Genomic DNA, 144,179 nt, shown 5'->3' with positions numbered 1-144,179 from the left:
ATAAAAATCTATAGGAAATTGTATAATTGGACAATTTTTGCATAGTCCATTTCCTTGGCATCCAGCTTACAATAAAATTCCAGGCAGCCAGGAAGATTTTATAGTACTGGTCTCGATTGACGAAGAAAAAAGAAGTATGCAAAAAATAATTCGTTTCAAATAAAACTTCTTTATGTCTTTCACGAATATTAAAATGTTTAAAATTCCTAGACTATTTTACTACCCTACGAACGTGTCTTGGAAATCGATAGCAGCCTGAACAAAAATTTCTGATAATTTTCTCCTCCAAATCGCTTTTGTAATACAACTTCCTCGTTTCATAAGGCGTTACATACACATTAAATTGCGGTAACAATTTGGTTCACTTTTTCATAATATAATAGAATAAGTAAAAGTGGCCTGGACTTCCGGTGATTACTTTTAACCATACCGCCTATCCGCAAAATGGGCTCGCGTTTTTATGTTTTATGGTGAAGAATGCAGAACTGCAATTTAAATAGGAATTGAAAGTTCCACTAAAGTCTCTCATTGATGAAACACGTTGCGCACAAAAAAGGTAATCCAAGCCTTTAGTGCTGAATAACGCGGATGGTTACTGCTCATGTGAACATTAAACCAGAAGTAATGACACTTTTACGGTAGCACAATGTCCATAGGCATTATTTATATCGATGGCTATAAGGGAGGGTAACGTGAGTCACATTTTCACAAAATCTGAATTTATACTATAATTGAAGTTTGTAACATAAATTTTGTATGTTTGAAGAAAACTGATTAAATTAGAGAAACTTTTTACTCCAAATCTAAAAAATTCATCGAAACAACGATTTACAGAATTAAATTATTAAGTAGTAGTCATACTTTTTCCCCATTGCTCGAGCAGAATTTTCAGTTAATACCAGTTACGTCGGCAACTCGAACGAAAACAGGTACACGCTGTACCAAGTCAGGCTTTGGGGATCGCAATTAGCCCTCGTTACGAAGGAACTTTATTTCCTCGTTTGCTCGTCTGATGGATCATGCTCGAGGCGGGGCCGATTCAGAGAAAGCGAACAGACTCAGCAGCGTTCGATCGTGAACTGGACTGTGCTCCCCAGGCCTTTTTTCATATTTTTGCGTTCGACGCTTCCATTGGCCTCTGCTTCTTTTTACGTGAAGCAATCGAAGCTCACTTGTAATAGATAACGCGGAACGTTTCGAGCGTCTGTGCCTGGACAGATAACACGGGAACTTTCTGAATCGCGCAGTCGCAATAAATAACCGCGGGACGTTCGAAACGCCGACGAATAGATAGCGAGGTCCTTTTGAACGTCTGAGGTTTAATAGATGGATAAAGTTTCTTCAGCGAGCGATAGCAGGCGCTGTTAGGGTCCTAGCGTTTGCAAGCGATAATTGAACTGGGAAAAGGATCGAGTCGATTTGTCAGTGAGTCGAATCGGGAAATTGTTTGGCGGAATCGATTTTTAGTCGGTGACAAGAACATCAATTTCAGCGCGTTTCTGCGGAAATTGCTGGAAATGAGGGGAAAAGTAATGTTTGGAGTGGGTAACGAATTATTAGATATGTGGGTTTTAGGTAGTTATTGCATGGGAACATTAATCAACTGGTAATGGAATTTTTTTTTCATTTATTATACAGGGTGGGGCAATAACTTTGGCTACCTTGAATATTTCTGTTAATTTTAGAGGTATGGAGAAACTTGTTGAATAAAAGTTGTATAGCACAGAGAGGGTTGTAATGTGACAGTAATATTTTTACAGGTGGAGGGCTTTCAGAGTTTTGGAGGTCACCTCCAAGCTGATTCATAAATGCATGTCGATGCTTCAGGGGGTGAATCTACATACTAAAAGAAATACAAATGTCGTATGAATATTGTGTGTCTTCTGAACTCTAGTTTTTGAGATATAGTAAACTTCTTTTATGATAAAGTCAAATAAATTATTTTAGCATAGATATGTACATAAATTTCTAAAATATTAACCATACAAAATAACTGATGAACTCATATGTATAAGTTCTTATACAAATGAGTCCTTTTCATACTTTCTTGGTCAATGGTTGCCATTTTGTTATAAAATATCAGGGTTGCAGGCTAGTTACAAAAATTCGTCAACCCCATAGCCATTTTTTCTGTTCAGAAGAATTTCTCTAAATAGATACTTTTTGAACATTTGCAAAATTCATAGATACACAATCTTCCCAATGACATAATCTTCATTTCCATTTACAAAGTGCTTCAGTATATTAACTGTGCAAGTAAGTGCAAAGTATATTAACATACCTCAGCCTAGAAGCTTCAAAATATAAAATTCAATTTACGATTTACCCTCATTAAATCCCATTTAACTCCACCAGTAAATGTCACAGTCCTTCCGACTATAATTCACACGTTTCCTCCACAAGGGAGCACCAAAAACGTTTCTCAATTTGTAACAGTAGCAAGGATTGCTCATGTCGCTCGTCGGGACGTGTACGAAGCTCGCTGGGACGTCGGTGTTCACCTACTAATTACTAATTAGCAATTAGACTCGCGTGTAACGTACAGACAAAGCTGGTTTTCTAGGCCATCCAGCCAGCCTCTTTGAAATCCCCGCGTTCCTGCCTAATCGTTGTTCGTGCTGGAAGCTGGACGCGCCTCTCGTCTCTAACTCGAGTGTCGCCATTGCACGGGTTACGCGTGCAACACGTGAGAGCACGTTGCACGGTTTATTAATAATAATTACTGCTTTTTTTTTTGCCCCAGAGCGGTTTCCTTTTAACTGGCCACCTGGGCGATGAAAAACAGACGTTGGTTACTTTAACGTGGAGATCTCGAGGGGCGCAGGCTTCATGGTTCATCTTCATGGATTAGGTTGGGAGTCGAATAAATTAGGCGTGGCAAAGGTGGCTAGGGAAGTATTTTTTGAGAGGGTAATAAAATTAGGGGGCTGGCTCGTGTAATTGGCATAGAAATTTCAAGTACTCTTTAACTTTGGGGAAAGTTTTGCAAGTAGTCGTAAATTCTGAGACACCATGGAAAGCTTAAGTGTATGCAGACATATAAATAGGTGCTAAATCTCGACAGTAAAGTACGCGTGATAATATTTGATGATTGAAGGGAAATTTTCATTTCCTTTCCGTATTTTGATAGTATTTATGGAAAGCGATATTTGCATAAGCATTCATAGAGTAGTAATGAACTATGAAAGTCTTCAGTTGTAATTTATAGAGTATTAAATTGCGCTGTATTTGTATTCCTAAATTATTTTTTGTAAATTATATATACCTCTATAGTACATACAAATTTTATAATCACAATGAAGGAACTTTGATTACATAATACAATTTGAAAATTTAATTATGGGTACCTGCAACTTAAGGATAATTGGGATAGAATAATCGTAGTTCTTGCAAAAACTGGTCCTTTTAGTTTTTAAAATTTTATAATATTAGCAAAAAAATACTAAATATTAAAGTACACTAAAATTTACATAAATAGTCATTTCTGCTAAAAATTGAAGCTACCCAGTTTTTGCACCGAGTCCTTCAATTGCATTTGGAATGAACAGAGATGTCCAAATTTGAAATTATTGTGAAGAAAATTCGGGACTTTTTAGATACTTAAGGACATCTGGTCATCTTTAATTTTTCTTCAGTGCTAACTCCTACAAAGTAAATCAAACCTACACTTCATATATTATTATTATGAAAAATATTGATATAGATAAATGAGAAACTCCTCGACCATATTACACAATTACCCTCCAAACTTAATTTATTCCCACCCAAATATATTTTTATATTAAAAGCCAAGAACCTACGATGAGATTTATTTCCTCTTACACGTGACCATTGTGTGTAAATGTTTTACACTCGTTTAAATCGTTTACATCATATTTTCTCCTCAGAAAGCTGCAACAAGTTTAAACGTGCATCCACGTTTTTATTCCCATCATCTTACTTTCACGGCTCACTTTGGCCGCCGATATCTCTCCCAAAGTTCGATTGTCCCGTTGCAGGCTCATTACCATATTTTTTACGCCTTCCGGAAGAAAGAAAGGTTTCACCGAATAAACGAAAGCAAAAACGTTGATACAAAAGGCACAGCGAAACTGCTGCCGCGGCCTGTCAGGGGAGGGCAAGGGGGAGGAGGAGAAAAAAAGAGGCAGAGAGGCAGAGGCGGCACGCGGGATGCATTTAAAGTCGAGGCAACATCCGCTCCTCTCCGGCTGATCCACGTCCGCTTCGAGGAGAGCAGAGGAATCCCTGTTCTCTCTTCGGCATACGAAATCCCCCCGCGACTCGTTCGTCGCTCGGACGACGTGAAAGAACGCGTCGTCTCGCCCTCCGCTTTTTTCGATTATCTCTCCTTTTTTCGGCTGAAGAGGAGCGCGTGACCGTGGCCGACATCCGCCTGGCCGCGTGGACGTCGTCATGCGATGGGACGAGGGATGCAGGCGTTGAAAAACTGTTGGATGTTTCCTTTGGACCAGAATTATGGGTGGTTCTCGAGGTGGAGAGAAGAAATGAAGTATGAATATTCCTTTCAACGCTTTGGTTTAAGAATTAACTGATATGGTGGGATTACAGCATTCATAGTACCTCATTTTTGATGTTTTAAGGCTTGCTCTGGTTAGTCAAGTTGTATGTAAGTGATTCGAAGCAACTTGATAAATCTGAACCTGATATTTTACTTGACTTGGAACAGCCCTTCAAGATTCTATTTCATCTATACTACGTTCACTGGAAGAACGCAGTTGTCGGTTGACGAGTTTTCGTACCCTTTGCGCAGTTCACGCCTACGCTCATTAGTTATTGGCTCTGTCACTCCCGAGCACATCCCTACCCATCAACCCCTTGTTAGGCCCTTGGAGGTTCTACCATTTCTAAAGAAAGTCACTTCTTCAAGTGTTAGCGCATAAACGGTGTGAAAGAAATTTTGAGCAAGCAAACGATATTCTTTTAGATTTTAGTTTTCTCCGAAAGTATTAATGCGGCTCTGTTAGCAAATAAAAATCTTCTTGAATATCGTCTCTGTCGACCGAAAACGTACTGGTACTAGTCAGAATTCTTACTGCGTTGCAATACCATAAACGACCCTAGATTTCCCGTGTCATAAACTACCTGGTCGCATCGAACATTTTGTAGGAAATCCAGGAAACAGTTCTACCGTTGCTGTTTCTTTATAATCAAATAAGCTGTGGATTCTTATACATTGATATCTCAATAAATATTGTTTCTTAATAGACAGAAACATTTGTTTCATTTGGACACTAGGTATACAGAGTAGAAAGAAGCAAGGCGTGTCCTTTTAGGCTCTTGAATCCTTCACCAATCTCAGTGGAAAAGTCAGTCGGGGCAATGGAAGCCATCTGCGTGAAACGACTGCGTTCTCTCAGTGAACGCAGTATAGGTACATACGTTCAGATCAGTCAAGTTAGTTGAATTCAAGTGGCTTAAATACAAGTGATTTGGAGCAATTTGATTAATGTGAACATGTTGTTACTTGACTTGAAATATTCTTTCAAGGTTCAAGTGAAGTTGATGTCCTCTCAACTTTTCCTTGCCTTGAAATACACATTACTTGATGTAAGAGTTGAGTTGAGTTGAGACTTCTTTTCCAAGTTATTTTTGTTGAGAAAATGCGTAATGTATACGTGAAATGTGTCTGATTCAGGACTTATTCTACTGCTGACGTGTATTAGTAATCAGATTAGATATAGTGAAGTCAGTAAAATTTGTCACAATTAATAAACAAGTACTATTTTCGTACTGATTATAATGTAGATTACATATTCTTTTGCGAGAGATTCTCAAGCAAAATTCTACGGTATGATGAAACCAGTGATACAGTGTTCAGTGTAATTCTCAATATTACATTAAAGAAAATTCTTAAATATGAATTAACTTTTTATACAACTGTTTTTCTATCTATATAAAAAGACTTCGAAAATTAAAGAATTAGAAAGTTTTTTTGAATCTTTATTAATTCGAAATTTGGGGATTTGAGAAATTGACGATTTTTAGCTGATTTAAAAAATTAAAAAATCTGAAGATTTGAGAGTTTGAAAATTTGAGATTTTGGAAGCTTTGAATATTTGAAATTTTTAAATTCATCTGGTCACAATAATTTGATCACCTACAGCCTAAATTGAAGTTACTTTTGAATTCGAACCACTTGTATTCAAGTTACCTGACTTGTGTGAACACAAATTTGACATCGAGCTACTTGAATACAACTGGCTTGAATTCAAATAAAGTAAATGTACCGAAACCAGAAAGCTTAAGACGTCAAATGTCCCAGTAAGTGGATAACCTTTTTAGATATTTTTATATTTTTCCCATACTTGAATTGCGTTCCAATAATGGAATATACTATCTTATGACACTATTTTCTCTTCCTTTTATACAGTAGAATTCAAGCTCAAACTTAAATAATATTATCCTTAGTGTCCAAGTACCGTGACATGGTTACCTACTAGGGCAATTTACCTTAACTCAACCAATCTGAAGAAGGCTTCAGATTCTCAATTTTAAAACTTCAATCGTAAAACAGGAAGCTTTACTTCTGGTACGACCTAATATTTTCCACCCAGCCCTCGTCCCTACCATAAATTTCGAGTCTGTCACGCGAGGAAGCTTCTCCCAATAAATTCGGCTTCACGACAACGTTCCCCACGCCCCAGGACGAAATTGCGTTACCGTTACCCCTCTGTAACGCAGGTCGCCTCGAGATAACGAATTTACAGCGCCAGCCACGCGCTTCCTCCGCTCGAGTCACGGCGTCTGATCTCCGCGCGACGTCTCAATTTTTCGCGACTCTTTATGCTACTGGAAGAGAGGCGCGCGGATGGGCAGGAATCCTCTGGGCCTTCGAGATCTGCCGACGCTGAACGATGCCCTCGCGAGAATTCTTCGCTTATCTTGACGTAATTAAATGACCGACGTGGAGCCGTTTAATGGAGGATGTCTTCGCTTCTCTGCTTCTGCGATCGGTCGCGAGATAGCGAAGGAACTCCTTTCAGCGATCTTCCGCCTTTTTGGGGTCCCCGTTTGGGAAAATTAAGGTTAATGCGTTTAGTGCCGTCGCTGAATTTCAGGCACTCGGAGAACCTATATGGAAATTAGGTAATTGTGATTGCCACGTTTGCTGATCATCGAAATGGCACTCATTTAAGGACATTCATATTCAGGAAATCAGTACAGGCTTGAGAGAATTCGTGGATATATTGAGTTGAAGAAAGTGAAGAGAAACTGGGCTGATATTATTAAAAAGGTTTAGAAATTTTGTGATCAATGGTTATTGTTCTAATTATCCTAACCCATATGTGGGTCACAGGACTGTGAATATGTTATATATTTCAGGGTATAATATATATTTTATATAAATATACGTATAATAATGTATCGAGGTTATTTGAATGCACAACAAATATTTTCAAACTTCTTCAGTCAGAACTAACATGAAATATGTTTTAATAATTTACAATCCCACATACACATAAATTGGAACATTCTATGGACATCACTGATCATAACTATCAGCCTATTTTATAGCCTTTCATGTTAGGCTCCCTGTGATTGTTTGTTAGGTACTAACTCAATGCTTTTTCATGAAAATATTGATGGCCTAATCGATTATTCTAACCTATTTACGTTATTAATATTTTATAATCGATGGTTATTTAAGGCTCCATGATTTACACAGAAATGCAGTAATAATCTTATCACGAGAGTCAAATTAGGCTTGCGGTAACTACTCTTAGGAAATTGATTCCTGCTTTGCATCATTATACTCATTATGCAGACTTGATTATATTTAATTCGTATTCGTTCAGAGTTTAGAACGTGATATACTTACCTAGTTATCCTTCCTTCATTTTACTTCCTTCTTTATTTAATATCATATAGGAATGCATAAATATGGAAAAGATTTTAATATAGAGCAGGTTTTGTAGATTATCGCCACAATTAGTAGAAAAATAAACAATATCTCAGGCAAATGCCCTAGTAGTCAACCATATCCCGATACATGGACGCTAATTTGATTAAATGTTAAGTTTAAATTCTAACGTACCCAATGAAAAACGATCCAGAAGACGAAAAGAACCATAAAACAGAATATTCAGTTACTGGAATGCAATTCAAGTATCGCGGCATACATTTTTAGGTTGTCCACTTCCTGGTACTTTAAACGTCCAAGTATCGGGACACTTACCTTTATCCTCTCACAAAACAAAAGCAGAGCATACTGGGAGATCAGTTTATCTAGAAATCCTCTGAGTATTGCTAGCAATTATTCTAAACGCTGTTAACACTAAGTGCTCCTAACAAGAAGCATGTCTTTTTCTTTTCTAAAGATAATTTGTGAGTCCAAAGTGAGTCCTAACACTTACTGAAACTAAATTTCTGGAGTACAAATAATTCTACGCATGAATCACAAACACCGATTCGATCAGTTCCAATAAGTCCTGCACAAATGTAATTCAAACTGTACAAATTATTCTTTCCTCCAAGCTATAAACATGCCCTATCGCGTGACACCTAGCCAACCATCGATTACACTGTTCAACACAGGTCTGATTTTGTAAACGTGAATAAACATTTCTTATAGATTTCGACGTGCTAATTACGAATCTGGAAACCGTTTTTTTCCAGAACGTACAGTTTTTTAAAAAATCAATTTTGAAAAAAATGACAAATTTTCAACTTTGGGATTTTTTTCTGCTTTTACCGTAGTAGTTATTTAGTTGCTCTTTGCACGAAATGATTCTGTGGACTCTCCCGAATAAAATAATATAAATAGTTATTAGATTATGAACATCGAAATAGGTTTAAATAACAATTAAAGTGAAAAGGACACCCAAAACGCACCCATTTTTGCTGATATTTTTCACTTTATTTCAAAAAGTAAGGGTCTAGGAGAAAATTTGACTATATCACGCGATAGAGCAAACCTTTCTACTAAGGAAAGCATCAAGCGAATGTCCAAAATTATTCTTGATTTTAATATAGAAATAAAATAGTTTGGCGAAACGCGCGGCGGAGACAGTGGTACTCAATGACGTCAATGCGTATAGGGACCGCTGAACGGCAGGCGGTAGGCGAATAGTTTCGCCAAACTATTTTATTTCTATATTGAAAACAAAAATAATTTTGAACATTCGCCTGATGCTTTCCTTAGTAGAAAGGTTTGCTCTATCACGTGATATAGTCAAATTTTCTCCTAGACTCTTACTTTTTGAAATAAAGTGAAAAATATCAGCAAAAATGGGTGCGTTTTGGATGTCCTTTTCACTTTAATTGTTATTTAAATCTATTTCGATGTTTATAATCTAATAACTATTTATATTATTTTATTCGGGAGAGTCCACAGAATCATTTCGTGCAAAGAGCAACTAAATAACTACTACGGTAAAAGCAGAAAAAAATCCCAAAGTTGAAAATTTGTCATTTTTTTCAAAATTGATTTTTTCAAAAACTGTACGTTCTGGAAAAAAACGGTTTCCAGATTCGTAATCAGCACGTCGAAATCTATAAGAAATGTTTATTCACGTTTACAAAATCGAAAAAAGGTCAAAATTTGTCGAACAGTGTTATTATCCCCAACAATCCATCGACTTTCCATCCCCTTTTCCAGTTCCTCTAGAGCCGATCGGGTTTCACAGAATCGAAGTCTGCTCGGTCCAGATCACCTGTCCCGCCGTTGAAATTCCGGTTTCGATCGGCTGTCGCGTCTACCGCGTTCCATGGATTTCGTAAGAGGCCAGCCAGACGGGGAATCGTCGAAAAATCCGCGGCGAAGTATCGCTGGCAAGCAAAACGAGCAGGTGGGAAGAGGGTCGCCGACGGGCGAGGAGGAAGTGGCGTGTGGAGGAGGGAGAGATCGGGGTGAACGCCTTGGACGTGCATTAAAGTCGTATTAAGGCCGATCTAAACTCGACCGCTTATTTCTCGATGGAAAACTAGCCGTGTTCCGCGTGTGCGTGCTGCCAGCGCGATCGATCATGCAAATTTCTAAATCGCCGCGGCGAACCGACGCGAACAAGTGTCACAGGCAAGCGGGGCTCCTCGATCGCCACTTGCCGCGGCCTTGAACGATTTTTCCGACGATTTTTCTCGTTGCGCTCGACTATCGCGATGGGAACGATAACGAGACAGTTTGATAAGGCTCGTTTGCGCCGCGCGTTCGTTAGAAGGGGGACTAATGAACGATCGCAGAAGCGCGGGTGAGAGTTATGTGCTGGGTCTGAGTAGGATGGCCTTCGATTTTATCCGTGACGCTTGGAGAGTGGTTATGGCTTTGCGGAGGAGAGTGAAGAGGTGAAGGAAATTGTTTAGAGTTTGAGAGAGGTGTCTGAGGTTCTGTGGCTTGGGGTGCTTGTGCACGGAGGAAAGTGTTAAGTTGAAGGTATTGGAGTCTCTTGTAGAATTTACGAGAGTAACCTAATGGGTCAGGGTTTAGTAGAGGCAGTTGGAGTCGACTTTGTAGGTTTAACAAAGCTGGTTTTATTGTAGTCAAGCTAGAGTTTGAGAGAGGTGTCTGAGGTTCTGCGGCTTGGGGTGCTTGTGCACGGAGGAAAGTGTTAAGTTGAAGGTATTGGAGTCTCTTGTAGAATTTACGAGAGTAACCTAATGGGTCAGGGTTTAGTAGAGGCAGTTGGAGTCGACTTTGTGGATTCAACAAAGCTGGTTGTATTGTAGTCAAGCTACCTTTGTGGATTTTAGAGAGGTCTATGATAGATACTACAAAAGTCTGCTCTATTTAAATTTATTTAGGAGACTTGTGCAAGATCTGTATGAACATTTCTTCTGTGTAGCGATGGGAACTTTGGAGATGGGTGTTTGGGATGTTTTTCTAGTGTTTGAGGTATCTACCAGTGTTTGGAGTGTTGCAGGTGGGTCGTTGTTAGTGTTTGGAATTTTGGGAGTGATTGGCTGTTCATCTTTTGGGTGTCTATCAGTGTTTGGAATTTTGGAGGTGGCTAGCTGCTTATATTGGGGGTGTTTTTCAGTGTTTGAGATTTTGGGGTGGATTGGCTGTTAGTGTTTGGGTAGCTATCAGTGTTTGGAGCATGATGTTGAACTGTAGGTTAGCCTACAATTGTAGGCCTATTATACTTTGACTCTGGGATACAAGATTGAAAAAAGGACTCTAGTTGTGCAGAAGTTTTATTTAACAAAAAAAGCAAAATTGGCTGAGAAATAAAGTAAATCTCCTCGTAGTTAATCATGTACCTATATCCAAACACTCACGCTAATTTTGTTTTAATTTTAAGTTACACTTTTTAACATAGAGACTGATGGATTAGCTATTGCGTCACGGGACAATTTTCTCGAGGACCCAACATTTGAATCATATTTATACTTATAATTAGAAGACTGTCTTATCTTTGTCAAGAAGGTATCCATTATTATTTATTACCAGTAACAGCTAAAGTACTTGAATAAAATTTTGATTTCTTTGATATGTAGCCATAGTTAGATGGAAAAAGGTCTAATTCTTTGAAGCATAGTGAAATAAACAGTGCCTCCATTCTTAGTATCTGCTTAAATACATATACATTTACAACGAGATGTTCTTCATTCCATTTTAAAATATTAAGATAGCTAACTCGAAACAAAACACTCACAATTTATTCCATCGATTTCGTCTCCTTTCTCAAATCAAATTTCTCCCTAACTAGAGTCCTTTTACATCATAAAATCCTATGTCTCAAGGAATGAAGACTTGAACATCTCTCCAAGAATCACTTTTCCTTTCAGTGATCCTCTTCACTCAGCTGTCACTTCTTGACAAGGTTTCGCTCTCCTCGCTGCCTGAACACGCACGTGTCAGCTGATTAGCAGGATTCCTTTCTCGCAGTTTCAATCGCGAGATGTTAAACATACCAGATCACGGATTCATATTTTACACGGTGGCACGCGGGTTATTATTATTCAATTCTAGAGGTAAATTGAAACGGGGAATATTTTTTGCAACGACGATCCCCGACGAGGCTCCCAACGATTACGTCTCGCGTGATACAACTAGCTTACGCTTGCGTATCACGGTTCTTACATGTCCTCGTATTAGCCGTGACTACAATTATGCCGCTTCGTAACGGTATCTTCATTTTCTTAGATGTCTTTCCGCGGTGCATCTACCGCCGTGTATACACCTACTTTACATTCCTCGCTGTTTACAAAGCCCGCGCAATATACATTTTAAACGATTTCCACGAGGATTTCCTTGGGCGTCCCTCGTCTGTGAACGCTGGCCTGCGCTGCGTTCGTGTTTCAGTCTCCATACTGGGGCAACGTTATGGATCCCGTCTGGTATCCGCTTAATGATTGCTAATGACTTACAGGGGGTTACGTTCGCTTGTACAGTTCGAGTAGTTTCTCTTTTTTTTAATTTCTGCTTTTTGGGATTTGTTGGAGAGTGGAGACTTGGGAGGATGCTTCTATTATTGCGAATTGAAATTAGTATAAAATGTTTCCTGACGAAGTCCTCAACACACACAATTTTACTTATACTATTTATTCACTGTAGACTCAACTCAGTAAAAACTGGCTCCAGTAAAAGAAAGACTTTGAAGTTAATTTATACAAATAGTTCATTTTCATTTCACCGAACACAAACTTAAAAAAAGGATACAGGAATAACAACAGAAAATAAAGAGATCAACGATGACTATAACGAGAAGATACTCTAAACAGCTTATTTTTTTCATTATTTTTTTTCATTATTTATTCACTGTAGACTCAACTCAGTAAAAACTGGCTCCAGTAAAAGAGAGACTTTCAAGTTAATTTATACAAACAATTCATTTTCATTTTACCAAACACAAACTTAAAAAAAGGATAAAGGAATAACAATAGAAAATAAAGAGATCAACGATGACTATAACGAGAAGATACTCTAAACAGCTTATTTTTTTCATTATTTTTTTTCATTATTTATTCACTGTAGACTCAACTCAGTAAAAACTGGCTCCAGTAAAAGAGAGACTTTCAAGTTAATTTATACAAACAATTCATTTTCATTTCACCAAACACAAATTTAAAAGAGGATAAAGGAATAACAACAGAAAATAAAGAGATCAACGATGACTATAACGAGAAGATACTCTAAACAGCTTATTTTTTTCATTATTTATTCACTGTAGACTCAACTCAGTAAAAACTCGCTCCAGTAAAAGAAAGACTTTGAAGTTAATTTATACAAACAATTCATTTTCATTTCACCAAACACAAACTTAAAAAAAGGATAAAGGAATAACAACAGAAAATAAAGAGATCAACGATGACTATAACGAGAAGATACTCTAAACAGCTTTTAGTTTCATTACGATCTAAACTTCCTATTTAGTTAAAAGGTGCCGCCAATAAATATCGTGACCAGTTCGATAATAAAATGTCTCCACCCAGACCCCACAGCGATCTCAAAAAAATACCCTTATCTATAACTTTCTTCGAAGCCTAATAATCAAACGAGTGTTACGTCCATTCAGCCCCATTAGAAATCAGGCTTTACATACTTGCAGAGGAGATTTAGGAAGTGTCTTATCACTGGCAGCAGCTGCGACCGATCTGCGGTTAAGCGAAAATTTCGTCAAACGGGTTTCCAGTCTGATAATATTTCTCGCGACCTGTTACGGCATGAAATACTTTCCATGCCGTCGTGAACACTAAATAGATAGCCGAGAAAACTGCTGGCGGCCGCATGCGAACAGTCGCGCGATCGTGGCCACACAGTGGAAAGAGAATAAAGAGCACGCGGAGGAAAAGCCTGCTCGCGCGAACTAATGAGGGGCTCCTTTGACGGCTTCGTTTCGAGGCAACGGAGAAATCTGCGACATTGTTAGAACGATGTTAGCTCGTATCACACTCCTGCGAGGAAACTGTCACAAGGAGAGATCTATTTGCAAAATTATTTAATCGTGAATTCAAATGGCGCCAAGTTTTTGGAAAGTTGGAAAGTTCTTGGTGTAAACTTGGCATTTTTAATTTTTCTGTGGGTTAAACAGTTCTGAAGAAAAATGGAAGGAAAGTCCTAATTGCAAAATTATTTAATCGTGAATTCAACTGGCGCTAAGTTTTTGGAAAATTCTTGGTGCAAACTTTGCCTTTTGTAATTTTTCTGTGGGTTAAACAGTTCTGAAGAAAAGTGAAAAGAAAAGTCCTAATTGCAAAATTATTTAATCGTGAATTCAAATGGCGCCAAGTTTTTGCAAAATTCTTGGTGCAAACTTTGCCTTTTGTAATTTTTTTGTGGGGTAAACAGTTCTGAAGAAAAGTCCTAATTGCAAAATTATTTAATCGTGAATTCAAATGGCGCCAAGTTTTTGGAAAATTATTGGTGCATACTTTACCTTTTGTAAAATTTTTTTTTTGTGGGGTAAACAGTTCTGAAGAAAAATGGAAAGAAAAGTCCTAATTGCAAAATTATTTAATCGTGAATTCAAATGGCGTCAAGTTTTTGGAAAGTTCTTGGTGCAAACTTTGCATTTTTAATTTTTCTTGTGGGGTAAACAGTCTTGAAGAAAGGTGGAAAGAAAAGCCCTAATTGCAAAAGTATTTAATCATGAATTAAAATGGTGCCATGTTTTTGGAAAGTTGGAAAATTCTTGGCGCAAACTTTGCATTTTTAATTTTTCTGTGGGTTAAACAGTTCTGAAGAAAAATGGAAAGAAAAGTCCTAATTGCAAAATTATTTAATCGTGAATTCAAATGGCGTCAAGTTTTTGGAAAGTTCTTGGTGCATACTTTGCCTTTTGTAATTTTTTTCTGGGGTAAACAGTTCTGCAGAAAAGTGGAAAGAAAAGTCCTAATTGCAAAATTACTTTATCGTAGATTTAAATGGTGCAGTCTTTGGGAAGTTTATTTCTTTTTATGACAATCTTTGAAAGATTTAAAGGCACTCTAAATCCTTGGAGCAAACTTAGCTTCTTTAATGTTTTTGGAGGGGATAAAACATTCTGAAGGAAAACAAAAGGAAAAGTTTTACTTGCAAAATTATTTAAGTAATACCTAGAAATACCATCTCTAGCCATCCTCCTCCTCCAAACCTGGCCTACTTAATATTAAAAAATTCTTCAGTCTAATTTCCTCGTCCATTAAAACCACTCCAAAAAGTCTCCAATTTCCTTTCTTGCTCTTGATTTCACCTCTCGCAGCGTATCATTATCCACGGCTATCAGTCTCATTTTCTCAGGCGAACAGCAGGAACCGAACCCTCGATTTCTCAGCTCCTTCGCTGTGGTCCCAGCACGAAAATTCGACGCGTGGAAAAACGAGCTGACCGCGTCGTTTCGCGTGCGTCGCCTGTTGCATAAACCTCCGGAAAATTGATAAATGGCAGCCGATCTACACATCTGAAACGAAGTTACGCAACTGTGCATGTTGCGCTGTATAATATCGAGATAAGTACCGGTTTCACGTGGTCCCCGAGTCCCTCCAAAGTTCGCACGAACCGTTATTTGTTTTCGATAATTCTAGACCGATCGAGCGAGCCTAGGAGAAAAAATTAATTGCTTCTTCATTGAGAACTGGGATCCTGGTCGATTTAGAGTTCGCTGATCGCGAGGTAATTATTCGCCACGCGAGAGTGAGGCGATATCTGGTACCCTAATGGAAAATATTCCGCTGCTTTTGGACCTTGTTGCAGTGATTCATAAATTCGTTGGCGTGTAGTTACAATATTGAGTGACTGTTGAAATTACTGTGCTGTTTTTTCTGCTCGTCCGTATGATTTACAGCTTTCACGTTCCACTGACATCTGGTTTTTGTAATTCTAGCTTATGGGTGGTAGAGTGAGGTTGCAGTGTTTGCACTGGCTCGATTTTTTTATGTGGCAGGTAAGCGATATTGTACTTAGGGATAATGTATGTGAATTAGTGTGCTGAAGGATTGTGAATTTTCTGGGGAATTTTGTGTGTATTTTTTTAGAGTACAATTAGAGATTAATATCACTGTGTTATCTTCGTTTGGGATATTGAAACTGTTTAGAAATTGTCTTTATAGAAGGAGAAAATTAAAGGCACTTGTGGTTTGAATAAACGAGAATAACTATTCATCGTGAATGAATTCTGAGTTTATGTATATGCAGAATGTATATTTAAAAAGGGAAAAGGCAGTTTCTGATTTAGTAGGAGAAAGTAACTTGCTTTAAAGTAGAGGAGAAATGAGGCGGTCTTGCGTTTGATTCATAACGTGTTGTTTTGCATAATGTGTAGATTGAAATAAATACATAAAAATTAGTGGGAATATTAGAATACTGCAACATGATTATTGCTGAATAATTAAGGAACTTCATTTTTTAAATCAGAATCAGAAACAGATGTGTCTCATTTTTGGTGCCAAAGGATTCAGTGTCATAGAAAGACTTGATTGAACAATACCATGACTTACAGATTCATTCACAGGCAGTAAGAACATTAGTTAATTAATGAAACCTACTGTGATGTAATATCAGCTTTCACCTACTTCATTTCTAGTTATTACATTGAACTCATGTCTAGTTTTCTTAGTTTCCTTATTTTGAATACAAATAGCAAAGTACTTATACTAAGAATTTGCACATTCATTCAGAATTGTAGAATTTAATTTTACAAGTCTAGAAATCTTTTTTGAATAAATTCGTGAATTCCCTCAAAAAATCCTAAAAGATATGATTAATAACACTATGTATTCATAAATTTTGAACACTAGCAACAAAATCTCCCGAAAGAAGTATATCTACTGAAATCTATAAACACTGACCATCGTATGCAAGAAAAAAGTGAGTTCTTATTTTCTACCTTTTTCAAGTGTATAATTAGCAGGATACATATTCAAAAGGATCACGCGAATCTTTTCTACCATTCTCTATACTCTATCTCTAGCGAAAAGGTCATTGAACGTGACGTCTAATTAACACAAATATTCATTACTGCTCTACCAATGGAACACAGCCTGGTGGTATAAAGCGTCAGTCGATGCACCACGATTGAACATAGAATTTAACTCTGCGCATCTACTCGAGATGTACCAGTGCATCCACTCCCGTGTTCCGTTATGTCGAGAGCACACTTCGGCTTACATAACGAGCTATCGATAAATATTGCAAACTCGAGTAGCGATTGCAGTTTAACCTGTAACACTGAAACGTAGATCGCACTTGCCGCGCCTGGTGCACTCGAGCGAAAATTGTCCGAGGACGCGCGTTGCTTAATTGATCTTGGTAACTGTATCGAGCAACGTTTACTATGAAAGTCGTTTCCTATCGCAGGACTTTGATTAACCTACGTTCTTATGTATAACACGTGCCAGTGGGCATGCTCTCAAAGATTTCTCCGATCAGCTTCAAATGGTTTCTCAGGACTCGTGTACCACACATGTGGGAATGTGGCTTTATGTTCTATGTCGACTTTAAGTTCCAAAACACCTTGATTTCAAATGTAAAGCAAGGAAAATGGGATATGTCTATGAAATTAGATTCTACACTGAGTTTGAATGTAAATAATAATTCTAGTTCTGTTTTATTGTGTATTAAGATAAAGCCACGTTTCCACATGTATGAAACAATTTTAGCTTTCTGAGATACTTACATAATTTTTTGTGGGATTGTGGCTTTATGTTCTATGTCGACTTTAAGTTCCAAAACACCTTGATTTCAAGTGTAAAGCAAAGAAAATGGGATATGTCTATGAAATTAGATTCTACACTGAGTTTGAATGTAAATAATAATTCTAGTTCTGTTTTATTGTGGATTAAGGTAAAGCCACGTTTCCACATGTATGATCTGCAATTTTAGCTTTCTGAGATACTTACATAATTTTTTGTGGGATTGTGGCTTTATGTTCTATGTCGACTTTAAGTTCCAAAACACCTTGATTTCAAATGTAAAGCAAAGAAAATGGGATATGTCTATGAAATTAGATTTTACACTGAGTTTGAATGTAAATAATAATTCTAGTTCTGTTTTATTGTGTATTAAGATAAAGCCACGTTTCCACATGTATGAAACAATTTTAGCTTTCTGAGATACTTACATAATTTTTTGTGGGATTGTGGCTTTATGTTCTATGTCGACTTTAAGTTCCAAAACACCTTGATTTCAAATGTAAAACTAAGAAAATGGGATATGTCTATGAAATTAGATTTTACACTCAGTTTGAATGTAAATAATAATTCTAGTTCGGATTTATTGTGGATTAAGATAAAGCCACGTTTCCACATTTATGATCTGCAATTTTAGCTTTCTGAGATACTTACATAATTTTTTGTGAGATTGTGGCTTTATGTTCTATGTCGACTTTAAGTTCCAAAACGCTTTGTATTCAAATTTAAAGCAAAGAAAATGGGATATGTCTATGAAATTAGATTTTACACTGAGTTTGAATGTAAATAATAATTCTAGTTCTGTTTTATTGTGGATTAAGGTAAAGTCACGTTTCCACATGTATGATCTGCAATTTTAGCTTTCTGAGATACTTACATAATTTTTTGTGGGATTGTGGCTTTATGTTCTATGTCGACTTTAAGTTCCAAAACGCTTTGTATTCAAATTTAAAGCAAAGAAAATGGGATATGTCTATGAAATTAGATTTTACACTGAGTTTGAATGTAAATAATAATTCTAGTTCTGTTTTATTGTGGATTAAGGTAAAGCCACGTTTCCACATGTATGATCTGCAATTTTAGCTTTCTGAGATACTTACATAATTTTTTGCGAATGTTAGAAACATCTCGTAAGAAGTGAATGACCTAATAATAAATTTAAATATTCTCTTTTTTAAAGCCTAGTAAATTTAGTTGAAAATGAAGGCAGATAAAATCGTGGCTGGGGTACGCTTTCTTTGGCAAGAAGCTATGCAGTTTTCAACATTGCTGTCTGCAGCTGGTGTAATTCATGGTATCGACTTAACAACTGTGAAAAACTTTCGAAATGTGATGATTACATAAATGAGTAAATTTCTAACGAGAGTCTAACGATGCACCCGTTAAATTTGCAGGGGAACGAAATTTCTTCGTCATATTTTATGAATCGGAATTGAATATTGACGTACGACTAATGGTTACCAACGTAATTAACGCGCAACCTTCCGTGACGGGCTTAACAGTTTGTGCTTAATGCGTTGAATGCACTTCTTGCTTGTAATCTTGCAGAGAGTTGCTAAAGACAGGCAGATAATTAGACAACGAAAGAAACTGTGCCACGAGATCTTCCTCGTGCAGTTAATGTATTCTTCTTTCATTGAGGAAATAGTTCTACAGGTTGTACATTTAAATAATGTAATTTATGTGATTATAGCATTGTTTGGGGTATGATTAGTTTTCAAAATTTTTGAATGTTCAAATTTTGCTTAAATCACTGTTAAACACCTCATTATAGAGTGTTATAAATTTTTAGTTAGTCGCCAGAGAAATCGAATAGAGTCAAATTGTGAGAGACAATTCTATCTCCAACAATTCCATTTTCTTTTTCTTACTTCTGAACAAAAAAAACTGTACATAACAAAAGCTGTACAAGTATATCGAAAATAAATTCTTCAAGTAACTTATTATTATCAAATTATATCAGAACACTATTTTCTCTGTCCACCACACTGCTTTACATAATACTCCATCACTTGAATTCTAACTTAACTGAACTATCGAACTGACTCTTACTATCTATTTTCTGTTCTGCGTAACAAAGGATTCTTGTCGTAGAAAGCACATTAAATAAATAACTAAATAAATAAGCTCAGTAGTTTCTAATTAGTCCTCAAGCAAAGCCTAAAAAAATGTCATCAAAGAGCACCGCTGACAGGCCATCCTCTGTTCAGCCATCAGCGATTGTTTCGTTGCGTCTCCCAAGAACCATCTGGCATCAATCATTATCTGGCACAAGCAAAAGGGAGAGGAGGTCGCCGTAACACGAATGACCCCTCCCGTTAATAATTTCATTTTTACACTTTCTCTGAAGCGGTAACGATGGAAAATCCACACGTCCAACCGCAGCGCAGTTATGCACGGAAGCAATATCCTTCTAAACCAGTCCTGTTGAGAACCGCCAGCATTAACAAAGTTACGAAGCCTGCGTGGCAGGGTGTATCGATAGGCTGATAATTGCGAGTAGAAGTATCGACGGTGATGTAAGAGTTCCGTGTTCCCGTGCCGCGTATAAGGAGCCTGCTACGTAAAGGAGTACACGTACAAAGGAACACGTACAACAGCTCTGTGTACGAGTACAGGGTGTCCCAGATGAAGCGTTACAAGGTGATATTTCTGAAACCACTGCAGACATCGACTTCAATTTTTATTAGTTTAAGTGACTTAGAGGGGCTAACTCTTCAAGATGCAACACATAGGAAGAATTATTTTTGAGGTAGTGGAAAGGATTGTATCTCTACTTCTTTTTTTAATGGAGTATTATATTCATTTTGTATTATCCAAGCTAACAACTTTTACTTGAAATCCTTAAAAAAGGATAATTTAAATTAAAGAAAATTTAAGTCGTTGACTACAGTGGTGTCAGAAATGGCACTTTATCTGAGGCACTCTGTATATTCGTGCACTAGTATCTACTGTGAACGATATACGTCGAATATGGATGTCGATCTACAGCGTTGATACAAGGCAGATCCGATAGATCCCATAAATCTGTGATACCTGCTGGAGAGCTCGACGTCCTTGCGACTCTGGACACTTAGAATATCTGTTTATAGCGAGGGAGCTTAATGTACTGGCGTACACCCACTGGTATAACCGATTTACATCGAGCTTAACATGCGAAAAATTCGTTCGTGATAAGGCGAGCTCGTGCTGAACCTGGTAGGCGACTTCCAAACGATGATGAGTGGATAGTTTCCACTTGGTGTCTCACAGAGTTAAGCGAAACGTAAATTGAGTAGTGATCGAGGAACTGTCTGAGATGGAACGAAGACGCTAGTTTTGATGTGCAGAAACGTACATTTTAATTTACAAAATTCCATTAAATACTGGAAGCTAAATACACTTTATAGTATTTGACAGTGAAATAAATTTTTAATTTAATTTTTAATTTAATTTTTAATTTAATTTTCTTAAATGTATTTATGATAGTAGGAATTTGTATAAATAGTCACTGTTTAATAATCATTCTGAATAATAAGTAATTATGTTTAAACTCTTTGCATTTCTATCTGTGATTTTGACACAGACTTCAACTTTTTAGCTATGATTTCATACCTAATTTCATCAACAGATCTCAAGCTGCTTTTTAATCTTTGTACACTGTTCTAATCAATTTGATAAATTTAATTTTAATTCATAACACATTTTTAATAAGAATTGAATTTTTATAAAATTCATTGATTATAATTAATATCTACAGTATTTAAATTTTAAGATATGTCTACATCCTTATATTATGAAAATAGTATTTACCCTATCTGGTACGACAGAAACTGTTTCCAGTGATTTTTAGCTATTTCAGATAAATCTAATTATAATTCGATTCGATATTTAAATTACATAGTAGCTATTCAAACAGCAATCAAAACTTAATCACGCAAACGGCACACCCATGTTACTAAAAGGAACAGCATCATCCACCGAATAAAATTATCAATTCCCAAACAGGCTGCACCAGCTACTAACCAGAGTACCCTCAACATTCCTAATGATAGTCATTAGCAATATCAAATTCTAAAAATCGATCACTGGAAAGAAACCGAGAATGGAAATGAGGATCCTTGCTACTCCTTTTCCTCCGCTAAGAAGGAAGATCTCGTTCCAAGATAAAACTCCGAGATAAAACTTAATCGCGGAAAAGAAGACAGCAGGAGTATAGGGATCTGTCGAAACGATCGTTTTGCTCGATCGTTGATGCCTTGGGCCTGTCACAGTAGCAGGAACGGTCGTGGTATTATTTTTAGAAGGGATAAAAACGGAAAGGCTGAAGGGAAGGGTGTACCGCTAGGTGGTTACTCAATCGCTGGCTGTTGCTGAAACCTCGCTGCAAACCCGTTTCAAGGACAGGGTCGCGCAAATAATGGTGACGAACGAGGCTAAAACAAAATTAAAAGCAAAGAATATCGCCGTCACGGCTGTCTGCGCGCACTTTTTGCCCATTCATCGTTCCGCAAGGGAATATTTTCACGCTGAGATGCCGGAACAAGCGTCGCCCTTTTACTGCGGCCCGCATTTAGGGATGGGATCAAGTTCAATGTACAGGGTGATTCAGAATTGGTGTTTGGTATGATGTGGAAAATTATTCAGTGACAATAGTAGTTAATAATTAATTGCAGTAGCTCGTTGGAAATAGTATTTCTTGAATATGAGTCATAAACGTGATGCCTTCGATATGCCTATATTAAAATTATTTGATATATAACTCAAAATTTTAAATAAAAAAAGGGGAATTCAGTTAATGAGAAATAACACTTAACAATTAAAGCAAAAGCATTGATAATTATAAGGTGGTGCAATTTTAGTGGCTAGTATCGTACTACAGTAGGATCTTAATTATTTGAAATATTTCAGAATTCAAACTTGAAGCACTCTTTTGATAATTAATTTTTGTTCTCTCAAATAGACTATTGTTAAATAAATAATTAATTCTCAGAATATTCCCTTTTATGGAAATTTTACATTCTTTAGATGACTTTTCAATATCTCCTTAATCCACTGATGGTCGACTCTGGGTCAGATTTAATTTGAGAATTTTGTGCATAGTCTACAAATGACGAATGAAAAGTAATTTTTTCTGTGTTTTGCATTCCTGTTATTGTCTAACCATGCTTTAGATGTATAATAACATATAATTTTGGCAGAGGAACTATTTTTAAAGCACATTTAGTATGGATTCGAAAAGACCCAAGGTCGACCTGTTACGTCGTGGCTGAAGATCGGCTAGTCGAGGATTAAACAGATTTTGAATGTTCTTATTGCTGGCTAAAATTTGAGATGAGAAGCGATATTTATGAGATGACCTCATATTCTACATGTCAAAGTAAGTTGAAAATGAAAAATAACGAAATTGCGTTTGAGGCTTCTTTTTTTAAGTAAAATTGCTGAAGGACTGTCTAAATAATCATCTGAAATGTGTTCGACCTGTCTTCTTCTACTTCGTGTCTGACCTGGCCAGTGCACGCTAGCAGTAGAATAAGTTTCCAAGCCAGACACATTTGAGGCTCATTTTACTGAAGCCTCAAACACTGTCTATTCATTATTTATTATTAACTTATTGAGTTTTACAAATAGGAAGACATATTTTTTTTACTATATTGTAGGGAACAGCGAGACGAATTCAAAACACATATTACATGACATTTTTATTAACATGTTACTCGATTTACAGACGTGAAAATATGAAATATTTAACTTTCGAATAGATTCTTGTTAAGTCAATTGTACAACCCTTGTTTCTGCAATCTTTCACCATTTGTGGTATACTAATTTGAAAATTCAATTTTCCCAAAAGGCCTCACATTTTTCAATAACAAGTGCATCATAATATAAAGCTTCTTATTTTCCTTAAAAATCAGTACTGATTTCCTGAACATCCCAATAGTAATGACTGACAACGAGTGATGGCTTACATTTAAAATTCAAATTCAATTCAAATCGAAGTAACAAACCTAGAACATGAACACGTTTGCACTCTCGTGAAGCCAGCCAATACTTCATCCTATTCCTACCTACATTTCCTCGATCCCATTCCGTCATTTCACGACGGAATGATAAATTTTGTCACCGACCTTTGGCGTAGCATGGATTCCCGTTAACAATTTCCCGATAACCGCTCAGTCATTCCGCCCAGAAAAACGAAGCAGAAGAGAAAATATCTCGTTTTCCAGCGATTCTCGAGCGCGTAGGTTATTAGGCTTGAGATTTTAATTACTGTAAAATGATCATGGCGTCCTTGGCGCATAATGGCCAGCCATGATTAATCAATGGATTCCTGTGCATGCCTTTCAATTAACCGACTCGCGAATCGTGCGTGCATTGATTTATGTTTCCTACTTGCTCGCTCATCAGGCTTGCTCCTTTTTCCCGTGTCTCTGGCGGACATTATGAATGAAGTGGAATGACTTTGCCAGCGAAAAGCTACGCTCAGATCCTGGTCGAGGCTAGGCTGGAGGATCTGCGCCGCTAATCTTGTTGTTCAAGTGTGTGCGTTTCTTCAGCCGCATGGCAGCAGAGGTGGTCTTCCTGAGTTGAGACGCAACGCGTCTTTTGTTGGCTTCGTTGGATAATTAAATCAGGTCGTACCACGCCTGGGCGGTATTAAGTGGGATTTATTCATGGTTTGCAGCTTATTATGACGGCATGCCAATTGTGTATTAACTGCTTTTTATTGAATTATGAGACTGGAATTTATTAGCATCGGATGGGGCATGCGAATTTGTAATGTTTGATGAGCCTGAGAGTCCTTGACGATTCAACGTTTGATTCGTATAACGGTGTTTTGTAATGGGTAAAGTAACGAGCAGATTGATTATCTTTTCGTAGAATTACCGTGTATAGTGATTAATAGTTGTGTGTATAGATTGAATCGGATTTTGTTTTCGCAGGGGAGATGTATTTGAAGTATCGGTAAGTGGAATTAGAACTTCCGAGAATTTTGTTATTTGAAAACAGTTGATCAGAGTTATTATTTTTGATCTGTATTAACATTGAAAGAAATCTTCTTTAATAGGGAAAAGTATTGAGATAAAAACAAATAAATTAAAAGACTTACTTTATTTCTAGTAATTTTAAAATTCTACATAATATTTGCCAAGTAGAATTCAAAGTAAGATCAAAGGCGATAACTGGAATAATTGTAACACCTTCTGTCAGGGGCAAAAGTAATGTAACAATTTAGAGTAATGTAGACTAATGAGTGCAGTGCATGGAATATAAAAATTGGACGCTACCAAGATCTCTATTTTTGTGGAAATTGCGAAAGCGAATAATTCATCCTACTCCTAGATGAGTATACTCTAAATTAAAAAAAATTAAACAAAATCAGGTGGATAAGTGTTCATCAAATGTGAACAATTCATCAGCACCAAAAAGCTGTGTAAATTCCACAGAAGAAATCTTGTCGAGAAGCCGAAAGTCCAGAAAAATTACAAATTAATTCGAGATATTTAACCCAACTTACTATAATACGCTTTCTCAAATTTCGACCATAAGAAAGTTATCATCAGAAGCTACGTAATGAAAAATGGATTATTACCGTGTCTATCATTATGCTATATCGGCCATAAAAGGCCACTGTAAACAAACACATCAGACAGATCGACTCTTAATTAAACCTTGCACTGCGTTTAACGATGCGTCTCGCTTGCATCACGATAAAACACCTTTTACGAACTCTGACTGTGCAACGGGTACGCGTTCCGCTCACGAAAATAAGGGTACGAGCTAACGATGTGAAAGTTGCGTGTCGAACGACCCGAGATATGGGACCTCTATAATTTTATGAATATTCCTTGACCCTTAATTCGAACAATGGCCAGAGACGGAACAGGGAAGAGATGCGTTGATTAAAAAGGAAAAAGAAGAACGAAGAGTGGGAGGAGATAATGTACAGTTACAGATGCCCCTTTTGAGTCACACACGGATCCATTTTCTCAGCGTGCATCCGCGTCTCGGTTGATTGCGGACATTCGAAATTATCCTTAATACTTCGTTATAATAGCTTGCGCGTACATCTGACGATGACTAGTCGTGTTGCCTAACGATGAATCAGGCAACAATCATCTCGTGGGATCGAGATCGAACGCGAGAGTCGATACGAGTTTAGATAGAGAGAGAACTTTTCTTCCTTGAATGAATCGTCTATGCTATTTCCTACTTTGCCCTTCGCCGAGTCGTTTAATGGCTAGTTGAAGGCCTAGAAGCGCGGGAATTGTCTGAGTATTCGAATCACAGAGAATCTGGAAACCCAGTTTTGCCCTAGTTTGTAAAATTAAAAAATTATTCAAGAAAGGGAGGGTTTCAAAATTTAAAATGACTCCATTTGGTATGCTGAGTGTTAAGATATGAAGACTTTGTTTAAAATCTATCGATAATAAATGTTTTGGAATTTAATATGGTGTTAAGTGGAACGTGGAAACGAATTCTGATATATATTCCCAACTTTCATTATAAAGTCTTTGATATTTAAATGAGAACGGTAATAAAAATATATCACATGGAGTATATCAGTCTGTGTGTCAATAGTTACGGGTTACAGGCATAAGTCAGTTTAGATGTTTATGGTCTTTTTACTATAAGTATGCAAATTTAGCAGAATAACGTATTTAATAAGGGAGGACAAGAATTATGTACCTGAGAGCTATACTAACTCAAGTCTACTTTTTTTTAGAAATTAAGCTTTTTATAGGATCTTACTGCTTTCTCTTCATTTGATCAGAGGAACAGGAATTTAGTTATAAGTGAATGAAATGTAATAGTATAAACTACTTCAAATATTATGTTAAGTAATGGGTAATCGCATTTGTTTTTTGGCTTCCCTGAAAAAGAACAACAGTAGGCTTGGGTCACATTGGCTCTTAGCTACAGAATTATTGAATTTAATTATCTTCTTTTTCGTACAATTTCTAAAGTTGAACTATCTTTTCTAAGGGTTTAATCATTTGTGACTGAATCACTTCTGTTCATTTACGTGAGCAGAATTTTTAGTATGACAAAAAGCGTGACTTAAAATATCTATTTCAGCACGCAAGAATTTATTAACCGATAGCATCGCGTAATAAAAAAATAAACACCAGTTTATGCATCCAGGAAACGTTAAAAGTCTTCCATGACCATCACTTGCGTTCGATTAACATTTTAAAATATGAAATCATTCCATTTACGCGCTCTCCCCAGCGCAGGTTTTTAAATAGGCCAATCCTCTTCCAAAAAAGGCCATAACATTTCTTCGATGCAATATCACAGAAAAGCCCGATTGCAGTGGTTATTAAAAAGGTAATGACGTGGTGCCTGTTGTCACGTGAGATCCTCTGAACATGTGGCCTGTTAATGCGGTATTTAATTAAGCTGAGCCTGAATCACGCAAAGAAAGGAAAAGAAACGTACGCGGTTGGCAGCGAGGAACGGTACACGTTATTTATTATTCGATATGGCGACAAGGTTCAGGAACAAGCTGATACGCTTCGTGGATCCAAAAAGGGAGCAGCTGACGCGATACGATGACTCTTCGACTCATCCCCGTGAATTCGATTTATCGTTTCCAGGCCGTGAATATTTATGGCGCAGCGCGAAACAATTTGTAAACTCTTTTTCTCCCGCGCTCGGTGCCGCGCGTGCGCGTGTGAACGACTGCGCGCGCATACGGGGAACCAGAGCGTCCTGCGCGGCGTATCGACGACATAAATCGCGTCCCACGGGCATTATCCTTGGGAAAAGTAATTTACCCATTAACTTCGTACCGAGTTTGTCCTCTGCCGATATTGAACGTTGAAGAAGAGGAGCATTAGCGTGAATTAACTCCACGAGGCTTTGTTTCGAGTGAAATACGAAACACGATACGCTGTCTTGGGTTTACCTAAGCTTGAGACGTGGGATACTTGAAAGCGTGTTCGAATATCGACGTTGATCAGTATGTGAGGGAATGCCAAGAAATGTTCATATACGTAGAGTAAGTTATCATTTGATTTTATGTATTAATTTTTATTATTTATGTGATAATCTCGTGTATTATGGAAGAGTTTGTGTATTGGAGATTTTCTTAGTATTATTTGAATTCTCTTTAAGTTTAACCTCTACTTAATAGATAATTTATGGTAGACGTGTATGAAATACTTAATTGCCACAGTAATATTGTGGGTATTGTAATATATGAGAGATTATTTTGGATATTAAATTTCTTTTCTTTGTGCATTTCGTGTAAAATATATATATGTATATACAATAATGTCACGTGATAGCTTCTCTGCGCAGTATGTTGCGCATTGGCGCGCTTTCTGGAAGAAGACGCGCAAGGGCATGCATTTGTGCACAGTGGAATTCGTAGTTCTTTGTTAGTGTAATATTTTTACGATAAGCAATGAAGAAAATAGATATTTAATGACTGACAGCTGTAATTCAATTAACATTGGGTGTTTTCTTCTATAAAGGTAATTGAATTTATTCGTGACAATTTATGAAAACTATGTTCATGCAAAGATATTGAAATGTTAAGCTTGTTCAGGTTATGTTATATTCATTGTTAATATAATATGATTTATAAGTTTTGTAGTATCTATACATGTTTTTACTAGGTTTATTTTTAAATATTATAAATGTATCTATAAAGACAATACCTTTCTATCTTACTATTATAGATAGATTTATAATATTTAAAAATAAACTATATTATGTCTATATTATGTTCTATTTATAATAAACTATATTATATCTTGTGAAATTAAATATTATATGCAATAGAATTATTATTCAGTTTTTATCTGGTGTTATTTAACGCGTTCTTTTTAATATTAATATTTATTATTTATTAGAATATTTAGAAAGTCTCAAGTGTTATATTCTTGTATTATACAATTGTCTAAGATTTTTTTCATTCTCAAAAGAAATCCGCCTCATTGACTTAAAAAATGCAAGGTAAAGTGAAAATCGATTAAACAAGAATGATCTTAAAGCACTATATCACGGATTACGTTGTATATCGACAGTTTGCAATCGGAATTTTCCTAGTCGTGATCGAGCAGCAATACTGATTTATTTCCACATCACGCCGATGGATATCGGGAATAATACTGTAGGGTGAAAGTTGATATGAAATCAATTGGAATGGAATCATTTTAAAATTACATCGTATATTATTCTGTTAACTTATTGTTCTGGGTGTTCGATAAGTATCGCGCGTTGCTAGGAACATAATGGCGGTTCAAAGGGTTAAAACTCAATGTTGAAGCAAGCACGAGAAAAATTATAGGAACAAGAAAAATGAAATCAGAAGACAACAGTATTCTCTTGAATGGAATATACTATTTTCATTAATAATTAGTATATAATTAATAGATGCATAATTAATTTCGTTTTATCTATGCAACATGCAATATTTTCGCTATTTTTTAAGTATAAAAATAGTGGGATCTCATAAGATAGAAAATAAGAAAATTTCTTTTTAAATTTAATTTAATTTATTAGTGAATGGACTTAGTCCTTTGATTTTAATGTAACAATGCATTTGATTTATAGTTATTCATTGTGTAATTATTTATATTGTAAGATACTTTATTTTTGTTGCATTATTCTCTGTTTTATTTTTAAAAACACTTAATTTTATATACTAATTTGTGCACAATGTTTTCAACCATATGAAAATTAAATTCGATTTATAGAACTGTACTAGAAATTTAATAGTCTGACTCTAATGTACATGTACTTGATCTGATTCTTTTATTTTCAATTAAATTAATATATTTAAGTTTGGTTTTAATAAATCAATTTATTGTCGTAGATTGTTAATGGGAAGTTGAGTAGCGACTGAAACTGTGAACTGGAAAGAGAGCAGTGGTTGGAAAATGGATTATTTAAAAGAGATTTTGAGTGCATTTACTGATATGGACGTTTATGCTGTGAATGGTGAGTCCTTAATATCTTTTTATCATAATTGAAAATTTATTGTGGGAATATTTATTCAATAATATGTTATTGAAGTATAGTTTTTATATGTGAAATGTGTTATAAATGTAGAAATGTTTTCATGTTTTGTGATGGTAGAAACTTATTCAGTGTTTTAGCAATTTGAATCATTTGAAACATATGTTAAGCATTAAATTAACTGAATTTATATTAATTTTCTGCCTGATAAAATATTTTACTAACTAAAATAATGTTATTAATTGCATAGCATTGCAATGTTATGAAATGGTGTTCAAGGATCAAAATTTGTTAGATTCGAATGCTTAGTTATTTGCTTCCTTTACAAGCTACAAATGTTATTTTAGTTCTATGCTCTATTTTCTTAAATCTGAATTCTATTTTCAACTCAAACACTTTTAATAATCTCTAGGTAATATATTGAAATGTAACTGTAAAATCAGTTAATTTTTAAGGGTTCATACTTAACAAATGTATTCAAATTGCTTATTTGTAATAAAACTTGTGTTTTATTACAGTGACTAAGAATTGAAATGACATTGATTATTTTTACAAATTTCATCATTTCCATGCACGAATGCTCAAATTACCTAAATAATATAGGAATTTTTTCTCCATATTTGATATTGAATTGAGGTGAACTCTCTAATTATCAAGATCTACCTACACAGAATTCGCGATCGATTTTTAAACGTGTATTCATTTGGTATGAACACAGACGTGGTTTTATTACTGTATGATACAGGGACGAAACTAGTAATTAAGTGTTTATAAGCGTGAAATGTTTTAAGCGGACACACTTGAACAGAAAGGTGGTCTTCGTTGATTACCGATGAGATCCAGTTAGCTTTCATTAACGCTTATTAGAAACTATTATGGTCGAGATTGGTACTATAAAATTATCATTAAAGATCCGATAAGGGATTCTTTCATTGATCTTTAACAGATCTTTATTTCTTAACTCTACTATAATTTCTTTACTACCTACTGCTTTTTTAAGTTGTGATATTCATGAATTCAGTATTAGAATTTTTTTTCAAATTCTTCACGAACGATGTCTGTGTATCTTAAGATGAAGCTGTTTGAGTTCATACACAATGTGAATTTTGTTTATCATTAATGTTATCAAACTATATTGTTTAAAAAGTAGAGGAATTTTTGATAAACGAATATAATATTAACTCCTCTGCAATTTTATCATGGTTGAGTTTAATTAATATAAGACTTGCAAGTTCTGAACACTTCTATACTTTGACAGCTTAATTATCATGTCGCCCAGTCGTGGCTGACAATTTTTACATGATTGTGAATAACATTAAGTTACTTGATTATGAGTAATACTAAAAATTCTAGCAACAGGTACTAAGAGAAGGACTGTTGAGAAGTAGCACTGTGGATTAAATATGAAAATGAAGTGCAACAAAATTTTGTTGAGTTTAATCTCACTGTTCAAGTGATAACATTTTTATATTTCACGAACTTACCATGTCTTTCAAAGTGTTAAGCACACGTAATCCTCTTGAAAGAAACCCTACTCCCATACCTTCCATTATTGCAATGTATCATTCATTGGAAATCAGATAGAGGTTCATTTATAAATCATCTCGTTCGACAAAAATCCTGAACTCTGTTATGATGTATACTCTGCAATAGTCCTCGGCTATTTCGCCTCGGAATGAACACATCATGCGAGTACACCGTAATCGATTTATCTTCGACGTCGATTGATTTATTAGAAACCGAGTGGACGTATTTGGAAGCGGTATTGCGCAACCCAGCAAGGGCTATCCTCGATTCGTAAATCTTGTTGCTCTTCGCTAGACGTCTGCTCGTGAACAACCGATAAATCACTTTCCAGCTGGTCGAGAAGAATTCTCGAATTGTTTATAATACATGCTATTAGCGGGCGCGTGATTGCGCCTAGCATCGATGCATATAAATCAGTTGGATATCATGGCAGCGTGCATACTGTGTTTGCGTTTGATAACAGGCGACAGTTTCCGTGACTGGAGGATAACGAGGAGGTTCGACGAGAAGGCAAAGGGCCGCAGTCAATCAGACACGGTTCGTTGGTTGATTGAAAAGTTAGGCCTCTGAGGGTTTGATGAGAGGATTCGATACTTTCTCGTGAGCTGTGTACGTTAATCGTAATTAGATGTACAGTAAGTTGTAAAGGGATTTTTGCCATCAGTTTGATAGATATTTTGCATTTAGAGAGATCAGGTAGATACATATCTTGCATTTGATTCTTGCAATAGATTCCTTTGATTGAAGACGATGTCTTGGTATACGTTACTGAGCATGAGTATTTGAACGCTTTCATGTTACTGGAAGTATACATGAAATTATTATTATCATTTTTAGTTATTGATCTTACAGGAAAAACATCCTTTTAAAATAATTTACTAGAATATTGATTTTTACAATATATTTCTGTTTCATCAAAATTGTGAGGTGTACATTTTATGTACAATCCATTTTTTTTGTTTATGCAACTGAATTCTAGTCGGGGTTATAAGCAATATGCACATCGCTGTGCACATTAATATTACTAATACAATGTTACATAACAGCTTAATATACGAATAGGTCAGAGGAATGAGTAGCGTGCATTACATGTCTAACAATAAGTTCTGGGAAGGTAGATTTATAGGAACAAGCGTGACTTTTTAACACACTTGTGTATAATTAACAGTAGTACAATGTAAGGTTTGCCTAGAAAGGCATCTGTCGTGTGAGGAGGAAAGAATCCTCGATGACAAAGTGTTTGAATCAGGTCACTTCGTCCAGCGTCATACATTGGACACTACCATCTCACATATTTCATATCCTGTTCACGGTAACCACACTGACATTTAGGATAATTGGAGAGTTTGATTCTATGCAGAAACGATGCCAAAGTATAGTGATTAGAACGAAGTCTGTTGACTCAGCTAATAAAATCTCTGGAAAAAGTGTAATGATTATACCACAGCTTGGAATCAGACTTGTGGAAAAGTACGAAAAGCATAGTACTTTGAACTTAGTTTCTTTAACCTCTTCACCTATAATTTTCATTCGTAATGTTATTTGTCGATTTGAAAAGAGTGACTGTTCCAAACTGCCAACCACAGAGCTCCCGTTATCAAACACAAATCCCTCACGCGATGATGCGTGATCGATTGTTCGCGAAAAATTTTTATCACGTGTTGCTGCGTAATCGACAGCGAAGATGCTGTACAAAGTGCACGAGTTAGACTCGTTGGAAAAGGTGAAGAGGTTAACTACTTGCATCTGTGTTTCCACTCTAGCCTCTGTTTCCAGTTAGCTTCCTGAAACTTTTATGCTCGATTATCAAAATGTCTCGAGATGTTATTTTCTGATGCTTCAGGGTGATGTCCCCCTTCAACAACAGTAGCTTCCTATCAAAGACCTGGCAAAGACCCAGAAAAGACCCAGCATTGACCTAGCAAAAACCTAATAAAGCAGTGCTGTCCACCGTGGCCCCTCACTCTCCTTCATATCCAATCGTTCTGTTGCTCCACCAACACATACTGATTATTTATTTTAAAATTCCACTTAGGGATATGAAAGGAGAGGGTTCAACCTTTAAAATAACTCTAGGATGATTATTGTACGACTTCTTTTCACGAAGTTACCAGAGTCCAAAGACTGACAACGTTTTCACCAAGTGGTCGTAAACTTACGCCACTACTGCACTGTATTGTAGTGTTTGAGCTTTCTCATAAACATCGACACTAACACATCATGTCTGCCTTCATAGCGTCGCGTGGTTTCCTTAACAACGAAAGCGGAAGTGGGGTAGCCCACAGAGCTCTTCCTCACTTGGACAGCACTGTAGCAAAGACCTAGCAAAGACCTAGCAAAGACCTAGCAAAGACCTAGCAAAGACCTAGCAAAGACCTAGCAAAGACCTAGCAAAGACCTAGCAAAGACCTAGCAAAGACCTAGCAAAGACCTAGCAAAGACCTAGCAAAGTCCTAGCAAAAACCTAATAAAGCAGCGCTGTCCACCGTGGCCCCTCACTCTCCTTCATATCCAATCGTTCTGTTGCTCCACCAACACACACTGATTATTCATTTTAAAATTCCACTTAGAGATGTGAAAAGAGAGGATTCAACCTTTAAAATGACTCTAGGATAATTATTTCTTAACAACAAAAGCGGAAGTGGGATAGCCCACAGAGCTCTCCCTCACTTGGACAGCACTGTAGCAAAGACCTAGCGAAAACCTAGCAAAGACCTAGCAAAGACCTAGCAAAGACCTAGCAAAGACCTAGCAAAGACCTAGCAAAGACCTAGCAAATACCTACCAAAGACCCAGCAAAGTCCTAGCAAAGAGCGCAGACATCACATCGATAGCGCTTGTCGCGAGAAATGAATACGTCCCACGTTACTCAATGCTGGGCCTCATTTAAACGTGCACGTGTCTCCCTTAATTCGCCGCGGTGCGTATGGGCTAGCGTGTACCGATGGTCCTTCGTGCTGTACGCAACAGGGAAGATTGACGCGGCAACAGCACTCCGCCTAATGAGTTACGGCCCGTCAGAACGGACGCAGCATAAAGCCTTAAATAAATCTGCGCCGAGATCCGATCGCGCCGAATATATTTCGCGTGCTTTGATGCTCACCCGGTACACCGCCTTCGAGCGCGAGTCCCCTCGAGGATTTATGCCCGCGACGAGATACGGGGGCCCCTGGACGCGGTATTTCAGCCGACCTCCGAGGGGCGAGGAGCGGCTCGACGTACGAATAAATTTTTATTCGTTACCCTCGCGCTGTGACCGATACGATAAATACGGGGGAACATATGGTATTCCTTTATTACGCTGCGGTTTTATTCGCTACCTTTAAGCAATCCTCAGTATAAAAGTGTCTCCTGATGACATACAGTAGTGCCAGTGTGTCTTTTAACTCCTGATAAAGCTAGCTGCAGTGCTAGCGACATGTTAAGATAGTTATTCCAAAAGAACACTACCTTTTTATTCGCTACCTTTAAGCAATCCTCAGTATAAAAGTGTCTCCTGATGACATACAGTAGTGCCAGTGTGTCTTTAACTCCTGATAAAGCTAGCTGCAGTGCTAGCGAAATGTTAAGATAGTTATTCCAAAAGAACACTACCTTTTTATTCGCTACCTTTAAGCAATCCTCAGTATAAAAGTGTCTCCTGATGAAATACAGTAGTGCCAGTGTGTCTTTTAACTCCTGATAAAGCTAGATGCAGTGCTAGCGACATGTTAAGATAGTTATTCCAAAAGAACACAGCTTGCACTGGAAGACTTCGGTAGTATGAACTGTATAAGTGTGGGAAAGTCTTAAATCTTTGATGTATAAGGAACTTATTTTTTGTTTACTTGGCGAGGGGATACCTTTGGGGTGACAAGGGGAGTTAAGGGGAGACGTTGTTCAGCTATGGAGAAAGACAGTAAATACAGAAAAATGTAAAATTGAGTCTTTTGGAATTTTGAAGAGTTTTGAACATTTTTGTGGCTTGCTTTGGTATCATATAGCAGTAAAATATTTTTACAGAATTTTATATACAATATTCAATATTTTTATATATTATAATACAAACATCATATAGATTAATAATCAACAAGATATAGACTTCACAAATATACATATATAGACAAATTTCTCAGTTCTTTTATCTCTATTTAATCTAATAAAAGTTAGTACCTGTCTCAAAGTTAGTATTTCTGTTGTCTCAAAGGTTTCTACTTCCGACATTTGTGCCTCTCTATTAATTCGAATATGAATATTCTACTGTATATATTTATAGATAACAGTTTCTTGAACTTTGGAGTTCGTACTATATTCCACCTGTTGATTGCATTTATTAATTGGACGTCAAAAACCGAAACGCCTTCAGTTTCTAGACCCACGGGGCCAGCCTACGCTGAAAGGCTCGACCTCGTTTTTCGATTAAAATTCGATATAGCCTGGTAACTGTAACTCGGTTCGCTGCTTTCGTCGAATAAACGTTCTGCGCGTGTGTATTCACGACAGTTTGCACGGAAAAAAGTGGGAGGAACCGTAAGAAGCTGCCATCAACGAAAACGGCGTGTCCATCAACGTGGTCGTTTCGAATCATCGGCGCATTAACAGCTTTTTAATAGCCTCGGAGAATATGAAACTCTTCTGCTCCTCGTAATATTCCATTGAGTGGCAGTTCGGCCACTAAAGATGGAACGGAAGTGAAAACGATATTGTAAATTGCATTAAGGGGATGTAGACGATAAGGGATCAGATTCGAGGGTATTTAGATAAACTTTAAGTGAAATGATTAGTGGAACATTTGAGATATTTGCTGATCCTAATTTTCTTCTGACTTTAAAACAAGAAAGACCTTATAGATAAACTTATGGAATCTGTTTCGGTTTCTATTTTAAAATACTTGGAACGCCTCTAGAACGTTGATTATTACGCTATGTGGGTCAGATGTTATTACTAGATTTTACATGGCGATCCTAATCGCCGACAAGTAATTGGCTATTCCCAATTAATTATTTTGTTTGTTTGACATCAATCTCCTAGATTTTATTAGGAATACTTGCTATTCATAGTTGTGGAAATAGGAGTGTTATCCATAAACTGGTGTTCTATCAGGTAAAGTGTTAATAAAGGAGAAATGTGACATATGTTTTTGCTTGCATGAGTAGGTCAGTCTCTACGTATAGAATAGATAATATGCATACGTATTTAATGTATATCTTTCTTTTTAAGTAAAATGGAGTACGTTCTACACAAAGTTTCTCGCAAGTTTTTGCTTAAGAATAAATTTTTCCATATAAATGTCAAATATATAATTGCGTTGTTCTATATGCCTACACAGCGGAAAAAGAGAAAGCAGTTTATATTTATATTATATTAGAATGACTAGAGTCTTTATGGCGATAATTTTAGGTTCCAAGGCATTCTTTTCTAAGTTCAAATTTAATTCATTTTATTCTTTTTCTAAGAATACTATTCTTTCAATCATTGCCTCACTAATTTGTAATATCTACTAAAAACTGAATTTCACATGCAAGAGCAAGTAACACTAACAAAACTCCCCAATTAATTCGCTAAACTTCATTTCCTGCATATACAGATACACTAAAAGTACGTCAATCCTTTCAGTGCCTCAAGTGAAAAACTACGGTCACGGTTCTGCTTTTTGCTTCCAAGGCTGGTCGTGTGAAATATTTTTAAAAATCACAAATTTCTTCCCCACTGAAGAAACACAAGGTGTGTGTGTCGTATCTATATTCTTTGAATAAATTCTGAACATATTTTTCATGAAATAATTTCGACAAGTTTCGAGTTCTGTCTTGCTAGAGGTGTGGATCCAGTTGATAGATATCGTTCGAGAATAATCTGTCGAGGAGGATCGACAGCTAAAGTCCTAACTGTGGAAATTTCCAGCTTGTTCAGTCAAGCAGCACAGTAACAGGATTCGGATGCACGTTGAAGTGATTTAAAAATTCACGAAGGGCCGGCAACCTGATCTTACTGCTTCAACTGAATGGGATCACCAGTGAACCGAAAGTGATCCGATCTCTCTTGGGCTAAAAAGCTTTCCAATCTTCCTTCGCGTTTGCGTGTCCCTGGAAACGCGATATTCTTTCAGATATCATAAATTCTCTTTTAGTATCTTGTACTTGTTAGAGGATATTCATAATTTCAAATAAATACACTTTTTATTATGAATTTTTAGAGAGATGGTGCTGGATTATTATAGGTTTCAGTTTTCTAGAGGTAATATCAAAATAAAAAGTTGGAGTAAAAGTGTTTGAATAGCTTTGTGTTTATAATTCAATAGATCTTTGTCTCTTTGCTGGGAATTCTTTGAAGAGATAGTGGTCAGTTAATTGCAAGTTCAGTTTCTTTGAAGGTGACACGAAATTAAGAAATCTGGAATATTTTCAAAAGCATAGTATTTAGTTAGGAATTTTTAGTGAGTTAGTTTTCAACTAAAAGTGGAAATCTTTTTAGAATTAAATTTGCAGTTTCTATTAGACTGTAACATCTTGTATAATATTAGGTTTGTTGCATAAGGTTTTTTTAAGATTAGAAATTTTCTTTGCAACAAGTTTCACAATTAAATGCAGATACAGATTACGAGATATAAATTACATATTTTTTCACAGAATATTTCCACAAAGACGACAATTTTTTAAGAACATTCTTTCTTCTTGACTTTTCTCATAGGCGTCATAATTATTAGGTCAAGTCATACCCATTTGCGTTTATGGTGAAACGTGCATTGGCAAATAAGGAAAATTCCTTTCTTTTTCTGTATTCTTATGTTTGAGGATCCTTAGTCACTTAGTCATTAATCATCATTTCCAGAACCACAAAGCAACCTATTGTACAGCAATTTCGTGTCTCACAACTCTTGAGCAAAATACGGTGAATCATGGAGTCGGTCACGGGTATTCAGAACATTAATTCGTTCTGAACACTACTGCGTCGAATTTTCTTTTATCTACCTCTTCTATAATTGTTTTCTCTAAATCTTACACAGTTCCTATTATTTCCATGCAAGAAAATGAAACATCCTTAGAATTTGAACTGTAAATATACAGACATCTTATTTCCCTAATTACTGTACAATTATTGTATTCTCAGTGTTTCAGAATTGTACACATATTATGTTTTCAATTCGAATAGGTGATTTAAAGATTCCAGTTAAAGAAAAAAAAAATATTCTGAATTTAATAGTGCTACATTTTGTTACACAAGAAAACAAAAATGGGGCACAGTATATGCACTGTGCAGAGCTAGTAAAGATCCACCTGAGACACATTTTTAAATAGTAATAATTTTCCCTATACAAAGGACACGTGAACATGTAAACGTACAGTTTCTAATATTCAGATTGGAGCCATATACAGAAATCTTATTTCCCTAATTACTGTACAATTATTGCATTTTCAGTGTTTCAGAATTGTACATATATTATGTTTTCAATTCGAATTCGTGATTTAAAGATTCCAGTTAAAGAAAAAAGAAATATTCTCAATTTAATAGTGCTACATTTTGTTACATAAGAAAACAAAAATGGGGTACAGTATATGCACTGTGCAGAGCTAATAAAGATCCACTTGAGACACATTTTAACATAGTAATAATTTTCCACATAGTATATAAAAAACAAAAATGGGACACAGTATATGCACTGTGCAGAGCTAGTAAAGATCCACCTGAGACACATTTTAACATAGTAATAATTTTCCACATAATATATAATTTATACATAGGACACGTATATTAATTCAGAAGTTACAATTAATTTATCCAATAATGCTCTACATCTAAAACTGCGTGTGCAATCAGACGATTCTGTACTGTAACCATATGTCTCCACATTTTCTCGAGACTTCCTTACCACTCGATGCAGTACCCAATTCTTTACCCACAGAAATGCCATTTTCGACTGTCTCTATTTCCCTACTCCATTTCGCTGCTGAACACCTGACGCAACCGCAAGGAGCAACAAAGTTTCCTAGCCGAATGGTTGCCTCTGGTTGCGTTATCCTTGCAAGCCACGATCCACGAGCGTCAGGTTAAAGAAATCGGGTGCGTTAATTACTCGAGCTGTGCGTTTCCAAGCTGGCAGTAAATATCGTTACAAGCGTGCAGTGGAAAATGGTCGCGGGCGTAGCGTGTAAATAGCCGCGGAGCGTAATGATATTTACGGTCGAACGATGCTATCGTCGATATATTCCCACGTGTGGAAAGCCTGGCGGAATTGGACTCATTAAAATCGAGCTGGACCCCGAGCAGAGGAGAAAGTGGAGCCCGAGAAGTTAGAGGCGATCGAGCTGGGTGAGATAATGGTTGAATAATGATTATTAGCGTAATGAATGGGCACCACGGATCGAGCCAGCGTCCATGAAAGCCTGACGCGACGCAACCGGTCCGTTTGACCGCTAATAATCTAATTGAGAGCAAATTACCCTCGCGCTGCTGCTAATATTCCCTTTTCCTGGTCGATTTGACGGACGATGGATGTATTGAGCGACGCTTGGGAGCGTGCAGCGAGTTTTTCGTTGGTTAACACTCGCAGGGCCATCGATAAAAGAGTCTTCTTAGACCCTGTTCTTTCTGTGCTAATATTTACGTAAAGATATTTACTTCCTTGCTTATTTCTGAGTAATTAAGTGAAGTATAGGTTGTTAAATTCTGAGACATACCAGTCTTTTTTAATTTTACATTGAACATAATTGTTAGAAAAGAATTGGGTGAGAAAACTTTAATTCCTGTCTCTTAAACGACTTGCTGACACGATGACTTTGCGAGTGTTAAGCCTCTTGGGGGATTTGATTTTTGACTTTTGATTTTGATTTTTTTTGAGGATGACAAGATCTGTATTGTATTTGACTTGACTTGACTGTATTTGAATTTTGATTTTTTTTGAGGATGGACAAGATCTGTATTGAGGATTGTTTCTTTAGGCGTACATAGGGAAACAATGTTAAGTTGAAGTCATTGAAATGTCTAAAGTGCTCTAATAGGCCTGAGTTTAAGAAAGTCAGTAAGAGTAGACTTCGTAGATTTAACAGTGCTGCTCTTGCTGTAATTAAGCTGCCTTTATTAATTTTACAGAGCTCTACAATAGATCATACAATGGTCTGTCTTGCTCATATCTACTTGGGAACATTTTACAAGATTTGTGTAACTATTTTTTCTTGTATGTTCATGAAAATGTGAATTTACATAAGTAGTAAGTCGTAGTAGGAGTTTGATTGTGTGAAGTTTTATTAGCTGTGATGCATTTTCTATTGTGTAGAGTTTTAATTATTGGGTGTAGATATTAATTATAAAACTATGTAAGGTAGCATCTGTGATAGTTTAATAGTAGTTTACTCTAATTCAGAGAATTCAAGATGTAATAAAGGGTATTTTAGTTTCGTACTATAAAGAGTTTTTCGCTGGTTGAGGCTCATGAAAAATATTTAGATTTTTGTTCTGTAGTTACATGTCGAGACAATTGAACTCAGATTGTGAAGAAAAGTGAGATTGTATCTTAATTAAGGACCGGTTAATTATGCTCGCAATTATGAAAGTAGTTTATAAGTTAAGAATCTAGAGAAGTTGAACTTAAAATTTATTTAGTTTTTCGCTGGTTGAGGCTCATGAAAGATACTTGGATTTTTCTGCACTTACATGCTAAGACAGTTGGACTCAGATTTACAAGAAAATTGAGATTATATCTTAATTAAGCCTCTATTAATTATCCTTGTAATTATGAAAGTGGTTTAAGTTAAAAATCTAGAGTAATTGAATTTGTCATTTATTTAGTATTGCATTGATTCGTATTGCAAGATAAGTAATAAATTCTGTTTCTTTAGATTTTTAATTGAGACAATTTTTATAAGTATCCACACATTTATTCGATTCTTTAGTCATAACATTTTTCAAATTTCCTGTATATCATATCTATTTCTCCATTTTTCTTCCTATTTTAGATTATTTTTATTTTTTATGTATTATATGGCGTGCCAGTGCATAATATATTTGAGGTATGGCTAATGAAAAAATCTTGCGCAATAAAGCCATGTTTTCATGAAATGGAAAAGACTGGGGTACAGTTATAAGGAACGATTAACAGGAGTGCACAGCAAATTTACAACTTCTCAGGTTATAACTCAGTTACTTTCCTATGACTCTTTTCCATATCAGACGTGATACGTTTAGTTAATAAAACGCCTCGACTCCATCACGCCAGCTACTTAAATTATTTAAAAGAAAGATTAAGATTTTTACACATAAATATTACGTCTTTTTGTAGCTGATCTGATATTTTCACACACTCTGTCAGGATAATTTTCAATATAAATACAATTATCTCTAGAAACTAACAAGCCCATTTTCAAGAAGGCAATAAATCGAATCGTTAGAAATTTGATAATTAAATAAAACTGTCATAAAACGCGTTAGCAAAAACTGAAAGCTTGCATTGATAGAAAACTTTCTCTTCTCAGAAGAGACGAGATAGGGCAAGACAATTCGTCATCAGATAATAAACTTTTCAGCTAATAATTATAAAATACGACTAATATAAAATTTCTCCTCGCAAGAAGGTAATACCTTTCGAAACAGCAGCTTCGAATGGTCGTCGCTGATTCACAAAACCGCTAATAACAGTGACGTGTCGACGTATTAACACATTCGTATACTCGTTACAATTATCCTTGTGGATTTTCTCACCTGTATTTTCGTTCACTTTTGCGCTCTGACGTTTTTTCGTGCGATCCGCGACCTTCGTTCTGCTCGACAAGGAAACAAAGTTTTTCCAGCGTACTTTTTGCCGCGACGAGGAAATGGTGGTGCTTATTACCATAATAACAATAATTTTGCTCACACAATGATCCCTGCCTACAACTTTGTATCGTAGCTCCTGCTTGACCTTCGTTTGCTCTCTCGTATCACGCCTTTTTGCTAATGTATGTGGTTTTGGTCGTTTTTCTGGATTTTCGGAGAAGGTTGCTTTCGAAAGGGAAGTCGATATTTTTTATCCAGTTTTTTCCTCGAGGAAAGGAGTAGGAAAAAGTGACTCGTTGTAAGTGTATCTGATTTATTCTTTAAGATGACTTCAATTTTCAATTTTATTCAGAAAATACTGAAGAAAATAAATGACAGAATTTTGCACAGTAGTTTTCATAATATTAATTAATATTTTGTAGCTATACTAAAATGAATAATTTTGTTGAAATTAAATTAAGTACATAAGAGACTTGTCCACATAAAAGTGATAAAAAAAGTGTTACTTCCTCTAATATTAAAAATTCATGACATAATAAAGACGTTAGTTTGAGGTCAGGAGGTTAAGTCAGTATTTGGTCAGACACAAGAGACAACTCCAAAATTGCTACATAAAGGATGTCCCAGAATCAGTAACACAAACAAGACAGTGATTCTATGTAAAAAGGTATAATAAAAAATATAGAATTAAATTTATTAATATTACATTTCATTTTTTAAAATATTTTACTTTGAATTTACATTGGATATGTGCAGGGGAAGTCACAGTCTGGCTATTGACTTAATCTACTGTGAAGTAGAAACATCTTGTCACTAAAGTAGAGCAATTCTATACTCTTAGTAATTCTCCAGCTATTTTTTCCTCATAAATGAAGAACTTTTGACTATTTATAATACCTACATGTTATTCATAAAAAACCTGGCGATACGCAAAAATCCACAAATCATCAAAAATAAAGAACAAATTCAACTAGTACTCGAGTTCAGTCACAATACTATCACTTCATATCCTCATCGAAGCATTTCATTCCCTCAATTTATGATAAATATTCGTATTACATAAAAATCCCTCGCTGCCTAAGTGTGCACGATCTGAAAGCCTTCCTCCTAGTTAATTTGCGAAATCGACTAAGGAACTGCCCGCTCTAATGAGCTAAATAATAAATGGGCCTGCGAAGTAGACGCGTAAAGGAATATACAATGCAGGCTACACGCTCCTATGTAGGGTAACAACGATCGCTCGTTCAGCGAATTGTTCCCACAGTAATGCATTTTTCTTTGTTTAGCGCCGTCGGTGGCGATCGATCACTGGGACGCCTGGCGAAACTCTCGCGTTGTTTCGTCATTTCGTGTTTGCTCGCCTCTGGACACTGTGGTGCCTAGCGGAGAAATTGTGGCAATCGGCCACGATTCTCTTATTCGACGAAATCGGTTCTCACCTTTCTTTTTGCCCGAAGAATTGTTCCATCTTGATCGAGCTGGGTTCAATTGAATTAGTTTGTGTAAAGAGGAAGTAACTGCTTAGGGAGATTAAAGAAATTGATATCAAAAGGTCACAGGAGTATTATAGTGACATTAAAATATATATAAATGTGCTTGAAGTAGATGAAGATAGTACATGGTACGAAACATGGTACGAATGTTTCGTTTTTGACAGTATTTAAGTCTTAAGAAATTTTTGTTGTTTGTGGAACTTAGATTTGTGGATTATATTGAGTAAAATAGATTATTAGAAATTTAAGAATTTTTTTATTTGAGAATTTGGAGAATATTGGAGGATTTTGTTGGGCTTGATTATATTTTTTTCTTTTTACAAAAAGGAGCTTCGACAAAATTTATTAAGCCTTCAAACACTATTAAGATTAATCTTAAAATTCTACCAAAGTGTGAAAAATAATTGCTTCATCTTGATCTTGTTTAAATTAAGTTAGTGGAAGGACGAGTAACTATTTTAAGAAACCATATAGAAAGATTAAAAGGTTACAGAATTTAGAGAATGTAATTGCTAGTGAAAATTGACGAGTAACATAAGAAATATAAATGAACTTAGAAACACATGGAGATAGCATGCAATGAGTATCCAATTTTGACCACTATTCAAATTTTTACAAGTTCCATTTATTTACTTAATCTAATTTTTTAAAGTTGATCCACTCAAGTAAATCAATACTATTTCCAGTTTTGTTATTTTGTCCTTCAAAATGAATGCCAAGAAATTCATCAAATCTTTATAATTCATTAAAATTATAACTTCGACCTCCTGAGAGCATTAATTCTAAAATTAAAACAGAAGACAGGAAGTTTCTATTCAGACCCAGACCATCTTATCTCGACAGTCCGTCTCTTCACCGTGTCCTTGATTCACTTTTAATTGTTCACACGTGACCGAAAGAAATATTAGTTCCCTCGCGTTCCCTTGCCTTTTATGGCTCTGCTACCAATTATACTTACTGCATTTTAGATTAGCCAATAAGCGAGATCCCTTTCGACGCAACTTCGATTAGGTTACATGTGGAGCTATGTTATAGGGCACAACGTGAGAGAGCGAGCGGGAAGTGAAGTAGAATGCAACCAGTGTCAGGTACATACTCTTGGACACTTATGCTTTTAACTCGTTTATGGCTTCCAAGTGGAGAAAATAAGTAGAAAATGCGTGACAGCTCGACGCTGTTATTCTGCTTCTTCGTTCCTTGTGAATGACAACAAGCTGTGGTATAGAATGTCTGTGGCTGATTTTATTCGTTACTGACAATGGGGATGTGTCCAAGAATATGTTTGCAAGAGTGTATGTTCAATTTGTCTGTTGGAAAGTTTTCCTTTGGAATTGAAGTCAAGTGTTACTAGACTTTACTGGTTCAGTAGTTTTGGTTAATTAGGTTAGAGAATAAGTGAGGTAGTTCTTGGACGTAGTTGCTGCAATAACTTATTTGCATTAGTACACAAAATCATACTTTTGTTAGACTGTTACTAGTAGTGTCTGCTTTTAGAAATTTCAAGTAGCTTTGGCAAGAAATTGTGATATATAAAATTTTCCTAAATTTTTAAGTTTAATATTTGAGTAACCCCTAGTTGATATATCTAGTATGGTGACAGAGTCATACTAACACAGATTTTCATAAAAATAAATGACATGCAAGGCTGTAGTAATGTAACAGGAAAATGATAACAGTCAAGTTACAAGTCTTGATCAAATAGTGTATTGATATTCTAGAACGTCAGATGAGAAACTCGGATGGTTTCTCTTCAATCATTGAAATTATATCGGATAAATGTTACAACAGCATCATGGCAACATCAGATTACATTTAGTTTACTCGCTTGGCATTCCTAATAATATTTCGATCTAATAAGTGGAAATAAAGACACCATTTTCAGAACATGAAGAATTGATTTGTAAATTATTTTCTCCTAGTTTTTAGTCGGGATTTAGTCAGAACTTAGTCAACATAGTCGAAGCTTAATCAGAACTTAGTCAAAACTTGAGATTTACTTGAGACTTACTTGTGACCTGAGACATAGTCGAGTCTTGGGACATAGTCGAATCTTGGGACTTAGTTGAAATTTGAGATTTAGTTGGAACTTGGGACTTTAATCGGGACATTGGACTTTACTTAGAACTTGTGGCTTACTTGGGACCTGAAACTAAATTAGAACTTGAGATTTAGTCGGAATTTGAGATTTACTTCTGATTGAAGAAGAAATTGCGACTGGAGATTTAATTGAAACTTCGGATTTAATTGTGCCTTGTGATTTAATTGAGACCTGTGACATAGTCGAGTCTTGGGATTAAATTGGGATTTGGGACTCAATCGAGATTTGGGACTTAGTCAGGATTTATAATTTAATCAAGACTCAGACAGGAATTAAACTGGAAGTCAGAGGCCCTTAATCAGGTCATAATCAACTTTTTAAAAATTCTCAAAATTTCCAAACTTTTCTAGACTCTTGACACATTGAGTATTGATAATGTCATAATATTTCAAGACCTCACAGAACAAAACAGAACAAAGCTGACGAAAAGGTTTCAGTATTCCAGGTAGGTCTCTCAAAAACATCCCACACTAAACATACTAATATTCTCTAGACTATCAATCTTCCCAAAACTCCAAACTCTTTTAAACAAAACCATAATACATGTCAAGCTACATCCATTCACTCCTTTCTAATCACAGCATCTTCATCTCCAGGAACCCTGAACAACCAAAACCTGAAAATCACACCACTAAAATCAGTCCATACACTCTTCACAAGTACTGAAAACTCATTCCAAAAGCTTCATCCAACCAAACCCCTTCCACAATGCACCCTAGCAATATCAAAAAAAAAGAAGAGAAACGAAACAAAACTCTATACCACCTAAAGAACTCGTCTAAAGGGTTAATCCATCGGGGTCGACCCAGAGCCAGTATCCAGCGGATAGTGAGTGGGAGCCAAAGAAAGGGAAAGAGAGCATCGACTTTATTACAGCCGAGCGCGGCCTCGGTGTCAGGTACATACCAGTCGGGTACGCTTTTAGCCTATTTACGATCCGCCAGGAACGGAACGAGCGCGTCGACGTCGTCGTCGTCGTCGGTTCTCCTGCAGCCGCGGTTGCGTAAGCGACTCGTGGCTGGCGAACGGTGGAACAGAGACGAAAGCCATTTGTACGCCTACATCGCCTGGAGCTGTCATGCAGTCGGGCCACAGAGCGAGGCTGCAACAGCCTGGTTGCCCCAACAGGCTCTGTCCTCGTCGTGGGCTTGGCACAGAGCCACTGAACTACCGGTGCGCTCTGTTAAGGATCTCTCTCCGTCGTACGCTTCCGCGAGAAATTCGTGATTTGTATTTAATATGACGCGATACAGTCGGCGGCCAGGCTCTGGCCGAGCTTGTCGTGCTCTGCTCGATCGCTGGGATTAATTCCGCGAGGGAGATTATCTGTGGGTATTGTGTGTCGGTAAACGGGACGCGTGTAGGTTATAGATCAATTAAACGAAGATTAATGGTTTACAGGAATTTCGACGTAACGTAGATGACTTGGGATTGGTCTGCTCGCGGATCTAGAGAATGAAAATGGGGTTTCGAACTTGATCTGGGGTCGAGTGTGGCGTTTGATTGGAACAGGTTTCATGGTGTTTTGCGCTTTGTTGGGATCGAGGGAGTTTATTGTTTATGTCGTTTGAGGTCAGTCGAGCTTTCTGTAATTTTATTGTTATTGTGGTTCAGAGGGAATTGAGCTTTCTAAAATTTTATTGTCGTTATGACTCAGGGAAAATTGGGCTTTTTGGATTATTATTATGGTTCAGGTAAAACTGAACTTTTCGAAGTCTTATTATTTTTGTGGTTCAGGGAGCAGAGAGCTTCTTGAAATTTGTATGCTTTTATATTGTGGTTTAGGATGGATTGAGCTTTTCCAAATTTTATTATTATTTTAGTTGAGGGACTACAGAGTTTCTTGAAATTTTTATATTCTTATATTGTGGTTTAGATAGTATAGAGTTTCGTGAAATTCTTATATTGTGGTTCAGAGAGAATTGAGCTTTCTAAAATTTTATTGTCGTTATGACTCAGGGAAAATTGGGCTTTTTGGATTATTATTATGGTTCAGGTAGAACTGAACTTTTCCAAGTCTTATTATTTTTGTGGTTCAGGGAGCAGAGAGCTTCTTGAAGTTTGTATGCTTTTATATTGTGGTTTAGGGTGAATTGAGCTTTTTCAAATTTTATTATTATTTTGGTTGAGGGACCACAGAGTTTCTTGAAATTTTTATATTCTTATATTGTAGTTTAGATAGCATAGAGTTTCGTGAAATTTTTATATTGTGGTTCAGAGAGAATTGAGCTTTCTAAAATTTTATTGTCGTTATGACTCAGGGAAAATTGGGCTTTTTGGATTATTATTATGGTTCAGATAGAACTGAACTTTTCCAAGTCTTATTATTTTTGTGGTTCAGGGAGCAGAGAGCTGAATTGAAGTTTGTATGCTTTTATATTGTGGTTTAGGGTGAATTGAGCTTTTCCAAATTTTATTATTATTTTGGTTGAGGGACCATAGAGCTTCTTGAAATTTTTATATTCTTATATTGTAGTTTAGATAGCATAGAGTTTCGTGAAATTTTTATATTGTGGTTCAGAGAGAATTGAGCTTTCTAAAATTGTAATATTATTGTAGTTCAGGAAAAATTGAGCTTTTTAAAATTATATTATTATATGCTACTAATGTAGGATATATTCTACTAGTAAGCAGTTCCGAAAAAAATGAGCTCCTTCACTAGGATATCTGTCTACTAAATAGTGATTCATTTTTCTAATTTTTTTTACTTCTATAATTATGTCTCTATATTAAGGATTAAATTTTTAGAATTTTTTTTACTTCTATAATTATGTCTCTATATTAAGGATTAAATTTTTAGAATTTTTTCTCACGCATTAAGTTATACCATCTATTTTGCATTACAATTATGGATACTATAGTGGCCAATAAAATTGCAAAACTCCCTAAAACTACTATTTGTCAAATATAAAACTAATCACGAAAGTGAACTAGATATATCTACATTATCATATAAATTCAAATTTCAAATAAAGAAGGGGATTAGGTGTTTAAGTAAAGACAAGTAGCATAGACGATTACCTCTTATGTGGTAGTTAAATTAAGAGCATTTATATTTTTAAGATGTTACAATTTTAATGTTCACTACTGTATATGGGAGGACTTTATATTAACTATTTATTCTGTGGATGATACTAAAATTAATGTATAAATTTATAAAGTAGGTACTTAACTTATGAATAATAGTATATTAAGATGATTTCACGAGTTATGGATTATTAGCATATTTCCACAGATAATGAAATACTGGAATAAATTTATAGATGCATAGATTATGAATTATTATAATCAATCCATGGGCAATAGAATCTTAGAATACGTCTATAGCTTATGAACTAAGGATAAAATTATAGATGATGATCTGTTTAAGTGTGAGCCAAATTCTGTCGTAGCAAGAGCCATATTTTGTTTGTCAGAAATTCTTGAGAAGTACATCTTATATTGGAATAGTATTTTATACATACGAGTTTTAGTTATAAATAGCTACTTATAGATTATGGATAGCTCTAGATACATTTAAAATATTATATCAAATACTATTATTATATTATGCTAAGAGTGTATATGTTTGTGGAAATATGCAAAAGAAGCCTATCTAGAAAATATCGATCTGAGAGAATAGTTTTACCATAAATTAATTTTAATACCGACAAGCCTAGGAGCTTAATACTCAGAACGTAGTGATGACTTGCGTCCATGAATGACAGAATATTAGGATATAAAATACTGCCATTAGTCTTCGTATCTTCTCAATTATAATAGAAGGTTAATGATTTCTGATGTCTATGGTAATTCATGTGGGAACGGTTTAGATTTTTTTTTGTCTTGAGCGATGATGAATGCGCGATTATTTCTGTTTTATCTCCCATTACATAGAGGAAGTTTCATTTACAATTTCATATTTCACGATAAAATCTATTTATAAAACTCGGCTGACCTTTCACAAGTCGTTAATAAACGAAGTACTAGATTACATTTTTAATACTTCGTGTCAGAAGAACTATACGTTTATTGCAAAGTCGTAAAGCTGTTGTTTAATTTATTTCATTTTATTCTACGAAGTTCTAGTTTAATCTTCAATCTATAATCATTAATGTAATGCCGGGATAACAAAAATGTTAATTATCTGGCCCTAATGTCTGTATCATTATTTCAGTATATATTACATTTAATTCAATAATAGATTATTTGTTAGAATTCAGAAAATACTAAAGAACTCGTAATTCGTAAATACTATTAGTATAGGAGGTTTCCATATATAATAAAATTCAAACTCTTCTTTAATTCTTTACATTCAATTAAAATTGAAATTCTTCTTTAAATCTTGAAATTCAATAAAAATTAAAATTATTTAAATGAGACGTCTTTTTCTGTTCATAAGAGTAGTTTAAAAACAAATAAATCATAATTATACTGTATTTTTCAATCACACATATTTAAATGAATAACTACCAGTAATACAATTAAATTCTGGGCCCAAATTTAGAATACTCCGTTATAAATTGGTTCCATAAAACATAAAACCCATAAGATTATAAATTCCACATATTTTATTTCCCCTCATGACCATAAAGTTTCCTGCAACTCTTATCCACACAATTATTCGAAAACTGTCGTCACAGCCTTAACATTTCCATCCCACCCACCCCACGATTTCTTTTGAACACCATATAATCAGCCTGTTACGTTCGAGCTTATCTCAAACGATTTCATTATTAATTGCTCGTTACGATCAGAAGAAGAACCTTTCCTCTGTATCGCCGACATTAAAAAGTCATCTCGTCGTTTGGTATCTTCGCTGCAACGTTAGCGATTAACGATCTCACAATTTTCTTTCGACTATCGCGGGACGAGACACACAGTAGCAGACAGAAATTTAAGACCACTGGGCTAAAAAATTGTCAATCTTTGAATTCCTATAACTTCATGATAAAAAGTCGTACAATAATCTTTTTATGGTCATTTGAAAGATTGAATCCTTCATTTTTATGTTCCTAAGTTGAATTTTCTTGAAAATATTTTTACATTAGCAAGCGAATAGGAAAGAGAAAATGGATTTTCTCTAACATGTTTCTCTTAGAAATTCAAACGGTTTAAAAATTTCTTCTGCAAGCCAAATCTCACTGAAGCCTCGATTTTATAGTGAACCTCTTGTCTGTCAGTTGATGTGGGATATTTTTAAAGAAAACCTATTTTCCCCTAAAAGTTGTAAAAATTCAAACAGTTCTAATTTTCGTAGAAAATTTTTTCTTCAACTCTAAATTAACAGAACATTTTGATAAATTAAAACCTCGACCTTACAATGAATCCTTTACCAATTGCTGTAGGATATTCAGTTGCCCTTTTATTCTTGAATTAAAACTGTTCCACGAGTACAATAATACACAACCTACACATGAACAAGCAGGATGCAAGTCCAACCATATACACTCAGTATGTTGAACAAAGACAAATAGAATGCTGTTCGATTTATGTAGCTATTTGTGCAGAATAAAAATTAATTATCTTGCACATTTCAATGTCAGTAATACATTTCACTCGAACTGGATTAAAACAACAACAGAAAATTGTGAATCGACTTTTATGAGAGCTATTAAAAAGATGAAGCTTTAATCTTGAAACTCATGCTGATATGGACTGCCAAAAGAATTTTTTAAGAAAATTCTACCCTATAGAATTTCCATAATTTTTTAGTACAAAACCATCTTCACCTTTTCAACAGCTTACTAGTACCAAAACAAGTTCAAGGAAATTCAGTTGAGATGTATATAAGTAGAGGTATTTACTCTTTAAAACGACTCTGGGAAAGTTATTGTACAGCTTCTTTTCGCGAAGTTACAATAAATAAAAAAAATCTGACAATAATTTGGCCTACTGGTCTGCTGCTGTCAATGGCTTATAACCAGATGGAAATAAATTCGTGTCAGTGGCAGAATTTCGCGTGCCGCGGGTTGCGCAATCGTGCAAGAACATGCAGGTAAAGTCAGTTGACGTTAAAAAAGTCCGATACCTCGTGCCCGCGATTTCATAAAATTGGACGTTTTTACGATAGCGAGCCTGTAATCGTCGCAATTAATCCGATTTCACGTTAATTTATTATCGTGCCGCCCACGGTAGATCCTGTTGTATATTCACCGATTGCTGACAGACACGGTAGTGGACCTTAAACACGTAATAAAATCGAACATTGAATTCCGCGCGGACTATTTGTGCGTATTTCCATCGTGCACTGCGCCGTTCATGATTGTCTCGGCGATAATGTATTCTGTAATAACTTCTGATCGTATGAGTGATTTCTTGGAAGATTTATGCGTTTTTTAGTAGTTTGAGTTATGCTGCTATGCATAGAGAACGGCGGAAAATTTATTGGACAACGTTAAACATCCTGCTCGATTTGCATTTTTGAAAAATTTACGTCAATGGTGTTGAAGGAGTCACGGAAGTTTCATTCACTCGAATTATTTAGGACTCTGCTGAGGGGATTTATTCGATGAAAATTTATGGAGGGAAATGGAGTACTGATCCTGGCAAAAAGTTTTCCATCAAACGCAACAATACGAAGTTAGTTGAAAATATCGTAGTTTTCGAAAATGTAAAATACCATCAAGTGTAAGTATGTAGAATACTGTAAAAGTAAATGTGAATATTTAAAATACTGTAAAAGTAAGCGTAACTATGTTAAATATTATAAAAGTAAATGCAAAAATTTGGGCCCAGTAAAATACTGTAAAAAAATGTACCAAATTCATACGTTTTATATTCATACGATAATAGTTTACATTTAAAAATTACTATGTTCTTAAACAACTTCATATTGTTGAGTTTGATCGAAAACTTTTTACTGGAGCTAGTAGTACAGATGGAGGTTTTGATTATATGAGGGTGGATTAAAAGGAAAAGTGACATTTTCAGTGTTTTCGTGAAAAATGTATGATTTCGTGTGAAGCGAATTAATTTTTTAAAAACTTAAATTTGTTTTAAGGAAATAATCGGATTTTCTAGTGTGCTCGTGGCGTTTAAGTACAAGTAGGTATTTACCTGTACAGTAGAATGAAACTTGGATAGGTGCAGATTTTATGCGAAAACATTAATTATCATTGAGAATTTAACGACATTAGTAATCAAAAATTTAATTACCTATGAGTAGGTAATTTTATTACTACAAATATCTATCTGTAAGATATCTCCATTATATATTAATCGCAATGCAGATAGTTTCCTTAATCGAAATTATATTTTTTATGAAACACCAGCGACGAAACAAATGGTAGATATTACTTCTCCTCTTATTTGTCTTATTAGAAATTATTAAGAGAAATATTATTACTCCTTTCATGAGCCAACTGTTCAATAAAGGATAGTAAATTTAATATTTAAAGAAATATGCATAGATTTAATACAGTATTCTCCTTGTAAACTCGTGTTTCAACATTAATGAATTTGTAATACAGGAAAAATGTGTTCTGGAGTTCTTAAGTTTGAGATTCAAGTGAGTCACTATAATTACATTTTCTATCCACGCATTGAAGTCTCCGAGTCGCTCATGTCTTATGCAGAGATTTCAATGACACTGTAGATCTACTGCCAGTATATTTAATATACTATTATTTAATAGTATTTTTAAGTCAGTCTCTCTTTTTTCCATTAGGAAGTTCTAAAGAGTACCTAAAGTTTATTAAGCTTGGTAATTAAATAAATTACTATTAGTTTAAAGTTGAGAATATTTATCGATTGCATAGGGCATAGAACACGTGTTTAATAAATTTCCACTTCTGAATAGATACAGAAAGTTTCGAAAATTTCTTTGATTTAAATGGTAATATAGGTACTTACTATTTATAAAAAAATGAATAAATTTGTTTCAAGGTTTCAAAAGGTAGTTTTCATTGTCATAAAAATAAATAGGTATATCTTTTCTTTTGTTTCTGACTTATTGTACTTAGGTATTATTCAAGCAGGAAACTTTAATATCTTTAAGAAATTTAATGTTTTAATTTAATTTAATTTCTAATTTAATTTTTTAATTTAATGTTTTAACGTTTAATATCACGTTAAAAGCTTACAATGTTTATTTCCAAAAGGCAGATCAGGCAGCAGTATTCCTTTAAAGAAGGTTAATGTTTTAGATATTTTACTATTATACAAGCATACCATTAAACGATCAGTAAAATCTTTCTGCAATAACAGAAAATTGACGATAACTCCCTCAAACATTTCACCGCCGCAACATGGTAATAACATTAGCATTTAACACAATTCCACGTACCTACAAATGAACCCAATCTCACTTCTAACTGCAAATAGTTCTCCAGACGGGCATTAACATTTTCAGCTGGCAGCCAACAAAAGCAAATTTCCCAGACACGCTGGGACCCTCGAGCTCATAGCGAGACCACACAGCGCATAACGAGCTCCACACGCGAGCCTGCTCATTGTCTCATTAATCAATAATGCGTTCTCGCGCGATATTAATGAGCAGAATTCTTATTTCACGGATAACCTTTCTTTCGTGCACGCTGGACGAGATAGGATCGTTAGGCGTTGAACCGATTACGAAGGCTGCTGCGTGATCTTTCGACTCCGCGCGGAACGCTCTGCACACAGACACGCGTGCGTGCAAACGCTGGGGGCCGATCGTGCGCGTAACTGCTTGCACGAGCCCGTGTAACAATCGTTAACCTACGTGTGTATGAGTGGGAGAGACCAGGTTGCAAAGGATAGGCTGTCTTTATGCCTGCTGACCGTTCCACGAAACTAGCGAGGCGATCTAATCATTATCGGCAATCTAGCCGAGCGGGTAAAAAGAAAAATCTGGGTCAGAAGCGATCGCGAGCGGGCCCGAACTCTGGGCTACTCTTTCAACGTTCTTCGTGGAGACGGTTTGGGTAATGCTCGAATAAGTTTATGCAGCGTTGGGTTTACTGGTAAATAGGGAAGAGGATTTGCTGTATTTACTATGAGTAAAATGTATATATTCTTTTATTAGCAATTCAGAAAGAACCTGAAGGAAAAGTGATTTAATTCGAAGAGGAATTATACGTTCTATTCTTCCCCATTTGAGACACTTTGGTGTGTATTTAAATTTTAGATTAGAAAAGAAGGACTTCAATTATCTTTTTTAGATAAACTCTTTTTTAAAGAAGAAGGCTTCAATTTTTATCTTCTTTAGATAACTTTTTTAAAGAAGAAGGCTTCAATTTTTATCTTTTTTAGATAACTTTTTTAAAGAAGAAGGCTTCAAGTTTTATCTTTTTTAGATAACTTTTTTAAAGAAGAAGGCTTCAGTTTTTATCTTTTTTAGATAACTTTTTTAAAGAAGAAGGCTTCAATTTGTATCTTTTTTAGATAAAAACTTTTTGTAGAGAAGAAGGCTTCAATTTGTATCTTTTTTAGGTAGAAACTTTTTTTGGAAAGGAGGTTTCAATTGTTTCTTTATTTTATATTTCACATACTTATTAGTGGATAGTATACCACTAGGATACTTATTTATATTTCTGTGTCTTCAGATTAAAATTATTTATAGAAACAGAACTTTTATACATACATCGAGGAATTACTTTTTTATTCAGGTTTACTTATCAGTATGTAAGATTAGAAAAAAGTATTATACTTTCAATAAAAATTCGTTTTTAAAAGTGATTCTAATTCAAAGGCTCAGAAATATGGACAAGTATTCTAATTAGATATAAAAATGAGGATGCATAGTGTACATATGATTTTGTGGATGCTAACAAAAGAACATGTTTTAAATTGTCTCTATAGGTAAATATTAGGTATCTTGGAAAGTTCTTGCAAAAACTGGGCAGAATTTCCTGTCAGATTTAATATTATTCCATTTTTTCGAATTCAATCAGGTTCGCTTCGAACCTGAAGCACTCTTTGTGTAACCAGCCTTGTTTCTCTTATGGATTACTGTTCACGAACTAAATTAATTCTCAGAATATTATATTTTTATTGCAATTTTTCGTTTTTCAGATATGCTTCCAACTCCTCCTGAAATAAATTTTTATTCTTCTTAGTTCAAATGTAAAATGAGAATTTATATTTTATGACAGGACGTAACATACAGGCTGTTCTACAGCAAGTGTCAGTGGTGTCTGAAATTTCAAGGAGTGATTCTACATATCTAAGTAGGACGAGACACAAGGGTATCAAAATTGTGTTTCAAAAATTGAGTGTTTAATTGTTGCAGAAACGTCGAAAATTCGCATGAAATGAATATGTCTGACTTGGGAATTATTCTACTGTCAGCATGCATTAGTCAGGTCAGACACAGCGAAATCAGTAGAATTAGTCCCAAGTGGGATACTGCAAATTCAGTAGAATAACTCTCGAGCCAGACAAATTAATTCTGAGTTCAACGTAGAAAAATCAGTAGAATAATTTTTATATCAGACATAGAAAAATCAGTAGAATAGGCCTCTGCTGAGGTACGTAACAATCAGTAGAATAAATCTTATGTCAGACATATAAAAATTAGTAGAATAGGTCTCCTGTCAGATATAGAAAAATCAGTGGAATAAGTCCTAAGTCAGACACATCCCACGAGAATTCTAAACAATTTCTCAGTAATTACTAACTTTAAAACGAAACCACAAATGCATTTCTATTATTCTTAGTTTTTGTCTTATTTTAGCGTGCAAAATCACCCCACAATATTTCTGACACCTGTTGTGAAACACCCTGTATACACTGCAGCTCAGAAGTTCGTAGGACTCTTTATTATTCAAACAAAACTCGCTTTTTCCCATATATCTCTTTTGCTGTCTCGACATCGTCATTTAGTGCAGAACTCGTTCTTTAAAAATTCCTCTGAAGTATTTTCATAATAAAAAAACATACTCGACACCGAGACATTATTCGATACCAAAGGGGGGATAATATTTAATCAATTTGACGTAGTTAAGGCTGCAACTACTCACACTCGGGGAAAAATAAAGCAAGGAAGGAAAATTTTACGTTCGTTGCGAAATGCTCGAGTACGTGCAAGAATTTCACGTGGTGTTATTAATATAGAAATTGAACGTTTTACGAGGGAACCATAGTTGAATTATTAGTTATTAACGCTGGATTCGCGCAGAGGAAATCGAAGCGCGTATACATTTATCATCTTTATATCGCTTTTCGTAACCCCGAAGCGCGAATGGCTGTTCATTTTCATATATTTCTGTGTAGAATATTCTGATGTTATAGGTATAAAGGTAATTGAGATATAAAATTTATGAAATAAAACAGGAAGGTATACACTCGAAAATGTATGATTTTCTAAATTTAGTTTTCAAGAACATTTGCCGAAATACAGTCGCGATAAAATTTAGATAATTAATCAAAATATTCACAGTCTTAGAGAGTTCTTACACAGAAAAGAATTTCTACTTAATCAAACAGCTTGATACTTTCGACTTCCGTTTTCAAGTCTTTTTTCGTTCACATGGGGTGAAATAACAATCTAATCTAAAAACCTAATTTATCTATATTCGATGACAGGTGAACAGAAAGCAATATAATATACAGTCGAGTAGGTTACAATAAACATGAATCTTTTTAGTAACTAGATACTTTCATGACGAGCGTGATAAGAAAACTTTACGCAGCGAAGTAAGAAACGTAAATGGTGATACAAACACGTTTTTGTTCAATTACCTGAAATAGCAGGTGTTTGTAATCCTCTTCTCTACTGCATAAAGAAAACCGTATTGATAGGTATCCGATCATAAATTTCACGAACTTATTAATGAGCAACTTTCCATCCTCAACATGTGCAATATCATTTTTTAAATAATATCGAACTTTAAGAACTGCGCATTAGGTTACAGTAGTTATCCTGTCACAGTATGGCTACCACTATAAGCCATAAAATGGCAGGATCACGTTTCCTTCTCAATCTCAATTCTCCCCTCATCCAATAAACGTTTTTGTACCCTGAATAATCTCAAGTCAGCCGTGGTGTATAAAATATTTAGAACAACCAGCGCACGGAACACAGTTTCATATCTCACAGGTTGCGAAAGAAATAATGTCGAAAAGTCCCCGCCATTACATATTTTGCCAGGGGGGTTACGTAACCGTGGATCACGGCAGATCGTAGATCGATCAATCTCGACTCCTGTTATATCCTCGGTCGTTACTTCCAGACTTGCCCTATATAAATAGACAGCGGATAACGCCCGGATAAATTAAAGTCGAACCTCACGATCGTCGAATCGTAAAAACATGATTATCTAGAGTGAGGTAGAAGAAATGAAATTATTCCGTTTTAAAAAATGTTTTTAGCCTTGATGGGACCTGATGAATCTTGATGAGTCATAAATCTTTGACGGATTTTTATGAAGTTTTGTGGTTCCTGATTGCTTTTGAAGACGTTCGTGGAATAATGTAAAAGAAGATTGTGGAATTCAGGGTAATAAAACGGGGGTAGTAAAAATAGTTAAGTTGGCGCGCGAGTGGTATGTTTCTGGATTAATATTCATTTTGTAGCAGGGTTTCGGATAGGAGTTACTTAAATTCTAAATGCTTTCTTTTATTATGTAGGAAATATTTTTAATATGCATATTTGTATATTTCAGTAGGTTTACAAGCTTGATTTCAGTAGCTACTTCCCAATGGTTTTTAAGTAGTACAATGTTATTGAGTGAATTCTAAGAAGAACCTGAGTAATTTCTATTAGGTCAGAAGATTGAAGTGTTTTTGAATACTTAAATTTTTAACTAATTGGAAATCGTAGGTATAATTTTAAAATTTTCAACTAGAAATTTCAAATTTTCAATTACTAAAAATTTCAAATTTCTGAATATTTCTATTTGGAAATATTTCAAATATTTGAAATATTTTAAATGTTTCAAATATTTCCAAATATTTCAAATATTTTCAAATATATCAATATTTCTATTTTGAAATATTTTCAAATATATCAATATTTCTATTTTGAAATATTTTTAAATATATCAATATTTCTATTTTGAAATATTTTCAAATACATCAATATTTCTATTTTGAAATATTTTCAAATATATCAATATTTCTATTTTGAAATATTTTCAAATATATCAATATTTCTATTTTCAAATATTTTCAAATATATCAATATTTCTATTTTCAAATATTTTCAAATATATCAATATTTCTATTTTCAAATATTTTCAAATATATCAATATTTCTATTTTGAAATATTTTACATATTTCTGTTTTCAATCATTTTAAATGTTTCTAATTTCAAATCTTCCAATTTTCTAATATTCAGTATTTAAATACTCAGTGTTTAATTCAGTGTCAAATTCTTAAGTGTTCAATTTTTTTATACAGTAGTTTCTTAAAATACTCTCAGGGATATTAATCTACTTATTCGAACAAAAATTTGTATCTAAAAATCCTAAGCTCAAATGAAGGCAAAAGACTTATTTATTTCAAACTAAGAACTATTCACTTCAAGGTGTCCAATTCTTTACTATGTTTAAAGTTTCACTTAATTCTTATAGACAGTTAACGAGCCACTCAATTTCCCAAGCAGTACAATGTCTCAAAATTAAATGCGCCATTTAAATTGAATTAAAGGTAAAGTAGTAAAACACTGTCCAAAGACATAAAAAATAAACGACAGGTCTTTAAACAAGTCATCTTGCACCCAGAATAGCATCGACGAGTTTCCCGCCGATTCTCTAATTTCCACCGTACGATCTTGAACACAGACATCAGATAACAGCAAGATAAATAACGCCAAGCCCCACGACCAGCAAAACTTAGGAGCACGAATAACAGGGACTATTTAGAGCAAGGTAGAAGAACGAAAATGCGATCATCCGAGTCGATAATTTTTTACGCTCCCCTTTCTCGTCTATTTCTTCAGTCCTCGTTGCGACCGCGCAAAATTGGCGAAGAATGAAAGAAGCTCCTCGAACGGTGTTCTGTCCAGGAGCCAGGCGTTTATTGGCCAGGACGGTCGTAATTAAATTTCGAATACAGGTGGAAGAGGACGAATCGCGCGGAAAGAGGATCCATCAGCGGCCCATAAAGCATGTTTACCGTTGCGATACGCGATTAATCGACGCGCGTTAATCGTTTTCATCGATGGTCCCCTGGCTGTTGCTAAATGTGCACTGGTTTTACTGCCGTTTTAATAATCATTTACCTGCGCGAGCGAGCGTAATTAGTGTACACGCTCGTTTCATGAGCGAGCGCTGCTTTTTCCTAATGAACTTGCTCCGCGATTCTACGTTCAATTCATTTCGTACGTTTCTTGTCTCTACACCCTCGTATTTTTTCCTTTCTTGGTCGTGGTTCTCAGGATGTCGTTCGATAAAGTCTCGTTCAAATTAACCCTTTCCCTTACAATTTTCTTTCGTAATATTATCACCTTCGCTGCCGATCTGAAACGTGTAACTACCTTAAACTGCCAACAGTAAAGCTCCCATTGAGCGAACATGGACGTCTCACGCGATGGTGCGTGATCGGTTACTTGCGAAATATCCTCGTCACGCATTATCGCGTAATCGGCAGCGAAGATGTTGTAAAAAGTACACGAGCCAGACTCGTCAAAGTAAGGCAAGGGGTTAATCAACTTGTTTGAATTCACGACACTTGTGTTTCAGTAGATTGACGTTGAGTTTAGGTTTAGGCATGTCAAGGTACTTGGATTCGAGAGGTTTGAATGAAACAGTAACGAAGATGTGGTAATTGGTTGTGCATTTTTTAAACAATACGTGTGCTTTTGATAGCTTCTTTGATGCTAAAACTGAATGATGGGATATGTAAATATTTAGATGTTGATTAACGAAGTACTTCTATTTGGTATCTAGAACTAAAGCAGTGCAAACATATTTAAGTATCTAGTCATCGTGTAGAAATTTGATGCGCATAATATGATACTGAATCGAATTTAGGAGCAATATAATTTGATTTCTATTTACTGTCTGAGACACGTATTTTATTCAGGCTCGTGTATAGTGCACACGGTATTGCAGTGCCGCGGAAACGGTTGCTTAAAAGCTGATTGCATCTGTTTGCGCAGAATTGCGCCGTCGTTCTTGAAATATTCGCGGTGGACTTTACGTCCCCTGGATAATTGCGGATCTTTCGCAATCGATATTTAGGAAAAGTCCTGGAGAGTTGTTAGAATATACAGAGCGAGACGGGATCCATGGCACGACCGAAAAAAGCGATTGTTTACGTAAAAATTGACCAGAAATTAAAAATAACATTTTTGTTACGTGAATTCATTTCTGAAACAATTAATGTAGGAAGTTTATCTTCAATTCTTGCAATTTTATATCTACCCTATACTGTATGCTAATAGTTAGTTGGTACGTCTGTGCATTAGTGGCAGTTTCTACTTATGAATATATATAAATGATAAAAATAATATTTCGTTTTGAATTTTCTTTTCTTATTTTTTGCATAATTGCTACACTCAGTTAAAAACAAATTTTAATTTTTTCTTAGAAAATTGAGCAATAAGAAACTAGTTTCTGTAATAAATTATTAATATGATGAGGGAATAACTAGTTGAAATTTATAATATTGTTTGAATAGAAACACCATTGGAATTGGCAGGTATACAAAATTAAGTAGAAATACTCTGCCATGAGTAGGCGCAGTTTAAGTCATCGTCAATCTTATAAATCCTAAAATTTAACCTTTTGGAAAATGAGGTAGAGTTGGAAATACAGTTATTCGTCACATTTGTTTTATTTTTATGCAATGATTTGGTATTTAATTATGTCATAAGTATAAGGGTAGTATAGATACACGTGAATGGGAGTATGAATTTCTGATGCATCTCCTGTTCGTGCATTGAAGTCTCCGCGTCGAGCATCGCTTGTGCGAAGATTTCAATACCACAGTGTATAGTCTATAATCAGTATTTAATGAAGTTAATATTGTTAAGTCAATATCACCTTGTTTACTACTTTAAGGGTATTAAGCCTAGCATTAAATAAATTACTGTCATTTTAGCGCAGGCGATATTTATTGAGTGAACAAGAGCAATTATTAGCAAACTTTCATTTGAGAATTTAGAAAGAGGATTTCATAAAGTTTTCTTCAATCATAATTATATTAAATTTACTTTACTACCATGAAAGACTCAGTCGCTGATCAGAACCCAATTCCTGATCTTTTAGTATTTAAATACATCTATTAAATTTATTTTCATAAAAATTTGTTTTAAAAAATCGATAAGTAATTATTAACTACTTTGATATCTATAGGTGAAATTTAATAGCTGGTAGTGAGACACAATTTAAGTGATCAGCTATTGCTCCCTTTATATATTTCACTTCAAGAACTAAATTATAATTTAATAATTATTATTTTCGCACTTTTTTCAAACAAATTGAAAACTTTGTTGAACTTGCTTAATTTTTTCATGAAAACGTCTAGAAAACTATGCTTCTTATTCTTAAGTGATCAGAAACTGGGCCCTTGACGTGCATATAATAATCTTCTTTCTTCAACAATCACAGAATTAAAAGTAAATCTGTCCTATTTATGGAACATACTTCTAAAGAATCAATCATTTTTTCGCAACTCACAAAAGTAGAAATACTTTTCAAAAAAAAATAGTAGGTACAAGGCACCGCCTGAAGTGTTTAATTTATGTAACGTAGCAGTAGTATTAGCATGCAATACTGTTTCTAAAAGTATTTGCTGCCCCCTCAAGCACCTATCCAGTTATTTTTATTATTCGAACACGAAGTCTGATTCGTCACGTTGTCGCATTCAGTTAACTGTCGACGCTCGGTTACGTAGGTTTCTCGAACGACCCACAACGTTGCAAGGTTGTCGAAACTTTTGTACGTTTCTTTAATTGACCCGCGTAGGATTAATCGAATAGCGCCGCAGGGTGAAACACCAGCCCACGCTTTCTTTTCTCATTACACGAACGATGCACGCCTATTACGAAGCACCTCAGCGTGCAATTGAATATTTTTCTAGTCTTATTACACTCTTTCTGATGGCCTATTTAATAATCACACATCGCAACGATACTTATTAAAAAAGGCGACTCGTGGAGCGTTGTCGGAACGAATTTCTCATTAGTAAAATATATAATTATTCTAATTATTGTTGATGATAAAATTACTTATTTTAGATTCGTTATTTGCTCTTAATTTATATTCAGCTTCGCAAAGGTTTCTTTAGATGAGGGTAATTTTCGTTAATTATTAAATTCTGCTCGCTGCTTTCTAATTTGATAACTAGCCTATAGTTCTATATATGTAGAAGGTAGTTGTTTGGTACTTGTTGAGAAGATTATAGCCTACAGTCATGATTATAAATAGTTTGCGAAAAAAGTAAGATAAATACCTTGAAGCACCATGAATTGTGAAGTTTTTAGTAGTCAGGAATGGCGAAAAAAATAAGTTCCATTTAGAGAGGGGAGCTTTCATCAATCTTGAAGATGAGTAATCGTCTCGGCACTTCCACCTGAAATAAAAATCATTTCGTCATTCTGCGTACTCTAATAGAAACCTGAGTAATATCTATTTGGTCAGAAAATTAAACTATTTGGATACGTAAATTGTTAGAAAATTCAAAATTATAGGTACAGTTTCTAAATTTACAAATACTTTCAAATTTCAAGCTTTCAAATATTTCAAATATTCGTATTTCCAGATATTTCAAGCATTTGTATTTTCAAATATTTCAAGTATTTGTACTGTCAAATACTTCTCTTTTCAAGTACTTCAAATATTTTTATTTTCAAATATTTCAAGTACTTCAAATATTTTTATTTTCAAATACTTCAAGTACTTCAAATATTTTTATTTTCAAATATTTCAAGTACTTGTATTTTCAAATATTTCAAGTACTTGTATTTCCAAATATTTCTATTTCGAAATATTTCTAGTTTCAAATATTTCTACTCTCAAACATTTTAAGTATTTTTCTTCTTAAATATTTATAATATTCCTGTTTTCAAATATTTCAAGTATTTCCCTGCTCAAATATTTCAAATATATTTATTTTCAATTATTTCAAATATATTTATTTTCAATTATTTCAAATATTTCTATTTCCAAATATTTCAAACAGGTATTTCTATTATCAAATATTTAAAAAATGTCTTTGTTCAACTATTCAGGCACTGAGACTCATAACTTCTAAATTTTTGAAAATACTCACAGGACAACTACACAGTTCAGCAAGAATGTTTATCTAGAGCCCCAAAGGCAAGAGAACTATTTAAGGCGACACGCTCAGCCGGTGTACCTTGTACTTATATTTCAAGGTGTCCAGTTTCCTAGTGTCGTTTCATAATCCCAAAAGGTCACCCCATATAACGCCAGCGAATTTCACCTTCATTCGCGAAACGAGGGGGTACAGTGTCCAGTGGGTCGCCTGCCTCTCAAAAATCGATTTATCGTCGGCAGGTTAGTCGCACACGTGCGTCCGTGCATCCGTATCTCTATCATATATCACGATAACGTTATTAAGGGGCAATGAAACGTGTCCCGTGCCACTTAACGATGCCCAGCAGAGCTCGACTCGAGCTGTCCAGGCCCCGTGTAATATGAATTAGTGCGTCGATCGAGAGCGTTGCGCAATTAACGGGGGTGGCGTACGACGTATGCCGCGTTTCGCGCATGGCAGAAGGCGGCCGAGCGATAAATTGATTGCGTCGGTTCGATAATCAATTTCGACAGTTATAACGGCAGGTTGGACGGCGTTGCTTAATGCCTGATGCTCGTTCCGATCTCGCGATCCTGAGCTTCTGGGAATTATGTGTCGTGACGTTAGTGAGTGTATAGGGTGGCCTTTAGGAAAATGAGTGGGCTCTGGATATGCTTATTTTATTAGGGGTGGGTTGGAACCTAGTTTTTAAATTCTGTAAAAACTAGATTAATATTAAGTGTATTGGGTGACTCTTAAGAACATAGATGGACTCTGGATATGCTTGTTTTAATAGGGGTGGGTTGGAACCTAGTTTTTAAATTGTGTAAAAATTAGATTAATATTAAGTGTATAGGATGACTCTTAAGAACATAGATGGACTCTGGATATGCTTGTTTTAATAGGGGTGGGTTGGAACCTAGTTTTTAAATTCTGTACAAATTAGATTAATATTAAGTGTATAGGATGACTCTTAGGAACATGGGTGGACTGTGGATATACTTGTTTTATTAGGGGTGGGTTGGAACCTAGTTTTTAAATTCTGCAAAACCTAAATTAATATTAAGTGTATTGGATTATTTCTATTTTTACATGTACACATATAGATCTCTATCCAGTAAATATAAATACATGCGTAATCAAATGTAAACTAAATTGTGGATATTGCTAAGAACCCTGTAAGGGGTTCTATAGCTTAATAAATAAAAAAAAAAGTGTATTGGTTGGCCCTTAAGAACATGGGTGGACTGTGGATATGCTTGTTTTATTAGGGGTGGGTTGGAACCTAGTTTTTAAATTCTGTAAAAATTAGATTAATATTAAGTGTATAGGGTGACTCTTAAGAACATGGGTGGACTCTGGATATGCTTGTTTTATTAGGGGTGGGTTAGAACCTATATTTTTGAAAATCTATAAAAACTAGATTAATATTAAGTGTATAGGGTGACTCTTAAGAACATAGGTGGACTCTGGATATGCTTGTTTCAATAGGGGTGAGTTGGAACTTAATTTTTAAATTCCATAAGAACTGAATTAGTATTAAGTGTGTAGGGTGACCCTTAGGAACATGAGTGGACTGTGGATATGCTTATTTTATTAGGGATGGATTAGAGCCTCTAATTTTGAGAATCTATAAAAACTAGATTAATATTAAGTGTGTAGGGTGGCCCTTAGGAACATAAGTGGACTCTGAATATGCCTATTTTATTAGGGGTGGGTTGGAACCTAATTTTTAAATTCAATTTTCAAATTTTCATATGAATTAAGTACCTATATATTTTTTTTCAAAGTAGGTTTAAATATAAATATAATTATATAAATAATGTAAAGTATTTAAAAGACACCTTTTGGTAGATGTCAATGACCTTTAGCATTCCCAAACAGTATGTCACGTAAGTTCAGAATATGAGTTCACGACGATTTTCAAATATTCTTAATACTCCTGCAGAACTACTCAGCTCATTCCTTAGCGAGAATGGTACTATTACCGTTAGCGTTGTATAATTTAACATTAAGCCATGAAAGCAGGCAAAATGATTCTTTTAGTTATTTACTATGCAAATACGTCATGTTTGTTGTGAATTCATGTTGAATAAAATTGGAGAAATATAAATAAACATCATTTTGATGAATTATGCAGTTTCTCAAAAGCCTAATGTCTAGGGTGTCCTTGAACTATGCTTAAACTTAACATTATTTTGACTTATAGGTTCTAAGTCTTCCTATAACTTATTCGAAACATTATATATAAAAAACTTTTATAAACAGCTTTTTGTTCTTTGTAATATATTTTATCGTATCTTATTCTTGAAGAAGATTAAAAATTCAGCATTTATGGATTTATGCAGTAACTTTCTGAGAAAAGAATTCTTTTTAACGCCGAGTAGAATGATTATATTTTCTTTCCCTTTAGGATATAGACTCTTCACTATGAAAGTGATGTAAGTCTATTTTTCTGAATTAAAATGAAAAATTCTTATTTTATTGCTTCACGTGTAAATTATTCGTTTCTCCAACTTTTTCCAAACAAACTTGATAACCTATTTATTCTTACTTAATTATAATATTAAACTTCAGTAATAAAGTCAGCTTGCATAAAATTTAGAATTAAGATTGATACACAAGCCAAACTCTTTTAGAAAATGAGTCCCAATAAGTAACTAAATAACTACATAACGAAAAAATTCGCAGTTCGAATTCCCCCGACAGCCAGCGCGGAAACTCAGCGGAAAAATGCAATGAATTCTGGGCTAGCTCCGAAATAGGAGAGCCAGAGTCGAGAAAGTTGCAGGCAGGAACGGCTCTGGGGGTATTCCTGCACGTCTCGCTTCTTCTTCGATTTACGATTTCAGCGTACCGCTCCTGGGATTCTTCGAAGCGGTACTTTCCCTTCTGCGCCGCTCGAAAAGTGGACGCGCGGTTAAATGCTCGGCCGTTAGGAAAAAGCGGTGTCCGCTCGCGTAGAGGAAATCGAAGGAAGCCGTGGCATCGGCCCGCTTTTACGCGCATTCAAGGGGGAAAAGCTGGCGAACACGCGTTGAAATATGGCGGACGTCTCGGTTTTTCACGGCTCTGAATACGAGCGGAGCCTTCCTATCCTCGGGCTGATTTTCTAGCTCGTAAACTTCCGGCTTTCTGAGGAGCGCCAGGTTTTTCCTCGGCTGCGTTGTTGCTTTGGGAGGACCGCTGGTTTCATTGACCCCGAGGAGAGGTTCAGCTGACTTTCTAGGGTTAATAAAGCTGTGTTCAGATTGACCGAGTTACCTGAATTCGAGCCACTTTTATTCAAATAGCGTAATTCGAGCCGCTTGTATTCAAATAGCGTAATTCGAGCCACTTGGATTCAAATTGCTTAATTCAGGACATTTGTATTCAAATAAGTTTGTGTTCACAGAAGTCAGGTTGCTTGGATCGAAGTGGTTCGAATTCGAGACTTTTGTATTCGAGTGACTTGATGTCCAGTTTGTGTTCATACAAGTCAATTCAGGACATTTGTATTCAAATAAGTTTGTGTTCACAGAAGTCAGGTTGCTTGGATCGAAGTGGTTTGAATTCGAGTCTTTTGTATTCGAGTGACTTGATGTCCAGTTTGTGTTCACACAAGTCAATTCAGGACATTTGTATTCAAATAAGTTTGTGTTCACAGAAGTCAGGTTGCTTGGATCGAAGTGGTTTGAATTCGAGACTTTTATAGTCGAGTGACTTGATGTCCAGTTTGTGTTCACACAAGTCAAGTCACTTGGATCCAAGTGGTCTGAATTCGAAAGTAATTTGAATTGGAGACTTTTGTATTCGAGTGACTTGATGTCCAGTTTGTGTTCACACAAGTCAAGTCACTTGGATCCAAGTGGTTTGAATTCGAGACTTTTATATTCGAGTGACTTGATGTCCAGTTTGTGTTCACACAAGTCAAGTCACTTGGATCCAAGTGGTTTGAATTCGAGACTTTTGTATTCGAGTGAGTTCATGTCCAGTTTGTGTTCACACAAGTCAAGTCACTTGGATCCAAGTGGTCTGAATTCGAAAGTAATTTGAATTCAAGCCTCTTGTATTCATGTAGCTTGATGTCAAGTGTGTGTTCAGAGAAATCAAGTCACTTGGATGTAAGTGGTTTGAATTCAAAGGTAACTTGAATTCAAGCTGCCATACGAAAATAATAAAAATGGCAGCAGAAGAGGTAGTGAGGTGGACATGCACTTTTGACAGCTTCCTTGACATTCACATGTTTGTCGATTAGTCAGGAATGTACAGTTCCTCGTGTTCGGAGTGGTATATTTATTTTACAACATAATCCCCATTTAGTGTAACATTTGTTTCACCCTAAAAATATCATAAAGTGCATTTTATCTCCAATATTTTGTACATTATTAGATATTATATAGAGTCTGTACTTTCTAAAATATTGAACTTTCTGAACTTATTGAACGCAGTTCAGTCACAATGAACGTGTTAAGCTTTAAATGCAATTTTAATCCATCCTCCTAAGTCCCAATAACTCTATAAAATAACCGTATCAGGAAAGTCGTTTGCACAGGCTAATTCTTATCGCAAAAAAAAACCGCAAAAATGTCCCCGATACTCGGCCGATAGAAATAGTGCTGTCAGTTAAGCGCAAGTTACGTCCCCTTCACGCACTATTTTCCATGGGAACTCCCACCGCGTTCAGCGGCAACCCAATAATTTCCGATCATTGAAAAATCCTTCGTTTCTCTGCAGCTTGCTAAAAAAGATCGTCAGATAAGATCCAGTGCACGTAGGACGGTTGCTAATTAATTCGCCGATTTTTCCTCAGCTTTATAGGGGCCCAGTGTCCTGTCCCTGACGTGATAACTGAATTAATCGCTATCTTAATCGATTGTGTACACACAGGCGAGTAGAGATCGCGCAATTAGCCGAGTGAACTATTGACGACTATAAATCGGTGTACAGAGGCGCGATAGTCGGCTAATAGCTCCGCTGCGTGTCTCGATTCCGCTTCATTGGACAGGCATTAGCGGTTTTTGCCAGCCGCTGTCGAAACCTGGGGTCGAAGGGCAGCGTATAAATAAAACCTGCCCCGCGAGAGCTGCGTTGGCTGCAGCCCGATGGCTGACTACCGCGAATCGCGGCGACCTCTTCACTGTGCACTCTCGCATTCCACTTGGGTGATGCTGTGGGAGCCATTAGGGGCCAAGTGGTGAAACAATGTATTTTTTTAATATTTATTTATATTATTTTTATACTATTTTATATTCTAGTAACTCTATTACTTGAGTTTTCTTTAAACTATTCGTGGTACGAAAAAATGTTTTAAATGAAGATAGTTTGGTGTGGAGAGTATGCTTCTTTTGATACTAAACAAGTTTCGTTTGAAACATTTTCTCATGCAATAAATAGTTTGCAAGAAAATTTAGGTAATACAGATATGAGAGCCACCATATATAAGTCTATTATAAGAGACTCTGTCTAAACATGTGGGACATTTTTTGAGGATAGATTATACATATCTAGATAATGAAAAAAGTTCATATAAATATATCTTAGAAAATACTTAGTTTTTTAGTTACACGCTATTTTGTGTTGCGTGAAACGCTGGCTCAAATTCTGTAGAAAATCAGAAAAATGAAAGACACTTTTGAGGGGTAGGTTCTAGATACAAAGACAATGAAAAGAGTTCAAATGTACAAATGCCTGAAAATGCATTTAGTTGCATATGTACTGTTTTATATTTTCGTAAAATACTGGCCTATTTCTTGTCTTCACAAGATAAATGATCTTCGGAAGCATCAGGAAAAATTCGAAATTCAGTTTTATATCATTTATGAAATCTTAAGAATTGTCCAATATTAATGAGGGACAATCATCAAGAGGTATGACAAAAAATAGGAACATGGATCTGACGATTGTTTTTTAAAATCTAATTTCCCAAGCAATATTATCATGTCTAACAATTAATTTTATGTACTATGCACAAATAATTTTTCGTTTCCTCTGAAAAATATAGTTTTCTGAGTTGTCACATTATAGACTTTTCTGTTGACAGCAATTCTAATTTTGTAAGTTAATATTAATTGTATGAAATATGGGCAGGAGACTATTCTCTGTGCTATTGAAGTCTCTGCATAAGTGATACGCTACTCGGAGATTTCAATGCTCGAACAGAAGATGCAACATAGATGCCATGCACTTAAGTACTTACTATAATTTACGACATGAATAATACGGTTTTTTATAATTTGGCTAATGCATAACATTAATCCTGATTGTTTTTATCGCAAGACTATTTAAAGAACACTAAAATACTGAAAAATCAAAAACCTGTATCTCGAAATGCAGTCTCACTAATGCATGATGAAACACATATATACAATAATTTTGTCACCAATGACCAAGTGACACCAGAGAGATCAAAGCGACGTTAAATCCTCATCTCATGTTAGTACAAAAAAGAAATAATTGTTATTTCCACTTCCGTAATTATGTTTATGAAAATACGAAATTGCATAAAAATGACATACTCTAAAGACTTTCTTTTTATAAACATAGTTACGGAAGTGGAACCTAAATACAAATTTGTTTCATCTTTCAAAAACTATATTTTGCAATCGCATAAAAATGACATACTCTAAAGACTTTCTTTTTATAAACATAGTTACGGAAGTGGAACCTAAATACAAATTTGTTTCATCTTTCAAAAACTATATTTTGCACTCTATTTTTCATATTTTCTGTGATTTTGAATATCCTTTCTTTAAAATAATTACTGTAATTATTAGTAATTATCAGTGTAATTAGTGTAATAATTAATTACTGTAATACACTGCTAGTTTTTTGGTTTCATTATATTATTCGATAATGCAGGTTAACTGTCCTGTGCGACGTTTCCAAAAATTCGATGAAACTTAAAAGTTACAGAGTCAAAAACCCAAATTGTCGCGTTTGCCCCAGGTGTCCCCCTCACGAGCAATTACGAAACGATCGAAGTAGGTGTCGCGCCGATGGATATTACGCGAGCACTAAATCGCCTCTTCGTGGACGTCGAAACTGATTAAGCCGTTACTTGCATATTTTCGCGCGACTCATCTCGCTCTGGTCGAGCGCTGCGCGCAGACGACGACGTCATTAAGACGCATCCGCGGCCGTGTGCCATATCTCGGCCGCGTTCATTGAATGCGAGATTTTATAGCAACGTAAAATCCATCATCTATCACGGCAGGGGAGAAAATTATCCTTGGGAAGCTGTGCTCGGCTGTGTAGCAACACGGTTGCGCTCAGCCGGATGGAATTTTGATTCGAGCTAATGTTTCGACGGGACGCCACTGAAATGGATGAAAGGAGAGGCGCTGATGCGGGGATGGTGTTTAAAGAGTAATGGGAAGTCAGGTTTCCTAGCCTTTTTGCGATTTCTCTCGGGCCCCTGTTCCTGGTTTCAGTCGGTGGTTTAGATAATTAAGATATATCCTCGTTGAATATGAGTTATTTTGGTATTTATGATATTCTGAGAGAGCTGAGAAGTTTTCTGAAGTTCGCTGCGAGAGTGGCGATGTTTTGAAGTTGTTGAGAGTTTTGTTCTTTTTAGTATGGAAGATGTGTATGGGTATGTATTCTGCGTATGTGTTAGAGATCGTGTTGGAGAGATTTAATTTTTTGTTGCAGATGATAATTATATAAATAACTAATTATCTGATTATCATTATATAAAAAAACTCATGTCTTGTCAAACTAGGTTATACTTATTTATTATATTTCTTTGTACATCGTAAATTGTAAAGTAATATCCTTGTATTGTGTATACTATCGATTACTCGTGTATTTGTATTGCTGTAAATTCTATTTGTCCAAATTGCAGTGTGTTGCCAAATGTCAGTCATTAAGAAAATAAAAAAATACTAATTACCCTAAGCAAATGACTATTCCAAGGTAAATGTCCAGGTATCTGAATGCTTAAGATGTCAAACGTCCAAGTGAATGAGCAATCGAGAAATGCATATATCTCAACACTTAATTTGCGTCCCAGTAACTGAACTATTTTTTGATAAAATTCTGTATTTTTTATTATTAATACTGGATTTATATTAGAATCCAAGCTTAAAATAAAATAAAATTAGCGTTAGTGTCCAAGTCAGGACCTGGTCAGGACATTTCCCTTGTAAGGGAAATCGCTGGCAGGCTATTCGACTCCAGCGGGCGAAAGTGCGTTATTATTTGGAATCAAGGCGACTTCACCTAACATTATTCTACATTATCTCCGAGCATTTGCAAGGTTTAATGCAATCAATAAATATTGGTAACTCAATCTTCGTCTTATTCTTGAAAACATAAATATAATCTCTTAAATCCTAGCTTTCATTTCGAAGATTTTGGTATTAATGCAGAATGGCACTTTTTTGCAACTTCACATGGCAAAAATGAACGTGAACTTGTCAATAAGTATCATTGACAAAGAGTGAGTTACCAATATTTGCCGCCTTGATCGCAAATAATAACGCACGTTCGTCCGCTGGAGACGAGTAGGCTGCCAGCGACGACGCGCCTGCCACAGCAGTGCGACTCGACGCAGCGTCAACTTTCGGCAATTTCCACAGGGCCAATATTAAAATGTCCATTTTTCTGAAAGTTTGTCCATCAAGGGGAAGGATCAAACTATATTCTCCTTTTTTTTCAGATCTTTAAAATCGCGCATCATCTTAAAAACCTGCATTTGTTTAAAATAATTGCAAAAAAGATGATTAAAAAACAAGTTTTTTTTAAATGAAATAATTTTTTTTACAAACTTCAATGTTTTCTCTATAAGCACCGTAAAGCTCATCTCCATCCGCTTACTAGTTCAATAGCTATAATTTTTAAAAAAAAAGGTAGCACTTAACTTCAAACAGCTGTAAAATCGACAATTTTCAAAATTTTGAAAAATCCTTTAGGGTACGTTTAAATATCGTTAAAGACTACAACATATTCAGATTTGAGCAAATTACAAGAACTTGCTCCGAAACGTGCCCGATTTCGCGTGAAATGACCCTTACATATTATTTAAGAAAAAAATGTGAAACACTCGACTTCTCTAAACCAGCCATTTGTTTGTTAACACGCCCGTGCAGAACAGGGTCGAGATGTCAATAAAACATTCGGCGACGACAGTCCATACAGAAAGAGTCCTATTAAACCAACCCCACGAACGTTTTAATCACGTTCCACTAAGCGTCTAAGTGCTAATGAACGGTAGTTTATGCACTCGCCGCGGTCGCTAGGCGATTACAACGTCCATTACAATACAACGATTGGCGCGGAATGATTTCTCGCTGACGCGGAGGTCGCGTCGTAACGGCGTCGTAAAGCGACCAGCGTCTGCCTTTTAGCGGCGCATTGACGTTTCAGTTTCCGAGATTTATTTCCAGGGTACGGAGCAGGACGTCGCCTCGGATGCTCGCTCGCTGCCCCGTCTCAGGGAGGAATATTTAACGGCTGGTCATTACGCGGGGTCCCTGCTTCATCCTTCATTTCTGTAATGGCTCGCCGCTCAAATTATGCTTCTAATAAATACAAGCGACCCGTCGTTATGGCTGGCGGTCGAATCGACGCGTCTCGAAGCGTGAAAGTATAAGAATATTCGCGCTTTGCCCAGCTGGATCCTCGTGTCTGTAGAATCTGTGCATGTTATAATTACAGAAGCGTGTGCACGAACGACGAGGTGGATGGGGGTGTAGGGTTACTGTTGAAGTAGAGAGCAGACGTTAATATATTGTTCTGGGATGAGGACGATGGTGCACTGGGTGTTGAGATGCAAAGGGAGTACAGAGTGATTTGTTGAACTGGGAACCCTGTGATGGGTAGCAGCGTTTACAATGCTAGCAGCGTGTGCAATAGATGCTGTTGATACTATACTGCGTTCATTGAGAGAACGCAGTCGTTTCACGCAGATGGCTTCCATTGCCCCGACTGACTTTTCCACTGAGATTGGTGAAGGATTCAAGAGCCTAAAAGGACACACCTTGCTTCTTTCTACTCTGTATACCTAGTGTCCAAATGAAACAAATGTTTCTATCTATTAAGAAACAATATTTATTGAGATATCAATGTATAAGAATCTACAGCTTATTTGATTATAAAGAAACAGCAACGGTAGAACTGTTTCCTGGATTTCCTACAAAATGTTCGATGCGACCAGGTAGTTTATGACACGGGAAATCTAGGGTCGTTTATGGTATTGCAACGCAGTAAGAATTCTGACTAGTACCAGTACGTTTTCGGTCGACAGGGACGATATTCAAGAAGATTTTTATTTGCTAACAGAGCCGCATTAATACTTTCGGAGAAAACTAAAATCTAAAAGAATATCGTTTGCTTGTTCAAAATTTCTTTCACACCGTTTATGCGCTAACACTTGAAGAAGTGACTTTCTTTAGAAATGGTAGGACCTCCAAGGGCCCAACAAGGGGTTCATGGGTAGGGATGTGCTCGGGAGTGACAGAGCCAATAACTAATTAGCGTAGGCGTGAACTGCGCAAAGGGTACGAAAACTCGTCAACCGACAACTGCGTTCTCCCAGTGAACGAAGTATAGAAGGCTTTCCAGTTAAACTGATCATCTTGTGTAAGTACACTGGAGCTGTTAGAAGTATTTTATCTGAAGTGTTCTTGTTGTAGGTTTAGGTTTCATTGATGAGGTTGTAATGAGGAACTCAGAAAATATTTTGAAAATAAAGTCGCGCTAATGGTAGGCTACTTTTGTTTTGATAGAGATTAGGGTATCTCTGCAGATGAGTAGTGTTTTTCTTGTTTGTAAGAATTATGTGATTTGAATGGAGTAATGAGCTCGTAGCAGGGGTATAAATTCTGTGATAGTAATGATAATAAATAGCGATATCTTTATTATGTTGTAAGTTTAAGCTGTAAGGAATGTTGCAAAAATAATAACAAGAATATTATTATTGGGGACGATGGTTTATTGGGTGTTGAGATATAAAGGGGAGTATAAGAGCTTGATATGCGCTGGATTTGCTAGAAATATTTTATCTGAAGAGTTCTCTTGTTGTAGGATCAGGATTTATTGATGAAGTTGTAGTGAGAGACTTAGCGACCAGTTTGATAATGAAGTCGCGCTTATGGCAGGCTACTTTTGTTTCGCCAGAGATTAAAGTGTCTCTACAGATAACTAGTATTTTATTTTGTAAGCCTATTATAGTGTAGTAAGTAGTAGAGTAATGAGCTTATAGTAGATATAAATTCTGTAACAGTAATGATAATGATTGGTAATCTCTTTATGGCGTTTTGTAATAAAAATCGGGTGTAATTGAAATAGAAACATTCAGTATGAGAAAATAGGAAAATAAAAAATAAAAAAAAAGATTTCAAGGTTAAAGCATTTTGTTGAAATCATTTGTGGTAGAGATATTTGATGTCAAGGGAATAGTGGCTAATATAATGTTGTCTTGATATCAGCTGATAACAATTTTCCTCATTTTCTGGAATTCTTCCTTCATTTGACTGTTACTTCTTATGAAAATAAAATAAAAGTTGTCTGCAGCTACATTGCTTATTGTTAGTTGTATATAGTTTGTTTGAATAAACTTTTTGCTTTTATTTACTTGCAAGATTATAATGAATAGACACTGTGCTAGGAAGAATGTAGCTAATTCTTTAGACAAATAATTTCTTCTAGATTATTTATCGAATTTGAGAGTACAGAATAAATTGTATATATATAAGTAGCAAGTGATTATCTTTATTATACTGTGTATTTTTGTTTCTATAGAAGCGTATTGTGTGTAATGTGTGTTCTATTTGTGTGTGTAATTTTGCATCTTTGAGTTCCTTTGAACTGTGGATTGGCATATATTCTCATCATCAGTGTAATCAATGGTATATTTATTGATAAAAGGTACTGAATATTAAAGGTGAATGAATCTTGAAGAATGATGTTACAATCGCGAATACGAGATAAGTAATTCTTCAACTGATTGGTTTTCTATGCAGATGCCTTTCTATTTTAATCAATAAAAAAAATTCATGTCTGCTATCGAAATTGAAAATCACATTTACCTACATTCCTTTGGATGTACTTTAAAATCAATTTTGAAAATTATTTTTAAGTCAGGTTATCTCGTCAGCTATTTAAATATAGCTTTCTTAGATAAAATGTAATCGTTTCTAAAATATTTATTCTTCAACACAACGAGGGACAGTCTTTTCTACCTGTTTATGAACAATTACTTTATTAAGTTAAAAATTTCAATTTAATGTTTTTGCAATAATCGGTTTTCTTAATATGATGCATTCTTTACTTGTTTATTAGGGATTTAATAGCCTTTTCAATATCTTTAATATAATATCGCAATATCATAATAGTAGATACAACATTCATAATTTCGCAATAAGAGGAGTAGGTAGCAATTCGATCCATAATACCACAAGAACTCGTAACTTCAGTTATGTAAATTATAATATTCCACATACTTCATCTGGATCATATTAGCAACTACCATAATAATATAACACTCTTGACAACTAATTTAAGCTTTTTCTGTGTGCCATGAAAATGATATTCCTTCATCTTCTTTGATTCATTACGTTTAATTATAAGTCGAGAACTGCATTCCATAAATTATGGCCTATGAACTTGTAATCAATGTTTAGTATTTCTACTATATCTGCATTTCATCAGTCGACTTCAATATGTATTTTCACTTCTGAGAAGTTCTATTCATTTTTTCAGGATTAGAAGCAGTTTTCTAAATTTTTTAAATATTCCAGTTGCTTAATTCAACATTTGGTAAATATAATTTCAATAATGTTCGTTTACCATTCGTGTTCGAATATTAGTTAGACATTCAAGTATTAGAATATTAGATAGTTGAATACGTTGTAAGTATTTCCTAAATGACAAAGTTCAGACAAAATAAGATGTTTATTACTATAGAACGTATTAAAGTGGTCTAACAGTATTCTAATAATATTCAAATATCAGAATATAGCGATCAGAATAACTAAAGTACGAATTTTTATGCAATTTCATATTTTTATAAATATAAGCCAAAAATGGAATCTAAATAAAAGTTTGCTTCATGGCGGATTTGCATTCTATTTCCCAAATTTTGGATGCATTCTGTAGCTTTTTATACATTGCATATCTCCATAAACGCTTAAAAATCCACAGTCTAATACATAGTAGGTATCAATAATATTCGAACAATATCCAACTAGTGTAAACCATTCTTGTATGATTATATTTTACTCTCCCTGACAGAAAGTTTTCGATCATACCCAACAATACGAAACTATTTAAAAATATTTTAATTTATGAAATGTAAAATACAATCGTGTAAACATAAAACATATGGGAGTATTAGATAGTCTCGACACGATAGTATTTAACATTTCCAAAAACTATAAACGATATTTTCATCTAACTTCGTCCTATATTGTTCTATTAAAGAATTTTTCCAGCGGTGATTCTTAATCACCCCACGCTAATGAGCGTGTCGTACAGAATAAAATCAGGAGCGTGAAAAGCATTCCAGATCCGCCGCAGTGTCTGTCAGTCGTCCGAGCCAGGGGAAATTGATCACGCTGCGCGAAGATGCATCCAGTTGCATGGGTTCCGTTGCAGCAGAGCTGGCGCGCCGCTCGAAACAGTGGGTCAGTGTATCCAGTCCCCGCTTCATCTTCTATTCCTATAATAGTCGAGACTGGTCCAATCCGGTCCAGTGGCTGGCCATTGCAGCGCCGTAGGCCCCTGGAGCGTGTGCAGACCGTTGTACCATTGCACCTCCGCGTGTAGCCGCGCCGTGGAAAGTTTTTACGATGAACGATCACGTCGCATTAACAACTGCTTCCAACGAGCACCCTCCTGCAACGTAATGGTCCCTCGTTTCGCCTCGCTCTTTCGTAAGGCTTCACGCCGGCTCGTGTCTCCTGGCGTTTGACGGTATTTGGAGCAATGGAGGATGAGAACGTTCGCCGAGTTTTATGGGAGAGAGTGAACGTGAGACGTTTGTTGTAGTTGCTTTTTTTAAGTAGAGCTCGCAATGCAGATGGTGGGTTTTCTTGGATTGTGGCGCTGAGGCTGCAGATGTTTATGCTGGCTTCCGTGAGTTTCTGCTTTTATGCAGTGTTGGAGAAATGGAAGCCAATTGGAAATTTGATTTACCATTCAAGGATTGTACAGTGTATTTATTTTTTGAATTTTTGTCTTTTTGCATATCGTATAGATCTTGTAGTTTTTTGAATAATGAAATTGGAGGGTTAGAATTGAGGTAGGATGATAGATTATCCTAGCTTCCGTGAGTTTCTGTTTTTATGCAGAATGTTGGAGAAATGGAACCTAATTGGAAATTTGGTTTACCATTCAAGTATTGTATAGTGTATTTATTTTTTGAATTTTTGTGTTTTTGCATATTGTATAGATCTTGTAGTTTTTTGAATATTGAAATTAAAGGGTTAGAATTGAGATAAGATAATAGATTATCCTGGCTTCCGTGAGTTTCTGTTTTTATGCAGAATGTTGGAGAAATGGAACCTAATTGGAAATTTGGTTTACCATTCAAGGATTGTATAGTGTATTTATTTTTTGAATTTTTGTGTTTTTGCATATCGTGTAGGTCTTGTAGTTTTTTGAATAATGAAATTGGAGGATTCGATTTGAGATAGAGTGAATGTGAGATGTTTGCCCTGTTTATTTTTTTTTGTAGAGTTCGCAATGTAGATGATGGAGTTTTTAGATTGTGATGCTGATGAGGCTGCAGATGTTTATCCTATTTTCTGCAGTATTTTATTTTCATACAGAAAGTTAGAGATATGAGAACCCAATAAAAAAACTTCAAAAAAAGTAGAAAAATTACAAAAGTAAGAAAAAGTATCATAAAATAAATCTCGCTTCTTTATGAATCACAAAAATGCTGGAAGAAAATAATAATTGAGATTTTATTTTGAAGTTATTAGTTGCTGAGAGAAAACCTAAAATATATGTGAAATATGTCTGACTGGAACACTCATTCCACTGATATCACTGTGTCTAATCTGGCTAACATACGCTGGCAGTAGAGTATCCTAAGTCAGACACAATTCTCGCAAATTCCTAACATCTATTATGAAAGAATTTGTATATAAATTCGATCTTGACTTGCATCCAGAAATATGGAACCAATTAGAAATTAGGACGTAATTTCTTTAGACAATTCAGTGCTTTTTAAAGAAAAACCTCAAATTCTTTTAGCGTTGACCTTTCACAATAATAGTTAATCCTCCACTAACGCGTAGTGTTATTTTTTTAATTTCGATATTCTTGCCTTTCATCTCCTTTTGCCACATAAAATCCCTCTTTAATTTTTCTCTTATCCGTAATTGAACATCCTGTATACGGGATTCCGATTTTACGATTTATTTATATTTTCTTTCAATGTATAAGCTCACATCTATTCATCACTGACACGATCTGCAACCGAGTTGTACAAAAAGGGAGCAAGCAGGAGAAAAGCAGAGGTAATAGGCTGAATAGTTAATTAGGCCAAGGTGGGGCTTAACGAAGGATTCTAAACACGCTCCTTTTAATGGCTTCGTACTGTCAGCATCATCCACCAGGTGATACAAATTTACTACGCTCGTAGTTTGTACTAGGCGACGTTTACGGCAGCCTAAATCAAAAGTATCGATGCACCTGCTAACGAGAGCAATGGCTTAATGCACAGAGGCTAGAGTCACGTACGCGACGATAGAACGAAGTCTGTTGGGATTGGTAGAGAGGGCTGAGCGTTGCTGTGATTTCCGCCAGCACTTAAAAATACATGCTTTCTGGGATTTGTAGTCTGGAACGATGATTACTGGCCAAGCCTAGAGCATCTTCTTGGATTAGCTCGAATGGCTTCTGGTTTTCTTTATGTACGTTCCTTGATGGCTTTGACCAGCAGAGTGTAAAAGTCTGTCGCTGATTTTATGCGTATTGATTGCAAATTCGGGATGAGTTTCGCTTCGTTTGCGATTAATGGCTCTGTTATCATGCGCACGCTGAAGGCATCAGGGACAGTTGTTTTTACTGTGTCGGTTGGCAGAGCCTGAGAGATTAGTATATTTGTTACGTATCTAAGTGGAAATAGTAATATTCAGAATGTGATATGAAAGTCGCAGAGAAGGATATTTGTTAGTTGGTATTAGAACGTATTATATGTATTCAAATACCCAGATTAAATTTTTATAATATCTTCAAACTGTCGATCTTTCTATTTTATCGATATTTTACCTATATTTCTAATTCTTCAAATATTCAAATATTTCATTTAAATCACCTCTAACCTAGAATTCATCTTCTCGAATTACCTACTCTCTCTTAATCCACTCAAGACTCAGAGATATCGTAACTCTCAAGTGCACGGTTATGAGGATTATCATTCTTTATTTTTTTTGTTAAGAAAATTTAAACAAATAAATGTACATTTTATACGCAAACACGTTTCCTAATGAAGCTGTATGTATTATTCGAATATAGACAAAATGGTGGATTCCTGGAATTCTACCCATGCAACAGCAGGAGTATTTTTCATCCATGTTCTGGAGGATTAATAAACACGCTCCAACAGACCTAAACGCATCATTTCACATTTTTAATCTACCACTCACGATGTCTCTTCAGAAACGGGACTTCCCCTGTCTCCAAGATACTCCTTGGCATCGTCTATGAGATCAGATAAAGACAACGAGAAAACTATTACTTGTGCCTCGTGATAAGTCCACTGGAAAGTATTGTTCCTAAGAGATTCCAATGGACTTTTATTCTCAGTGTCCCATGAGAAGCCCACTAGAATCCCATGGCACACGAACAGCATAATACCAGCTCCGAACAAAGCGTTCCCCCCGTGACATCTCGTGCCGCATTATTTGTTCTAAATATGGCACTAGAGTCGACGTTGATTTAAGCGGTTCGCCAGGTGATTATCGTCGCTCTCGCGCGCACGAAAGGGCTTCCTGTGCGCTATGGTGCCGCTGATTGCGCAATCCAGCAGAAAACGGGCCAGGCGAGGGGATAACGCCAGGAACGTGCACGAGAGACTATAACTGGAGTCTCTAGCCTCATTATCATTGCATTATTTATTCTCGGTACAATTTCGATTCCACGAAACGCGGGGCCCGTTATCTTTACGGCCATAGATGGCGGAGCTGTTCGATGCTCGAGGATTGGCGGGACCACGCTCGGTAGGAGACTTTCGAGCAGTCATGTAACGATGACAAAAGTCCGATGCATGGGTGTTCCGCGAGAGGTAACGTAGTGGATAGATGACTGAGATGACCTTTCGGATGGTGGAACGTGGAAACAGCGGAACGGGGCTGAATATGGAGCCGTGGTGGATGTTGGACACCTGAGTGGTCTTCGGTGAGCAGAGGTAGAAGGAACGGGGAGTGAATTGTGGGAATGGGAATTTTTCTGTGGTGGAACTTCAATGAGATTGCTTTAGATTCCTGAGAAAACAGGAATTAAAATTAATAATGTTTATGGGGCTTGGGAATTAGAATAAGCTGCTCGGGAGTTAAACGTATTTTATGTTGATGTACCTATGTAATATAGAGCAGGTCTGAGCGAAGTAAGAAAAGTTTTTAAATAATAGGAAATAACTTCTAAGTAATTTTCTAATTATAGAAGATTTGATTTTCAAACAATTTGTTAACAATAGAAAATAACTTCTAAGTAATTTTCTAATAATAGATGATTAGATTTTCAAACAGTTTGTTAACAATAGAAAATAAGATTTTCAAATAATGGACTATTTTAGCTATCTCATGATATTACTGAAGTCTTACTGATATTTATGCTGATATAAATATTAGTAAGATATTTATATTTATGATTTATGTCTTATTGGTATTTATATTATTGCATATTACTTATGTCTTTACTACGTTTCGATATTACGTGAGGAGTTGCATTGTAGCGTAAAAAATAAAGGAGTTAAAGTTGCACGACCAGGTTGCATTACGAGATTTCGTCCTGACATGTTGCTTTACCTGTTGCTAATTATTTCCTGGAGTGTGCCAATCTGCCATGTATAATAAATAAAACTTGTTTGATGTCCTAACATGCAAGTGTCTCACTGGTACTGTTGAACTATGGATAATTACCATTAATAGAAACTGATTTCTAAACTTCTCATGCATCACAGTTTCACTAACATTACTCCCTATCACGAAATTACTAGATTCTTCATGAAGCATACAAAATTCTATAAAGTGTTCTAGGATTACCTAATTCTATTATTCTAAATTTATAAAAATAGTAAGTTCTAGGTTTTAAAAAATCTGTGATCATAAATTTCACAATTTCTTTATTTCTCTAGAATTTGAATATCAATACGAAGTTGATTCAAGTTTCAAGGTCACCTTGGCTTTCACAGATAGTACATATTTTTTTTCCATATTATAGAAGACACTGAAAGGAATTGAAAATACATATTACATGATATTTTCACTAACATATTACTCGATTTACAGGCGTGGAAAGTTATTTAAATTTTCATTCAGACTCTTATTAAGTCAATCGTGCATTCGTTCCTGCGATCTTTCACCATCTGCAGGGTCCTAATTCAAAAACCCCATTTCCCCAGAAGTCCCCACATATTTCACTAATAACTGCATCACAATATAAGGCTTCTGTTCCTTAAAAATCAGCCCTGCCTTCCCGAACAGCCCAACAATAATAACTGACAACGAGTAATGGCGTCATATTTCCGAACCCAACCGAGGCATCTGGAGTCCCATCAGCAGAACACGGGAACACCACCCAGCCGATCGTTTCATCCTCAGCCACCGTGCACGGTGCATCGACGCTTATTGAGAGATCCATTATCTATGGAAGGCGCGCGAGCGTGCAGTTTCGAGGTTGCATAACGCGTAACGGACGCGCCCACGCAGAGGGGCTGGAGAAAGAGGAGATATTCAGGAAGGATAACGCGGCGACGCGCAGAGGATGAACGGGACCACCGATATCGGGACGGTGTTTGTATTCGACATAAAGTCGTCAATTATCGGGGACAGCTGGAACGGGCCAGGTCGGAGATATGCATCCAATAACGAGCGTGGATCGATGCTGCGTGCTCCAGCAGACGGCTTGACGGCTAATGATGCGCGCCAGCCCATTGAAATTCATGTTTTATGGATTGGAATAACGACGCAACGAGGATCGAGGGATAAAGGGCGTCGCGGTTTTCGGGACGATGTTTGCTCTGGGATATTCTTCCGTGTTTGAGCTGGCTAAGAAGTGGATCGCTGAGATGGGTCGTTGTTAGGTTGGAGGCTTTTGGATTCAGCGTTGGAGTATACAGGGTGATCAGTTTGGGATATTCTGCCGTGTTTGAGCTGGCTGAGAGGTGGATTGCTGAGATGGGTCGTTGAGATGGGTCGTTGCCAGGTTGGAGGCTTTTGGATTCAGCGTTGGAGTATACAGGGTGATCAGTTTGGGATATTCTTCCGTGTTTGAGCTGGCTCAGAGGGGGATCGCTGAGATGGGTCGTTGCCAGGTTGGAGGCTTTTGTGTCCAGCGTTGGAGTATACAGGGTGATCAGTTTGGGATATTCTGTCGTGTTTGAGCTGGCTGAGAGGTGGATTGCTGAGATGGGTCGTTGAGATGGGTCGTTGCCAGGTTGGAGGCTTTTGTGTCCAGCGTTGGAGTATACAGGGTGATCAGTTTGGGATATTCTGTCGTGTTTGAGCTGGCTGAGAGGTGGATCGCTGAGATGGGTCGTTGCCAAGTTGGAGGCTTTTAGATTCAGCGTTGGAGTATACAGGGTGATCAGTTTGGGATATTCTTCCGTGTTTGAGCTGGCTGAGAAGTGGATCGCTGAGATGGGTCGTTGCCAGGTTGGAGGCTTTTGGATTCAGCGTTGGAGTATACAGGGTGATCAGTTTGATTGGGAACCTTCTAATAGGTGTTAGCAGCAGCTGGAGTGTTGATAACATTTAGAATAGATCTGTACATGAAAGTCAGTCTAATCCAAGCCCTTCTCTGTTATTTCTGAGGAGAGGCTTATCTATTTTTTTATCATAGTATTTGAAGTAGTTTATAGTATTAAATTTTGTTTCATTTATAATATAACTTAGCTAAATGTCTGTTATTTTATTGAAATGAAAAGAAGCAGTATGGTTCTGTAAATAACTTAATTTTGAAGAAATGGACTTGGGTTACTCTGGGTGTCACGTATAGAAGTGCTGTCACTACTCAGAGGATTTTCAGCTAAATTAATTACCCTCTATGCTCTGATTTTGTTTTGTAAGAGGATTGGGGGAGGTTTATTGTTTCCTTGGTTTTTGGATTAGGTTCTCCAAGTTTTCAAGTTTTTAAATTTTCTTTTCTCTCTTCAAATTTTAAAATTATTCACATCCTTGAAAGCATCAATGCTGTTTTATCAATTTTATCCAACCTAATATTTACGATTTAAAAAAAGAATCATGATTGGAAAAATCCTTTCGAGCACTTCGATATTTCTCTGCGAAGTAGAATCACGTTTTGAACTTTTTCCACTTTTTATTCAACAGTAGATCTTGTTCGTCACCTTACTTAATTGCAAAAATCTAGGATGTGCAGTAAATGGAAAAATGAAATAAAAAGTTCTCGGTATGAAAAGTTTTGATTGATACAAAGGGAAGTGAAATGCATTGATAATTGAATGATCGAGCGTAATTCACGCCGTAAATATAAACAAATTTTTATTAAAATAAACTGTGCCATAGGGAAATCTCTACTGTGTTAATGAACTGTGTCATGTGGCTAACACTTTGATTGCAATGTCATCCACATACACAGGGCATGACAGTCTCATCGACGCATATGATATATCACAGATTATAATTATTATAATTTCTTCAATTAGAAATTAAATTATTAGAAAATATGATGTACATGTTGTATAGTAAACCATTAGAAAATATTGAGAAATTATCCGTTAAAATATGATTATTTGTAGCGAGAATTACTATGCAGTGCTTGCAGTGAAACTGAGTCAGCTTGAGAATGAATATGTAGAAGCATTTTTACTGTGAAGGAAATGAAAATGTCCTAAAACTTACTAACATTTCGCAAAACATTTAAAATTGACCAAAACTTAGCATTTGTTACGACTAGAAATTGTTAACAATAATAAATTCTTTTTCACTTAATACCCCCATGAAACTAGAATATGTACAGATAAATTAGGTTATTAGAATTAGAGGCCATTAAGATTAGGTACACATTAATTATACAGGCATACAATAATTAAATTGAAATAAATTTGAAATATCTATCTCAGATGCCACTACTATTTAAAAGTCTCAAACCCTACGAGTATTTCGAAATATTTTAAGAACTGTTTCCTAATAGGATATCAATCTGGAGCAGTTTATTGCTTCGATCGAACCATAAAAGAGGCTATAAATTTCGGTACGAGCGTTGCCAGGGAAATGGGGGCGAACAGATGCCTGCAGGAGTGAAAATGCACAAGGTAGAATGACTCGGCCCGTAATCGGCGATCTCTTGCGTAGACAACTTTCCGCCTCGGGGACCGTCGTGAACTTTTTAGATTTCTCGGATTAGACCACTGTTATTCACGATTCTGTCGAAAATTACACCTTTCGATTTCAGTCTCTGGCTGGTAAACGTTCCATTACGATGCTACACGGTGTATTATCTCGCGATAGCGAACGAGCATTGTCCCAACACGCCTGTTCTCCACGGATCCTTAAGTAGAAAAGTAAGGTGGAAAAATGCTCTCGCGATGAGGTGCGCGAGTCTATACTTCGAGGTGTCCAGGAAAAGTTCAATAGCTCTTTTGATTCTAATAATAAGACGATATCAGTAATCTGAGAATCTAAGCAATTGTTGTAAGGGCCATTCAAACGAAAACGAGAGATTTATTAATATCTATGCTGATGCAATGCATCTCGAAAATCATCCCTGCCAGTATCATTTTGAATGTACTATGGTTGCATGGAAGTTAGTACCTCATTTAATTATTTAAGTTCTCGAAATTATTGAATATTTGTAATTTCTGTCTCTGCAGTTCGTTTTCAAGTATCAAAATAAATTTTAGAAAGATAGAAAAATACGACATCTAATACAATAGTAATATATTTAAAAATTAATAGCCAAGGTGCAGTATGAAAAAACATATAAATATTTTTTTAGAGAAATAGTCCCTAGTGAAATATTTAATGGATTATTTATTGAACGTTTTACAAAACAGAATACCTATTTAATATTTAGTGAAATTTGTTAGTGGTTTTATAATTATTTCTAAATACATATTATAATTAAACTGCGAATTTCTATGCATTTATAGAAAATTTAAATATGCAAAAATATGCAAAGTACATACTATGTATAAAAATGTATAAAATATCAAAAGCATTGTGAGCATCAAGGTATTTAAAGAATAAAACAGATTTTTATTGACATTGTATATTTTACAATATACTTATGAAAATTTTATTTTGCATAAAAATCCGCAGTCTAATTATAATACTTCCTAATTGAGCAAGTGTTTGAATACTTGTGTGGAGTAGCCAGAATTCAACAAGTTAGGTATATATTTTGAAACTCTTCAGTCGCTCTGTTCGAAATATTCAAGAGATCGTTTCTTTTCGCTTTTTTTCTTTCACTATGCGCAGGTAAGAATTCCCCAATCCTATCGAACGGTGTATCGCTATAGGAGCAACCTGTAGGCACATGTTCTAGGCCAGTGAACCCTCTTTATATTAATGACTCCTGTAGTCCCTTCAGGAAACATGTACTCTGCTGGGTAGACTTGGATAGACCTCTGTCCAAAAAGATGACAAGGGTTCTACTGAAGAATAAGAAAAATAAAACAGAGAGGTTGTTGACCTGTATAATGGTGCTACTTTTTAGCGAAACCTTCTCGAGGAGATTTAGTATTGTGGATAAGAATAGAGAACTAGAGTGACTCTTTGACAGTAGGATGAATAATGGTTTTGATTGTGTTCTTGATTTTTAGTGAAATGAGGCTTTTTATTTTAATTATAAATCTAAATATTATTTTAGAATGAATTTTTGAATTTTTGAATTCTTCATTTACAAAAATCCTATGAAAGAATTTAACTTTCAGCTTACCAAAGTGAGCTCATGGGTACACTTATCGAATTCAATAGCTGTACCTAGATATTTCTCCAGTATGGAATTCAAGCTTCCAAATTTTCAAATATTTAAAATATAATCTTCAGTCTCTGATATTTCTCAAATTCTTATTTGAGTGTCTTCAAATTTTGAACTTAAAGTTCCAAACTTTAAATTTCCAAATATTCAAATCTTAAAATATTTAAATATTCAGACTCAGATTCATATTTCAGTTCTCTGGATTCCAATTCCCATCAAGTGTACATCTAAACCTTGACAAACTCTATTTCGGTTACTCGTGTCTTTTCTTCTCGATCAGAAATCTCGAAGCTGATGGCATCCCTCGCCATCGCTACCTTCACATACCACGGCACCCACAAAGCGCTACTTCCCGAGCAGAGGGTCAATCGAGCGTAGTCCCTGGGGCAACCACGAAAGCAAAACGAGGACCTGAAAAGTGGATACATTGTAACAGCTGCGGTACCAGTTTCCAATTGGACCGAAAGGCTTGACAGAAGGACGAGCGCCGAAGGATAGAAAAGAAAGGGAAAACAGGAACGGGAGATCACGAGCGTTGTTAGACGGTAATGACCGTCATTCGATTCGTTCGGTGTACCAAGAGCTCCCCTTTATCCCTAAAGCCCTGTTCAGATTAGTCAAGTTGCTTGAACTCGAGTGGCTTGAATGCAGGTGTTTGGGGCAATATGAACAATGTGAACGTGTTATTTTACTTGACTTGAGACAAGTATCAAGCTTGGAGTTAAGTTGATGACCTTTTAACTTTTACTTGCCTTGAAATACACGTTAAAGCCTTGTCCAGGTTAGTTAAGTTATTTGAATTCAAGCAGGTTGGACGCAAGTGACCTGAGGCAACTTGATCAGTGTGGACATGTTGCTTTACTTGATTTGAAATATTTCTTTAATGTTCCTTTAGCGCCATTACCTTGGTCAAAATTATACTCAGTGTTTCAATACTATACTGCGTTCACTGAGAGAACGCAGTCGTTTCACGCAGATGGCTTCCATTGCCCCGACTGACTTTTCCACTGAGATTGGTGAAGGATTCAAGAGCCTAAAAGGACACGCCTTGCTTCTTTCTACTCTGTATACCTAGTGTCCAAATGAAACAAATGTTTCTATCTATTAAGAAACAATATTTATTGAGATATCAATGTATAAGAATCCACAGCTTATTTGATTATAAAGAAACAGCAACGGTAGAACTGTTTCCTGGATTTCCTGCAAAATGTTCGATGCGACCAGGTAGTTTATGACACGGGAAATCTAGGGTCGTTTATGGTATTGCAACGCAGTAAGAATTCTGACTAGTACCAGTACGTTTTCGGTCGACAGAGACGATATTCAAGAAGATTTTTATTTGCTAACAGAGCCGCATTAATACTTTCGGAGAAAACTAAAATCTAAAAGAATATCGTTTGCTTGCTCAAAATTTCTTTCACACCGTTTATGCGCTAACACTTGAAGAAGTGACTTTCTTTAGAAATGGTAGGACCTCCAAGGGCCCAACAAGGGGTTCATGGGTAGGGATGTGCTCGGGAGTGACAGAGCCAATAACTAATGAGCGTAGGCGTGAACTGCGCAAAGGGTACGAAAACTCGTCAACCGACAACTGCGTTCTCCCAGTGGACGAAATATAGGAGGTCTAGATATTGGATTTGAATTTTTGAAAATTTGAATATTAGGTATCCTGTTAGGGATTCTGCGCAGATTATAATTTATTCTGTATTTTCTCTTAAAATTTGACTCCATTCGATTGTGTTCGAACCAGCGGCGAGGACAAAGCAAATCCTTTTAAAGTCAGCAAGCAGTGAACGTTTTTCCTCGAGAAAGAACGCCGAGGGAGTGAGAACATTCCTCGAGGTTTAAAATTGATTTATTAGAAGAGAATAATGGGATGCAAATGACCTATAACAGCACGAAAGAACGTCACAGGTTATTGGTACTTTCTCGGTTCGTTTTACCGACTTGGCGTTTCTCTCGTTTCGTCAGCCCATAATGCATAGGCGCACTAGGAGAGCTTGGTTATCTAATCGCGCCATTACGCGCGTAACTCTCCACTCTAGAACGTGTTCGCACGCTTTTTCGCAGCTGTCCACGCGCGAAATGTTGGGGACCACTTAGGGAAATATCATCATGCTCCATTATAGATTGCAACGAGTCGGTCGATAACATCAGCGACGACCACAACGGGAGTTGTAATCACGATTGATCACGCTAACGAGATTAGCTACTCAGCGTGATGAATTCGACGCTGGGGCCCTGGTGAGATAATGACGTCGTTGAGCCCCGAAGGACTTTAAAAAAAATTGTTTGAAGTGAAGATGGTAAAAATATTGTTGATAGTTAATACATTATTGATAGTTAATATATTATCATACAGGGTGTACTAGCATCGGTGGTACAACTGGTTAAAGGGGTGACTCTATATAAAAAAGCAGACCGAAAATAAGGAATAAAATTTTTTCATATTATTTGGAAAGTTCAAATTATAAATTTGAAAAATTATTTGGAAGATGAGAAGTAGTCATGAAAAAATGTCAGTAGCACTATAAATATTCAGTTTCTTAGAGGTAAAATAAGCTGAATGACATTATTTATGAGATGACCTAGCAGGATGTATCAGCAATAATGATTGTGATTTTTGTAATGGTTAGGTAAAGATTGCTTGTAGCTCTGAATATTATCTATTTTATTTGGCGATATAAAATTATGAAATTGAGTGCAGAATGTGGAAGCGTTTCTGTAGACAATTACTCACTATTTTTCATAAAATTATCGATCTTTCTTTCCTTGCTTAAATAAGAAAAAATTGAAAGAAATAGACAAACAATAAGCTGTGTGAGCTATGAAGCTGTAATTCAGAAATACAATATTTCTAATAACAATAAATTGACGTTTTATTTAAGAAAATGTGGAAGAATTGTCAGCTCGTTTTAGCAAATAAAGAAGCCTTGGGTGGTACCAATGTTTGTACCAACGTACGAAGCAAGATTATATTCATGTCAATATCGACATCATTCAGATAGCCAACAGATCATTTTACATAAATCTGCATTGTTGCAACAGCAGAGAATATTAAATACCGAGCGTGTTAAAATCGAACGTCTGTTCGAGTGACTGAAAATTGGTTACTCCAAATGAACATAAAAGGCTTGAAACATTAAGATACCAATACCACGTTCAGGACAGCACCTATGCTCGTTACCCGATGCACCAAAAAACAGTGAAAGTCGAGCATGCACTTCTCGGCCTTTAAGGATGCAGATATAAAGTCAGGTTTATTTTCTGAGAAGTGGTAAAACGATTTTTACGTTTGCGATTTATACGCTGGAATTGTGGATACGTTTTTTCGTTTATTTTTTTTTTTTTTCATCTAAAGAAAAATATTCAGTAGGAGTGAATTCTCGGCGCAGAATAGAGCTTATTAGCATTCAGGATTTCAAGAAATCTGTGCTAAAGACTGAAATTCATAAGATTAGCCAGGATCATGTGTATAATAATCGACGATTAAGAGGGGATTAAGCGCGGATTGAATATCGCTAAATCATTGAGGCATTAAAATTCAAGTATCCTGCTGGCTCGTTTCTTGCTCGAACTCGATACTGTGCCTTCTATTTCAAGCTGCCTCAAAGTTCATTGCTTTTTCGAACTTTCTAAATTGTTGGTGAGGTTGTAGAGCTTCCGTTTGGAGAAAGATAATTTAGAACAAAGATTCCACGTTTCCATATTTAAAAAAACTGTGCTTTTATGTTTATAATGCTCAGCTGCTGTAACAATGACATAGATAGAAACTCGTGTGTCTGAGTGAGTTAGTGCAAGAGCAGAGTATAATTAAAAAAATACAGAAAAATGTCGAGTTTTGTCATTATGTACTCTACACGATGAATGGTTTTATTGTATAATGATGAGAGTTTAGTTTCGCATCTTCAGCTATAATCTATGTGTATATAGCTTCTCTCGTGACAGGTTTAACGACGAGTTTAATACACATAATCTTTTGTCGATATTCTTTGAGATTTTTCAGATATATTTGTATTCCTGGCAGAGTAGCTTGTTTATATTGATGAGGTGTGCCATCTCTTTCTTTTCTCATGGTTTTTCTGTATTGCATTTATGGGATATTTAAATAGAGGGTGTTTCAGAAATACGTATGAATACTTCAGAAGCTGAATCCACATACTAAAATAAGCAAAAAATGTTATATGAACATATGTCTTATATATATACCTTACTACTGGTTTGGAGGAAAAGAAATTAAACAAACTTCTTCATTTAAAAATTTCCCTTACAATTTTCTTTCGTAATATTATCACCTTTGCTGCCGATCTGAAACATGTAACTATCTTAAACTGCCAACAGTAAAGCTCCCATTAAGCGAACATAGACGTCTCACGCGATGGTGCGTGATCGGTTACTTGCGAAATATCCTCATCACGCATTACCGCGTAATCGGCAGCGAAGATATTGTAAAAAGTACACGACCCAGACTCGTTAAAGTAAGGCAAGGAGTTAAAGCTAAAAATGTCTCTAAAACAAAAACACGTGATTTAGGTAATTTTGCTTAAAGCTTTGTTCAGATTAGTCAAGTTGGATTCAAGTGGCTTGAATACAAGAGCTTTAGGGCAATTTGATCAATGTGAACGTGTTATACAGGGTAATCAATGTAACTGGAAATCCTCCAAGTGCTGGCAGCATTTGTTGTAAATGCTGTTAGGATTTTAAGTACTGCCAACATCCATTAGAAGGTTCCCAGTTAAATTGATCACCCTGTATTACTTGGCTTGAAATATCCTTTCAAACTTCAAATGAAGTTGACGTCGTTTCAACTTCTTGCTTTGAAATACACATTGATTGATGTACATTATACCCTAGAACTCAAATTTTAAGCATGTCTACCAACATATGAACGTCAAGGTAATTGTCAAAGATGCATGTCTTGTTTGGAAAATACACAAGCAAGTAACCAGCATGCACCACTTCTTTTGATGTCATTTTTGATGTATGACAGTATGACATTTTGAATTCAAGTTACTTTTGATTTCAAACCACTTGAATCTAAGGAACTTGACTTGTGTGAACGCAAACTGCACGTCAAGCTACTTGAACACGAACTTCACATCAAGCTGCTTGAACAAAACTTGGCATCAAGCTACTTGAACACGAACTTCACATCAAGTTACTTGAACGAAACTTGGCATCAAGCTACTTGAACACGAACTTCACATCAAGCTACTGGAACACGAACTTCACATCAAGCTATTTGAACACGAACTTTACATCAAGTTACTTGAACGAAACTTGGCATCAAGCTGCTTGAACAAAACTTGGCATCAAGCTACTTGAACACGAACTTCACATCATGCTACTTGAACACGAACTTCACATCAAGCCACTTGAACACGAACTTCACATCAAGCTACTTGAACACGAACTTCACATAAAGCTACTTGAACACGAACTTCACATCAAGCCACTTGAACAAAACTTAGCATCAACCTGCTTGAACAAAACTTGACATCAAGCTACTTGAACAAAACTTGGCATCAAGCTACTTGAACAAAACTTGGCATCAAGCTACTTGAACAAAACTTGGCATCAAACTACTTGAACACGAACTTCACATAAAGCTACTTGAACGAAACTTGGCATCAAGCTACTTGAACAAAACTTGGCATCAAGCTACTTGAACACGAACTTCACATCAAGCTACTTGAACACGAACTTCACATCAAGCTACTTGAACACGAACTTCACATAAAGCTACTTGAACAAAACTTAGCATCAACCTGCTTGAACAAAACTTGGCATCAAGCTACCTGCACACAAACTTCACATCAAGCTACTTGACCTCAAGTGGCTCGAATTCAATTAACTTGGCGAATTCGAACGAGACATAAAACAATATTGACGCTCAAATCTTCAAAGACAAATACCCAAAAAGTAGGGCCACAAGACATAGGTAATTTCGCTTAACAACCACAACTCCACTCCATTCCTCGCTGTTTCCTCTCGACTCAGCAGAACCCTAAACGAAAGCAAGCGCGAAAACACCGAAAACAGCTCCTCTCGGTTGAAAAACAAGTGAATCCTCACGTCATGAGAAACGCCAGGCGCGGTGTCTCCAGAGTGTTTTCGCGGCTGGCGTCCGTGCGAGCGGCGGAAAAAAGGAAAAAAGGCGGAAGGCTGCGTAATAGGCGCGGGCCCGAGGAATAGAAAACGGCAGGAAGTTGGCCGATACCAGCCAAAACAAAGGGAAACCACCAAACCAGACGGAGATACGCATCTCCAAGCGTGGGAGCGGCGCGCACCAGCGTCGACGTCGAAGTCTTCGACGTGCTCCTCCAACCAGGAAATATCTAGGACGCGTTGGCGAGCACGGTAACGACGCGTTCCGAGGCCTTTGTGGCCCCACAATTTACTGCCGCTCGTGTGCCTCTTCGACGAAAAAGAATTTTGCTCTAATTAGAGAGCCGCTATTTTTGCCAGGCCAGGAAAGTCGAAAAGGACGCGACCAAGGTGCGCGGATATGTCAGTCGGGCTGTGGCTGAGGCGATGGCACTTCAACGATGGCGATGGCGAATGGAATTACAAATGCATGCCCTGAAATTAGGGCCAGTCAGAATTTTCAATGTTTCAATGAGTTTAATGAAATTTCCAGGCAGGAGGGAATTTTAATACAGTGTTTATTATTGTACGAAAAGGAGGCGACCAAGGTGCGCGGACATGTCAGTCGGCCTGTGGCTGAGGCGGATGGCACTTCAACGATGGCGATGGCGAATGGAATTACAAATGCGTGCCTTGGAATTAGGGCCAGTCAGAATTTTTAACTGTTTCAATGAGTTTAATGAAATTTCCAGGCAGGAGTGAATTTTAATACAGTGTTTATTATTGTACGAAAAGGAGGCGACCAAGGTGCGCGGACATGTCAGTCGGCCTGTGGCTGAGGAGGATGGCACTTCAACGATGGCGATGGCGAATGGAATTACAAATGCGTGCCTTGGAATTAGGGCCAGTCAGAATTTTTAACTGTTTCAATGAGTTTAATGAAATTTCCAGGCAGGAGTGAATTTTAATACAGTGTTTATTATTGTAAAAAATTGACTATTTAAAGAGTAGACATAACTGAATAATCGTAAGGAACTGGTAAATATATTGGTATGAAGTAAGAGCATTGAAGTTGTTTTACAGGAAGATGCAAGAAGAATAGGAGGTATAAATAAGTAGCTTTAATACGGCAATTGTGATAATAGTAATGTAAATGTACTACTAATTAATATAGGCACAGTACTGTGGCAATATTATTATAGATATACAAGTCGTTCCCTCATTATAAGCTCGTTTTTGTACTCATTACTTTAAACTAATTTAAAGTAAGTGTCATAAGGATGAATAAATTTGGTATTCAGTATACTTTATCTTAGAAATCTGGCTTATTATAATTTCGTCTGAAGCTGTAACTTTGCAGCAAAGGAAAACCAGCCCACAGAGGCGGTTTCATGACAGTTTATGCTTCCTATATTTAAAAAGGAATGTCGTTAAAAGTAATCTAACCACGTCGCTATTTCAATGGACTGTGAAGAAAAGAACAGGAAATACGCAGTTTCCATATACATTGATTTTCCACGTACATTAATTTGTGCTTAATTAAGAATATATTAATGATTGCAAGGCATGGATCCCTACCGAGAAAAAATGAAAAGAAAATTCAGGGAGGTTAACGAGTAAATGCGTAGGCATAAACATGCTGCAGCAGTAGTTTATTATCAGCCCTCAGTTTGAAAGTGTTCCCAAGTTAAACTAATTTTTCTACTAATTGCAAGCAATATTCTAGTAGCCTCATAGAATATTGTAGCGCTACGAGTGATTTGGAATCGGAAAATCGATCAGTTCTCCGTTTAATTACTTGCCAAGCTTCTTGCTATCATTGGGATGGTCTGTAATATAACGTTTGAGGCAAACATATTTCCTTATGGCCAGACAGATAAAACGATCTCTTGTACATTTTTCAGACCAATTTTTCATTTTATTCGAGATCTGATGGAATCTCTGAAAATAACCTTAGTTTTTATTCTAACTGTGAATTTAAATTTTCAAAGATTTAAGTTAAACAATTTTCAGACGTTTAAATTTCAAATATTCGAAATTTTAAATATTTTAATAATGTCACGAATTTCTGACAGTTTTAAGAAAACTTCGAAGTTTCAAATACTGGAATTTTCAGTTGATCAAATTAAAAATTTTCTAGTATACAAATTTTCAATTTCAAATATCCAAATGAGTATCCAAGCTTCAGATAATTTTCAATTTCCCAGATTCATATACTTTAAAGTATTAAAATACTTAAATATTCAAATATTCAAAATATTCTCACTGGTTTTAATTAATCGATTCATAAATTTAGTCTGCGTTTGAATAATCTCATTCTTAATTAACTTTTCCATTCGCTTCATAACTTCTTGTTCATTCAAGCAAAAATTGCCCAATATGAAACGCCCATGAAATTCCTCGGTATTTGAAAAGAAAAATCGAAATTTTTCGATGAATCCAGGTTTCTCTTCACAAAATCATGAGAGTTCGAGCATCAGAGTGGCAAGAAACAGTTAATTTACGCGGGACCGCTCTTCTTCCATCAGTTTCGTCTCGATGCCAGCAGTCTGACCGTAGTTTTGCGAGGATGAATACGTATCACTGAAAATAAGTCGCTATCGGAGCATGCACGTCGATCGAACTAGACGAGTCACCTTTTTTTCTTGCTTCTTTCTTTCTTTCTGTAATCCAGCGTACGCTTACCGTTAACATTCCGATAGAAAGCGGTGACTCACTGCTAAATGTATTTCGAAAAGGGGACTAGAAATTGATGAAACTCGTCGACCACCGTTTTTTTTTACTCTATTAAATACTTTATTCAACTCGAGTAAATGTTTTCTTTCCAATTGGAATTGGTGCTTTGATAACAAAGTGTCTCTGGTGTAGTTTTGTGCTCGCTGTTTCTTTGACACTTGGCAGTCAGTGGAATTATAATCATTAATTCATCATATTCTTACAATTTTTGTGAAAATACGAAGTTCCCCTTAAAAATGCAGGGAAATGGTTTATGAAGATTTATATTACAGTAGGAATAAAAAAGAATAATAAAAGAATGAATGATAAAAAATGAAGATTCAATACTTTTTAGTTTTTGCAGTCTTAAGTTCCATACTAATTTTGGTAATCGTTGCTATAATTAAATGTGTATTTTTTTAGAATTAATTAAATATATTATAATATGAGGTTGTAAGGCAAAACCATGTGTGTCAATTTTCAAAAAATCGTGTTGTGATCTTAACTGACGTCTACAATATAGAATTTACATTTCAGGTGAAACAGTTTTCACCTGAAAATAAGGGTTGAAGAAGACAGATGTCCATGAGACAGTATTCAACCTGAAAACTGTAATCGCCATCTCTAAACCAGAAAAATATGACTTAGGTCATTTTTTCTTACAACCACAGATATCCACTTTAAAAACAACTCATCCACCTAAAATTGAAGTCATGAAATCTCAAATCATGCAGGCAAGTGTCAAAGTAGGTGCTTCATTCAAAATTATTGTTCAAAAAAAGTAGCCCAAAGTGGAGAATCAAATTCTCTTTATCCTTCGAATCTAATTTTAATCTACCTATTGTTCGCGACGAAGTTTGTCGAAGAAAGAAATTTCTTGTCTGAACGCCGTTTACGGAGATGACTTCACGCGTCCTTCCTTGGACTTCCTCGGGCGCCAGGTACAAAAGGAAGATTGTAATTATTCTTTTCGTCCTCTTTTTCTTTCTATCGAATCGCGTATACGCATCAGCGGCCACTTGTTGCGTGTCTCTGGGACGTGTTTGCTAAAATAAAAGCTGGAATAAGCTATATTTTCTACATTCTATTCATATCTAACATCTGTGGTTATAAGTAGACAGCAGGTGTCTGTGCAAGTATAATATTTGTACCTGAGAATCAATATGGCCCAAGTCCTTTTTTATTATTTTTCAAATGAGCCGAAAAACAAATCAATTACCCATTTCTTAATATAGTACTATTTAGAAATTATTAACACTGTCAAATATCTTGCACTTGTAATGTAACTTAATTAAATACCTGTTATTTTAATAAGATGAAGGAAAGGATCCTCAAGAAACTGAATTGTTAACTTTATTACTTTACTGACTCTCAGGTACAGATATGTTGAAATATGCAAAATATATGAGGCGTTGAGGATAGTAAGGGCGAACTTAATAAATCTGAAGTTTGAGAAAAACGCTTTTTATTTATGTTCTATAAGAGTGAATAAAATAAAAAGTAGTTTTGGAATTGTTGAGTTCGTTCTTACTATCCTCAATGTCTCATATGTAAAATATGTACGAAGTAAATGTAAAATATAATGTAACAAATTGATTTGTTACAGTTTAAATGACAATATTTTACAACAGTTTTTTCTATATAATCAATTTGTAAATTGTGCCTCTTATCATTAAAATTAGACAAAGTGATTTAAGTCACAGGTTGTCATTCTAGAAACATTAACATTTAATATTTTTAATTTCAATACTGTCTTATGGACTTGTGTCTTCTTGAACCCTTATTTTTAAGCGAAGAATTTCTTTCAATGTTCTTCCTTGTTTTTACAAATATAAAATGTATATTCTAGATCTCAATTAAGATTTTAACTCGTTTTATTTTGGAAATGTGACAGGTTGTTTTGCCTTATAATCATAGATAAAGCAGTTGGCCTGGTACTCGATCAATACTCAGTAATTGATCGCTTCAATAATTACCAAGATAGCGTTACTTGAACTTTCTCAGAATCACACAATAAGTTTACGTATCTCATTACATTATACAATAAATAACTAAATAAATAATCACTTTAAAATCATTATTTATTGAAGTAATCGACTACTCGAGTTTCGAGTCGTAGTTGACTCGATCCTCTGTATATAGCTACTAAGTTCTCCATTGTCAATAAATATCATCAATCTAAAAGATCTAAATTGACCATGAAAAAAGGTCCTTCCTTTTTCTTCAGTTCGAACGTATTTTTTCATTAAAAAAATCGACATATCTTATAAAGTGATCGCCTACTGTATCAACTGCCCCATAAACGTGGATAAATGCATAAATCTGCCTTTGTTTGCACGCTTAAAATAATACAGAAACCAATTTATGGAACCCTCGTCCTCATCCTCCAAAACTCGCGAAAGAAACCGTAATCTCCGTTTCCAAAAATCTAGGCCAGGCTGTCACGTCGAATCCCGCTGCAAATTTGCAACTTGATTTAAGTAACCACATCTCCTAGGGATCTCTGACAGTTCAATAAAATCGGCAGTCACGAAAGGAGAACACAGAGGAGCTAATAAAACGCTCGACCCAGCATACATATTCATGCGTCTCGCACAAAAATTTTCGCGAATCTCGGCGAATTAAAACGTCAGTTATACCTGCCGCGCGAATCTAAATTTCGAATACGTATTCGTTACCCTTATTACAGCGCTTCGGTTCGTTTATAAATTATTCATCGTTTCCTATTTCTGTCGTCGCGAGCTGGCGAGAGATCGTTGTTGGTGGTCGCCGAGGGAGCAGGGGCTTGAAAGAAGGCGATGATATCGATGAACGATAAGGATTATCGGAGCAGTTGCACCCCGCGGTGCAACATAGCCTACCGAACCGTGGTTATTACGCTTGGATTCTTTCGCATTGTCCGATTTAATCTGCAAAAGCTTCCAATTTGTACGAAGGGAAGACAATGCCCCGGGGGATCCTAACAATACGGCAATTTGCACGCGCCGTTTGCGCAAAGGTCGAGGATCCAATTTGCTCCACGCCTTGGACGAATCAATAATTCGCTGACGTTGGAAAGTTTATGACACCGAGGATCCTTTAAATCGATCTGCGCGCTGTCTTTATTCAAATTTATTCATTGCGCTTGCTGGGGATCTGGACAGTTCACGTTCTGGGAATTCGATGATTGTGAAACGGAAAGAATCGAGGCACAGTGCTTTCTCGATGAAGGCTCGCGGATTTTTTACTGTGAGTCTGTGAAGGGGAAGAGAAAGGGTCAGTTTTTTTTATGTATTAGATTCTATTTGGAATAATAATTCCATTAAATTTCTAATCCCTCCAGGAGAAATTTAATATAAGAAGCTTAACATTTTATTAAGATTCTTATTTCGAAGAAATTCTACAATAATATATTGCAATTCCAGAAACAATTTTAAAACCTCAATTTTTTAATTCTTCAATGTTTTTTAAATAACTGGCGATTTTATCGACCTAAAAATCCCTTGAAAAAATCATATCAAGATGAACAAAGAAATAAATTGCTCGAAGCCGCGAGCAAGAGTCCATAATTTCCGTAAGCGAGTATCTCGATAAGATTTATCTGGCAAGAAGCATCGAGAGTGCATGAAAAATAGAATTTCTAATCTCGAATCATAAATATCCATTCAGCGAGGCGTTTATAAAAGAAGAACACTAGAGAACCGTGGAATCGCGCTGGAAAAGTTCGCCACAGACGCATTTATCATGGAAGAAGAAACGAACCGAGCTTATTAACTCCGTATTCCTTGAATTAATCAAATCGATAACCGATACGTCAGTGGTGCAGCCTAATTATAAGCTTGGACGATAAAATAGTCGAATAGAAGTAGGATTTTTACCGACAGTTATGGGAAAAAGGAGGCTGACGAGGAAGGCGTGTACTGAAGTTACAGTTGCATATGCAAAGCTGCAATCCCAGCGGGAGATTATTCTGCAATATGGAGAGACTCAGCTCACAAGGAAGCAGTCGAGTTGTCTGATTTCGACTGTGAGGAACGATGGATGGGATAATATACGCATAGGCTGCTGTCGTTATTCGTCAAACATGAGACACAATAATTCTATAGAGACATGAATCAGTAAGATTATGTAGAGTAGATGTGGAGGAGCAGATGAGTCTGAGGTTCAGTGATCCTGATGGAGATCAGGATGGATGGAAGCACTGGTCAGTTGTCAGGTTTGATTCTAGGGATGTCTAGATCTGGAATGCTATTATGTGCAGTTTTAATTATTGGTATAGAGAGGATTGATAGTGAGACAAATTGATGGGATCATGTAGTTTTCAGTTCCAGTTTTAGATTTTGGATTGACTTAATTACTTATTGTTAGTTATGAGTATGCTGAAGTATCATCATGAAGATATTCATCATTCAGTCGTACAGGAAATAGGCTACTGAGTTCCAACAACAGATTAAAATGGAAATTGTACGAACCTGTAGAGAATTGAAGCATTGTTACAGAAAAAACCGTGAGTCCCAAATTAAAAAAATTCTGCTTTTTTATAAAAAAGAAGCTCCACGTGTCACTGACAATGAAAATGCTATAATACAAAATTTCAATGCAATTTCCTTTGCTGAATAGTTCATAACAGTGTTAAAAGGTAGCATCACTAATAATAATAATAATAATTAAAACAGAGGTGAATCTTTTCTTCATCTGAAAAAAATTCCTTTCTAGCTTTTATAGTCATTCCACAAGAAAGCTTCAATGATTCTTCCATCAGTGAAGCAACTTAGCAGAAAAAAGATATTTTCTCAGACGCTGCCTCCAGATAATTTTGATAAGAATTGGGTTTAAAATCTCTTGGACAATTACTTCCCTTGCTAACTTTCGTCGTGACAGTCAGCCCGTGGGTTTCTTCCACGACCACACGCACCTAGTTGCAGATCTAACATGGCACGACCAGCTTATAGGTGAACTACTCCGACGGCTATCAACCTGGCAAATGTCAGAGTATCCCAGGCTGGTAGAACCTGTCTTGGCACTCACACAAGCCAGAACGTTGCGTGGAAAGTGTTAGACGAATCTGCAGGTAGAACAAACGCTGGCAGGAGTTCATGTTTCTTTCTTGGTGTAAACTGGACATCGACGGTTATTGATTAGCAGTCGGAGACCTATGGCATTAGGTGAACTCTGAATCATCGATGCATGTGAAGGTTCCTTGCCTGTCAGCTATCTTGAGTGTCGAGCAGAACTAATGCCGTGTTTTATTTAAAATATACAGAGATTTTGGATATAGATGGAGGACATTGAAGGAGTGAATTCTAAACACCAATATAAGATGAAAATTAAGAATAAAGAAATTGCTTTTGAGTCTTCTTGGGCTGTTAATTATGAGCCTTTAAGATGTAACCAGTGGCTATCATAGAAAACAGTACTGAGCTAATTGTAGCTTCATATAGCTAATTGTAAGACAGGATTATAACTCTTAATTTGAACAGTGGTTATGATAACCACTGTTCTCCATGGTCTAACTCCTGCTACGAGTTTCACGTTGAGAATAATAATTCGATTTGCTAAGTTTCAAGTTTGGATTTTTTATTATTTTTATACATTTATCATATAATTGATGTCTAGAATCTTCTTTTTGTTTTTCACTGACTAGAGATGAACACTGTCCAGTGGAACTTGAATTAATCAAGTCTCAACAATCTGCTGGCTTCTGTATTCAAGATTAATGTTATTCATTGCAATAACTCATTTTAAATTGAATAAGTCAAACTCTATTTAAAAAGAATCCATTTTCCATATTTTCTTGACTAGAAAAGTTAACTAAAATCTAGTCAAAATTGAAATCTTAATTATCTTACTCCTTCTTAATTACTGTACACAACACTGCCCAATCGTGAAGAAAAGTAGTATCTATAAAAAATATTTGTCTGCTATTTCACACCAAAACAAAATGTTCAAAAATCATCTAAAAATGCTAAAAACTCAGTTTCATATTTTCCATAGTTCATAGTGCAGCAATACGAAAAACTCCCATTTGCATAACTTCAAACATAACCCCAATTGTTCCCCTAAACATGACCCACAACACCAAAACCAAAAATCATCTCCATTAATTCATTCCCCTATCGCTCATTAATATGCATTTGCAACAAAGGCGCATTGTTACACTTTCACTTACGGTATACCCAGCCATTCATCAACGAGTCACTGAAAAAGTGCTCAGAGCTATCTCGAGCACCTTTTGCACCGAGGAACGAGCAAAAAACGCGGGAAAAATTCTTCACAGCGTTGGTCCCGACGTTTTTCGCCTCCCATGCCACTAAGTTCGTCCGCTGGATCGAACAATGCGAAACGAGCGAAGCGTAGTAACCGCGCTTCGCTAGACTGCGCCTCCTTGCATTGCGTTGCACCGCGGGGTGCAACGGGCAACGCCTCGTTTCGTGGGCGACACGGTGAAAATCTCCATCGAACAGAGTCGTCCTGGCTTTCGCCCTTCCGGCAGCTCCTCCTCGTGTGTGACAGAGGAAGATTAAGCTTGACGCTACTTGTCGAACTATTGTGGATTTGATCATTGGATCGTGTCAATGGTTCAATATTTAGGGACACAATTTGAGTAATATTTACGTAGGTATTTATGAATCTTTTTTTTCTTGTCAGGGAATATCTATACTGTGTTCACTGAGAGAACACAGTCGTTTCACGCAGATGGCTTCCATTGCCCCGACTGACTTTTCCACTGAGATTGGTGAAGGATTCAAGAGCCTGAAAGGACACGCCTTGCTTCTTTCTACTCTGTATACCTAGTGTCCAAATGAAACAAATGTTTCTATCTATTAAGAAACAATATTTATTGAGATATCAATGTATAAGAATCCACAGCTTATTTGATTATAAAGAAACAGCAACGGTAGAACTGTTTCCTGGATTTCCTACAAAATGTTCGATGCGACCAGGTAGTTTATGACACGGGAAATCTAGGGTCGTTTATGGTATTGCAACGCAGTAAGAATTCTGACTAGTACCAGTACGTTTTCGGTCGACAGAGACGATATTCAAGAAGATTTTTATTTGCTAACAGAGCCGCATTAATACTTTCGGAGAAAACTAAAATCTAAAAGAATATCGTTTGCTTGCTCAAAATTTCTTTCACACCGTTTATGCGCTAACACTTGAAGAAGTGACTTTCTTTAGAAATGGTAGAACCTCCAAGGGCCCAACAAGGGGTTCATGGGTAGGGATGTGCTCGGGAGTGACATAGCCAATAACTAATGAGCGTAGGCGTGAACTGCGCAAAGGGTACGAAAACTCGTCAACCGACAACTGCGTTCTCCCAGTGAACGAAGTATAGAGACATAATTTGAGTAATATTTACGTAGATATTTATGAATCTTTTTTTTCTTGTCAGGGAATATCTGGGTTTAATGTCTTCCTGTTGTTTTCTGCAGCCCCTAGATCCTGGTGAGTTTTTAAAACGATTGTAAAAGAGGAAGAAAAGGGTTTTGGAATTTTGCAGATTCTTGGGAGATTTTATTCGAGAATACCTGGATTGAATGTCTTTCTGTTGTTTTCTGGTGTGTTTAATATATTAGAGGCTCTTGGGTGGAATTTGCTGGCTTCTGGGATTCAATTTTATTGAGAAGCTAGTTTCATTATTTTTTTTTTTATTGGTTTAGATTTTAGCGACCTGTTAATCGTTTTATGTGTTAAATAGTCCAGACAGCATCAGCATTAATATCACCTGGGTCCATCGAGATCATTAAAAATCGCTGGTGCATGATGGTCAACCTCAGACCTAGTCTGAGAAAAAAATCACACCTTTCCTAGTAATTGTAAAGAATCGTGGACACAGGGACCAAGAGCCTCCATACGCCGCTGGCCACGTTGAATAATCGATTTCGAGTAAGACATACTTTCGCTCGAGGTCGTGCACCTGTTGCAATTATCGAAACTGTACTCCCGCGGGTACCGGTCGCCAGGAACCGGATTTCTTCGTTCCGTGGAACAGCGAACTCACTTGTTTGGCTGTTTTTCGGATGCCCCGAGAGCGGAAAGGAATTCCATTCTGAAAGCAACGCCTTTTCATTCTGCTTTTCGCTCAGCTTGTCCTTGTTGCTTTCGTTCGAAGGCAGCGATGATTCACTGTTACTAAACAATATTTTTCATGTGGAATTACTGTGTAGGATGTGTCTCATCAGCTATTAAAAATGTGAAGGAATTGGTTCTGCAAAAATTACTTAGTCCTGAAAGGAGAATTTAGAAAAAGACTACACTTATTTAAAGCTTTTGTGAAAACACTGTTCTTCAAGTTTTGTCAAGTTTTTCAGCTTATATGAAACTGTACATTTTTGTTTACTTTTGTTAATTTTAAAATGTCCATCTTTTTGAAAGTTTGTCCATCAACGGGAAGGATTAAACTATATTCTCCTTTTTTTTCAGATTTTTAAAATCACGCATCATCTTAAAAACCTGCATTTGTTTAAAATAATTGCAAAAAAGATGATTAAAAAACAATTTTTTTGAAATGAAATAATTTTTTTTACAAACTTCAATATTTTCTCTATAAGCACCGTAAAGCTCATCTCCATTCGCTTACTAGTTCAATAGCTATAATTTTTTAAAAGAAAGGTAGCACTTAACTTCAAACAGCTGTCAAATCGACAATTTCCAAAATTTTGAAAAATCCTTTGGGGTACGTTTAAATATCGTTAAAGACTACAACATATTCAAATTTGAGCAAATTACAAGAACTTGCTCCGAAACGTGCCCAATTTCGCGTGGAATGACCCATACGTGGCTTAGTAGATATGTGATTTAGGGTGAGTTTAATGGATTGTTTAAAGTATACCTTTGATTAACTATTTTAAAAATAGTTGCATGAATATTGCTAATTCTAAGGCAGATTAAATTTATCGTATATTATATTAATTGTAAGGTGGATAAGATCTACATATTGGATCTCCAAGAAAAAATGCTTTATATTGTTTCTTAAATGAACCCTCAGATGCACATTAATATTGTGCATTAATAGAAGTATGTTATCTTATTTGCAAGAATAAGAAGCAGATATTGAAATCTCTCAGTAATGATTTTACAGAATATTTGAATCATTTTCTGGATATTTTCCTCAAAATCAAACAATTCTTGTGTAAATATTTTTTTCGTATTTTAATATAATTTTTTCATATTTTATTTTAATTAAATTGAACGCACTAAAGTACGTACACATAAATCTCACATGATTACTTGTGAGTATTTATTTCATGATATCCTAGCATTGAAGTCACTGAAGCTTTACAATAGTAAAGGCATTGAAATCTCCATAGCTTCAGAATAGTAAAGGCATTAAAGTCTCCATAGCTTCAACTGTATCACGAATACTTGTATGCAGACTTCTCAGACTTCTCTCTACTGTACTTACTTCTCGTCTGTACTTACTTTACTTCTCAAAATATTCTCAATTCTAAGTACCTATATAACATCAATTTTAACCACAGTCAAAATTCAAACGAAAATTGAAATCTCCATCTCGATCAGTACCTCCAGTGCACCAATAACAACTATGACATCGCTTTCTACCTCCTCCATTTCTCTCCATTTCTCGGCCCTTACTCAGTCCCCGAAAATACCACGCCATCGATATTCTCTCGTGTTTACCTTCAAACAGCGTTTCCATCGACTTTATGCGCGTAGATAAAGAAACGATTAGAAGACGGGGCCGAGTCGCGCCAAGAAAGAAGAAAAGGAAGGAGGCAGACGAAGTCGGACAAAAGTCGACTGTTTTCGGCGCGGCTGACGAGGACTATAAAAATTTCTTGCACGGTTTCCCGAGGAACGAGACTAAAATAACAACTTCATCCAAAATTCAACGAGCGCCGCGACGACGCGACGGGGCCTCAGCTGATCCCAACCCCGAGGATCTCCTAATAAAAATCTCGAGGGACGATATAAAAGCAGTTTTTGGAATTTCGGACTGGACTCTGTGGTCGGTTCGTTAGACACCTTTCTGGGGATAAGACTGTGGTTTCAGGAAATATGTTATTTTCCACGGGCGCCTGGCTAGCAGAAACCTCGGCCAGCTTTCACAAATCACTGCTTTACCTGGATGGCTACTTAGCCCCTAGATCCTCGCGAGTTTTTAACGCGGTTGTAAAAGAAGAAGAAAAGGGTTTTGGAATTTCGCAGATTCTTGGGAGATTTTGGTCTTTCTTCGGGAATACCTGGATTGAGTGTCTTTCTGTTGTTTTCTGGTGTGTTTAAACATATTAGAGGCGTTTGGGATTGGAATATGTTGGCTCCTGGGATTGAATTTTATTGAGAAGCTAGTTTCACTATTTTTTATATCTCTTATTATCTCTGCTATCTCATATTATTTAATAAAAAGAGACTATATGTGTCTTTTGATATTCAAATATAAAATTTTGAAATTTCGGAATAGTAGACTTGTTCAGAGATAGTAGTCATTAATTTTACTTATATACTAACTTTAGTAACCCAGAACTACTAACTCTGGTTACCACAAGTTTCAAATCTCTCAAGAGCAAAACTTAAGCTCCATTAAAATGTCTGACGATGAAATTTAAACCAAGAATATTGATGCTTTGAAGCTACTACAATTTTTATATATAGTCACTTCTGCATCTTGCAATAATCTGCTATCAGTTACTTAATTAATTTACAGTACTTATTTTATTTAAATTACGCAACTCTAATCATGATCTGCACCTCACAATTGTAGCCACAGGAAAATTGCATACCCCTTGGTTTATTTAACTTCACCCTTCGTCGACTAAATCAACATCAGATGACACCAATTTCAGTATTCCACACAGAGAATGACGGAAAACGCATCCCCGATCTCGTCGCTAGGGTTATTTATATAACAATGCGCTCCACGGTTAGGCAGTCAGCATTGCGTGCACGCGCCTTCTCTGCGTATACATAATTAATCCGTGCGTATGTAAATAATTCGGCCGTGTACACGACCTAACTGGCACGTTTAATAGCCACGGTTTGCAGTCCAAGCAACCGTGCACCTAATTTATCGTCGCTCGGTGCTTCTTTAAATAATTTTTTCTTCCTGCCTCGAGAACGGCATGGACCAGTCTTGACAGCGTCTCGATTGCCATAAACTCGAACAACATACGAGAGAAAGTAATGTCAGGGTATTTATTGAGTCTGATTATATTTCTGAGCTGCTTTCGATCTCGATTCTAGGAGACCATTATCGATCAGGGGAGGAATTATTGGAGACAGACCTGGCATGGTCCAGGCATTTTGCAGAGGGAAGGAGAATAATGTTTGGAAATTTTATTATCGAGTGTTTATTCGCTGTAAGCTCGTCAGTGTTTTTACTATTTATAATTCTAAGTATTTATATTCAGGGACTAGAATAATTTTAACTTCTGAGTTTTGTATGTTATATTAGAGCAGATATAGGGATTAAAAAAAGATAATATTTGTTCAGCTTTTTTAAATACAAAATTCTATTACAAAGTCAATGATCAAGTTTATTCCTCAGATGTGATTACACCCTTGCAAAAAAGAAAAATAGTTTCCATTTGTAGACTCACAATTAGAATTCTCAAATTTAGGATTAGGAAACCAGAGCCATAAATGCCATCGAAAACAATTTCCCATTGTCTTCAAAATACGCAAAATTGTTGAAACACGATCAGATTAAAATCGTTTTGTGGAACACAGTAGGGTTAATTTTAGATGCACGTCTCGTACGTCGTTTAAGCTCAGTTCCCTTCGTGTCGAGCCACCCATCTGGCAACACCCTGCTAAGAAAAAAGAATACTAGGTCATGCCCAAGATCGCGTGTTCCCACCTGTAACGGATGTAATTAGGACAGATCGAATTGCCCCCCCGTTTAATTACTCGTTCGCCACCTGGTGCGCGCATTAGCTGCGACCCCTTCTCAAAAGCGAATCGGTGGGTCCAGTATAGGGGACCCACCTGCTCGCAGCAGGATCGTGTCCATCGACAGCCGTTTTATCGCGACGCCATCGACCCATTAATATCCGTCTTATAACGCTTTACGACTTATTGAAGGACGTACGGTCGCAGAACGTGGCTCTCAATGAGGTTTCAGTGAACCTCGGTGAGAGGGGTCTGCAGATTCGCGTCGCAGATGGAACATTAATGGCAGGTAAAAGCAGTGTGTAACAAACACGATCGTCAAATCGGCGATTAGCGTGAAAGTGGCAAGGCTGAGTGCAGCTACAGGGAACTTTGATCCGTGTTTATTGCGGCGTTTGGCTGCTGCCTCGGCTCCCTTACGATAGACTCAGTCTTCATTTCATAGTGGATTGATGTGAATCGGTTTTGAGGCGATACTGAATTCAACTGACTCGATTTTGACTTAATACTGACTTAGTTTTTAGTCAGCTGTTCTACTAATCTACTAATTTCGTCTAAGAGAATAGTGTATTGAGGCGATACTGAATTCAACTGACTCGATTTTGACTTAATACTGACTTAGGTTTCAGTCAGCTGTTCTACCAATCTACTAATTTCGTCTAAGAGAATAGTGTATTGAGGCGATACTGAATTCAACTGACTCGATTTTGACTTAATACTGAGTTAGTTTTTAGTCAGCTGTTCTACTAATCTACTAATTTCGTCTAAGAGAATAGTGTATTGAGGCGATACTGAATTCAACTGACTCGATTTTGACTTAATACTGACTTAGTTTTTAGTCAGCTGTTCTACTAATCTACTAATTTCGTCTAAGAGAATAGTGTATTGAGGCGATACTGAATTCAACTGACTCGATCTTGACTTAATACTGACTTAGTTTTTAGTCAGCTGTTCTACTAATCTACTAATTTCGTCTAAGAGAATAGTGTATTGAGGCGATACTGAATTCAACTGACTCGATTTTGACTTAATACTGACTTAGGTTTTAGTCAGCTGTTCTACCAATCTACTAATTTCGTCTAAGAAAATAGTGTATTGAGGCGATACTGAATTCAACTGACTCGATTTTGACTTAATACTGACTTAGTTTTTAGTCAGCTGCTCTACTAATCTACTAATTTCGTCTAAGAGAATAGTGTATTGAGGCGATACTGAATTCAACTGACTCGATTTTGACTTAATACTGACTTAGTTTTTAGTCAGCTGTTCTACTAATCTACTAATTTCGTCTAAGAAAATAGTGTAGGATTTTACTTAATATTGAGTCAGTTTTGAGACAATAGTGGCTTAAGGGGAGGCAGTTTTGAATCGATTGGAGTCAGTCTTTATCCAATACTAACTCAGTTTTGTCTCAGTTTCCAATATAAACTGACTTATACTGACTCAACACTTATTCGAACTGACTTTTTCCTGTATTTGATACTGACTTGACCTTTTGGCTCAGCTCTGCCTCGAACTGAGTCACTTAATTCTTCATAATTTCGCGTCTTTTCCAAAAATAATCTCCTTTCGAACTCCTTTTCATCACCCTGCATTGCCCACTGCAATTCACTGAATTCAGATCGAATTCTCTTCCCCCACCGAAGGCAGCTTACATTATTTCTTAATTAGAAACAGTAACAGCGCAGCTTAACAGCCGCAACATCAGTAGAACTCGTTGCAGGGGAACTAGTCGATCTGGAATTTCGTTATCAGCTGTAACCACGGCCATAAATACAGCGGTTGCACTTATCTGTTCGGTATAGTTGTCCGCAGATAAACGAAGCTGAAGATATTTGTTAATTTTAATTACCTGCGCGCTGTTAGACGCGGAGTTATCTTTATCGGCGAAGAAAGGTCGATTAAAAAAATCGATCGACAGCAGATGGAGGGAAACGTAGAGCAGCAGGAATCGAAGGTAGCTGTAACGATCATTCGTTCGACTCAAAATCGAATTTGCTGCCGTGGCTGTTCGATCGAATCTGCCCTCTAATTAGGGCGGCGTTCGGAAATATATATTCGGTACGATCGAATCTGTTTCTTTTAATTACTGGCGTAGTATACCGTGAGCTCGTTATGAATCAAGAGTAAGTAATTATCATAGTATTAAACTGCTCGACGAAATGGAATATGAGAAGCGCGCATGGGTCTTATGAAAGTAAAATAAACGAGTGGATAAGAGACGATGTTTGAAATTATAAGAAAGCGCAGGTGGTTAACTTTATAGCGGTACGTGATAGCGGCTATAAAGCTGTACAGCTGACTTTAAAAGCGTGTTGATTGTTTTTTTTAAATATATATATATAAATGTTAGTTTAAGATTGTGCATAAGTCAGAACGTTCATTGTAGGTTTAACTGGTGACATTTTTTGATACTTAATAACGAGGTGCGAATGTCTCAGAATTAATACTGAACTTTGGGGGCTTTCTGTCCTTCAAGACAATACTAATGAAAAATTGGGATTATCTTGAGGTTGATATGAAAAGAAGAATTTATTCTTATGAATATTATCGTCGTAAATGTGGGAAATATTATATCATTTTTATTAATTTATAAATATAGGAATGTCGTTTAAGGCACGTACAAAATATGAATATTAACATAGATATTAAATGTTAAAGGACATAGTAAGTAACTCAGTCTATAAGATGACTCATAGTGGTTTAGAAACGACTGAAGATATATGACAGAGATGTAAAATCGAACGAACCAAGTTCCAGTTCGCAAAGAACTAGAGCTATAACAGTTTGATTACTTTCGAAATACTTGGACTTCTTTCTCCACAAAATGTGCTCTCCATAAATATTCCTTTAAAAACAGTCTGCAATTTCGTTTAAAAAGTTCGGTAATTTCTAGGAAATATTATTCACGTTTATGGACCATTTAATGACATTGTAAATGTACCATTTTCTATGCCTGAATCGCACATTGAAAAACCAATTTTTCACATGTATTATGAGACTCGTAAAATATTTAATATGTTTATCGTGTACTGTCTCAATCTTAAACAGGGAATTTATTTTATGTTAGATCGAAATGTCAGACACCAGGAAAGAGGATTACAACTTGTTATGCTTGCAAAATTCATTTTTATCGGTGCCCAGGTTATAAAATACAGTAAAAATTTATATTTGAAATTGATACATAGGTACCTACTGATATCTCATAATGTATTTTATTACTTGTTAGTGCTTAATATTATTCTTTTTGGCATAGACATTATACGATCGCTTAATGTAAACATGAGCTTTCATGTATGCGCCACTTTGCATCTTGCGCATGCCTCATATGGTGGTTGCATATTGTGTAACTGCACTGTGCAGAGAAAACGCTGCTCTAGCGTTATTAGGTGATACTATAAATAATGCTTCTGAAAAATATTTTATGGATAAGGATCTATACTGCGTACTGTTAGTTTTAGTCACAGCTCTGTTGAATGTTACCTTTTACTATGATTCCCTATGTATCAGATAATTTTTTACGCTTTTTTTCGAAGGATTCTTAATCTTTTTAATTAAATTGTGAAATAGGAAATAGCATTACTTATGAGATAGCCTAATGTTTTGGAAGTTTGCTTATATTCAATTCAATGGATCGTATTAACTCAATTTGAGGTCAAACTGACTCAGTTTTGGCTAGAACTGGCTCAGTTTAACTCGACACTTACTCAAATTGATTCAATTTTAGCTCTAAACTTATTCAGTTTTGACTCTGTACTGACACAGCACTGACTTAGTTTTGACTCAACCATGATTTCAATTCATTCACTTTCTAATCACAGTGACTTGGATTGACTTAGTTTCGGTTCAAAGTGACCCAAATTGATTTATTCTTGACTCAATGTGAATGAATTGATTTAGTTTTGACTTAAAAGTACTTCGACTGACTCACTACAACTCAAACTGATTCAGATTCGACTTAAACTGACTCGCCGCTGACTTGATCTGACTTACTTGTAACTCAACTCTGACTCGAAGTAAGCTGATGTATCAAATTGTATATATGTATGTTATATTTGCAATTTAATCTGTATTTCTATTAACTTTCAAGATTTCTATCAATTTAATGAATACTGCACAGTACTATTCTTATAAAAATTGCATTAACATTTATGTTTGCATCCATCCTTTGACCTCACTGAATGCACAAACAAGTGCCAAATATTTACAACTACGAATGCAACAAGATTACCATTGAAACAAACTAGAAATTATAAACCAAAGCAGGCATACCTACAAAACACTAATCTACTCAATTACTGAAACATTTCTTTCAAAATTTAAGTATCTACTTCTTCTTTAGCTACTAGATTACTAATCTCTCAGAAACTACATGGCGTACCCCAGCTTCAGATTAACCCAGACTCAACCCAGACCAAAATAGGTATACCTACAACCATCCTCAACATTAATTCAATATCCAAACTTAAACTATTCATATAAACTGAATACAGTAATGTGCTCAATTATTAAAATATTGCTATAAAAATTCAAATACCTACTTTTCCCTCAACTACTCAACTACCATTCTCTCAAAAACTGCGTAGCATACCTCACTCTCAGATTACATGCAACATGAGCAACCACCAGCGTTTAATCTGTCCGCTCCATTAGCCTCAAATCAAATTATCCGATTCTTAGTAAACACGCTCTACATAAACAGACCCCGCGCAGCGTTCTGATCGAAGAGCTCGACTGCAGTTTCGATCGTGTTCTTTCATCGATGCAAGCGATTCGACTGCTCGGTCTCGATTTCTGCCGCGTGTCACAGCCACGAGAAAGACCAGCCTGGCGATCGACACGTTCGCCATTACGCTGTGTTTTATAGCTAATTAATAGCACGGCGGTCGCGGCCGATGGAGACCAGGAATTTTTCAGCAATTATTTGTTTCGTCGGCAGTCGTCCACCGTTCGCGTTCTGCGGCGCATGCGCGTACCACCAGCGCGACCGACTCTCGTTGCGCATTGTGCTCGTACCCGAGTCTGTTTGCTTTCTCAGATTAAATCTGAAAGCGAAATAAATCGAGTGGACTCGGGGAACGTCCGAAGCTTAATTAAGAATTAGCCATCGTCAGGCTGTGGACTGGTCGTGTCACGTGAAGTCACCTGGAATGCATTGCCTCTAGTGGGTTTCAGGGGACTTCTCTTGGAATCTGAATGGTAGAGGAAGTGGTAGGAATATGAGGTCCCAGATAGCACGTGACGTCTTGAAGACGTCTGTTTTATGCCCACGTCATGCCTGAATGTCTTGTAACATAATTTAAACGTCTCGAAGACGTCTGTTTTATGTCCATTTTATGCTTACATAGCTGACAAGATAATTTGGTCGAACTGACTTGAACTGACTCAATTTTGACTTCAATCACTTGAATTGAGTGGATATTATCTCCACAGTGATTCGAATTAGCTCAGTTTTTACTGTTACTCGAGTAGAGTCATTTTCTAACCCAGTACTGACACAAAATGAATCTGTTTTGACTTAAGTTACTGACTGAGTTTTGACTCAACACTATGTTAATTTTGAATCAACTCTGAATCGACACAGGCTTGGAGTGGGTTACTTCTTATTCAACACTGACTTGAGTTGATCCTCTTTTGACTCTATACTGACTCAGATTGAGTCAATTTTAAGTTGCCACAGATATGAATTATGTTTTCCACTTAGTGATTCATAAATATTCACAAATCCATTCTAAAATTTCTCAAAGTTATCCATCAATATTTTTCATTTGCAGATACTCTAAAACTATCTAAACTCTAGACTATAAAATAAAAAGGACATCTCATACTCCTATTCCTTCCTCTATTATTCGTGTCCCATGAGAAGTCCCCTGGAATGCATTGCCCCTAGCACGTTTCAGGCGACTTCTCTTCTAACACAAATGATAAACGTGCCTCGAGCAGCGGTCACGTGCGCGCGACCATGTCTGAGCGACTGCCATAAACATTGTAGATCGAACGATCCATTCCTCTAATCAACGGTTCTGAGGTTTTTGAAAGCGCGAGGAAAGCACGTTTCCGACTGGGTAATCGTAATTCACTTTCACCGATCATCCTGTGCCGAACTTGTTTGCGTCGGAGCTCAGCGCTGTCTCATGCAGTGGCGGGAGATTTCCCGACGCAGTGCGCGTGGAAAACCGCTGTCGAGAACTTTCGATTATGCTGTGATCGGAGGTGGCGAAGGAGCTGTTATTATTCAGCGATTATGGAAGTGGTGTGGGTCATTTCGTTTTTATTTTGAGAAGTTTAGAGTCTTAATTGAAGTCGATCCTGAACTCATAAAGTGGAGTTATAAGGAACATATACTACTTACGAAGCAATTAGAGGATTACGCAGTTGAATGGGGAAACAGTATTTCAGAAACTTTCCATGTCACATAAATGTCTGAAAATGTCTAAGATTTTAATATTGGATTAATTCCCTTAATTATTTTGAGTAGTTTGATATTTTTTCACAATGGAATAAAATTGTTTATTGTGCATGTTGTCTATATAGTATTGTAAACTTTTATGAAAATGTGTCTTTTAAATGGATAAATGATTTACATGGTTTTTAAAATTAGTAGCGTCATTCACGATGACGAAAAATACTGGATTTTAATTAATGAAACAGATTGAGAAGGATTATATTCAAATTCAGAAACGTGAAAAAATTAAGCCAAGTGATTTCGAAAAATTCCAAAATTGAAAAAGTACCATAAAATAAATTTTGCTTCTTAATGAATGACAAAAAGCTAGAGGAAAATAATAATTAGAAAAGAAACTTTACTTTTTTTTAAATCTTGTATAACCCAACGATACATGCATATGAAAAAGTTACGAAATCAAAATGAGCTGCAAATACATATAATCATTTAAATCTTGAAGAATATTTTCGTTGCAATTTTAATTAACAAAACAGATTCAGAAGGCTCATATTGAAATTTAAATGAATATAGTAGATTCTGAAAGAAATAAAATTCAATGTTTTTACTTTGTTAATTCACACCACTTTCATAACTACAGGCAAATATATCTACCTCAATTATGTAGAAATTATTTTAGAGTAAACTAATATCGTACTATCTTTACTTTTCTTTGCATTTCTCTCTGCAAGACTTAAAATGAGTCATGGACGTTATAGATTTTGTTGCTTGTTGTAGATTATTAAGAAGTGACTGGAACTGTGCTAAATGTTCTGAATTAAAAATTAGCAACTAAATAAAATAATAGAATGGACTAATATTATGTATCCAACTTTATATTTATCTACTAATCTACTATACACTATTTAGCTGGTATACACATTTCATTATCTCAATATGTTTAACACTGTTTTTGTTTCAAAGAGACATGTTATTAGTTCACACGAGTGACTAATTCAAATAAGAAATCCAAAGCGCGGGACACTGTGCCCATTGCACATGCGCAGAACGATTTCTGCGTAACCGTGTAAGTGCGCAGCGTGGAAGGAAATCGAATGTTTTCATTAACTCGATTTTTATCTTATTCTAATACTATTAGATAAAAGCCAACAATTTTAGTTTCTCTTCCGGAATTTATTTAAAAATTAACAAGTGCAGCTGCTAAATTTCTAATTTATGCAGAAATGATGTGTAATTTCTATTATCATACGTTGAATGACTCGTCCATATTTTTAATAACAGTAGATAAAAGCGCATAGATAAATACAGTAAAGATAGGAACTAGAATAGAAAATCTGTTTAATTATATATTCAAAGCAGTATCCCTCAACTATCAGCAACGAAAATCTAAGTTATTCTATTTTTATTTATTTTATTCGAGTAGGTATATTCTTCTAATGTACAAAAGAATTATCATTATTAATTTCCCCAGAGAATATACAGTAACTCACAAATCTATTTGCATATACTTAAAACATATTTCTCATTATGAAAACTACTGTGCTATACTTTTCGCGTTTCAGTTATTTAATTTCTTTAATTTTTATACACAATATAAAATAGCCAGTAGTTACAAGTCGAATATATGAATTTAATAATTTTCGAGATAATGAATAATAAAATAATGAATAAATCCATAAGTTACCGTATATTATATCCAAAAGATATACTTTGAAAGCTGTTATAAGAGTTTAAGTCAAATCTGAATTCAAAGGTCCAAAATAAACAGTTAATTAAATATATTAGAATTATTCTAAGAAATCTCAGATTTTCCTCAACACTCTCTACTCTTTTTAAACAGTTACGTATCTATACATATAATGCAGATACTAAAATATTGATTAAGATATTTATCCTCAAGAACTGTTTTAGTCAAGGCACACATTTTTTATCGAACATGATTTAAGATATTCGTTATGCATGATCTCGAGCCCCCATAAAAAGAGTTTAAAAAGGCTAATTAGGTATCGCAGAGAATTATCATAGTCGTTGATTAATCTACCGATCGGCGTTCCATTGGTTATTAAGAAAAATATAAAACATTCATTCTTTAACGACCCGCGCCTATGATGTCCTGTTATTTCGCATGTCGATACGTTTTTTCCTGTCCCTTCCTCACGACAGTAAACCAGCCACGAGAATCTCGAGAAAGGCAATGAGACTTAATTGCACGCCGAGGAAAGCGGTCCTCCGCGTACATTTTTTGCACATCAATTATAGATTTACGAGGTGTTAAATGAGAGTACGTTGGGCTGGTTCGACTACTTAACCCAAAAGACAAATTGTACACGTTGCATGTAAGAGCATCCCAGCAAGTGGTTTAATGTTCACTTTTTCCCCTCTTTATTACACGTACTAATTTTCTTTTAATTGGCCCGTACTTTCAACAGCAATTAAAAATCTTATCACCGTGTTATCTGACTGATAATCGTTTTATATCATTCCGTGCATTTCCCTTTTTTACTCGCATTAATTCAAAAGTCGAAGCACACTTACGTCTCTAGTGTTTATTTTTGGCAGTGCCGTGAATCAGGAATTATGAATATTAATGGAAAATGACATATCGAAGACAGAGTAGTAAGTAGAATTTTTTAAAGTAGATTTTGTACAATTTCTTTCATCGCGATTAATTTGGAAACTTAAGAGCACCTTTTTATTATAATTGATATGTATAATGCGCCTTTCTTATCCATCAAGTGTATTAAAATTTTTCTAATTATCATGTAAGAAGCATTAATTAACATTGCAGACACGCCTTGAAGGCTTTAAGGCGTCTGGAACTGCTAATCAGATAGATCTCTCGCATAGAAAGATGAGAAGTAGAAGTAATCAGGTTAATAGGTTTCTCACAGGTTGAACATTATTGAATAGAGAATTTCAGAGCTGGATTTATTTAACTGAAAATCATATTTGCATAATAATAAATTAAAATTAGCTACTCAAAAAAATATAATAGAAAAATAATTTTCTTGGAGGTACAATGTTCAGATTGTCTACTGTTATCTTCTTTTCATCACAATTTTCTTTCTAACACTATTCTGTTTGTGTTATCACAATAATATTATATTCACCTAGTATTAATTTATAATGTAAGGAAATCATTTTCTCTTAATTTTAGAATATTTACATTTATTTTCAGTGACATTACACACTGCACTTAAAACACTAACAATATATATATTGTATTTTTTTATTAACCCTTCTTCAAATTAATACTTCTTAAAATTATAAAAATTGTATATTTGGAATTCACAACTAACCATTTATTGAACTCAGTATTATTTCTTAAGTAAATGTATTATATAAGTCTTCTGGTTCTGATTAGTGTCCTTCACTTTATAGCCAAAATGCAGCATGATTAATAATTAATAATACAAAAATTAAAGAACGTGAGGATAGATTTACAAAGAAGAGAAGTATTCTAGGAAATCTGATCAAAGAAATCTTTACTGTCACTGACAGACACCTGTCTGAAATTATAACATTATCCCACAGCAGGTGATCAGCCTGATCACCATTACATTACTAACAATCGTACGATAATCATGACAGACGTAATAATCATACGATACAGTTTAACAGAGATCGTTTCGCACCTTGAATAAGCGGGTACTGCTTTTCAATTGCATTGCACGCACCGTCTGTTGCATCGTTTTTGCAATTCTTAAATATGCACTTGAATGGAGTAAACTGCAGGCAACGATAAGGTTATTGACAAGCTACTTGGCATTCATGCCTGTTTTCTTCCACTTAGACAGCACTTAGCATAACACATTCCTCTGCTCGAAGTCGCTCTATCTATTTTAGATACTGGAAATGAAGAATTTACGGACCTGGGCTGCTTTCGGAAAATCTATAAATTTTCTTTGGTACTTACTGTCGATAGTTTGTAACTGTCTGTCAGTTTAACGTACTAACAATATTTGTCACTGTTAATACTTCTTCTTTTGGTAATATTTTCCACTGCTTTTATTATTAGTTTATACACATTTCTCTTTTATTGAAGTTTGCAGTGATGAAGACAGTTTATCTGATAGCAGTTATTTCTTGTGGCACTTATTATCAGGGGCAGTGAAATTCTTAAAAAATATTGTAACATTGACTAGTTATTAGAATTTAAGATTAGTAAAAAGTTTAATATAGAATCAGAAGTGTTAATGAATTATCTGCTGTGAAATTTCAGTTTCTATCATCTGTCCAGAATTTTCTTTTTTTAACATTGAATGAAGAAAGTTGAAATAGTTCACAGTTGTTACATGGATTTGTAATCACACGAGAAAATATATAAATAGATTTTAAGTTACATCTATATTTTAAACGTATGATTTACATAATCACTAGTATTGTTATTATTTATTTGAGTATTATACGTGTAGAAAGTTTGGGTATCTGGGTCTTTGAATAGCTACTTGAATATTTGAATATTCTGATGGTGAATATTTGTATAATTTGAATTTTCAGTATTGAGAAAATTTTTATATACGAGTACTAGAAAATTTGAGCATGTATGTTCATATTTATTATTAAATTTGATTATTTGAGTATTTGGGTATTTGAATACTTGAATATTTGAGTAATTTAGTATTTGAGTATTTGAATGTTTGAATATTTGTAGGTTTGAATATTTGAATATTTGAATATTTGAATATTTGAATATTTGAATATTTCAATATTTCAATATTTGAGTATTTCAATATTTCAATATTTGAGTATTTAAACATTTGAGTATTTGAATATTTCAATATTTCAATATTTCAATATTTGAGTATTTAAACATTTGAGTATTTGAATATTTGAATATTTGACTATTTGAATATTTGAATATTTGAGTATTTAAACATTTGAGTATTTGAATATTTCAATATTTGAGTATTTGAATATTTCAATATTTGAATAGTTTAATATTTGCTTACTTGAATACTTAAACGCTTAAAAACAGATATATGTGAACATTCGAGTATTACAAAGTTTGATTCCGTAAATATACATCAATAAATCTGAATACATGAATATTTTCCCATTTGAATATCATTACCCCATACTTGAATACCTCCGCAACTATTTGAATATTTGATTACTGACTTCAGACTAAGAAACCCAGCCACAACATGGCACTTCTGTACAAGCATCCAAATTACCCCAACATACTTCATTCAACTACCACGTACAGTAAAAATTCACAAACACCTCCTGCAACACTTCAATTATTTACAACGTTCCATTTCCATCGCCATTCACGTCCAACGTTATTCACGCAAGAACCTCTCTTTAAATCCCCGTTCCAGCCCTTTCAACCCATCAGCATCCTCTATTTCACCTAAGTTATACCTCGAGCCTGGCCAGAGCCGAAGACAGCCTTCCCATGCTGCCGATTTTCTTTATTTATCACTGGTCGATCCTCTCCCCGTGATTTAGACAATCGTACCTGAACGGTGAAAGTACTTAGACCGATGGTGAACAAGCTTGACGCAAATCGAGGGGAGAATCTCCCGCTGACTTAGCCTCATTTGCATAACGTATTGTCGCGTTTGAACTGGCCGGCGACCAGGACACGAGCAGAGAAATTGATTCGGCAGCGGGACGCGATGCTGGCCATGGTAAAATAATAAAATACGTGCTGGCAGAGTGCAGGAACGCGATTGTGTATTGTTATCGCTCGGCGAACGTGAAATCGCGCGGCTGGATGTACGATCGAGCCGATAGATTTTTCGAAAGCGTTGCGAGAATTTTCTCTTAATGATTTATACAGGGCGCATAAAAAGTAATGGTCGTTGCTTTCATGGATGAATTCACACATACGGACGGATGCTTGCAAGAAGATATCGTTTGTGACATTGAAAGTCGTAGCTGAAGCGTTTTTATGTTAATATGGGATATTTAATTAAGGAAAAAAGTTGAGAACTAGAGCGTATAGAGGCACTGACAGTTTTTCGTTATACAGGGTGTTTCTTTCATCTTCCACGTAGTAATATCTTTGATGTTTTTGCTGATATGGAAAAATCTGGCAGGACAAATTTGTTTGGTTCATAGCTAAGTATTATAAGAATATTAGTATTATAGTATGTTATTAATAATTAGTATTATAATATAGAATTATTAGAATATTAGTATCTATGTTTTTTTGTCTCAAGGTTGTTTTTCTGAGTTTTGAAGATCATGGTGATTTTTTTTAGAAAATTAATACATAGGTTTTATGATGTAGCATTAGAGTGCATGTTAAGATGAATTCAACGAACTATGACACTGTGACCTTTAAATGATCTTACATGAAAATGACTAGGACATTCGAAAAAGTGACTTTGAGAGGAAGAAGACATGGATCTTAATATTCGTAGCTTTGAATCAAACAAATTTTTCCTGGCACATTTTTTCATATCAGCAGAAATAACGAGGATATTAGGATGTGCAAGATAAAAGAGACACCCTGTAGATTTGTTGCTATTGACCCCATTTCATGGACTTATTCTTGCAGGTTTTGTAGGTTTGATCATTGAAAAAATAGATATGAATCTTTGGTAGACAGGAACTATTTATTCTTCATAATCTTGCTATCTGGTATTATAGTGTGCTCATATAAAGTAAGCTGAGTTGAAGTGGTACAGTTTTTTCTCCCGAGAATGATCAATTATTTTTTATTCTTTAATGGAAAAGTCTAGTTTCTATATAATAAGAAAACACAGTTCACAGAAACAACTCTTTAAAATACAACTTTTTAAATTGTATTCTACTAGAAGTCTTATAGAAGCACTGTCTAAGTGAAAATGAAAGTTCCTATATTGCTGTAGGAAACTCGCGTTTTTCAAATTAAATTTCATATACAAATTTTAATTTATTAGCGAAAGACACATGCAAAATTAGTTAAAAGAATAAACAGTACATAATTCAGGCTACATGCATTTAACAATAATACATAAAAGAAACAGAAATCCTCACAAGAAAACTATTCTCAAAGAATTAACCAAGAAAAAAGAGGTTCACAAAGAACAAAATGTGTACAGAAAAAAATCGTATCAGTTAATTTGACTATTCTTCCAATTCTATCATTAACCACCCAAACTTGACTATTCTTCCAATTCTATCATTAACTACCCAAACTTGTCCTTACTCATAAATCTACCCCCTAGAAACTATTGTTAGACCTGTAATGGACACAACCCTACATTAAACCACTACTTTACAACACTTTAGTAACGTTAACACCCAGAGCAATGTCCATGCTGCTAGTAACACATCTTAAGATTCAATAACATAAATAAAAAACAAAAAGGTACCCAAACAATGGACCCACTGTTTCCCTCAATGGTCCCACCCAAAAAGTGTCAGCTTCCTCAATCCTTAATCGTGCACAAAAATAATCTTAAGGTTTCTTCTACCGTCGCGGAATAACTGGGCAAGAGAAACCGAGAGGAATTAAAGAAGAGAAACTTCCTGCCGTTTTCTTGCAAGGAGTCCAACAATTTATCCGGCATCCGAGTGTCACAGAGGCAGACACGGAACGAAGGCAAAAAGTAAAATTCAATCGGTCGCTCGTTACCGCCGATTTTTCCTCAGTCGCGCGTAGGATTCTCGGAAATGCCAGAAGGAATAAAGGAGCGCTCTGCGTGTGCATCATCGATAAATCAATCAGGAAAGATCCACGACCCGACAGGGAAAAACCGTTTCAGGACGTCGTGACTCTTTCCCCAGATGCTCGCGCGAAGTTCACCCTGAGGAAGGCAAGATCAGTCGCTGGTGGAACGCAAACGCCAATCTGGGGCCCGTTCGCGGCCAGAATTATGCAATGCCAGCGTGGAAATTGATCTCCGCCTCCTTTGAGCGAACGCAATCGCGGACCTTTGTTCCTTGCGGGTTATGTAAAACACACGGTCAACGTTGCTGGATTTTGCTGCATGGTTTTGGCTTTTTGTGTGGACCTGGACGCTGTGGGGAGCTGGTGAGGTTGCACGAGACAGATGTTGATATATATAGTAGTAAGTTTCTGTATAGAGGGGATATATCGATTCAGTTGATAGTTGTGACCACTTTGGCCGATAATATGCTACGTTCGAAAGTGCAAGTGAAATCTGGTGGTCCTGTACAGGGTGTCCAAGCTGTAGCAGGCCACGTAAATATATAGTGATTCGAATGTTGGAAAAAATACAGGTTTCTTTATAGTAACTCATGTATATTCTTCACATTTGTTTCGTATTTCTATTATATCTTAAAATTAAGTATATAATAATCATAGTATAATTGTATTTTTGGTAGTATTTGATTAAATATTGGTTGCTAAGAATAAATCTGTAATTCTTAAACCAGTTTCCTAATAGTATTAGTAAAAGCATGATTACTGAGGAAAAGTTAAGATTGAAGAAATTGTGTTTGAGGCTTGATTGACGATGCATTGAACATAAATGTGTGATATATGTGTTTGACTTGGGACTGATTCTATTGGTATTGTATGCTCGCCAGATTAGACCCAGTAGAATAAGTCTTCAGGTCAGACGCAGTAGAATAACTCTCCAGGTCAGATGCAGTAGAAATAGTGTCTACATCAGGCACAGTAGAATAAGTCTAAGTCTGACAAACTGGATCGAGTCTCCAAGACAGACTCAGTAGAATAAGTCTCCAGGTCAATGATTTGTTCTTTCATTACTATTATATGTATTACAAAAAATGCAATTCTTCTATATTATTTCTTTAAAAATTCTAATTCTTTACTTATGTCACTATTGCAGTAGATAAACGATATGTTAGGTGTTTTCTCAACAATTAATAATTTCAAAACGAAGCTCCACGCATAATTTCGTCGTTTATTATTTTTATCTTATTTCGACGTGTGGAATTATTGCTTAGAATTTGCTGACATTTGTTATCGGACATCCTATATAGTACATGAATTATGAAACATTATGAATCTACTGATATTTAATAATTTTCCAACTTCTTCATAAAATTTTCGCTTAACATGCTATTCCACTATAAAATTCTTTTTATTTTCCTGAATTTCTGATCTTTTGAGTCACATTTTTGTAGTACATCACTCAGGCTGTTAAACTGTGACTAATGCAGAACACGTACGATCTAAGCTACAATCAGTCACGAAGTTATTAATATTAGACTGTAACAATCCTCTATTTATATTCCTTGCTTGTACTATCTTTTGCCTTTTCAAATACTTTCGAGACTTCTATGAACTCTACATTCGCAATTCACTTATGATATAATTCCAAATAAAAACGCCAGAAACTTTAATTTTCAAACTTCAATATAACTAATAATTCTCATTATTCAATATAACTAATAATTCTCATTATTCAATATGACTAATAATTCTCATTATTCAATATAACTAATAATTCTCATTATTCATCCCCTTGTGATCCTACTCCGATATGATTTACCATTTTCGACAAAACCAGCACCAGAAACCTTCCCACTGGAAAGGTTCTGTCCCCCATAAACCTGAGACCTTAATTAACCACCTTAACCAACTCTGAAACCAAACAATTCCTCAAAGAAAATAAACCTGGATTAAAAAATAAGAATAAAAAGATGCATAACGCATGTCAGAAGACTGTTTCGAGACAGCAGTAAAATTGATATCGTCTCGTCAGAGGCGACAGCTCGATCCGTGTCCTGCATTTGCTGTTACGAAACAATCCAATCACGAGGGATTGAGCAGCGTTCGAGGAGGATGACTGATAAGTCCTTTAGACGCGTGCAAGAGACGGCTGCGTCATCTGGGGGATTTCGTTCTCGATGACGTTTCTCTTCGCGCCAATGGAACCGCTGTCGCCTCGAAAATCTTGGCGTTTGTCGAACAGGCCTCGCGTCCTACGCTGTATACACGCATTCATGTCTCCCGTTACGCCAGTCGGGGGCACAATAACGAACCATTTACACGCCATATTTCACCTCGTGGTGACCGTTAACGCGCGTTAATTGCGAGCTGCCAAAACATGGCAACTGTATCGATCACAGTCTGAGGCTGCAATCGTTGGGGACTTGGTACGTTTAGTGTGAAAGATTCTTCTGTGGGAAACATTTTTATTTTTATTCTTTTTTCTTCTTAGCGGAGTAATTGTCTAATAATTCTGAACCTGAAAACTAAACTGACTATAGGTCTAATATAGAAATATAGGTTAATGTAAATTGACTGTGTATAAAGCTAAGTATAGTGTCTTTATTATTTTTCAAGGCATATAGGCTTTTTTATTATTTTTCTAGATATATGGCCTTTTTTGTTATTTCTTAGAAAAACAAAAAAGCAAATCTAATTAAACGATTTTCAATATGGTACTTAAAATAATTTGTACTATTAAAGCTTCTTTATTTATTACCTAGCAGAAATAGATTCTTATTGATTTGGTGAAGCAGAGAAAAAGGAGTAAATGATTAGGAATACTTGGGTATTAGCTCTGTAATTAATTAAATCGAGACTCGGTAGGTTTCTTTCAAGAACTCAGTCAATATTTATTCAGTAATTGTCGTCTGCAACAACTGGTTACTTTTAAACATAGGATATTACAATTTTCAGACTTCGTATAATACATTTTTCTTCTAGCTGTAGTTGACTAATTGTGAATTAGTGTGTGTATTAATACATATGTGTCCTAAAAATTGTGATCATTCTGATCTTGATATGTCTATATGGATTCGAAGAGCTTACAGATCACTCATAATTAGGAGATACGTGTTAATTACTTAATAGGACAGTTAGAAGATTACGTTAATTGAGAGATAGTTTCTGAGTGTCTCGTATTAAAATTTATTATTGAATCTAGGGTATCAGGGTAGATTATAACTGTTGCCTAGATATAAATAGAAAAAAAAGAACATTAATGGAAGGAAATCATCTATGTTCTTCTGGCGGTGCTTTTTGCAGGCAATGTTGCAACGCACTTGAAAAATGCAATTGCAACCTTCTCTTCAGTTACCCTTTCCCATAAATCGATTTTCTTTTTCATCACTCTGCGTATGAAAGTGTTAGGTCAAGGATATCAAGAGGTGAATACTTCACGATATGCTTCGCACTTTGTATTAGAAACTTCACTGTACCAACCACTTGATGGCTTCAAAAGTAATCAAGTCACGAGTGATGTCTATGCCCAATCAACCTATTTAAGTATGCGTACCATTTAATTAATCAATGATAGTCAGCTCATACTTACAATTGGACAGTTTCTCGTATCTTTGTCAAATACATTATAATACACTTGTAGATTCAAGAGTTGAACTTCAACTTTAAAATGTCACATGTATATTTAAAAAGTCACATAACTCAAAAATCGTGATTTCTGAGCTAGAACCATGCAGCGATTTGTTCCCCTGTTTATCATAAAAACTCGTTTCTAAGACCAGTTTAGAAACTAGTAACTTGAATTTGTCTTCCCACAAGCTAGGGCCATGTAAAAGTCGAAGAATAGTTCCAAGAAAAGAGTGTACCATCGAGCTTCTATAGAGACAGCATATCAGCTTCTCTGATGTAATCTTAAACCTGCACTTCACAGAGGAATTATAATATTTTTAGTAGTCCCAACAGAATTTTTGTATATAGGAAATGGTAGAGTTTCTGATTTATGACTTGTCAAGTTCCTACAATCAAGTTTACTGTTACACAGAATGTTCTTAGAGGATATACTAATCTTCTGTCAGCAGAGTGTGTAGATTTATTTTTAGTAAAAAATGTTACACCCACGCATATCTAATTTGTAGTATCTCCTAAAGCTACATGCTTGAAACTGTTAAGTAACCCTAGAGAGAGAAACTTAATGGATTTGAGTCAGGAAGACAAGGTGGTCATGTTGGAGAATCGCTCCTCTTAATCAACTTCCCTGTGACTACTAATCCATCCATAAAGCTACTTTTCCACTGTAATACAGACCGCTCTAACTTGTTTCCAATCGCGAGTATCATATATACATATGTTATCGTAACACTTTCCAATCAATTATTTATATAAGCTGACACAGTGCTGCCATTTCCTTGGCAAGCATCTTCCACTTTTAGTGAAAATAAAAGTGTACTTGTAGGAAATATCTCTGCAAATGTTTCTTCGATATAGGCTGGCTGACTGACAGTTTTATGCTAGTGTACTCGCTAGTAACTATTATAACTAACTCGTACCAAATTCTCTCAAAAATGATATAATAATTTATTACTATAGTAGATTAAGAAAAAGAATTCATAGTAAGTCATATTTTTATTTCTAATGGATTTATGTAAGGAAATTGTGGATTTCCACTTTTATAAAGAGGTCTTGCTTCACTTCATTTATTCTTAATATTATGAGGTAGAAAACTATTACTGTCACATATGTGGTATACAGATAATGAAAAAAGTTATAATACTGAAAGTTATAAGTTAGTAGTAGCAAACGTGTTGGATCTGGGTTAGTAGATCCACTGACACACTATCACAGCAAATTTGTCTTCTTTAAGTCAAAGACCGCGTAAACTGAAAGATCGAAGTCTTCAAGAAACATTTATGTACCAGCGAGCTCGTATCGAGATAACACTGTGCTTCACAGTTTCAAAAAGTGCATTTAGTTCACATCACGGGGCGTATGCATCTCCAACTTGAATTCTGAGTCTAAGATTCCTGAGTCCAGGTCACTAGGTTTAGTCATCTTCAACCTGAATCCTATTTATTCTTTTTATTCAATTTGACTCTAAATTGATTCCTAGTTCCAGGGCTCTTTAATACTCACTGACGATAAGTGTATTCCTCTTTAATTAGAATCTTAATTGATCCCATCTTTTACGTGACTCAAACTTGATTTCTACTACCAAAACTTCTTAACTTCTTAGTCGACTTGTGTGGATTCCTCTCATCAGGCCACTGAGTGTATTCATTTCCAACTTCTATCCTAATTTCTTTCATACATTTGTCTAACTTCCAATTTAGCTCCACCTTGATTCCCAATCCTAAGATTCTTCAAACCACATTAGCAGACACACCTCGTCAGTTCTCTAAGTGTACTCGTCTCTAACTTAAATCTTAACTACCCTCACATACCCATCTACGTAATCACCTTAACTCCAACTTGCCCCTAACCCTAAGACTCTTCCACTGCTCTCAACTTAGCCTCAGTCCTCCCTCACAGAAACCATTTTTATCCTCCACCATATCCTAACCCTACAACCCTAATCCACTCTCCTATCACCACCAAAAACCTCTCTACCTAAACCATTCTGCTCCTCCAACCAATTCCCCAGAAACTCGCCAATCTCAGCGTCGTCCCTCGCACGTCGCTTTCGCAACGCGGATAAACACAGCGTCGTCTCTGTGTGCTCCTAACACACACTCGTCTCGTATTCTACGGTAGCGTACGACATCGATCGTTGCACCGCGCGTAGCCACGCGATGGACACACGTACGAGTCACCCACACGTCGAGTCAGCGCGTCTGCCCACACGGGGACATCGTCTGCGCCCGCGCGCGCGTATCAAGCGAGCACGGTCGAGCAGACGTGTTCAGCGGGGACACGCTCGCGCGATCCGCCACGGACACAGCCGAGGCGTCCAACGCTTCGGCTCGCGCGGGCACACGCACACACTCGTGGCACGTACGCGTGTGTACTATACCGGAACGAGCTGGGAGAGTGACTAACCTCTGCGAATAGAAGATGGACGTCCGCGGGATGGCTGGCAGGAATAATCCTCGGGTCGACAGCTGACTCCTGGCTGACGCTGGCGAACCGGCGAGGGATCCACAGGTGAAATCGTCGGAGTCACAAAACCTTCGGGGACGCTCGTATCCGCGGCATGCTGGCGTCGCTCCTCGACGCTGCTCCCGTGGTCGTCGCGACGGTCGTTGCTCGGGCACGGTGCACGCGACGGTCACGGAGGAACGGGACAGAGGAGGAAGCACCAGGTCCTATCACACGGGGCTGCAGCTGCGCCTACCGCTCAGCTCCGCGAGGACATGCCTCGGGAACCTCGGGAAATCGAGCGTCCAGGTCACACGGGGTGGATCCTCTGTCAGAGGAGCCCAGGCGCGCACCGAGTGCGAGGAGAACGGGACGTCCACGCGCTCGCACGGCCGGAAACACGGTACCAGATGTTCACGTCTCGCGGGGAGCCCCGACGTCGCCGCGAACGCTCCCACACGCGAAAAACACTCTCACTCGCGATCGACACCGACACGTATGGTTCCGCTGGCCTCCCAGCACCTGCCCGTTGCTCTCGTTTCGCGGCGAACGTCCGCGAACACTGTTCTACCGGGTAACCACTGACACTGTCGGCAGAGTACTGTTACGCTCGGAACGATGCTCGCGAGCGGCTCGACGTCGATCGTCGGTTCGCGCACGGGAGCCTGGAGACCAGTGTCCCCACTGCTTGTCTTCCTTCGGGACTCACTATCGACGCGACCGGGACAGAGGTGATCGCATCCTGGCCGGGAACGCAGGCCTGACTCGGTCCAACGTGGATCCAGCTGTTCGTGGACGCCGATGTTGTCCGGGACAGTGTCACGCGGCCATAAACCGTATTGCTCGCCGGCGACCGTACGACTGTACGCGTGGTGGAGGTGGAGGAAGGAGGAGATGGAGGTAGCGGTAGGTAGTGGCGGAGGAAAAGGTGGGGAAGGAGGAGAACCTTCTTCGTGTTCCTCTTCGAGACTGCCTTGGTGCACGGTTCGGCTCCCGATCCCCGAGTCTCTCCGACAGGAATCTGTGTGTCTCTCGGAGAAGCCGGATGTCGCCGGGAGGACCCTCGGCTACTCGAGTTTCCTTTATCTCTTGGAACAGCCACTGATCCTCTCAGTGGAATATCTCTTTCGTGCAATGAACCTCGGTAAGCTGGCAGCTCGATGTCGCCAGGTCTCCCGATTTCACTGAGTCCAGGCTCGCGCTAGATCCAGTCTGCAGAGCAAGGGGCACAGATGCGAACAACAATGGAAGAGTCTGAACGCAGGGAGGAGCGGAGGGAAGAACGAAGGGACCTCGGAACGAAGAGGCAACTGTGAACGACGGCCGCAGCGGCACCACGACGAACGTCGGCAAGGCAAGGCAAGGCACTGCTGCCGCAATGTCTTACAGTGGCCGCGGTGCGCTCTATGGCGTGCATCATGGTGGACTTACAGCGGTATACCTCGCTGGCTTGGGCACGCCAACGAAAGGGGGTAGAGAGTCGGCTGCGAGGAAAAGAGGCTCTGCTGGACAGAGAGGGACGCAGCGAGTACAACGAGCTAAGAGAATATATACTAGGTAGGTAGGTAGGTATGTATTTCGCCTCGGGCGACTCCAGGTATAGCGGTACTTCGACCCCTCCCCGCGCCCTCTCTGACCCCTACTCCCTACGCTGCCACCACCAGGTCCGAAGGCCCCTCTGATCCCCCCTTCTCGCCTCTCCACCACCACCCAGCCATCCTCCACCTCTTCCTTCTTCTCCTTCTCGACTGTCCTGGTACCCCACGACGTGGCCCCCGTTCTACCTCCGATACCTCCGCTGTCTGTTCCCTCTGTGTGCGTGTTCCCGATGCACGTGTCGTTCACACCGACGCTGGGACCCACTGTGTCTCTACTCGGAGGGCTCTGTGAGCGTTGGGCCCAGGTATGAGCCAGTGTGCGCGCGACTTAACACCAGTGCAACCACGTATAATCTGCGGTCTACCGCTGGACACCGCACCGTGCTCGGCCTGCAGGATTTCTCAAGGACGTGCAGGCCTCAGCAAGCTTTTCGGGCCTAGCTCGACCTACTGCGCGGCCGCTCGCTGCCGGAGACTTGTACGCGCGCATAGGACGGGTCCCTGCCCTCCGAGCGAGCTGCACGCGTGCCACAGGAAACGGCGAGTGCTGTTTCGCTGTCGCTGATGGTCGGGGCCGTTTCCGATGTGGTCCTGGGAGACACTGGCTTCTGCGGTCTCGTTCTGTAGGGATTCTGCGGGCCCCTGGGCCCCTGGGAGTTCGGTTCAGACGCTGATGCTTTGGAGATTGAATGACTTATTGCGATGGGGTTCTTAGCGAGTATGGCTTTATTATGTGATGAAACGGTTCGCTCGGGAGATAGATGCTGGGATGAGATTGTGGGGGGATAGTGTTGGGGCCTTGTCCTGTATGAATTATCATCGATTTGTTGAGCAAGGGATGTAATCGCGTGTACGTGTGGATGATGGAGTGCTTGGGACGTGGAGCTGAGATGTTGTGTTGGAATATTTATGGGAGTGTGCGTGGATTGTAGAGGAGTGTAGTAGCAGTTGGGTTGTGACTACGAGACGAAATAATGTAAGTTAAGGGTTTGTACGATCTGGCAAATGGGACTTGTGTTTTTGATAGGAGAAAGTTAGGACAAGAAAGGAAATTAAGATGTATATTTTTTTTCTGTTATACAGGAGAACATTGTCCAGATTTTTAGAGGTCTCATTTTTTGAGAACTATAAGTTAATTAGGTTTTCGAATAATATTTTATTATTGCACCAAGAGTGTTAGAAAATGTCTAATAGAAATTCTTGTACCCGTCTTGAGGATGCTTTTTTATACATATTTATTAAGATCAACAATCAAAATAAAACATTCTACGAGTTGATTTGCTGGTAAGGAATCGTGACTCTGTCAAAGAAGAGTCCTCGTAATCTTCATCCAGTAGCAAGGTTCATTGGCTAGATTCTTTTTCATCTTCTGGTAACTTGTTCTATCTTGAAGATGGGGAAAATTTCACGATAAAAGAACATAAACATAAATAAAAATCTATTAGTTTCTATAATGTGTTATTGGTCACAGAATTTTCAAATAATTTTTAGAGTCTTATCAAAAACCTGACAGTTTCTTATAGCACAGGGTGTGTTAGAAACTCAAATATCTTAAACCTGAGAAACTCTTAATATTATCAATTTAAATTCAAACAAAATGTTACAGAAAAGTATATATTACCTCCTTATAATAAGATACTGATATCTGAATTTGTAAATAATTTTTAGACTCTTACTAAGAATCTGATACCTCATTATAACACAGAATTTATTGGAAATTCTAAATAGATAAATTTTTGACGTGTTAGAGACTTAGAAACATCATCCTCGAAGTTTATCTCTGATATTTCATCCAGCTTCCATCTATTCGCCTCCAACAGACTATTTCCAATCCATATCTATTCCTGCTCCAAGTTTCTGTCTAGTCATGTCATGTTTCTGCATCGTCAATTTCTCACAGTCATTCAGAACGGGGTTAATCATCGATCGATGTATCGCTGTTGCGAAACCGTGAACGGGATAGATGTTTGTTGCAGTTTCTACTCCATTGTTGGCTTCATGAAACTTTTATCTCATAGCCAGCAGTGAGTCACATCGGTTACGTGCATTTGCATTGCACGAATTTTTGATAGTTTAAACGTACCTATACTGGATCAGCCAAGTCTTCAGAAGCTGTGCAGAATTTTCATAGTTGTTGGCTTCTGTTAGTTCGTTACCTAATTTTAGAAAAGTAGTTAAGGGAGTATTTTCATTTGAAAGAGTCGTTTTTAAGAGATTTTTGGAACGAAAAATTAGGGACTTGAGAAACTTGAAAATATTTGTATATTTTTGTGTATATTTTTGTTTTAATCACAGTGATATTCTTTTGAAATTGTGTTTTATATTAAAGGAAGACAGTAACATCTATTTTGTCTAATGTGGACTATGCATACAGAAATAAAAATTATAATCATCTGCAGAATTATTATTCTTTTTTTTTTTTTAATAAAGTAGATCATAAATATTTTGCAATTAGTGAAACACAATTAAAAAAATTCTTTTCAATAAGTATAGTGATACATAAAAAAGTGAAGGTTCATGTGAATTTCCTTTTTTTCCAAAATTATAAGAGATATTAGAACCAAGGTTTAACCACAAATTTTTGTTAATAAATCCTCAAATTGGTACAGGTATTTGCCTATACTTTATTTCCATTATTACTAGGAGCACTATATATTGAAAAAATGAAAGAAATAAAATAAAATTTCCATCAAGAAGTTCTACCTTTAGTTCCAAACAATATTTTAAAATTCCTATATAGTTATTAATATTTATACAGAGGACTAACAAGTATCTGACTGTAATTTGATTTGAATTCTCCTGTGGTGCCTCAGAATAACATGCACAATATGCATACGTCCTTTTTAATTAAGGATGATCTATTAAATGAAGATAAATACTATTTATATATCATACCTAGTATATTATACTTAAAGAATGATCTTCTTGACATATTAATACAGTCCATGTCTTTATGCAAGTACATCATGTATTTGCTGTATATTAATCCTTCGAAAGTGGAGTAAATTCTAATCCGATTACAAACCTGAAGCATAATTCGAAAGAATTACTCTACCTTGTAAATTCATTTTACTTTATTAAGTTGTGTTATGCATAAAAGGCAGGGTAATTACTATTGACTTTATCGCGCATGTCTTATTCTATGGTTGCCTATGGAATGGTATCTTTCGAAGTAATCTGCAGTATGAAGAGCTGGTTTCTGTCTAGGGGTATCTCAATGATAAGCAAGTTCCTTCAGGCTTCTTCTCTCAGTTTTGTGATTAGACTATACCACATAATCACAGCGTCTATTTTTTTGTTCTTAAGAATTAGCTATACGTAACTGTTCGAGATACCTTTTTCCGATTAGCGAATTCCTTAATGCCCTGTTACTGATACAGAAGAACTGCATTACAAAAGTTTTCAATTAATAGGTGCACATAGCTTCTACGCGTATGTCGGATATAAATCAGGTATCCTACCATTCTCAATTTTTTGTACGCTGATATCTCGTTTGAGGTACTAAAAAATTTAAATTTGTCAGAAGAAATTGATGTTAGAATCAAGCCAGTGTTTAGAGACTGTATTTCTTTGGTCTAAGTACTTCTTGTACTCTAAGATATATATTAATTTATTTTAATACCGCTTAATTTATAGGAAAGAATTTTTTCATGTTTTTATTTATAGTTAATAAAGAATTTCCAATGCTTTTGCAACAGTCAATTTAATTCTGAACTTAACTAGCTTTTATTCAAAAAATAACAGAAATATGATTACTTTCTATAAAAAAGAATGAGTGAAAGATCCAGTACAGAAAGCTTCAGCAAAAGACGAAGAATATTTTATAATATTACTGCTTAATTTATTTTAATACCGCTTAATTTATAGGAAAAAGTTTTTTCATCTTTTTATTTATAGTTAATAAAGAATTTCCAATGCTTTTGCAAAATTCAATTTAATTCTGAACTTAACTGTCTTTTATTCAAAAAATAACAGAAATATGATTACTTTCTATAAAAAAGGATGAGTGAAGGATCCAGTATAGAAAGCTTCAACAAAATACGAAGAATATTTTATAATATTACTGCTTAATATTCGTATCTATCATAGAAGTTCTGTAGAGCTAAGTTACTGGTCTAAGGCTCATAGAATACTGTTATTTTGTAGGATCATTTGTGAAAAGACAATTTATAATGCAGTGGGATCTAATTTTTCATCTACATCAAGTGTCAGTATCTGAACATCGGTTTATTGAATACCTTCAGTCCTGCGGTCGTGGTTTTCAATTTTGATAACCATTATGGTATCGAAAATCTAATACACACCTTATGCAGTCAGTGGTAACTGTTAAAGACCACCTGCAGCGTTATGTATCCAAGAAATCTGCAATTATAATGAAGATATATTATCCAACAGCAAACTCTAGTGTCACAAACTTCTGACCCGTAGATAGTGTAGTGGTCACTCTGACCACAATCAATTATCACTAAATTTATGATGCACACTTTATATGACTGTAAAACAGTCGAACTGGCAGTGATGTAAGGAATAACTGACAGAAGGTGATATATAGAAATAGATGCGTATTGTGTAGTTCCTGGATAGAAGATCAGTTTCTGTTGTGGAGTTGTGGTGAAGTTATTACAGTATTCCAGTTATGGTGTGGATGACCTATACCAGAGAAGAATTAATTAATGATATAGAGATAAGTAAATGTTGGACCAGAGACAATAATTTAGAAATTTATTTACGAATAGGTAAATAAGAAGAAGAGAGAAGAATTAATTAATGATATAGAGATAAGTAAATGGTGGACCAAAGACAATAATTTAGAAATTTATTTATGAATGATTATTAAATATACGTATTGAAATTCGAAGAATATTATAGATTACTTTTCATGCTAATAATAAAAATCGAACTTCTTCATGTTTTTAAGTTAAAGATAAATGTCCTAATATCTAGATGAACGTTTAAGATGTCAAATGTCACAGTAAGTGAACAGCTTAAATGTGAATGTTCTAATACTTGAATTATGACTTCTCAATAATTGAGTAAACTATTTTTTATTTTTAATCACATTAGGATTTAAGCTGAAAATTAAATAAAATTAGTTTTAATATTCAAGTACTGAGACATGGTCAGCTACTATACATATAGGACATTTACTTGAGGTATCTATTTAAGAAGTGGTGCTTCACAACCCTAACGAGCCATATCATTCCTATACTTCAGAGCTCGTTTTAAGTACTAAACAAAACCCACAATCCAAGCTACTGATTTCAAGAAGATTTAGTATTAAAAATCGAAAAGCTTGCATTATATATTTTAAATTAGAGGATCTACTTAAGCAAGTAATGCTTCAACCTTCACTTCAATAAGTCATCGTCAATACATTCATTAAGATCTCAAGCAGAGCACTCAAGAAGTCATATAAGTCAGATAATAGACTTCAAGAAAATATGAAAAGTAAAAATTGTACTTCTGCATCATTTTTAATTGGACTACCTACTCAAACAAGTAGCGCTTCAATTATAAGTCCAACGAGCTCCGTCAGCAGTGTACCTATATATCAAGTGCAAAATGGAAAATAAAAATAAAACATCTCCGCTACTTCATTTCAGAGTGCCTGCTTCAATCACAGCTTCAATGAGCCGCATCATCTGCATTCTGCATCAGTACATTCTCCATCGTCTTCCAAAAAGCGCTTAACTAGACGCAAAATGCAAAATTGAGCACATACAGTGGAGAATAAAATTATTATGAATACTTCGAAATTTGTATTTATTTAAATTTTGAGCAAAAATGGATCTCAATATGATATCTTTTTCGATTATGAAACATATTTTTATGTGTTGATAACATATGACAACGTTTTTTGGAAAATATAGTTTATGTTAATAATCGAAAAATACTTGATGAGTTAAAAAACAATATTATAGCTGCCATTGATAAAATAGTGCCCCAATTATGCGAAAATGTGATGGAAAATTAAGTGAAACTATTCAAAGCTGAAGGATCATTTGAATGATATTATGCTCCATAATTAATTTCGTACAGTGTTAAATTTTTGATATTAAAATATAGAAACCTCAAATATGTTAAAAACATAATTTATGTTTTATTTCAATTTAAAGATGTGATGTTCAATTTGGATAAACCTATATGTACCTATATATCTATGTATTAAAAATAAAAGAAAGGATGTACTTCATTATTATCAAAATTATAATACCATCGAAAACATAAAGTCTTTCTACCTCTTCATAACAGTTTAATCACAAGATACAGGAAATCAGTTTTTGATGAAATATATTTAAAAAAGCAGAATCTGCTTATGTAACACTAGAGTCGTTTTAAGAACGTCTTAAAGACGTCCTGTAGAATCCTAATAAGGTACCAAAGACGTCTTTAAATCGTCTTGAGCACGTCTTAAACGACATTCATAAGACGTCTTAAAGAAGTCCAAATTACGCTTATAAGATACTCAGACAGAAAAAAACATCTTCAAGACATTAATGTATTGTGTCTAAGACGTTTTATGGACATACATTTCGAAAATCTTTAAGACGTGCACTGTCGAATGTTTTTAAGATGTCCAAATTACTCAAATAGCACAGAGACATCTTAAAAACGTCTTAAAAACATTCAGTAAAGTCCTAAAAGTGTCCAAAAGACGTCTCTGAGATATCCGATGTTACAAATCAGTATGTCTTTAGGACGTCTTAAGAAACATTTATAAGACGTTTTAAGGACGTCCAAATTACGTCTATAAGACGTTCAGACAAAAATTAGACGCTTCTAAGACATCCAAAAGCGTAAGTCTTTAAGACGTCCATGTAGTGTGTCTTTAAGACGTTTTATAGACGTAAACTTTGCAAGTCTTTAAGATGTACGCTCTTGGACGTTTTCAAGACGTCTAAATCACGTCGTAAGACGTTCAGGCATAAAATGAACATAAAATAGACGTCTTCAAGATGTCATGTGCTATCTGAGTAGTAACACGTTCAGCCATAAAATGTTCCTAAAATAGACATGTGCTATCTAGTCGAGTAAAAACCTACTTCCTTCTTTAAATATCATGATGCCTACTTCGCTCCTGCCATTTTACATATTCTTCTATATGCCAAACATTGCATACTTTCTCAAACATTTCAGCTTCACTCCAAATACATAAAAACCCTCACTCTATCGATCACTCAGTGCATTTCAATATCCTCCCAACAAGAAATGCCAGCCAGTCCATATTATCTAATAAGTCCTCGAAAACTGTCCAGCAATCGTTCTCGAAGCTGTCTCTCCCCAGCCAATAAAAATCGCCCATGCAACTAGCGTCCGTCGGCAGAAGTTCCGTCCCGATGCCTGACTAATAACAGCGTCGTTGAAAAATCGCGGGAGCGGCGAGCGAGCATCGAGGTTGATCGAGCGAGCGCGGAAGAAGATTCGCAAAAAGGAGAGAAACGGCGGTCTGATCGATGATGTCAGAGAACGGGAAGGATGCGCGTTATCGACGTCTGCACGTGCGCTGGTATTCCGCAATTAAGTCTCCGTCTCCGTTTTTCTCCCTTCCTCTCCCGCGGACCGTGGCCAGAGTCTGGTCTCTCTTTGGTAGCACGTGCACGTACGTGCGCGAGCGCGAACAAGAAACACGAAAAAAGGAAGGATCCCGTGTAAAGGCGGTCGTCGTGTTGGAACGGTTTCGCGATAAATGATAACCGCTTTAAATACCAGTTTAGCGCGTGTACACGGAGAGCTCGAAGCGCCCTGGGGCACGGAATCCCCGCGTCTCGACGACCTCTTCCTTTTGCCGATTATTATTTGCTGCCTTGGGACCGTGGCTGCCCCTAGAACGAGGTAGTCGCGGAGAGACATGCTCGCGGGCTACGAGGAGGCGCGAGAATCTTTGCAAGAGCGATTTATGCGGATCGCGTGCTGGAATATAAATGCCTTGGGACGGCCGCTAATAGCTGGAAACACGAGCCGATCGGGAAATCTATTAGGCTGGAGAGGAGATGTAAAAAGGCTGGGGAGGTTGGGGAGGGAAAAGAGAAAAAGGATGGGGAATTCTTGAACTTATCGAATTCGATGTTTCTGCTAGAGAACTGAGTGAAGGTTTGTTCAGGTTAGTTGAGGTACTTGGATTTAAGTCACTTCGATTGGAGTAGCTTGATGTCAAGCTTGTGTCTGCAGAGGTCGAGTTACTTGGGTTCAAGTGGTTTGAATTTGGATGTAACTTGAATTCAAGTTGTGTAAGAATAATCAAGATGGCGTCGGAAGAGGTACTTGGATTTAAGCCACTTGGATTGGAGTAGCTTGATGTCAAGCTTGTCTGCAGAGGTCGAGTTACTTGGATTCAAGTGGTTCGAATTTAGATGTAACTTGAATTCAAGTTGTGTAAGAATAATCAAGATGGCGTCGGAAAAGGTACTTGGATTTAAGCCACTTGGATTGGAGTAGCTTGATGTCAAGCTTGTGTCTGCAGAGGTCGAGTTACTTGGGTTCAAGTGGTTCGAATTTAGATGTAACTTGAATTCAAGTTGTGTAAGAATAATCAAGATGGCGTCGAAAGAGGTGGTGCATTATGGTTTGCATTTGATTATGTATTTTTTAAACAAGATATGCACTTTTGAGAGCTTCTTTGACGTTCACGTGTTTGTTGATTTGCTTGAAATTTGCCCTGATGCAGTATACATCAATCAATGTGTATTTTAAATAAGGAAAAGTTTAAAGGACGTCAACTTCACTTGAAGATTGGAAGGATATTTTGAGTTAAGTAATATATCCTGTTACTCAAAATCACTTGTATTCAAACCACTTGAATTCAAGTTACTTGAGTAATCTGAACAAGGCTTGATACTCGCTTCTTTGATACTGATCGAATTAAAACCTCACTAGGCAAGTGATTGAAACATTTCTATATTTAAATGTTCCCATATTCGAATATCTCAGTTTTTGAATATTCAAATTTTCTACGATGAAAACATTTCAATGTACCTATATCTTAGTAACAAAGTATTAAAAATTTCTAATTATCAAATGGTTAAATATTTAAGTATGCAAATACTCTCGTAGTTAAACATTCAAATATTTAAATATTTAGATAGACAAATTGTCAACGACTTTTAATTCAAATGTTCAAAAATTCAAATTTTTAAATACCCTAACAGCCATATATTCAAATTTTCAGTTTCTCAAAATCGTTCTATTTATTCTAAATTTCAGATTTTAATTTTTGAAGCAGAATCACCTATCTCTTAAAAGAAAATGAGATAAGTGCAAAATCATAGTCGAGCATGAGAGACGGCACCTGAATGGCTGACATAATTGGACGTGTTGAGACCTGGGCCCAATAATGGTTTTATGATAGGGCCTGGTGATAATAAAACAGACCAATAATTCTTTAAATGGAGTGGGGTGCAAAAGGACGCACCAGTCCTTCGCTAGACCTCGAAGTAAACGCAAGCAGATGGTTCAGTACAGTGTAGTTATAGTGATCGTGACAGTGATAGTTAATTCGTACATTCTTCTGAGACGAGTGAACCCTGGAAACGTAACCAACAACTAACAGCTGTGTAACATCTCTATCGTGTCTTCATGGGTACTTTTCATACATAGGTATTAAGGTAAGTCAATAATTATATCTAATGCCTTTATCAAATTTGCTGGAAATCTAATTTATATTTGTTACTCTATTATTTGTTACCATAATCTTGCCTTCGTGAGTTATATAACGTGTAATCAAGTGATATGTTCTAAAAATTCTTCATCTCTTTTAATGTTGAGCCTCTGACATTAAACTCATGCGGCAGCTGCCACTTAAAAGCCTATAATTTTTAGAATGTTGACATTTCCTTTTAACTACGTATTTTTCATACATCAGAAAAGTGAAAAATCTAAAAGTATGAATTTTTGAAAACTCTGAGCTAAAGTATCTCCGTCACAAAAAAAAATCTTAAGCTGAAGTTATTGTAGTCTTGTTGAAATAATATGTCGAGCGATATTTATCAAGGACAAAAATTAATCTCTTTGGGAGAAGTAGTTCTTAGAACTCCAATTACTGGGCCAAGGATTGTTTGTTTATATAAAAGGTGATAAGGGTCCGTGGGTCCTGTGATTAAATTCGTCGGTCGCTTTTTAGTCTTTCGTAATCACTGAGCAGAGTCAGTAAAAGATATACCTTCCTATGTGAAATAAAAAGTCTAAGTATAAGAAGGAATAAAACTGTTACAATTATTTTTTCCATAACCATAGAATCCCAATAAGTCTCTTATAGAAGTTGTAGAATTTACAAAAGTACTCTAAGAAGTCTGAGTTTAATGGAATCAGTAAGGATCTCCTTTGTTAATTTAACAGTGTTGCTCTCACAGTAGTCAAGCTACATTTGTTAATTTATCAAACGTTTATAACAGATCCCACAAAAGTCTGTCCTGCTTAATCCTTCACTAGCAGCCTTATTTTTACTAACGCCATCTGCAAAATTAGTCCACGCACTTTGGTACGTTTTCGTATTCCAAGAAAATCAAAAAAGTCCCTAGATCTTCTTCCACGTTTCTAAACCACCATCCAATACTTCTTATCGCAATACTTTGCCTTAATTCTTCAAACAAGGCAGGAGAAAATTGAGAAACAAGAACGAACTGTGTCGTAAACCACCCAGGATGCAGTTAGTTGGTTAAATCTACTTAGGATATTTTTCCAAGACCCGTATCACCATATTTTCCGCGTGAACACATGAAATCCCATAATTTGCGCACCTCGATATCCACGATCCCATCCCTAGAATTAACTCGAGTCTCAACACAAGCAACGCGAGTGGACTTCACAACCGTTTCAGCCGTCACGTTCACAGCTGGCCGGATAAGGTGTCGCTGACACCACCAGCGCGTCTTCCTCTCGTCGCTGATTACTCTGCCCGATCCACCTATCGCAGTAATGCCACTTGTCCAGTCCGCGATGGAGGAAACGCGTCTCACAGATGTGGCCGCTGTCCTCTTGTATAATCGTTATTAAACGGACAACCGCGATACACGTGTAGGTTTATTCGATTAAGACCTTTCTAGCGCGCAAAGTGACTGAGGGAACGAGCCACTCTGCGCCGACGCAAGATAAAGCCAAAGATGAATGCATGCCTATCGGTTTTAATCGCGCGAAAACAGGCATCGTTAGAGGAATAAGGGTCGAATCATATTAATGTCATGTCACGTGGGATCAGATGCTATCACGTTGCATATTATAGCATATTCGTTTTGCTTATATTGTAGCTAAATAGATTTGAAATAAGGGAAGAATGTGGGCTTATATTGAGGATGTCATGTGAAATATCTTGTTTTTAGGTGATGTGATATTGGTGTGTTTTTAGCTGTAGTCTTAGTAACAGATAATTATATTTTAGTAATTGTGAACTCCTGTTTTATCTTGAACATTGATGCACTGAGCTATTTTCTTGAAATTCGTACTAGGATATTATTTTTTGCTTAAATTTGAAGAATTTAGAAGGTCATGTAATTTTTCTTGGACCTTCTTTAGGAATTTGTTTTTGGACCATGGCTAATTCGTCTTTGTTTAGTCACTTGATAATGGTGACTGCTGAGGATAGATCTCTCTGCTGCCTAACCAGTAAATTGCTTAGAAAGAGTGTGGGGTGTTGTGCATCCTTGCTGCAATTACTTCAAACGCAGTAGTTTTAGCTTAAGGTAGTTTTAGCTTTTAGTTTTAGTTTTAGCTTTTAGGTAGTTTTAGTTCAGTTAATTGGTTCTTTGGACCTCGAGCTTAGTTCTGAAGGGTGGACTGTTCATTCGGTTGGTAATTTCTTTGATATCGAGCCTGGAATAAAGCTCGAGGTTATCTAGAAACTAGCTAGGAGATATTTCTGAGCTCTCTCCAAAGATTTCTTTTGAAATGAAGGGCTAATTTGTTCTCATTTGTTCTCTGGTACTAGTGGTTGCTGGAATGAAAATAACTTCTTTAGTTAAATATGGCTAAAAAGTCGAGGTATTCTTGACGTCTTCATTTAATGATTTTTGGTCCTAGTTTTCCTTCCCTAATTCTGCACGATACAGTCTGTGACCATTGAATTAGGTCAACACATAGAAATGTTACTTTCCTGATTTCAACAATGTACCATGAATAGCAAATTGTCTCTAAATTATCTACAAATACATAAATGCAGGGTATATAGTGCTCACTAATTAAGTCATAGTCATTAAAGACTATAATGAAATCATTAATTCGAAAAACAGTACGAGTCCAAGAATCACACTGTAAGATACTTGATCCCAATATATAATACGTTTTATCTATCTGGACTCCAGAGCCAGAGTGTACTGAGTACTAAGTCTATCTTTCTATGTTACTTGAGAAACTTAGGCTATAGGATCCAGATACAGCCTTGGGATGATTTGAAAATGGCTAACTTCGACCTTATACTCTTCAACTCACCGATTCAATTAAGAAGCCAACCTTGGCACTTGTGTTTTATCACTCTCTCATTTCTCAAGAGAAAGGCTCCTTTAGTTAAATCCTCTTTCACTGAAGGTACCAACTACATATATCTTTCAGAGTTCAATTAACGTATCCGACTCATCTGAAACCATAACTTACGTCACTGCGCCATATGACCGCAGACCACAGCCAGCTCTGCATATCAGCGGAGGGCTTGCGCCAAGCATCCAACCAGCGCGCAGAATCAAGGATCTCGGCTCCCTGTGCCGTTAATCGCCATTAACACGATATATATCGTGTTTTAGCGGGATATCGGGCGTCAGACAAGAAGCGACACGAATGTTACAGTTTTAATCGCGCGAGGAACGATCACCGTTAGGCCGACTTAGGATGAACAATGGCTGTGCCCGACGCCTCGACGATCCTGTTTGTATTCCCAACCGCTGCTTTTGTTGCCTCTACAAACAGTCACATTAATAATCGCTCGTCGACGGAAACACGGCTATGGAGAATCGATCGGGGACAATCGGAAAAAACGATGCAGCAATTAGCGTGGAGGACTATTAATCGTGTCCATTAAGCTAGCCTAGACCTGGGTCGATCTCTCGAAATAGCCTATCCAGAGCGTCTGCGAGTATCGATACGCTTCAACGAGAAACCGATGCCTCGCTGTCGACGATTTTTGCCCCGAGATGGCTAGATAATATTCGCTAGGTCCATCGAGTGACTTGCAGGCTCACTGTTTTGCAACCCTCTCTCTCTCTCTCTCTCTCTTCTGCTCTTGTTTTCTGCTTCTTCAGCAGGCACTCGGCTGTCCGTGAACAGACAGAAACAGGATGTGGATATTCTTAATAACGTTAACGGTTCATTCGATATCCCTTTATGGTCATTAGTCCAGTTGCTTTTGCTAATATCGACCAGGCCTGCCGGCTGCCTTGCGTTGCTCGTTAGGGAAACTATGAGCGAGCAGTTGCATCCCGAGCTGGTTGATAATTGGACCCATAAAATGGAACGACCGCGAGATGATTGAGACCACGATGAGCGGAAGATTGTTGCACTTTTCCGGATACCGATGACGGTTTCCTGCTGCTCATGATGAATGGTAGAGGGACTTTTATTCGAGCTGTTCAGGGGTCAATGTGATTAGCTCCACTTTCTTAATCGTTTTTTAATTTTTGTGCCAAGGCACTTGAGCGATGCTTAACTTTCTGTGTTGAAAATTTATATAAATACACTACCGTGCATGTGTATTTAGACACTTCCACATTGTTGCAATATCTGTACCTCAGAGCCAGAGTAACCCAAATTCAATTTTTACAAAATTCAGTTTTTTACAGGATCTTATGGTTTTCTCTTCGTTTTATTAGAATAATAGGAATTTAATTAACTTACGTTGTAGGTGAAGGAAAGTTAATTGTATAAATTACTTTGAATACTATGTTAATAAATGGGCAATTGATTTATTAAAAATAATAAATTGAATTTATAATTCAATTATAAATAATTGAATTTATTAAAAATAATAAAAGAGGACTTGGGTTACTCTAGCTCTGAGCTATAGGTAAATAAAATATACCAAGTAAAATTGTATGATACAGTTTTGCGTACGAACCTCATCTAAGACGATTATATAAGGTTTACAAATACTGATGAAAGCAACATTTGATAGCAGTTAGTTTAAATAAAAGAGTGTAGGTGTTTCATAAATTTCCAGTAAGGTGAAAGTGTTCAAATATTTGTGCATGGTAGTGCATTCTTGTTTCGTGAAGTTAATCGAGTTAATAGATGAGTGGCTCATTTATTAGGGAGTTGAATAAGTAGACAATGAAATTGGATCACTGGGATTTATGTATTAGTTAAGGTGTTCAAATGTTGGACCATTTTAAGGATTATGAATTTTTAGTGTTTGGTGGAATTATTAAGTTTAGTAGTCGGTAACTGTTTTTCTTTAAAAAAATATATATATTATTTACCATATAATTGCAAAATCGCTTCACATAATTGAGAAATTCTGTAATATTCTGTAATAAACTCCGCGTCTTAAGCTTCTAAAGTCTGATATTGGCTTTTCTATTTTATTGTACGAGTATTATTTCTGCAAACCTGATATGATATCTGATATGTCATTTTTTTTTTTAAAATCGAAATATGTACTCTTTCATGTGTATCTAGATAAGATCTATCAGTTTGCAAAGACGATATCTGTATACATGTCACGTAGCCTAAGAAAAAAGCGAGGTGGCAGTTCATGACGTATGAGTTTATCTATTGATTGAACCAACCTTAAAATCGCTCTAATGAAAAACTAGAAAATGACATATCACGTTTTACTATCTGACTACAGATTTAATCCACTAAAAGCCAATACTACACCAATACAGTATTCTATTTCTATTTTTTTAAGGATCAACTTTCACGACTCAGTTTCATTTCTTCTTATTTTCCCACATATTGTTACAACCAAGCTGTCACTCAGAAATTTGATATGTTAACTTAGCCATCTTTTCTAAGTGACATTAAACAGGACAAGTAATCTCAATAAGAATACCAATATTTCACTGCCTGGTCCTTGATGACTTAACACGCTCAGAGAAACCATTTTGATGTCCTTAAAAAGTGATCAAAAGCTGAAATTATTTAAATTCATGACAGATACTTAAAAATTCATGAAAAAGGTTTCAATAAACTTGGCTCCACACGTTTTCCATCGCCGCAGAGAACTGTTTCAAATTATAACATTATTTCACAGCGAGTGATCAATATGGTCAACCTTACATTGCAAATAATCGCAGAGTAACCGTGATAGACACAATAATTATACACATGTGGATTAGATCGTGGCATCGACTGTTCCACACCTCAGAGATCTCTTTGCCTCTTGCAATT

Source organism: Calliopsis andreniformis, unplaced genomic scaffold, assembly GCF_051401765.1.
Source record: "Calliopsis andreniformis isolate RMS-2024a unplaced genomic scaffold, iyCalAndr_principal scaffold0022, whole genome shotgun sequence".
Classification (NCBI taxonomy): domain Eukaryota; kingdom Metazoa; phylum Arthropoda; class Insecta; order Hymenoptera; family Andrenidae; genus Calliopsis; species Calliopsis andreniformis.
The sequence above is the reverse complement of the archived record's forward strand: the minus strand, read 5'-3'. Positions refer to the sequence as shown.